At 50.6% G+C, this 141,558-nt stretch overlaps 2 protein-coding genes and 1 pseudogene across 3 annotated transcripts; 2 read left to right on the top strand and 1 right to left on the bottom strand.

The window, feature by feature from the left end:
- Nucleotides 1-29,380: 29,380 nt before the first annotated feature.
- On the bottom strand, nucleotides 29,381-77,935 carry LOC115857827 (developmental pluripotency-associated protein 2 pseudogene; annotated as a pseudogene).
- SLC25A33 (solute carrier family 25 member 33) lies at nucleotides 77,751-108,099 on the top strand. The gene is made up of 7 exons (XM_030879308.2): nucleotides 77,751-78,052; nucleotides 87,255-87,434; nucleotides 99,073-99,150; nucleotides 101,324-101,424; nucleotides 103,352-103,418; nucleotides 106,349-106,629; nucleotides 107,816-108,099. Exons 1-7 carry the CDS (start codon nucleotides 77,997-77,999, stop codon nucleotides 108,016-108,018), a joined length of 966 nt encoding a protein of 321 aa, XP_030735168.1. The 5' UTR covers nucleotides 77,751-77,996; the 3' UTR covers nucleotides 108,019-108,099.
- A 3,554-nt stretch (nucleotides 108,100-111,653) lies between these two features.
- On the top strand, nucleotides 111,654-136,064 carry TMEM201 (transmembrane protein 201). Of its 2 annotated transcripts, XM_030879281.2 has the most exons (11): nucleotides 111,654-111,820; nucleotides 118,673-118,793; nucleotides 119,452-119,646; nucleotides 120,873-121,049; nucleotides 122,202-122,554; nucleotides 123,039-123,242; nucleotides 128,562-128,794; nucleotides 130,878-130,949; nucleotides 131,627-131,926; nucleotides 132,738-132,875; nucleotides 134,028-136,064. In XM_030879281.2, the coding sequence occupies exons 1-11, from the start codon at nucleotides 111,708-111,710 to the stop codon at nucleotides 134,123-134,125; spliced, it is 2,004 nt and encodes a 667-aa protein (XP_030735141.1). In that variant the 5' UTR covers nucleotides 111,654-111,707; the 3' UTR covers nucleotides 134,126-136,064. The 2 variants fall into 2 exon arrangements, with proteins under 2 accessions (XP_030735141.1, XP_060139369.1); XM_060283386.1 differs by lacking the exons at nucleotides 130,878-130,949; nucleotides 131,627-131,926; nucleotides 132,738-132,875; nucleotides 134,028-136,064 and adding an exon at nucleotides 129,301-130,868.
- The last annotated feature ends 5,494 nt before the right edge of the window (nucleotides 136,065-141,558 follow it).

Here is a 141,558-nt window from a genome sequence, read left to right as displayed (position 1 = left end):
CCTTTTCTCCATCTTCCTTCCTCCCTCCTCCCGCCTCATCTCCCTCCTCTTCCTCCTGGGCACAGCCAGTCACAAAGGGGCAAGAGTGACACCAGTGGGGACAGAGGTGTGCTGGAGCTGGGCCTGCAGTAGTCAGCCCTGGAACAAGGCAGCACTTGTGTATATAGAAGCTTTTCAAGGCGGTTTCACAGATACAGGGACGTTGGAGTGAGAGGAACAGAGAAATTCCAGAGATTTTTCACGTGCAAGCGGATATTTCCTTTGAGAGTTTGTAGACTAAATACTACTCCTTGTGTCTGAGGGACGGTGTATACTGCTGACCTGGCAATGTTCTCTGCGCGAGGCAGGCACCAGGAGCCCCCGGCGGCCTGGAGGGAGATGGAGGCAGAGGAAGGTGAGGCCGCCTGAATAAATGTCTTTATGGAAGAACATCGGGGGTGTTCTCCCCCCGCTGGACAAGAAATCCATTTCAAATATGGAGGAAGAACGTGTTGGCAGATCTTGGGAATGAAATGAGCTGGACTTCTCAAGATAAATATACCCAGGCCTCTCTATTAACCATTTTCACATATGTACATATATTTTCATCGACTTTATTTTTTAGAGCAGTATTAGATTTACAGCCAAAGTGAGTGGAAAGTACAGAGAGTGCCCATCTACCCCCTGTCCCCACACGCACAGCCCCTCACTATCAACGTCCCCCACCAGAGCGGCACGTTCGTCATGCTCAACAAACCTACACTGACGTCACTGTCACCCAAAGTCCACACCTCACATTAGGGTTCACTCCGTGTTTTGCATATTCAAAAATGTTGACAAATGTATAATGACATGGTGTCACACGGCCTAAAAGTCCTCCGTGCTCCCCGTATTCATCCCTCCCCTGCCTCCAACCCCTGGCAAACACGGATCTCTTCACTGTCCCCATGGTTTTACCTTTTCCAGAATGTTCTATAGTCGGAATCATGCAGCCTTTTCAGATTGGCCTCTGTCGCTCAGTAATGCATGTAAGGTTCCTCCATGTCTTTCATGGCTTGATGGCTCCTTTCTTTTTCGTGCTGAATAATACGCCATTGTCTAGATGTAGCCATCTTCATATATATTTAAGCAGCCAGATTTTTTAATGGGGTGACATAAGTTACTAATAAAATCTATGATCAGATAAAGGCAACACTTGGCTTAAATGGAACAACCTCTATATCAACCCTATTAATATGAGGGCTATTATCAATCCTTCTGGTTGTAATAAGTAAACTGAGGCACAGAGACGACCTGACAGTTAAGTTAGTGTGGGGAGATCCATAAAAAGAACAGAAGAGTCTAGAATCCCAGCTGTTTGCTCTAGCTCAGATCAGAGCATAATAATACGTTAGTAGTGTGTTTTTTTTAATATAAATTTATTTATTTATTTTTGGCTGCGTTGGGTCTTCGTTGCTGCGCGTGGGCTTTTCTCTAGTTGCGGCGAGCGGGGGGCTACTCTTCGTTGCGGTGCGCGAGCTTCTCATTGCGGTGGCTTCTCGTCGCGGAGCACGGCCTCCAGGTGCGCAGGCTTCAGTGGTTGTGGCTCGCGGGCTCTAGAGCGCAGGCTCAGTAGTTGCGGTGCATGGGCTTAGCTGCTCCGCAGCATGTGGGATCTTCCCGGACCAGGGCTCGAACCCGTGTCCCCTGCACTGGCAGGTGGATTCTTAACCACTGTACCACCAGGGAAGCCCGTTAGTAGTGTTTTAAGTTGATAAATGTGGGGAGGGGGACGGACCCTTACTCCCAGCTCTTCAGGTTGCCGGGCAAAGGGAATTCCTTAGAGTAACACTCCTTGCCTCTCCGCCTCCCCACACCACTTCCTCCTTTCACCCCAGGGGAGGAGGAGCCACTTTCCCAGTTGGGTAGTTGGGGAAGAACTGGGCATGCTCAGAGTATCCCCCAGCTCCTCTCTGGGATAGCCTAGCTGTGGAGCACACACTGGTCAGCTGGTCAGCTCTCAGCCAGCCTGTGTAAATCAGCAGGTCCAATTCAGGAAGGTGACATCAGCAAGCCCACTGGCCCACACACCCAAGCCATGTCCTACAAACAGGTTCATAAGAATAATGACACTAGCATCCCAATCTCATTTTCTCTGACTCCTACCTCTGACTGGTTGTCCTGATTTAAGTGGGGAGGACACCCACTTCCAAACCTATAATGTCATCATGAGTGGCTCTGACAGGCTCTTAGCACCTTATCAGCCAGATTCTTACTGGTGCCAAATTGTCTCCACCATCACTGAATCTGGTAACTCTGAAGCTATTTTAGGCCCAAGGGACAAGATTTAGTGAACTGAGGTAGTAAATTAATTAAAAGCCCTGAGCTAGCCTGGAAGCGCAGCCAGCCTACTTTCAGGTAATCATTTGATCCCTTAGAGAAATCCAACTGAAAAACTAATTTTAGACCAGAAATTTAACTGCTTACAGCCTATACAACAAGTCTATCTGGAAATGTCTACATAGAACCAACTGCAAACTAAAATTTCCATGAAAGAAAACAGATATTAAGACTACATCCAAATTTTTATCAGGAGTTGCAGAAAACTTCCCTCTTCTGCCCTAATGGTTTTTTTTTTTCCTAAAGGATGTTTTATTTATTTATTTATTTATTTACTTATTTATTTATTTATTTATTTTGGCTTCGTTGGATCTTCGTTGCTGCGCATGGACTTTCTCCAGTTGCAGCGAGCGGGGGGCTACTCTTTGTTGCGGAGCATGGGCTCTAGGCGCGCGGGCTTCAGTAGTTGTGGCACGTGGGCTCAGCAGCTGTGGCTCACGGGCTCTAGAGCACAGACCCAGTAGTTGGGGCACACGGGCCTAATTGTTCCACGGCATGTGGGATCCTCCCAAACCAGGGCTCAAACCCACGTCTCCTGCATTGGCAGGTAGACTCCCAACCACTGCGCCACCAGGGAAGCCCCCATCCTAATGGTTTGATACACATTTTCATGCCTTGAGTCCATCCCAGTACATCCAGGTCATTTGGTAACATCTGAGTTTTCTTGAGCCAAGGTTGAAATACTACCATGGCTTATTAACATCCACAGCGACAGTAAAAAGTGTAATGTTTCTGTATCTGCCTACGTAGGGACTACACAAGAACCACGATGAGCCCCTTGAGAACAAAATCTAATTTACATATACGTCGTGTGTCTAGTCCACACAGCATCGCTCATGAGAGCCCATTAATATTTGACAATTAGGGGAAGGAGGATGGCGATGATGATGGAAAAGGTTTTCCCGAGCTCAGTTACCATCTTGGCTAAGGTGGGCTGCTCAGTGAGACAGACACTGACTCACTGTGGCTAACAAGTTACCATTCCCAGCCCCCTCCTCCCTTGTCTACCTCAACTCAGGCTGCAAGAGCCAAATGCACCTGGCCCAGTTCTACCAAAGGACACAGGCATGGATGTCTTCTGGAGGCCCTCTGCAAGAGGTTTTGCTTTTCTTCTATGAGGTGGATAGAACTGGTGATGCCCTTTCCCTTCTCCCTTCCTTGACAGTGGGCATGATTCCTGGAGCGGCAGCAGCCAATCATGACCATGAGGTGACCAACCAACTCTCTGAAGCCGCAGGTAGCCTAGTGCACAAAAGCTACTCTAGCTGCCAACCTTCTCTCCCCTGGGTGTAACTATGGCCATCACAGGCCATCAGAAATGCCTGGAACATCATTAATCCAAAGAAGACAAGCTGCACTATTAAAATTAACTGCTGGCCTACTACCCTCAGCTAATACGAATGGAACAAGATGTTAAAAAATGATCCTGTTTCAACTCTGGCGAAGGTCCTGAGGCACTACCAGTAGGTCCCAACTACTCTCATGTTGCAAGGAGGCACTAGACCACGTCTGCATGGCCTGCAGAGCTGTGACCACCCACGGGTTGGAGGTGGCAAGGCCTAGAGGGAGAGATTGGAAATTAGAGGATTTCTTTAAAGGTAGTTGTTGGATGCTGTGGCCCCAGCTGTGGACGAGAGGAGGGGGCCTAGTATAGAGGACTTTGAGGAGGCCATTCACAGGGCTGACATACGTGCCCAGTAGTTTGGGGGACCAGACAACTGGTGTCTGTCACGTGCCCGAGAAATCTTAACAGCAAGAAGCCCTAAAGTTGGGACTTCCTTGGTGGTCCAATGGTTAAGAATCTGCCTTCTAGCGCAGGGGACTTGGGTTCGATCCCTGGATGGGGAACTAAGATCCCACATGCCTCGGGGCAGTTAAGCCCGCACGCCGCAACAACTGAGCCCGTGTGCTCAGGAGGCCGAATGCCGCAACTAGAGAGAAGCCCACGCGCCACAACAAAGATCCCGCGTGCCACAACTAAGACCCGACACAGCCAAAGAAAGAAAGAAAGAAAGAGGCCCTAAAGTCATTACAGGAGAGGTGGCTGCACAATTAGGGACAGAGTCCCACCCCTGGTTTTCCCACAGAGCAGAGCTGGCCCCAGAGGGCTGCCGGCAGAAAGGGGCTGGCTGAGCAAGTCTCCATCCCCCTCGAGGGAGCCACATGTGAGCCAATCCCCCAGCACATGGGGAGTCTCCAAGAAACCCCAAAGCCCGTCACAGCTTTGAGTGGCCAAAGGAGGCAATGGCTGATTACATGGGGGCCCCAATTACTTCACCCTGGAGGGGCCCAGTGAGTGGGAGGGAAGAGAGTAGACAGAAAATGTGGAGAAACCAAGTGTGAGCGTTCATTTTATGTGTCAATTTGACTAGGCCACGGGGGGCCTAAATACTGGGCCAAACGTTATTTCTGGGTGTGTCTGTGAAGGTGTTTGTGGACGAGATTAGCATGTGAGTCCACAGACTGACTGAAGCCGATCGCCCTCCCCCCAACCCGTGAGTGGGCCTCATCCTATCCATTGAAGGCCTGAGTAAGAAAGAAAGTTCCCTCTCTGCCCGACTGTCTTCCAGCTGGGACATCATCTGCTCCTGCCTTTGGACTCACGCTCGCACTGGGACTCACGGCTTCAGCTCTCCTCAGTCTCCAGCTTGCTGTCCGCAGATCTTGAATGGCTCCACCTGCATGATCCGTGACGGTCAGTTCTTTAGGGTAAATATATATCTCTGTCTCCTATCCGTCCTCTGGAGACCCCAGCCTAAAGCACAGGGGGAACTTCGAGAAGGGCACCTCTGCCGTCTCCCACCGCAGGCTGCTGGCGGGGCGCGGAGTTCTGGAGCTGAGTGGGAAGAAATGTAACCTCTATACATCCATGTTGCACAGAGACCCTGTGGACTTGAAATTACCAGAAGACTTTCTGCCATCCACCGGCTGCTGGAAGGTCACAGAGCTGCAGAGATTGCCCTGGGGAGGGGGGTGGCGGTGGCTAGAGAGAAACCAGCCCCCCAGGAAGCGTGGGAGGGGCCCTGGAAACTAAAGAAGAGAGTTTCACTCTGCTGCACCCACAAACCCCATCAGCGCCGCACCTCGTTTTCACAAACATGGTGCGTGACGCCTGCAGATGATTTGTGTGTTTAGGCAGAACCCAAACATTTCCCAGGTCTCTTCTCCCAAACGCTAAACTCCTTTCTCCCTCCTTGGCAATCTGCGTAGGTTTTAGAGCACAATAACGTGTGGAATTGAGACCTTTGGTTTATTAAAAGTAAAAAGTAGCTTCGAGGAGCATAGAATTACACAGTTCCGTTTTAAATGTGCTTGAAAAGCAACTCCTTCCAAAGCCGTATCATTTCCCATCCCGTAAGAATCCCGCTGGAGTTGGGAGGGTGGCCTCAAATCGAGTTCCAAGCTGTGTCTCAGCCGGTGAGAGACGCGGCAGACAGTGTGTTGAAAACCACCAGACCAGGAGTAGCTGATGTTTATCTGTCTCTGTCGAATTCCCAGGGATACCACGGGGGTTTCCAAGCCCATGTGGGAAGCGTCGTCAGCCTGTGTCCAGAGGTGCAAAAAGCATGAGATTGGGCAATTTCTGCGTCTTCACCCCCGCTGCCCTCATCTCGCTTGGTGCTGGCTCTCTCCGAGTCCTCTGGGCCCCTGGGCCAAGGCAGGCTGGATCCAGCTGGATATTTATAGCGCTGCTACATGAGAGCAGCTAGTGGGAGCAGGTGGTTTCTGATAGGGGGAAAGGAAGCTGTTTATACCGGGAGTTGGATGAAAATTAGCCAGAGGGCGGGCTGCAGCCATAGTTGGTGTTCCTTGCCTTCTCAACGCTGGGGAAAGTCCTCGGGATCCTCAGGTGAAAATACCTCTCAGCCTTGCTGCCTAGACAGTTCAATTCAGCAGGTGCTGGTGGGGCACCAGGTGCCGGGTAGGCCCTGAGGTGAGTAAGACAGGCCCCTCTCCTCGTTACAGTCCAGGAGGGGAGACCTTGTGAAAGTAAACCGTGATGATGTGGTCCAGCTCTGCCCGCTGAGAGCGCCTCGGGAACACAGACACCAACGTGATGGAGGCTGCTGGGCCTTGGGGAATGGAGATGGGGTGGGGAGAGGGGAAGGAGTGGTCAGGGAGGACCACAAGGCCATGACTGCTAACCTGGCTTGGTGGGATGGACAGGAAAGGTCCAGGGAGGAAGGAATAGAATTCAGGGTGTGGAGGTTTTGCAGCCTGACCTGGTGCATTCTGGGAACATCCAGAAATCAGCCGTGACCTGAGGGGAGAGGGGCTTCCTGAGGGATTTCGGAGGCAAAGGCTGAACAGGTGAGCAGGGCTGGGCCGAAAAGGGTCACTGTCCATGCCCAGGAACGCGCACTAATGCCAACTGCGCCTTCAGGCAGGAGGAGCTGGCAAAGCTTTCTAAGCCGGGAAGCGGTCGTTATTCCAGGGAGCAGGGGAAACTGTGGATCTGTGGGCAAGTTCCTCCTGTGTCTCTGGTGGCACCATGCCTGGCACAGCTGGTACAGCATAAATGCCTGTTGAAAGAGCAGACTCACCAATCTACACCCCTGTCTGGAGGTCATGTGTGCAGACCGTCCATGAGATGAGTCCGGGCAGACGCTCTGGGCGCCGGACGGCGGCTGCAGGCACCGTCCCCTCCAGCCCCTTAGGCGGGTCCAAGCCTCCCCAAGGTTTCTTCCCATCTCACTTCTCTGCCCCACAGTCCAGCTCTGCCCTGCCTCCGCTCTGATTCTGCCTGTTGCTTTATCTCCACCTTGGCATCCACCCTGGCACGGGTGTGGCCTCAGGCCTTCTATTTGAAACCCAAGTAATAACCGTAACAACAGCAAAAGACACTCCTGTGTGCTCTGGCTGAAGGTTTGGGGAGCTGAAGCAAGTTTACAAACGCTAACAACTTACAACGGAGTATTAGCCTTCTGCTTGTTCTTACACAACCTTAAGCCATTTCTGCTTCCCCCCACTTCTTGCTTCTTCCTCTCCCTCCAGGCTTCTCCCCTTCTCTCCCTTCCCAAGTGCCTGTTCTTTGACTATGCGGGATAGTTTAAGGTGTTTGGGGTTTGGTTTGGTTTCTTGGTCTCCTTTCCTGCGAACTCTGACCGCTTCACCTTTCACCCTTTAGTGGTGTACTTTCGTAAACGAAGACCTTTTGTTCCCTAAGAAGAATGCTGGTCCCATAAGGTAAGAAAGTCATTTTTCCCATATCACAGCATGATGGAGCAGCTGTGTGATTTAGTTTATACCTGGCACCATAGGGGACAAGAAAAATAAGAACTGTCCTTAGGGCAAATGTTGGAAAACGACAAAGATTCTTTGCTTGACCAAATTTTTTCAGACTCCTGAACCTTCTAGGTCCATCTGTGCCCTTCCTTGTAAAATCCAGTTTTAGCAAGAACCCTGCTAAGTCAGTTCAGCAAGAGCCCCCAGCCCTTGATGTCTGATCAGTTTCTTATGCCCCACTAGCCCCCAGGGCTGTCTGCCCACCCTGGCCTGTTTCCAGCAAGAATCCTCTGAGGTTCGTTTAGCCAGAACTCCCCTAAACCCTGATGTTTCCTCTTAGGAATTTTCCACCCACCGACCCCACCCCTGCTCCTTGGCTATAAATCCCCACCTGCCTGTGCAGTGTTCAGAGCTGAGACCAATCTCTCTCCCACTGCAAGACCCCACTGCAGGGGTCCCTGCGCCCATCGCCATGGCCCCCCTTTGAATAAAGTCTGCTTTCCCGTCTTCAACAACTGTCATTGAATAATTTTTTCTTTAGCAGGAAAAAAGACTTAACCTAGAGCACTTTGACTTGGTATTTAATCACATGTTCCATGGGTGGCCACACTGTATAAAGTGTAGAAAGCAGAGGTGAAACGTGCCCGTGGTGCTGGGAGCAGACAGGATGGGAAAAGCGCTCTTCCCCATGACCTCGTATGGGAAGAATTAACACTCCAGGGCAGCTAATTGGTTTTCCGAGATGGAGCTGATGGAGGGAAGAGGAGGGGCTCGCTGGATCAGCTCTGGGGATGAGGGAGAGTGGGGAAGGGCGATGACGAAATGGGGAAGGTGGAAAGAGAAGCCGTTTGGAGGAAGGAGAAAATATAAGTTTGTTTTTTTTTTACATCTTTATTAGAGTATCATTGCTTTACAATGGTGTGTTCGTTTCTGCTTTATAACAAAGTGAATCAGTTATACATATACATATGTTCCCATATCTCTTCCCTCTTGTGTCTCCCTCCCTCCCACCCTCCCTATCCCACCACTACCAAACTAGTGGGAAGCAGCCGCATAGCGCAGGGAGATCAGCTCGGTGCTTTATAAGTTTTAAATGGATGAAGTAGAAGAAGCCGAGAGGCAGCTACCCGAGCTGTGAACAAGAAGTGCCCGGCAGCACCAAGGCCAGGGCTGGAGAATGCTCTGGACCAGCAGGTGTGGGCCGTGCTCAGCAGAGAACATCTCCAGGGGCAGCACCTGGTCCTCAGCCCCCAGGCGGTGTCAGATTCTCAGCGTGCCTTGTCTTAGAGGGATTGGGAACTTGCTGAAAGTTCTGGTATGTTCCCGACCCTTCGATGTTTGACTCAAACTCTTGGTTTCTTCTTGGAATGCTTCAAAGGTTTTCAATGCAAATCCAGACTTTTCCCCCCTCACTTATATATTTCTGTCCCATATCCATTTGGCTTGGTCAGGGCTTAGCAGAGGAAGCGAGGAAACACACAAGCTGGGTGCCACCGGTCCAGCCACTCTGAGCAGCGCCCCCACCCACCATGATTCGAGGTAATGAGGCCACTTTGGAGGAGCCTTAGAGACATGCACTAGGACAAGCACGCAGAGACGTGCAAAAGGCTACAATGCAAGTAAGTGTCTTTGTGACAAAGCAGTGCCAATCCCACCAGAGGCAGACACAGGACCCAAGGTAGAAGAGGACAGTGAGAGAGAGGGCCCAGGTCTGCAGGGCTTGCTGGGCCCTGAGGACAGGTCACAGATGAGCAGGGAAATGCAAAAACACCAGGGCAAAGGTGGCAAGTTTTTCATAAAGCAAACCTACATTTCCTTTAAAGGCCATAAAGCAAACCTACATTTCATTTAAAGGGCTTCCCTGGCGGTCCAGTGGTTAAGACGCCATGTTTCTGCTGCAGGGGGCATGGGTTCGATCCCTGGTCCAGGAACTAAGATCCCACATGTCATGTGGTGCAGCCAAAAAAAAAAAGGCCATCCATTGGTCATTCATTCTAAGAGTAAACGATTCCTTGGAAGAGCTTTCTGTTTCAGAAATGATCAGCTCAGCATCACTAATCATTAGAGAAATGCAAATCAAAACCACAATGAGGTATCACCTCACATTGGGCAGAATGACCATCATCAAAAAACCTAGAAACATTAAGTGCTGGAGAGGGTGTGGAGAAAAGGGAGCCCTCCTGCCCTGTTCGTGGTAATGTAAATTGATACAGCCACTATGGAGAACAGTATGGAGGTTCCTTAAAAAACTAAAAAATAGAACTACCATATGACCCAGCAATCCCACTACTGGGCATATACCCAGAGAAAACCATAATTCAAAAAGACACATGCACCCCAATGTCCATTGCAGCACTATTTACAATAGCCAGGACATGGAAGCAACCTAAATGTCCATCGACAAATGAATGGATAGAGAAGATGTGGCACATGTATACAATGGAATATTACTCAGCCATAAAAAGGAACGAAATTGAGTTATTTGTGGTGAGGTGGATGGACCTAGAGTCTGTCATACAGAGTGAAGTAAGTCAGAAAGGGAAAAACAAATACCGCATGCTAACGCATATATATGGAATTTAAAAAAATGGTACTGATGAACCTGGTGGCGGGGCAGGAATAAAGATGCAGACATAGAGAGCAGACTTGAGGACACAGTGGGTGGGGAGGGGAAGCTGAGACGAAGTGAGAGAGTGGCATGGACATATATACACTACCAAATGTAAAATGGATGACTTGTGGGAAGGAGCTGCATAGCACAGGGAGATCAGCTTGATGCTTTGTGACCACCTAGAGGGGTGGGATAGGGAGGCGGGGAGGGAAGCTCAAGAGGGAGGGGATATGGGGATATATGTATACGTGTAGCTGATTCACTTTGTTGTACAGCAGAAACTAACACACCATTGTAAAGCAATTATACTCCAATAAAGAGGAAAAAATATTTTTTTAAATGATCAGAATAGGGACTTCCCTGGCGGTCCAGCGGTTAGGACTCCTTGCTCTCACAGCCGAGGGCACGGGTTCAATCCCTGGTCGGGGAACTAACATCCCCGCCAGCGGCGCAATGCAGCCAAATTAAAAAAAAAAAAAAAAAAAAAAAAAAGGAATAGTATGTGTCTGTTGCCCTTAAAGTTCTTACTTGGCAAAGCAAGAAGTCAGAAACATTAAGTCCTTCCAATTAAAAAGGAAAACAATGGCTCTGGGAGGCCGTGAACTTCAGGGCACCTCTCCATCTCCCAGCTTGGCACTGGCAAGCGAGGCCCTCTGCAGGGAGAGCTCCAGAAGGAAGGCCTGCGGGGGAGAAACAAGTTTTTCTGACTTCTTTCTGGGAACGAGACCGAGCTTCCTTTTCTCTCCACACCCCCAGCCCCGCAACAATCACCACATGAAATCTCTGTTGTAAAAATGTCCCAGGGCAAAAGCTTGCTCAGACTAGGCTCAGGGACATGGCGTGTGTGCACAGAGGCCGGTCCCATCCAGGCCGGTGGTGGCCAGAACACAGATCCCAGGGGACCAAGGGCCAAGCTGACCTGTAGAGGCCCTGTTTGAAACCAGAGCTGCTTTTCCCATCCAGGGCCCCCAGCCATCCCAGGAGTGGCCTGGGGGCTCTGCAATTAAAGTATTAGATTGTGATGCCTCCTGGGCCGTCCTCCCCAACGGAGGACGGCCCAGGAGGCATCACAATCCCAACGGGCTCCCTGGAGCAGGTGGGTGGGGATCAGGTGGGAAAGCCATCTGTGTTATCAGCGACATGGAGCCCAGTGAGGCCAGAAACACCCATGGATGGAAGAGGCACAGTGAGACCAGCCACCTGGGGAAATAGAAACAACACAGACCCCCAGGCCAAGAACGTTGACTGCTCTAGGGCCTCGCTTCTGCTGCCCGAATGCAAACTGCACTGATGGGCAGAATGGGGCGGGGGGGGGGGGACCACCCCGGATTGCATCCTTGTGACTTTTACACACACAGGCACTCACACAGGTGCACACACACCGTTTTGTGGTACAACCCCCTCCCTGCGCTCACCTGGTGGGAGAGTTGAGATCCCTCTCCAAGGACTCCTGGGCTGGGCTCCCCCAAATAGTGTTCTGAGCAGCTTTCACGCATGGGGCCCATCACAGGGAGTACTGTGACAATGGAGAGTCTGTCCTTGGACACCCTCCCCTGGCACCCCTGGCCGAGGACCGTGGCCCACCCCCTGTGTGGCTGAGCGCTTCCGTCCTGGTCTCCTCGGAACGACCAACAGCACCAAGAAGGAAAATGTCTTGGTGTAGTTCCTCGGCGTGGCAGCTGCAGCCAAGATCGACAGGTCTGTAAACAGGCTCTTCTTAGAGAAAGCCTCCATTTTTTCAGACGTACTTTTTTCAGATCTCTTTACCACTGAAGATCCCAAATGGGGTTGATGCTGTCCTTGGAAAAGGGGGAAATTATTTTTGAGTCATTAAATGGAATGGAAACGAAGAAGAAAACCCCGTTTGCAGTCTGTTGTTCAGTACAAAAGTTGGTTATTTGATCGAAGAGCCCTTGTCAGGTCCGCTGAGTTTTCTCTCATAAAATCGTCAGGCTCCCCAAGAGGCAACCTTGATGCCGGTGAGTAGTTTGCAAAATGGTGATCGTGAGAATCTGGAAGGCACGCCCACCCGCTTTCCTGAGCCTCTGAAATCTGGAAGCGAGACCAGGGAAGCAGTAAAGGAGTGTGGCGCCCTCTGGCGAGAGCGGATCAAAACGTCCCTCCCGAGCGCCCAGAGTGGGCGCCCGTGGACTCGGGCCTCCTTCTCCTAAGGCCCAACATCTCCCCACCTTTGTGCAAAACCCAAGATGACTAGTTTTGCATGTGGCCCTTCGGAGTCTGCCTCCTCGGGCAGTGTGGAGCTGACGTGGTTCAATTCTTGGAAGACCTAATTGAGAATTTGGCCAAGTGGGGAGGGAAGTGTTTATCCCAGGGGAGATACACAGACCATGGAGGGGCTGAGATCACGGAAAGCCAGATGGCTGAGGGGTCCAGGCCTCGTGGTCCCAAACGCTGACCACAGGACTCAGGCAAGGAAGCCGTGACCGGCCAGCTGTCACTACTGGGGCCCCAGGGTGTTCCTGCAAGATAAGGAAGGACCGGGCAGACACCAGGAAGCCTCCAAGTTGAACCAAGCATCTCTGTCCATCTGGGATCAGAGCACACTTGTCAGATATGATTACAGAAATTCCCAGGGAAGATTCAAAACAAAAGCCACAAGCTTGTGAAAGGGCCTGTTCTCGGAACAACCCAACACCAGGACTCGTCTTCTGGGTCAAGTGGAAAAGTTTGCGAAAGGCCAAAGAAGATGGACTCTGTGCTTTCCAGGGCCCAGTTAAAGCCTAGAGGAAGTTATAGGGAGTGAGCTCTGGACGCAGCCCCGATGCTGCAAGAGTCTCTCCAGGCCAGATTTACACGCCTGACGTTTCCAGGTCCCAGACCGAGATTCCATTCAGGGGCGGATGATCTGATTCCCGTAAATAACATATGTGGCTGCGCAGCATTGATCAGGGGATCTGGGCGTGAACCGCGAGTCACCGGGGATCCAACAGGAATTTCTCTCTCCGCCATATGTGTTATTTGGAAGCTGAGCTCCTTCCAAGCATTCTGATATTCCTCGGAGGGATTGGCCACAGACTCAGAGCCAGGCAAGAGGGGTTTTAGTGGACCCTGACACGTGGAGGAGGCCGGCGCCCACCTCCTGCAGAGGGTTTGAAGGTCCTTGAGTCTGGGCTCTAGGAAGGCCCAGAAGGGACCCTGAGAAAGAAACTCAGAAGATTCCTTCACAACATTACGGGCCCCACTAGAGACAGTCTGAAGCTTGCATATACATGCCAGATTTCAGATGGTTTTTTTTCTGGAAGTACAAGAACACCAATGAGCAAACTTGAAAACATCCTTGTACTTTCAGGGGAGCAGGAAAGCAAAAGCTGTCTCAGATTCAGAGCCTTGGTGGTGGTGCTGGGGGGAGTCTGCCCTCCAAGGAGGGACTTGGGCTTGGGGGGAAGAGGCCTCCACACTCCGTTCCTCCCTCTGATGTGTCCATCCATTCTTTTTTTTTTTTTTTTTTTTGCTGTACGCGGGCCTGTCACCGTTGTGGCCTCTCCCGTTGCGGAGCACAGGCTCCGGACACGCAGGCTCAGCGGCCATGGCTCACGGGCCCAGCCGCTCCGCGGCATGTGGGATCTTCCCGGACTGGGGCACGAACCTGCGTCCCCTGCATCGGCAGGCGGACTCTCAACCACTGCACCAACAGGGAAGCCCCATCCATTCTTTTTTTGGGGCCGTGTGGCATGTGGGATATCTTAGCTCCCCAACCAGGGATGGAACCCGTGCCCCCTGCATTGGGAGCACAGAGTCTTAACCAGTGGACCACCAGGGAAGTCCCAATCCATTCTTCATCTTTGTGATGTCTATAGCTCTCACCCCTATTCACTTTTTTCTTATTCTTACTTTTGTGACATATACATTTTTTATTGAGATATAATTCACACACAATACAATTCACCCTTTTAAAGTTATACAATGCTATGGTTTTTAGTATATTCACAGAGTTGTGTAACCATCACTACAGTCCATTTCAAAACATTTGTATCACCCTAAAAAGAAACCCTGCACTCTTTAGTCATCATCCCCAATCTTCCCATCCCCTTAGCCCTAGAAAGCCACTAATCTACTCTCTGTCTCCATGAATTTGCCTGTTTTGGACACTTCATATCAACGGGATCGTACAATATTCTGCTTTCTGTATCTGGCTTCTTTAGTTAATATTTCAAGGTTCATCCATGTTGTAGCATACATCATTACTTCATTTCTTTTTAGGTATGAATAATTTTCCATTGCATGGAAATACCACATTTTATTTATCCATTCACCAATTGATGGTCGTTTGGGTTGTTTCTAATTTTTGGCTATGATGAGTAATGCTGCTATGAACATTTGTGAGCACAATTTTGTTTACACATAGGTTTTCATTTCTCTTGGGTAGACACCAAAGAGTGGAATTGCTGGATTATATGGAAATTCTATGTTTAATCTTTCCAGGAACTTCCAGGCTGTTTCCACCCCTAGTCACTTTACATCTAAGAGTTGGTCAGTCATGTCTGGCAAAACAATAACAGAATCACTGGACCTTTCCAGAAAGATTCTAAACAAGTACCAGGGTTAAATTTCAATTTTAGCTAAGAAAGTTGGCTAACTGGCTGCTTTGTAGATGAAATTAATGGTAATACGTTTTAAAAATCCCATTTTGTTTTAACTTCTGCTGAGAAATATGCTAATTCAATTTGGCACGTTATAATGTCATCCCTTAGAAAGAAGGGAGCAGGGAAGATCATCTGACTTTCCTTGTCAGCTAGGATGCTCCATCTTCAAGGATCACTCATCCGTTCACTAATATTTTTTTAAATGGAGTATAGTTGATTTACAATGTTGTGTTAGTTTCAGGTATACAGCAGAGTGATTCAGTTACACATATATATATGCATTCTTTTTCAGATTCTTTTCTGCTATAAGTTATTACAAGATATTGAATATAGTTCCCTGTGCTGTACAGTAGGTCCTTGTTGCTTATCTATTTTATATATAGTAGTGTGTAGCTGTTAATCCCCAACTCCTCATTTTTCCCTCCCTCCGCCCCTCACTAGCACTAATTAAGGGCCAGTTGCAGGTCAGGCCTGGGGGCTGGGTGTTCCATATCCACAGGCGAACAAAATAGACAGTGTCTTTCCCTTCCTGGGCTACGTTGTAGTGTGGCAGAGAGAGTCAGACAAAGCAGACAAAATTATTTCTTTGAAGGTAACAGAGGAATGAGAGAAAATTACAAAGGTGTTGGATGGCTGGGGGTAGGGGTGGGCTGCCTCAGACAGGATGGTCAGGGAATTCCCTCTGAGGAGGTAGATTAGTTTTGCTGCCATAACAAGTTACCGCAAATTCCACAGTTTAGAACAATACCCATTTATTCGCTCTCAGTTCTGTAGGTCAGAAGTCTGGTTGGACTCACCTGGGTTCTATGCTTAGGGTCTCACACGGCCAAAATCAAGGTGTTGCCTGGGCTGGGGTCTTCCCTGAAAGCTCTCAGAAAGAGTCCACTTCCAAGCGCATTCCAGTTGTTCACAGAATCCAGTTTCTTGCAGCCATAGGACTCTGTCTTATCCTGTTGGAGCTGCTGTAACAGAATACCATAGACTGGGCGGCTTACACAACAAACATCTACTTCTCACTGTTCTGGAAACTGAGAAGTCCAAGATCAAGGTGCCAGCAGATTCAGGGTCTTGTGAGAGGCCACTTCCTTGTTCGTAGACAGCTCTCTTCTGGCTGTGTCCTCACATGGCAGAAGTGGGTCAGGGAGCTCTCGGGGGTCTCTTTTATAAGGGCACTAATCCCATCCCTGAGGGCTCCACCCTCCCGACCTAATCACCTCTCTAAGACCCCACCTCCAAACACCACCACACTGGGGACTAGGTTTCAACATCTGAATTTGGGGGAACACAAACATTTAGTCTATAGCAAGGACTGAGATGGGAATTCCCTGGTGGTCAAATGGTTAGGACTCTGCACTTCCACTGCAGGCACCACGGGTTCGATCCCTGGTCTGGTTACTAAGATCCCACGAGCCCCGTGGTTCGGCCAAAACAAAACAAAAGCAAGGACTGAGGTACTATCTTCTGGCTGGTGTCAGCAAAGGGTTGGTTACTCTCAGCAGCTCTGCGGCACCCTTCTCACGTGACCCCTCTATCTTCAAAGCAACAGTAGTATCCAGTCTTCCTCGTACCTTGCAGCCCTCGACTTCTTCTGTCACCAGCTGGAGAAAGCACTCTGCTTTTAAGGTCTCGTGTCTTCCCACCTTAAGGTCAGCTGTGTCATAGAACATCGCACAACAGCAGGAGTGATGTGATGTCTCCTCATATTCACAGCTTCCAGGGTTTAGGACATAGAATGGGGAAGGGCATTTTTATAATTCTGCCAAGGACAGAGGTTTATTTGTTTGTTTGACCTAGAGATTATTATATATTTTAAATTAATTTTTATTGGAGTATAGTTGATTTACAATGTTGTGTTAGTTTCTTCTGTACAGCAAAGTGAATCATTTATACAACATATATCCACTCTTTTTTAGACTCTATTCCCATATAGGTCATTACAGAGTATTGAGTAGGGTTCCCTGTGCTATACAGTAGGTCCTTATTAGTTATCTATTTTATATATAGTAGTGTGTATATGTCAATCCCAATCTCCCAATTTATCCCCACCCAGTCCCCCCTGGTAACCATAAGTTTGTTTTTTACGTCTGTGGGTATCTTTGTGTTTTGTAAACAAGTTCATTTGTACCATTTTTTTAGATTCCACATATAAGCAATATCATATGATATTTGTCTTCGTCTGTCTGACTTACTTCCCTCAGCATGACAATCTCTAGGTCCGTCCATGTCGCTGCAGATGGTATTATTTCGTTCTTTTTTATGACTGAGTAATATTCCATTGTATGTATGTACCACATCTTCTTTATCCATTCCTCCATTGATGGACACTTAGGCTGCTGCCATGTCCTGGCTATTGTAAATAGTGCTGCAGTGAACTGGGGGTGCAAGTATCTTTTCAGATTATGGCTTTCTCCGGATATATGCCCAGGAGTGGGATTGCAAAAGCAGAGGCTGACGCTGAGACCTGGAGCAGGAGGAAGAGGCGAGCATGTGGGCTTTGGAGGCAGCATCCTCTCTGGGGGAGGAAGGTGCTTGGTCTGTGTGAGGGACGGAAAGGCCAGCGTGGGCTGCAGGAGAGCATGTGACGTGGAGCATGGCTTGAGAGGGGGTGAGCTGCAGGGTGAGACCCTCTCAACCATCAGGGTTGTGGTAGACAGCCGTGGACAGGGCAGAGCTGGAAGTAAACCAAGCCCAGGACACTTGGAGGAGACTGCCTTTGAAAATTAAACCCCTGAAATTGATTTTTTTTTAAAAAAATAGCTTGATTAAGATATAACTGACACACAATACACAGCACATAGTTAAAGTGTACAATTTGAAAACCTTTGACATACGTATACATTCATGGAAACACCTCCACAATCAAGCTAATGAACATATCCATCGTGCCAAAAAGTTTCCTCAGGCCCCTGGTTAGTTCTTCCTCCTACCGCTTCTGCTCCCCCATCCCCAGGCAGCCACTGATCTGTCACTATAGACTGGCTTGCATTTTCTAGACTTTTACATAAAAACAATCATACAGTATTTTGTGGAATGAATTGTACCCCCCTTCCCAAATTCATATGGTGAACTCCTGACCCCCATGACCTCAGGGGGCTTTCCCTGGCGGTCCAGTGGTTAAGATTCCATGCTTCCACTGCAGGGGATGCAGATTCATCCCTGGCTGGGGAACTAGGACCCTGCATGCCACACGGTGCGGCCGTTCAAAAAAATATATTAAAACATAAAAATTGAACAAATGTAAAATAGAAAACTGGGAAATAGTGTCTTTAAGAGGTAATTAAGTTAAAATGAGGTCATTAGAGGGCCCTAATCCAATATGACTGGTGTCCTTATAAGAAGAGGAAATCAGAATACAAACACACACACAGGGATGACCATGTGAGGACACCAGAAGGAGGTCCATCTATAAGCCAAGGAGAGAAGCCTGGGAAGAAACCAGACCTGCCAATGCTATGACCTCAGACTTCCAGCCTCCAGAAATGTGAGAAAATCAATTGCTGTTGTTTAAGCCACACAGTCTGTGGTACTTTGTTATGGCAGCCCTAACAAATTAATATAAGTATGTGTGGGTTGTTTTCTTTCTTCATGAGGCATCATTATTTTGAAATTCATCTATGCTTTTGCATGTATCACTAGTTCATTTTTTTATCGTTGAGCAATATCTCATTGCACGGATACACAATTAATTTATCCACTCGCCTGTTGATGGAGGCCCAGGTTGTTTCCAGTTTTTGATTATTATAAATGATGCTGCTGTGAATGTTTGTTTTTGTACGGACATATATTTCCTTTTCCTTTGGATAAATTCTTAGGAGTCGAATGGCTGGGTCATAAGGCTGGTGTATTTTTTTGTTTTGTTTTTTTTCTTTCTTGCGGTATGCGGGCCTCTCACCGCTGTGGTCTCTCCTGTTACGGAACACAGGCTCCAGACACGCAGGCTCAGCGGCCATGGCTTACGGGCCCAGCTGCTCCGTGGCATGTGGGATCCTCCCGGACCGGGGCACGAACCTGCGTCCCCTGCATCGGCAGGCGGACTCTCAACCACTGCGCCACCAGGGAAGCCCAAGGCTGGCATATGTTTAACTCTTTTTAAAACTGCCAAACTACCTTCCAACGTGGTTGTACTATTTTTCATTCCCACCAGAAATATATGAGAGTTCCAGTGGCTCCACATCTCCATCACTTGGCATGGTCAGTCTTTTTAATTTTAGCCATTCTAATAGGTGTGTAGCCGTTATCTCAGTGGTTTTAATTTGCAGTTCCCTAGTGAGTAATGATTTTAGCATTTTCTCATAGGCTTATTGACCATCCAAAAATACAAGCTTATTAAACAAAATAAGCATTATTTATTTGTTCAAATATTTCACCCCTTTTTTAATGGGTTCTTTTCTTAACTTCTGAAAGTTCTTTATATATTTTATCAGACATATGATTTGTAAATATTTTCGACCAGTCTGTGGCTTGTCTTCAGTCTCTAACAGTGTCTTTCAAAAAAAATAGAACTTTTAAATCTGGATAAGCTCAATTTTTTGTTATTTTATGGGTTGTGCTTTTGGTGACATATCTAAGAAATCTTTGCCTAACCCAAGATTACAGGGTTTTCTCCTGTGTTTTCTTCTAGAAGTTTATAGTTTTAAGTTTTACATTTAAGTCTGTTTGGGGTTAATATTTTTACATGATGCAAGGTATGGATCAAGGTTCTTCTTTTCTTTTTTTTTTTTTTTTTTTTTTGGCATATCCAGTTTTTCCAGAGCATTTGTTAAAACGACTCTCCTTTTTCCATTGAATTGCCTTTGAACCTTTGTTGAAAATCTGTTGTCCGTGTTTGTTTGGGTCTATTTCTGGGCTCTCTATTCTGCTTCACTGATCTATCTGTCTTTATGCTAATACCACACTGTCTTGATTACTGTAGCGTTACAAGGCTTAAAATCAGGTGGTGTGAGACCTCCTCCTTTGCCCTTCATTTGCAAAGTTGTTTTGGCTATTCTAAGTCCACTGCACTTCCATTTGAATTCTAGAATCAGTTTGTCAAGTTCTACCCCAAAAAAGCCTGCTGGAACTTTGACTGAGATTGACAATCTACAGACCAATCTGAGAATTAAAAACTTGACAGTATATTTTAAATTAAGATATAATTTACATACCATAAAGTTCACCATTTTAAAGTGTACTGTTCGGTGGTTTTTAGTATGCTCACGACATTGTGTAACCATCACCACTATCACGTTTTCATCACCCCAAAAGGAAACCCTGTACCCATTAGCAGTTAATTCCCATCGCTCCTTCCCCCCAGGCAACCACTAATCAACTTTCTGTCTCTATGAATTTGCTTCTTCTGGATATTTCCTATCAATGGAATCATACAACATGTGACCTTTTGTGTCAGGCTTCTTTCACTGAGCCGATTGTTCCCCAGGTTCATCTAGGTTATAACAGACATCTTAACAATATTGATCCACAGCATCTAAATCAACGGAGACGTAGACCAACTTGGAAAGTTTGCAGAAACCTCTTTAAAAAAAAAAAATCATTAGTTCATTATAAGAAACATGGAAATTATTTACACGATGAAAAGATTTCAGAACTTCAGTGGAATGGGCACCCTCACATGTTGCCACTTCAATAGTGAAGTATTTCAGTCCACATATTTTCCAAGAACGTCACCATCTCCAAATAAGAAGTAATCCTTGTCATCTAGAACGACTTTGGTGCCTCCACATTCTAGTAGAACTTTATCTCCAACTTTAACGCTAACTGGTGGAATTTCTCCACCCTTTCCTTTAGAGCCCAATCCAACAGCTACTACTGCTGCTTGCAATACTTTCCCTTGAGATTTTTCTGGAAGCATAATGCCTCCTTTGGAGAAAACGCTTTTTAGAATGAACCCCCTGGAATCAGCTTTGGTAACACATATATCTGCTTATATATCTCACTCAAAGTAAACCATGTGATTCGTTTCTGGTTAACTGAGGGGACGGCTGGCTGGTTAAATAAAATCATTGAACTTTAGAACTGACGGGAAACTTAGAAATTGTGTAGCGAAGAGGTTGCAAACTGGTTGCCCAGAGGCCAGCTTGGCAACCGGAGGTGTTTGTGCGGCCTATACAGGATGTCCTTAATTTGTGAGCCAACATTTCAGAATTTGGGAATTTTCACAAAAAATTCTTTAAAAAATCAGATGTCTGGCAGCCCAGGGCCCGCATTTTGCCTGGAGGTGATGGGCTGGCTGAGGGGAGGAGCCTCTTTTCCAGGTCTCCTTGGTCTCACCATCCCACAGGCCACCTGTGTCCCCAGACCTGCCCCCTTCCCTGTCAGGTTATCTACCCTGCCTGTAAAGAGCTGAGCTTGTTCCTCCCCTAATAGTCAGTCTCTCCTTTTTATAGATAAACCCCGGGGAGTTTACCCCATTTTACAAATAGTGAGTTAGGGGCAAACCATGAATGCTGACGTTGAAGCCTGCGCCTTTTCCTGCTGTGAACATCTCCTCCACCAAGGTGACCGGCTTATCCCAGTTTTAGAACATAAAGTCCTGTAGCCTGGAACCCTCTCAGTCCCAGATAAACCGGGATGGTTGGTCACCCTCCCTCTCACTTTCCATCCTTCTCTCCCAACAAAAAACATATCACGAGGGAATTCCCTGGCAGTCCAGTGGTTAGGACCCAGTGCTTTCACTGCCCGGGTTCGATCCCTGGTCGGGGAACTAAGATCCCAAAAGCCGTGCCGTACGGCCAAAAAAATAATAATGATGACATGACATAACACAAAAAAGTGGAGGTTTTTTGACCTAAGATTTCATCTTTCCTCCGGCCAGCTTGCTGGGCCAGACACGGTGCTGTCAGCACCGCCATCCCCGGCCGCTTCCTAGTCCAAGCGGTGTGCGGTGGTGCGTCCTGACAACAGTGCCTGGGGGGGACATTCTGGGCTTCCAGGGGCCGCGCGGCTGACACCAGGCCTGGGGGTGGAGTCCACCTGGCACTGAGGGGCCTGGCTCCCAGCTGCCAGCAGCACGCTCACCCTTGCTGCCAGATGGCAGAGCGCACCCTGTTTATGATCAGGTGGCTGACTTGCTGGGAACCCAGCAAGCCGATGATGAAAGCTGTAAAGAGAACATTGTTATTTGACTTTTCATACTTTCCCAAGTAAATATGACACTCACTGCTGCTTGAATTACTAATGCCTTGGATGTGAGCGCCGAAATCTGTTCCCAAACAGACTCCTCTTTTTTTTTCCTCTGTCACCTAGGCGCTCGGCATTGTTGTCGAAATGTTTTCCTGGGCTCACCCATCCTGGTAACTCAGTACATTCCCTCGGAGAGAACTTGGCGCCCGGGAAGCCCGGATGGCCCAGCAGCCTCACTGCCCAGCGCCTCTGCTCCAGCTTCATCCGCATCCAGCAGGCAGCTTGCCGCGGGCAGGTGTCCCCACTGTCCTGTGATCGACTGCAAAAGGCAGCAGTGGAGAGGCAGACACAGCCCCTTTCCAAGGAGACACTGCCTTGCACAGGCAACTTCAGGTAGAAAGGAAAGGACCCTGCCGGACACGCGACCTCCAGGGCCCACTCTGGGGCACTTAACTCCTTCCCTGGGCCACCTGGGGACAGCCAGAGAAGGTTCCTGGACCCAAGGGGCTCTCAGGTCTCTGCTGTCTTTATTACTGCTTAGAAAAGCTAGTAAACAGATGGTTTGGTTTAGAGAAAATATGCAGCCAGGGTTTAAAAGAAAAAAAAAGCAGAAAAATGAGGAGAGGAAAGGGAAAGGCAGGAAGGCTTGTACACAGCAGGACCGGTGACAGCTCGTAAATCCATGCCACTGGTTCTGCATGTGTCTCTGGCTGGGCTTACTGGGTCCTCACTGAGCCCATCTGTCCCAAAAGAAGCCCCAATAAAACCAATCGCAGTTAGAAAACGCACTCCTCCCTCCTCACCATCCCACACGTACCCATGACACTCTGGCCAGATGGGGCTGGGGGCTCTTAGAGCCACAGAGGTCACGTGGGCTGCCCTCTGGAGGGGCCGGTCACACCGTGGCTGGTCACAGGGAAGCTGTCCCTCCGCAACGGTGACGGACGATGAGCAACCTCGGAGACGCCCCTGAGCGAAAGGAGCCGAGACCACGGATCTCCTGCGGGAATACCGAGGACGAAGTGGGCGGAGGGCGTGGCTACGTCCCTGGTGGTGACCTCAGCCGGGATGAAGCTGCCAGCCCACTTGGATCCCGAGAGCCTTCCCTCAAGGAAAAGCCCAGGACGTTCGGGCTCAGGATTGAACCACAGGACGGAGACTCTTAAGCAAGGAAGGGGCAGAGATGCCCCGTACCCCCTCCAGCAACCCCCTTCCCATGCCCTCAGCATCTCCCGGAGGGTGACATCGGGCTGCCGGGATACAGTGGGTTGGGGGAGGGGGGAGCACAGGGAAATCGGGGTGCGGCACCGTCTTCATGTCAGCAGTGCAGTATTCCAACCCAGCCCCAGAGGAAACTTGTCCCACATCTAAGGCAGAGAAGCCACGAGGTGCCAAAAGAAGCAAGGTGCGATTCCTAAGGATCTGTAAGAAACTGAAAAGAGCAAGGCTTCTGCGCTCAGGGTCTCATACAAGGTGGATAGAGGCTTCTCTCTCTTTTACTTCCGCTAAAGCAACATACACGGGAATAGGAAGAGGATGGGACCTGCAAGGAGCTGGGAAGGGGGCCCCAGGCAGACGCAAACAGCAGGGACCACTCCAGGTCAGCCCAGGGCGGGGCAGAGGGCGGTCTAAGGCAAGGCTGCTCCAAGTGTGGCGCACAGACCTGCGTCGGTCAGCGAACAGCATGCCCACAACCCACAGAATAAGTATAGAACTCGAGCGTCAGCACTCAGAAATTTCTACATGCCTTTTGCCCCTCGCTAGGTTTGTCCTGTTAGATCTTGTGAGATGCGATTTTGTGGCCATTGAGTCTAATGATAAGAAAGGAAGTGGGAGCTTGTACTTTGGATGGCTTTTATTTCGCGCATTTCTTTTTCTCACCTGTGTCACGGCTATTGTATTTCACAAAGGCAGCAGTCTGTGATGGCCTGGAAAGGTTGAAAACTGGTCCTTCTCTGCAGATACTCACTGGCCCGAGGGATGTGAAGCACGAAGAAAATAAACCCCTCCTCGGGACTTCGCTGGCGGTCCAGTGGTTAGGCTTCCGCACTTCCACTGCAGGGGGTCCGGGTTCAATCCCTGGCTGGGGAACTAAAATCCCGCAAGCTGACACCCCCGAATAAGAAAGAGAGAGAGAGACAGAAAAAAAGAACCCCCTCCCCGATCCCGGGACAGAGAGTGAAATCCGCATGGCAGCAGGGGCTACACAGGGGTACTGAGCCCAGGACTGCCAACCCCACCAAGACACACAGGTTAGGGTTATCCCTGCCCTGCCCCGACCAGGCATAAGAACGAAGGCGATCAGAGCCAGCCCTGCAGTGGAGAGGTTCACTGGACAGTAAAGAGGAGGTGGGTGCCCCCAGCGTCCTGCCACGAGACACGAGGACTTCTGGGAATGGGGCTCTGGAGACCCACTGGGCAGGCTTTGTTGTGACCCCGCGGCCCCCTCCTTTCTCCCATCATGCACGTCAGGTGGAGATTCGAGATGCACAGCACAAGGGGAAAGGATGCTGCGGCTTCTTTCTAATATCAGACCACCCCCGCCCCGTTCTCTACATGCTCTCCGTCCCTCTCCTGACACCCACATGGCCTGTGGGACAGGGAAGGTGTCTTCTCCTCTGCGTTCTCTCTTCCCCGGAATGGTGGTGAGAAGGGCCACGGGAACCTCCTAGAACCTAAACATGCTGTTGGCTTCAACCCAAGATGCAACATAGCGTACACTTCCCTCTATGTGAAGTACAAAAACAGGCAAAACTGTGAGCCGCTAGGATCATGGTCACCCTGGGGGTATAGTGACGAGGGGACAGGGGACCTTTGGGGGGGCTGCTCTTGTTGGGGTGCTGGTGAAAAGGAGAGTTCACTTTGCAGAAAAAAAATTGTACCTTTATAACTTGTCCACTTTCCTCACGCACATTATGCTTCAATAAACGTTGGAAGAGCCTCTCGTTTCCAACCATAATGGCGAAAACAAAATAAAATATCGGGGTAGAGCCTTGCTCTATTCTCTTCCTGTTGTGTGAAAAGCGCCGAGTCGTAGGCCCCCCGAAAAGAACAGTTACCCTGTAAGAGAAGCTGGGATCTGTTTTTTGGGTCACTGTTTTCCCAGGTGGTCGGGGGGGTGGGGGGACGGTGGACTCATTTTCCTTTCTCCCCTCCTGCCCTTGTCCCCTCCATGTGGGGCTGGCCGGGGGCCAAGGGCTGGGAGATTTCGGCTGTTGCCTTGGTAATGCTTAAATATTGGCTTCAGGTTATGATGGTAAAATAAACAAGCAGAAGCCTTGGGGAGCTCTAAGTGGCCCTGCCCAGTGTTCCAGATGCCTGTCAAAGCCCTGGCGAGGACTTGGACTTGGCTCACCAGCAGAGAAGCATGGAGCTCTCTCCTGGGGAACGGAGCACAGGTTAGGGGCCGCGTGTGTCCCGGATGCTCAGGGACCCTTCACCATACTAGATGCCCGGTCTCGACAGACTGTCCTAAAATCCTTGCTCACGGTCGTGTGGTGATACAGAGGCCAAGAACCCCAATCCAGAGCCTCGGGAAAACTTTCTCTCTGAAGGTGGGGTGGGCGCGGAGGAAATTCATGGAGCTAAGATCACTGCTGAAGGTAAGATATACTCACTTTCAGAAGGTGAGGGCCAAGAAAATAAGAGCTGTTTCTAGAGCCCAGAAGCCACCATGCCCTGACTCAGGGGCGGGGTGGGCGTGGGGGCACCTCCAGGACCCAGGAGCGGATGAGCTGAGATTAGCAGCAGTGGCCGAGAAGATGACAACCCTGGTCCAGGAAGTAGAACAGAACTTTGCCCAAGATAAGTTCTCCATTCCAGTCCCGGCTCTGTTGCCAAGAAGCTCTTTGACTTGGAGGTGTATAACAGGTCCTTAGCAGCTCTGGGCCTCAGTTTCCCCATCTGTAGGCCATTATTTTTATAGACGGAGGTGAGAGAGAGAGTGGGACTCCAGCCCCAGGAACAGTCCCTGCGAAGCTCATCCCATCACACGCTCCCCGGGCAGCTGTGGCAGATGTGCAGTGCGTATTCCAGGATTTACGATGCGGCTGCCCTCGGGGAAGTGGAAACTGTTCGCCTCGCCCATTCCGAAGCATCCAAATAATAAACCTCCACTGAAGTCCTGGCTCAGGCAGTCTGCTTGTCCTGCTGTGTGTGCAAGGGAGGGAAGAGCACACAAGCTTGGGCAGGGGTGGGGTGGGGACAGCTCCCTCTGGGCAACGTTGAAGCATGAGGGCGGTGCTGGGAGGGGCCCTGAGTGTTTGACACCAGCATTAGGTCACCACTGTCTTGCCCCTGGGGTGTGATATGTCAGCAGGCAGCCACTGGCCCGCATGCCATGATTCGAGGGGCGGGGGCATTCCTCGCCCTGGGCCAGGGCTGCCCTTCTCGGCCCTCTCCTTGGTGCTGTCCCCTCCCGGCTCCCTGCCCGGGCTCCAGACTCTGGAAGCCAGGAGGGAGTGGAGTGAGTCAGTGCACCGGCAGGGCCGGCCCGGACACACTGGGCATGCTCCTTTTGACTGGTTGTCCTCTCCAGAGCCACGGGCTGCTCCCTGAAAATTTATTGAGCTCTCTGCTGTTCCGTCTACACAGTGATTGAGCCCCTTCTGTATGCTGTGTGTCAGATGTTCTAGGTGATGACTGTCCTTTGAGACAGTGTTTTTGTTTCCTAGGGTGCCCACTACAAATGACCATAAACAGGGTGGTTTAAAAGAACAGAAATTCTTTCTCTCGCAGTTCAAGAGGCCGGAGGCTGGAAATCCAAGTGTTGGCAGCCCATGCTCCCTCTGAAGGCTGCTGGGGAGAATCCTCTCTGGCTTCCTCCAGCTCTGGGGGCTCCAGGCCTTCCTGGGTTATGGCCACATCACTCCCCTCTCTGCCTTGTCTTCACATGGCCTTTTCCACTCTGTGTATATCTCTGTGTGTCCTACTCTCCTTTTCTTTCTTTCTTTTTTTAAATTAATTAATTAATTAATTTTATTTTTGGGCTGTGTTGGGTCTTCGTTGCTGCGCACGGGCTTTCTCTAGTTGCGGCCAGCGGGGGCTACTCTTCATTGCGGTGCGCGGCCTTCTCACGGCGGTGGCTTCTCTTGTTGCAGAGCATGCGCTATAGGGTGCACGGGCTTCAGTAGTTGCGGCACACAGGCTCAGTAGTTGTGGCACATGGGCTTAGTTGCTCCATGGCATGTGGGATCTTCCCAGACCAGGGCTCAAACCTGTGTCCCCTGCATTGGCAGGCGGATTCTTAACCACTGCACCACCAAGGAAGTCCCCTCCTCTCCTTTTCTTACAAGGACACCAGTCATCAGACTTAGGGTCCACCCTAAATCCAGGCTGATGTCATCTGGGGGTCCTTAACAAATGACATAGGCAAGGACCCTGGTTCCAAATAAGGTCATATTCAGAGGGCCTGGGTGGACATGAATTTCGAGAGCCCCCTTTTTAGTTTTTTTATTTTTTTACTTTCTGCCTACACCGTGTGGTTTATGGAATATTAGTTCCCCCACCAGGGATCGAACCCGGGCCCTCAGCAATGAGAACACGGAGTCCTAACCACTGGACCACCAGGGAATTCCTGAGGGACCCCTTTTTAGAGATGAGGAAACTGGGGACCAGTGAAGCAAGGTGGTTGGTCCGGAGTCCCCCAGCTGGAAAGTGACAGAGCGGAGTCAGGATTCAAACTCAGGCCTCATGGCCCCAGGACCCACTGTAATATTTCTGCCGGAGCCCAGCATCTGCAAGAATTCCTACCCTGCACATCCAGGTAGGAGGTAAAGCAAGTAGGAAATCCTCAGCTTTTGGGAGCAAAACATAGTCCCATCCTCCAGTCACTCTCTAACTTCAGCTGGTGAACAAATCCCCGAACGGAGTTTGTAAAATCCCTCTCAGAGGTTCTGACCCAGTCAGCTGGATCTGCATTGTAAACAGGACGCTAAACCCCAGATGACCAGGTACAGGTGATCCAGGCGGGTCCAAAACCATGACCTGAGAATCCCCGAAGCATCACTGAGATCAGACCCTGGGGTTGAGATCAGCCCGTCACAGCTCAAGGCAGGAGCAGGGAGCACAGCTCAGCCAGAGCGACCGCTCCCCGTGTCTGTGCCAGATGAGCCCGGAGGGCCAGGCCTGCCAGGGACCAGAGGGCCTCATCCCGCCACAGCCAGCTGGTGCCGAGCAACCCAAGGAGGAGTGTTTGGATTCAAACTCCCATTCCTGAAGGAGCTAATAATGCAAGCTCATTCTGGGAGAGCCCCAAGGCAGCTCTGGGCTCTGCCCAAACCCCAGCATGGAGGATTTGGAAAGGCCCAGAGAATGAGCCAAAACCCTCTTTCCCCTTTACAATTCCAGCGCCAATAGCTTTTCCCCAAACCAGCCCTTTCATAGTGGCGTCATCCGCGCATCCTCAGTGCCAGGCGATGATGGAAATCGGCATCCAAGTCTTCCCGGCCAATTGGAGCTGCAGCCTCGTACCCTACGGAGTACAGCTCCTGTCCACCACCCAAAGCGGGGAGGAAAACAGGTACAGCTGGTGAACAAGACGTCCTTGGCATCTCACTAGAGGCCTCTGTACCAGGTCTCATGAAAAGACATGAGCTCAGCTTTTGGACCAACCACCCAGGTCTCCAGGGCCACTGCAGTGGGCAGTGGCTCTGCCGGTGGCCGCACCCAGAATCACCTCTGGCTTAAAATTCACTGCACGTCCCAAACCCTCTGAGGTTTAAGAAGGGAAAGAACAGGGAATAAAGGAAAGAAAGGAGTCGCACAATCCAGGCGGCCCTGTGAAATAAGGAAGCATCCCAAGATGCCTGGAGAGTAGACATCCACTGTGTTTGGGGTTCGTTTGTTTGTTTGTTTCTAACAAACATTTTTTTAATTGAGGTAAAATTAGTATATAACATTATGTTACAGATGTACAACAGGGTAATTCGAAATTTGTGTACACTACAAAATAACAGACCACAATAAGTCTAGTTACCATACAATCCCGCCCCTTTGCCGATTTCACCCACCCCTCCCCCTTCCCCTCTGGTAACCTTTTATTTTGTATTAAGACATGGACCATCTATGTTCCTTTTTTTCTTTTTTTTCTTTTTTTTTTTTTTTGCGGTACGAGGGCCTCTCACTGTTGTGGCCACTCCCGTTGCGGAGCACAGGCTCCGGACGCTCAGGCTCAGTGGCCATGGCTCACGGGCCCAGCTGCTCCGCGGCATGTGGGATCTTCCCGGACCGGGGCACGAACCCGTGTCCCCTACATCGGCAGGCGGACTCTCAACCACTGTGCCACCAGGGAAGCCCCCCTTTTTTTCTTTAACTTCCTTTTTTTTTTTTTTTTTTGGCTGTGCAGTGAAAGCACCGAGTCATAACCACTGACTGGACCACCGGGGAATTCCCGACATGGACCATCTAAAAGCAATGATGCTGGTGTGTCCAAACCAAGTTTCTTCCTCTTCCCCATTGCAATTTATCTTTTCATAATTTTCTTATTCCTCTTAGCACATTCAGGGTATAACATATTATCTTCTAGGTCTGGGGATGGGAAAGTGCAGGCAGGGAACATAAAGAGAGAGATCATCCCCCAGGGAGTGTCAGGCACCCAGGCCTGACCTGCACGGAACTGCAGGCGAGCCCAACCTTCTGTGTCTGCCAAGAGCGGTCTGCCAGGGACCACACACCACTGGACAGCTGAGGCTTGCGGCAGAAGGGACTCAACGGAGGTGGGAAGGGGCTGTGAATTCACAGCCTTGGGCTGAACGTTCTTGCAGCAATTCTTGACCATGCTGCCAACATGGCTTCCTGAGCTGAAGTTATCACTCCACCCACAGTAGTCCTTTCCTGCTCTCCCTCATCCTACTTTTCCGAACACTTGTTCTGTTGGTCACCATCTCGCGTTTCCTTGAACGTGACTGCAATCTGGACTCCTGTGATGATTGAGGAATATACTGATCCTTTTTGGGATAAGCATGTTTCTGGAGTCTCAGATAAACCCCTATTTTCTGGCCATCGGTACAGTTCCATAAGGCGTCCCAACTCACTTTATTAATTGGAGGCATCATGGTCGGCAAGAGGTAAACTGGTTTACTACAACTAGATTTGGGGCAAGCCTTGAACCCTTCGCTTGTTTCAGGAGAATGAGCTTGATCATCTGTATTCAGTGGCTCCACACTGACTTCTTTTTTTATATTTTTGTTTATTTATTTATTTTGGCTGTGCCGGGTCTTAGTTGTGGCACACGGGATCTTTGTTGTGGCCCGCGGGATCATTTAGTTGCGGCATGCAGACTTCTTAGTTGCGGCCCGCGGACTTCTTCTTAGTTGCGGCGTGCGTGCGGGATCTAGTTCCCTGACCAGGGATCGAACCCGGGCCCCCTGCATTGGGAGCGTGGAGTCTTACCCACTGGGCCACCAGGGAGGTCCCTCCACGTTGACTTGTGAAGTTGAAGAAACACCTGGTCCCCTTTGGCGGTCTTCAACAATTCCCTCATTAACTGGAACCAATGTAAGAGTCACATTTTCTTCATCTAATGCCTCTCGAAAGAAATTCTTCTCGTAATTTGGGTATGCCATTTTTCTGGGGTTTTTAAACAATTTTTTATTGAGGTGGGATTCACATAACATAAAATGAACCACTATAAAGTGAACGACTCAGTGGCAGTTAGTACATTCACAGTGCTGTGTAAACACCACCTCTATTTGGTTCCAAAACATTTTTATCACATCAAAAGGAAACCCCCTGCCCATTAAACCGCCATCACTCCCGTTACCCCTCCTCCCAGCCCCTGGCAACCACCAATCTGCCTTCTGTCTCTGGATTTACCTGTTCTGGACGTTTCATATAAATGGAGTCATACAACATGAAACTAGACATCTGTTGTTCGTAGCTGCCCAGCGCTCCATTTCCCCCTCTTCTGATCGCAGCGACCATATTTCACTTTGGAGAAGCCACCCCACAGCTCCCCTAAGTCCACTTGGCTGCCCACCCGCTGCGTGCAGGGGCGGGCGCATGACTCAAACCTGGCAAATCAGTCAACGTGATTGGTTCAGGGATGGGCTTGTGACTCGATCTCCCCCAATGAGAGCAGCCACAGGACTTCTGGAGCAAGCGGCTTCTCTGCCTGGCTCACTGAAGCAGCAGAACGGGAGACTGAGGCTGCTGGCAGCCCCCTTTGTCACCATGGAAGGAGTGCCCACCTGGGAAAGAAACGCACCTGAAGGAAAGCAGAGACAGAGCACTGAATCCGCACAAAGGGCTCGTGTGTCCGAAGCAAAGAAAGCCAAACTGAGGGTGGGCGTTTGCAACAAAGCAAGGATTTTGTTGCAGGGTGCCAAGCAAGGGAATGGGAGACAAGTCTCAGATCCACTCCAACTTGGTCTCTGAGTTAGGGATTTCTAAAGGCAAAGAACAAAGGAGCTGGGGTTAATCATCTTAATCATCGTGGTCTATGTGTCTTTGAACCTGTGGTCTGTGAACCGGGGGCATCTGTGTCAACATAATCCGTACAGGTCATCTTGACCCGGAAGATATCCCAGAACATCACATAAACGGCGATGCTTATTGGAAAGCTGCGGCTCAAGGCCCACGACCTTCGCTACCCCTTATTAATTAGGCAAACGTGATCGAACAGGTATGGCCTAGGACAGAGAGGAATGAGAAGACCAAGAACAGAAACCTGGGTGTTATTTTAATTATAAATTAGTCATTATAATGACTAATAAATTTTAATTATAATTATAGATTTTTAAATTTTAATTATAAATTATTTTAATTATACATTAGTCGGTTTCAGCGGGAGGCTGGTTCTTGGCCACATTGTCTGAGCACCTGGATCCAACTCTGCCTGAAGGTAGCACTATCCTCAAAACATTTCACTTTTGAAAGTCGATCGCATCCTGTTGTGATCAAGCTGATTGGAACTGGGTTTCTGTAATACGCAACTAAAAGGGACCCAAACAGTGCATGTGGCATTTCACTCACCTGCCTTTGCATACTCCCATCCTTTATGAAATAAAATGCAACTCCTTAGCGAGGAACATACAGTCTTCCTGATGCAGCCCTGTCTCCTTCTTCCTTCATCCCTTGTAACACCCCCTCCTCATTTAATATGCCAGCCACACAGTTCATACACACACACACACACACACACACGCACACGCACACACACACACACACACAATGCTTTTCCTGCCTTAGGGTCTCTGCTCTTTCTGTCTCCTCTGTCCAGAATACTCTCATCACCCCCACCCGACTCCCAAACACTTACTCATCCCTTATCACTTGATTCAGGCATTACCTCCTCCAAAAAGCCTTCCCTGACTCAGTGTCCCACCTCTCCTCCAGCAGAAAGGCGTGTCCCCCGGGCTCCACACAGCCCTGAGTGTGGTTCAGTCACAGATCTTGCCCACACATTGTTGTTCATTATCTGCCCAAGTCTGGTCTCCACCCCGTCCCCCCCCCGCCTCCCCCCCACCCCGCCCCGCACAAACAGGGGTCCTCCAGGGCCAAGTGTGTGCCTGGCTCTGCTGACAGTACAGTGCTTGGGCCACCGTGAGGCTGAACTGCTTTATTTTTTTTTTCCTTTATTTTTTTGGCTGCCTCGGATCTTAGTTGCGGCATGTGGGGTCTTCGCTGAGGCCTGCAGGATCTTTCGATGCGGTGGTGCGGGCTCTTCGTTGCCCTGAGGCATGTGGGATCTTAGTTTCCCGACCAGGGATCCAACCCGCATCCCCTGCATTGGAAGGCGGATTCTTTACTACTGGGCCACCAGGGAGGTCCCTGAACTGCTTTCAAAGAAAGCTTATTTCCCAAGTTTTTCCCAAAGATTTAAATTCATGCTTTCATCCAGGCAAGCTTTCATCCAGGCAAGCGTCAGCTCTGTTCTGTCCTGTACTTAAGGATGCAACGTCTAATAGAGACACAGACAGAGAACACAAATGTATGGATACCAAGGGGGAAGGGAGGGTGAGGTGGGAGGAGCTGGGAGATTGGGATTGACACTATACACTATTACTACTACGTATAAAATAGAGAACTGCTGGGAACATACAGTATAACACAGGGCACTCTACTTAATGCACTGTGATGTCCTAAATGGGAGGGAAACCCAAAAGGGAGGGGATATCTGTATGTGTGGCTGATTCATTTTGCTGTGCGGTAGACGCTAACACAACAGTGGAAAGCAACTATACTGCAATAAAAATTAATTAATAAGAAAATAAAAATTCAGATTCTGAAAATCAAAAAAAAAAAAAGGATGCGATGTCTGATATTTCAGTGGTTGGTCTTTGTTTGGGCTGAGACTGGACTCTGGAGCCGTCCTCTCCCTGGAGCCGCACCACCCCCGCCCCTGGTTGGGGGAAGGCGAGAATGCGGAGAGATGGGACCCGCTCACAGGGAGGCCTGACTCCTACTGTTGAGGCCGGGGGAGCACGGAGATCTCTCCCCCAGCCTGGGATGATCCAGATCAGGCCCTTCGATGCCACCCAAAGCCTGTCTAAGGCTTTTCGTAGCAGCCACAATCATGTCTTTAAATGTGAGAGCCCGGAGGCTGTCAGAGGGGGTCACCTGTCGTCCCCCCTTCCTCACCGATGACTGATCTGCAGACCGGCCGAGGCAATCATGTCAGGCCTCTGCCTGCCTTGGGCTAGCTGGCTCCATGCCCTTAAATGTAATGTCTGAGACTCCGTGAGCAGAGAGGGGCGTCGGGAGGTGACAGTGGCAGGGTGGGGCTAGGAGCCTGCCAGGCACGCCTTTCCTTGTTTCTGGGTGTCCCAGAAAGGATCCCTCCTCTGGATGCCGCTTAAGGTGTGAACAGGTGGGGTGGGGCTGAGCTGGGTACCGGGGACATTGGGAACTGGCTATCCTGAGTCAAAGAATGAAGATGCACAGATGCCTTTGCCTCAATAATAGGCAACTTTAGCTGGTTCGCAGTGGTTTCCTTCCCCCACCAGTCCCTCCAGTTACTTGTCAGGGAGTAAAAGTTGCCTCTCTGGGGCTTCCCTGGTGGCGCAGTGGTTGAGAATCTGCCTGCCAATGCAGGGGACACGGGTTCGAGCCCTGGTCTGGGAGGATCCCACATGCCGCAGAGCAACTAGGCCCGTGAGCCACAACTACTGAGCCTGCGCGTCTGGAGCCTGTGCTCCTTAACAAGAGAGGCCGCGTTAGTGAGAGGCACGCGCACCGCGATGACGAGTGGCCCCTGCTTGCCACAACTAGAGAAAGCCCTCGCACAGAAACGAAGACCCAACGCAGCCAAAAATAAATAAATAAATAAATAAATTTAAAATGCACAGTATTCCAAATAGTATAAAAATAAAATTATTAAAAAAAATAAAAGGAAGTCCATATATTTGTAGAAATGACATTTAAAAAAAAAAATGTTGCCTCTCTGGACACTTCGTGCCTCCTACAACTGCTGGTCTAACTTCCCTGGACCAGCTGCACACCTGGGCCCTAGAATTCTAATGACCCGGCCCATCGTAGGACTCACTCAGGGAGAATGGGTCCCACTGTTCTGGCAGGTATTGGGGAACCCACCCTTGGCTTCTCTCCTGCGGTCAGCAGGTCAGGACCGGGCACACTGGAAGCCTCATCCTCTGAGAAGCCAAGCCACTCACCAGATAGCTGCCTGCATTTGGAGCACCTGCATGGCCCTTGTACTCCCCTCCAGGGTCACTCAGTGACCCTACAAGCTCCCAGCCAGACCCAGCTGCCCCGGCGGATGAGCACAGGACCCAGCTGCCCCGGGAGTCAAAGGTTGCTTCTTAAGGATTCATTTTTCCAGGAAGAGTCTATTCATGTGGGAGAAGAGGGATGTTTCATTCACTTATTCATTTATTAAACCTTCATCCAGAGCCACTATGAACCAGATGCTGTGCTAGGTAGTGTGTGGGGTGCAGTGCCCACCCCGGACCCAATAACAGTAATATGAGTTAAAAATAGCTGAGTGCCCAGGAAACCCCTGGCAGTCCAGTGGTTAGGACTCTACAATTTCACTGCCAAGGGCCCGGGTTCAATCTCTGGTAGGGGAACTAAGATCCTGCAAGACGTGCAGCATGCCAAAAACAAAACACATTTGCTAAGTGCCGGAAGAGCACAATGACAGAGTACTCTGGGACCTGCGAGAGAACGAGAGAGCCGGGGTCCCTCCGAGGCTCTCGCCCCCCCGATTTAGTTTATGTGACAAGAACTTACAGAGCCTTCGGTGCCAGGCGTTGTTCTAAGGACAAACACTAAGCCATTTCATTCTCCTAAGAGCTTTGTGGGGTCGGTATTATTATAGCCATATTTTATGGAAGCTGGAGGGCACAGGGCACAGAGAGGTTGAGTTGCCCAAAGTCACACAGCTGCTAAGTGGCAGAGTGCTCTTTGTACCCCAGCAGTCTGGCTGTCGCCCTGCTCTTACCAGCCCACCAGGATCTAAATGACTCTGAGGTCAGAGGTCAGCCGAGCTGAGGGCTCCACGCAGGGCTGTAGGGCTCTCAGGCAGGAGAGCTCTGTCTCTGTCCACCAGCCATCAGGGGTGGACTCCAGGAGCCACATGGGTCCGTGCAGTGCAGAGCAGGAGGTGGCCTCCCACCCCTCAGAACAAGGTTTTACACCCCCGTTCAACTTGAATGAACTGTTTGTTTTTGAAGGAAAAGCAACACAATGAAACCTGACACTGGGTAAAGGGCCTCTCCTTCTACCAGGGAGAGGGGATGGGCTCCGAGAGGGAGCTCCAGGACCCGTGTGGTCCCTTCTGCCTGGACCGCTGACCACCACGTGAATGCCAGCCAGAGAGAACATTCCGAGGCCCCGGCGGCCTCATCACCTCTCCCAGGGGTTTGGGAGGGAGCCTGAGAGGGCGGCCCGGCTAGGAGCTTGCAGCCTCCCTCGTGAGAGCTGACTCTCTCCTGGGAAAATGGACACGTGAAATTCTAGAAGCAGGAGTGGATCATGTTCCAAATGGTCTCTGCTCTCAGAAAGGAGCACCTTCTGGATTGGGACAGCCTCACCCGGATGGAAACTCCACCAGGGCCCGACTTCTGTCTTCTTCACCACGTCTGTCATCCCAAAGCCCCACAATCGTCCTGTAAAGGACGATACAACCAGCTGTTTAAGTCCACAGGTCCCACCACCCACATGAGACCATCACTCTGCCACAGCTGCTTTGCCTTGTTCAGTACGTAAGGATGGGCTTGGCTTGTCCCAGTAAAACTTTATTTATGAACACTGACATTTGAACTTCATGTTATTTTCACGTGTCATGAAATAGCATTCTTCTTTTGCTTTTTTTCCCTCCTAAGCGTTTAAAAAGGTGAAAACCACCGTTAGTCTTCAGGTTGTACAAAAACAGGTTGTAGCTGGATTTGGCCAACGACCCCTGACGTGGTGGCTGCACAACCTTTGGGATCAAACGCAAGCATGAAGCTTCTCACACTCCGCCAGTTAGGGCCCCCTGGGACCCCATGGACCCCACATAACATCTGCGGTTCTCAGTTCACACCTCTCTTGTGGGCTCTTCTGGATCATTCTTCCTCCCTTTCCTACGCTTGATTGTTTTTTTGGTTTTTTTTTGTGGTACGCGGGCCTCTCACTGTTGTGGCCTGTCCCATTGTGGAGCACAGGCTCCGGACGCGCAGGCCCAGCGGCCATGGCTCACGGGCCCAGCCGCTCCGCGGCATGTGGGATCTTCCCGAACCGGGGCACGAACCCGTGTCCCTGCATCGGCAGGCGGACTCTCAACCACTGCGCCACCAGGGAAGCCCCGCTTGATTGTTTTTAAGGCCCAGTTCAAGCATCCCACTTCTGGGAAGCCTCTCGCAATACACAGTCGGGTTTAGATGCCCTTCTCTTTATCGCTTGAGCCCCAAAACTGGACCCCGGTGCGGTTGATGCCAAGTCTGAGGACAGCGGTTTGCTCCTTGGCCTCAAGCGTCAGCCTGGAAGCTCCTAAGTGCAGAGCCTGGGCTTTCCATCCCCATCCCAGGGCCTCCACGGGGCTTGGAACATGGTAGGTGCTCAATAAAGGCTTGTAGGAAAAATTCAGCCTTCCTCTTCCCCTTCCCCTTGTCCTTCCCCCTCCCCCTCCCCCTCCTCTCCTAGTCCCTAAGGTTGTTGGTCCCCAGGGCCCAGGCCTGGGCTCTTCTTTTCTCCATCCACCCTCACACCTTCTGTGAGCTCACCCCACGTCGGGGCTTTAAGGCCATCAGCTTCCCACTCATATCTCCAGGTGGATATGGGGCAGGCATCTCGAGGCTTCCATGCCCCACACCTGCTCCTCTCACGGGCTTCCTCATCTCAGGTGCCATGCCCCCAAACCCTGGGGTCGCTCCTGAGCCCTCTCTTCCTCTCACAGCCCCTGTCTAATCCATCAGAAAATCCTATTGGCCAGACTCTCAAAATACATTCACCACCTTCACTGCTCCTGCTGGCCCCAGCCACTGGCCTCTCACCTGGATGGAGGCGAAGCCTCTTAACTGGTCTCCTCTCTCCCTGGTCTCTGCTTGACCCCCCTTCACACAGCAGCCAGAGGGACCCCGTGACAGCATAAGCTCTCGGGCAAGTCACGCCTCTGCTCAGAGCCCTCCCGTGGCGCCCATCTCCATGGACGAGTACATGATCTTAAGAGGGGTCTGTCTGCCAGGCACCACTGAAGGACCTCACTCATTGCCCCTCAGGAGAGCCCTGAGGTAGGGCCTGAGAAACAAAGGCCCAGGGAGGTTAAGTAGCTTGCCCAAGGCCACACAGCTAGCCATGATAGAACTCAAATTCCTGACACTGGCCTTCCTGATCACACTCTCTGAGGTCAGCTGCTCCACCAGAAAGGGAGCACCTTTTTCCCAGGTACCCTAGTCCCCTCCTTTTTTCTTTCTTGTAAATATTATTTTTCAATAAGTACTACATGTATATGGCCTCGAATTTAAAATGTATACAAGGGGGGACTTCCCTGGCGGTCCAGTGGTTAGGACTCAGCCCCTTCACTGCTGGGGCCCGGGTTCGATCCCTGGTCGGGGAACTAAGATCCCGCAAGCCATGTGGAGTGGCCAAAAAATAATAAATACATTTAAAAAATTTTTTAATGTACGCAAGGGGAATACAGTAAATCTCTCTCCAACCCCTGTCCACCCACAGCCACCCACTTCTCCCAGAGGCAACCTTCTGGAGTTCAGCGAAGCGTCACCCTCGTAGGTGTCACGGGCATGGAGTCATGCGCCGTGGACTCCGCGTTATACGTGCAAGGCCTGGGAGCCCTGGTTGCCTCTGATCAAGTCACTTGTTCTTTGCGGACCTCAATTTCCTCATCAGCGAATCGGGGGACCAGAGAAGATGATGCGAATACTTCTGCCGCTCTGAAGGTCAGCCTGAAGTAGTAACAATGATAAAGGAGGTAATAGGCATGCAAGTGCCTTGTCAGCCGGAAACGTGGAGGCATCATAACCCCGTGGGCAGAGGAGCCATAGAAATCAGAGACTGGCCTGGGAGCGACCAGCCCAGCGTGTGCTCGGCTCAGACCTGAGGCCAGAAGGGCATTGCTTGCTTACCCCGGGGTTCCAACAGCATCCCCTTCATCTGGTCCTCCATCCATCCTTCGCTCCCCGTGTGGATAGAGATGCTCTCCAGCCGGCTCACGCATCTGCTTCTCTTTGCTAAGCTCTCTTCTAAGCCTGTGTTCACAGGCCAGAGCCCTGTCCACCGCCCTGAAGACCTGGGCTGCAAACCCACACGGCCTTTCCAAACTTGTGAAAGAGACAAGGGGCCTGGAGATGAAACATCTGAGTTGGGGAGGAGGTGGCCACTTCCAACAGAGCAGCTTCTAAGACTTTAATCTTGTCAAATGTTAGCTGTATCAAGCCCTGGAGCATGTCTACGGCCCTTGGGATCCTATTATTCTCCTAAACAGGCTCTTTGCCCAGAAATCGTCTTGATCCACAGCCTATCACTTTCTTTTCATAATATCACACCCTTACTCCTACTTACATCCTCCCAGACTTTCCCAACCTCTCCTTCCATCTGGGACCCTCCACATCTGCCAGATGAGGCCGTGTCTCCCCAAAATCTGTGCTACGGCCAAGCTGTCGTTTCATCTTTGCTCATAATCAGGCCCTCCAGCCTCTTCATCACTTTTATTGCCTTTTCTCCTCAAAATTCCCTCCAGGGTCGCCGGTGCACTCTCCATGTGAAGACCCAAAAGAAAATTCTCCCAATAAGAAACGTCCCCTTATCTCCAAGGTGCTATTTTTGTGCAAGGACTTCTCATCAGCCTGGCTGCAGACACGATTTTGGCTGCATCGAGCATATTTGCGATGCTCGTGGTATCACATGCTCTATCTGAGCGTGGGTTTTCTCCCCACTCCCAGCCTGCTTTCCTGCTCTCCCTGGATCCTCTTCATCAAGCTGTAAGAGGAAACCGCTTTGTGTTATGATCTGTTTCTGCCTAAAGCACTTTCAACCTGAGGAACAAAGCCGTGGGGCTCAGCAGGTAATCCTGGAGCCCTGCGCCCGCGCCAGCCGCCTCTGCTGGTCGTTCCTGCATCCCAGGGCCCCTGCAAATGTCCGTGGAGCATCTTCCATGTGGCAGGTAACGCCGGAGGGCTTGGCCACATTATCTTATTTCCTCTGAAGCAAAAATCCTAGAGGGTTTCCAATATAGGGAGTGGACACTAGGGTTGGACGGGTTAAGTAACAAACTTGGCCATACAGTCGGGAAGCAGCCGGACTGGAATTTGAACCCAAGGCCTCACCTTTCCTGTGGAACCCGTAATGCCTCAATGGCTGTGGCCGATCAGCCGGGACACCATGGAGCTGGTACTTCTGGTAAAGAGGGACTTGTTCGGGCTTCCCTGGTGGCGCAATGGTTGAGAGTCCGCCTGCCGATGCAGGGGACGCGGGTTCGTGCCCCGGTCTGGGAAGATCCCACATGCCGCGGAGCGGCTGGGCCCGTGAGCCATGGCCGCTGAGCCTGCGCGTCCGGAGCCTTTGCTCCGCAACGGGAGAGGCCACAGCAGTGAGAGGCCCGCGTACCGCAAAAAAAAAAAAAAAAAAAAGAGGGACTTGTTCTCCAGACACTGCTCTACCTCCAACAGTGAACAGCCAATGCGCTTCTGATCTCTGATCCAAGCTGAGCAACAGATACTCCAATGGCTGCACGCGTGCATCTACTTCCCCAAGAACTGCATCGCACCGTCGGTCCTTGATGAGATGAGAATGCAGGAAACTCCAGATTCGGGGCCCAGAACTGTCCTGTGCTTGAGCACTTGGTGTTTGGTTCTTCTAGGTAGGCCTTCACATTTACCCCTTTAATATTAAATACATGAAACAAGCTTGGACACGAATGTTCACAGCAGCACTATTCACACAAGGTGGAAACCACCCACGTGTCCGTAGACAGACGACTGGATGAACGCAGGGTGGCGCAGCCAGGCAATGGAATGTCACTCGGCCACAAAAAGGAATGAAACGCTGGCACACGCCGCAGCCCAGGTGAACCTTGTAAACGTGCTCAGTGAAAGAAATCAGACCCAAAGGGCCACATATTCTATGACTCCATTTTATTTATGTCCAGAGGGAATTCCCTGGTGAGCCAGTGGTTAGGACTCTGGGCTTCCATGGCAGGGGCCACAGGTTCAATCCCTGGTCGGGGAACTAAGATCCCGCAAGCCACGCGGCGTGGCCAAAAAAAAATTTTTTTAAGTTCTTTTTTTCATTAAAAAAAAAAAAAGAAAAGAAATGTCCAGAATAGGTAAATCTATAAAGACAGAAGGCAGACAAGTGATTTCCAGGGGCTGGAGGGAAGAAGGAACCGGAAGTGGCTGCCTAATGGGTGGGGGGCTCCTTCTGGGGAGGTGATAAAGGTCAGGAACTAAATAACGGTCATGGTTGCACAACACGGTGAACGTATTTAATGCCACTGAAGTATACACTTTAAAATGATTAAAATGGTACACTTCATGTCATGTGTATTTTACCACAATAAACGAAAATTAAATGGGGCTCCAGGCTGGCATTGCAGACCCCTCTTGGCGGACACAACAGCTCTACCATCCTTCACTGGGTAAAGTGGCTGGAAGGGAACCTGGTATGATCTCGTACTGCCCATTTGCCCATTCTGCCCTCCAAGATACGATGGAGGCCCACGCGTTTTCCTTACAGCAACGAAGCGGAGTTAGCCTCGGGGGGGTCTTGTCATTTGTAGACAGTATGATGGCCGAGATCTGCTTCAAAATAATACAGGATGGGGATATGCGGAGGAGTGAGTGGAGATGTAGGCAGAACAGGACTGGCCATGAGCTGACCATTGCAGATGCTGGCTGACAGCTGTGTAGAGATGTATTATGATGTTCTGTCCACTTCTGCATATGCTCACCATTTTCCATAATAAAAAAATGAAAGTGGTACTTTTTAAGCTTTGGCAGAAATTTTTGAAAACATAGGAAAGTTTACGGACTGCAGCAGTCATCTAGAATACCACCACCTGGAGACCATCCCTGGTGGTGTCTTCGTTCCATCCTCTCCAGGTCTTTTCCACACGCACGTGCAAATCATGCTCTAAGTTCTATGCTTTATCACTTTGGAAGCTTATCATCAGTGGTACCTGGCTTTGGCTACTAAGTCACTGGCATGCTGTGCTCAAAGTGATACCTGTAAGTGCTATGAAAAGCAGAGCAAGGAAAGGATTTTGGAAGTGCTCGGGGTGGAAGGAGGGGGTGGGCTGCCTTTTTAAACAGAGTGGTCAGGGTGGACCTCCTGGAGAAGGTGGCTTTTCTCAGGACTCGAGGTGAGACAGCTGGCCATGGGTTCATTTGGGGGTGTTCCCAGCAGAGAGGTCAGCCAGAGCAAACACCCCAAGGCCAGCAAGTGCCTGGCCAATTGGAGGCACCATGAGAAGGGGGGGAGCAGGGACTAGGCCATGAGGTCAAAGAGATGAGGAGGGTGTATTTGTTTTCTGATGCTGCTGTAGCAAATCATCACAAACTTAGTGGCTTAACACATCAGTAATTTATTTTCCTGTGGTGCCCTGAGGTCAGAAGTCCAAAACAAGTCCTATGGGGTAAAATCAAAGTGTGGGGAGGGTTGGTTCCCGCAGGAGGCTCCCGGGCAGTCTGTTCCTGCATCTTCCAGCTTCCAGAGGCCGCCCGCATTCCCTGGCTCATGGCCCCTCCACTTCTGCCTCTGTGGTCACAGAGGCTTCTCCTCTTCTGGGGTCAAATCTCCCTCTGCTTCCGTCTTATAAGGACACTTGAAACCATACTTAGGGCCCACCCAGATAATCCAGGATGATCTCCTCCTCTCAAGATCCTTCACTTGATCACATCATCAATAGACCCTTTTCCCAGGTAAGGTGACATATTCACCGGTCCCAGGGGATAGGACATGGCCATCTTTTGGGGCGCTGTTATTTGGCCCACACAAGGGGTCTGATCAAAGAGGGTCCTGTGAACCTTGTACAAACTTCAGCTTTTTCTCTGAGTGAAATGGGGGCCGCAGGAGGTTTTGAGAAGAAACATGATCCGATTTATGGTTAAAAGGATCAATGTGGCTGCTGTGTTCAGAAGATTCTAGAAGGGCAAAAGGGAGACTCCATAGGGGGTTATTACAGCAATCGGGCGAGGGGAGATAGTGAGAACAGTCACATCCGGAACATCTTCTCATGTCACGTAGAACTGAAAGGATTTCCAGACAGGTTGGATGTTGAGTGTGAGAGAAAGAGCCGGGATGACCCCGATGTCTTTGGACTGGGCAACTGGCAGGATGGAGTGCAAGTCACAGGGGTCAGGAGCCGGTTGGGGTGGGGAGGGAAGAAGTGGATTTGCAGAAGTTAGGTTTGAGCTTCCTGTTGGGCAACTCGGCAAGATGGAGAGGCGGGTGGATGGGGCAGTCTGGAGTCAGGGGACAGTTCGGGCTGGACTGATGGCTGGGAGGCACCTGGGGGTGACCAGAAGAGCAGGGGTCCAAGGGCTGGGTGTAGGGCACACCAGCATTGCCAGCTGGCAGAGGAGGAGGGACCAGCAGGGGGAACTGAGAAGCAGCCACCAGAGAAGCAGGAGAAAACCAGGGGAGCATCACCCGTGACCCAAAAGCCATTTCAGGGGAACGGTGAGGGCAACAGCAGCCCGGAGCCTGAGACTGGGAACGTTCCAGATCTCGCTGTGCACCCCAGTTCTAGAAGGAAACCTCAGACCTTCTGCCCACCTGGGTGAAAGACGGCCCCCCAGGTCCAGTCTTTTTTTTCTCTCACCATTTTAACCATTCTAAAGTGTGTAATTCACTGGTTTTGAGCCTATTCACAATGTTGCACAACCGTCACCACTATCTGACATTTTCATCACCCCAAAAAGAAACCCCACCCCCATGGGCAGTCACTTCTACTCCCCCTCCCCCAACCCAGGCAACCACTAATCTACTTTCTGTCTCTGTGAGTTTGCTTATTCAGGTCATTTCCTATCAGTGGAATCATACAACACGTGGCCTTTTGTGTCTGGCTTCTTTCACTGAGCATCGTGTTTTCAGGGTTCACTCATGGATCAGCACTTCACTGCTTTTTATGGCTGAATAGTATTCAGGACGGCTATACTACCTTGTATGTTGTTGATAGACATTTGGGTTGCCTCCACTTTTTGGCTATTGTGCATAATGCTTCTATGAACATCTGTGTACGGTTCTTTGTACAGACCTATGTTTTCAATTCTCTTGGGTGTAAACCTAGTCTTGGAATTGCTGGGTCTTGTGGTGACTTTAAGTTTTTGAGGAACTACCGGCTCATTTCCCACAGGGGCTGCACCGTTGTACGATCCCCCAACCATGTATGAGGGCAGTCAGAGTCTTTTTGAACTGTAACTGCTCATCACCCTGCTCTAATTCGTTGTGTGTGCACACATGTGTGTATGGGGTGGGTGTGATCCAGTGGACCCCAACCTCTTTAGACTCTAATTTTAGAGAAGCCAGTTTTATCGACCAGTCTAGAGAGTATCATGGCAACCTGCAGCTTCCGTGTTCTGGACCAAGCTCGCTGAGGGAGGGGCAGGAGGCCCCTGGGGTGTCCCGTGATGCTCTCATTTCCAGGGTGGGAGAGAAAAAAGCCTCCTCGTTCATCAAAACCACAAGGGGATGTCCAGCGTAGAGAAATCTACAGACGGAAAGTAGATTGATGGTGACTTAGGGCTGGGGACAGGGGATGGGAAGATAGTCGGGGGATAACTAAACCATATATGGTTTCCTTTTAAAGTGATTTAAAAAAGAACTAACACTGTAGGAGGTGATAGTTTCACATATCTTTGAATATACTAAAAAAGACTGCATTGTACACTTTAAGTGGGCGATCCGTATGATATGTAAATTATATCCCCCAAAACAATTGTGTAAAAAAAACCCACAAGGGAGACTGGAGAAACTCTGGGACAGAAGCCAACAAAATAAAGTTCTCTGAAGAAAGCAGCAGGAAAGCCCAGTTTTCATCTACAAGTTTTCAGCAACATTCCTGCACTCTCGGTCCTCGCCTTGCCTTCATGCACATCTCTTAGGTTTGTGCCCAAACTTTCCCCCACGGAGGAGTCAAATCTCAGCACATCTCACAGGAGGTGGAGAAAAGAGCCAGGAGGACCTGTCCAGCCCCTCTGCTCTGGGTCAATTCATGTGGTCTCAGCCGCCCCCTGGTGGACACTGGGGACTGAGCCTTAGAGAGGGGCATACGGAGGGAGCTGGCGGCTGGACCAGTCTGAATAGCCTGGCCCACAGGGGTACCTCTTGGTGTCTGAGTCCCTTTGCACCCAAAGAAGGTCAGTTCTAGCCCCTGTGTGACCCTTTAAAAAAAATTTAAATCCTTTTTATTATGGGCGTTTATTATAGAGAATTGCAAACATTTTTAAAATAAAGAAATAGTCTAACGAACCCGTACGTAGCCACAACTCTGCTTCAACAATTACCAACGTGTGGCCAGTCTCATCCTCATTTTGTCTTGACCTCCGTCCACTCCCTCCAACTGTATTATTTTAAACCAAATCCCAGAGAGCCTAATATTCCATCTGTAAATATTTCTGAATGCATGAAAGATAGACTCTTTTTAATCTCATCACAATACTATCACACCTAAAAAAAAATCTTCAACATAATTAAATTACTAGTGTCCTATTATCAATAGTCTCCTCGATGCCAAAAATATTCGTTTTTTTTTTTTTAAACAGACTGAATCAGGATCCACTAAGTTTGGTTGGTCTGACATTTAAATTTCTTTTAGATAAAAATGTTATAGGCTCCCTGTTCATCTTGCCTCTTATTTGTTGAAGAAAACTGCTCTTCTATTTTTTCCAGCTTTATTGAGGCATAATTGACAAAAAATTATATACGTTAAATGTACAACAAAAAGATTTGATATACGTATAGGTTGTGAAATGATTACCATAATCAAGCTAATTAACACACCCATCACTTCACATAGTTATGTGGGGGGGGGGTGAGTGGTGGTGGTGAGACCACTTAAGACCTACTCTCTCATTGTTTTTCTATTTTTGTTTGTTTGTTTGTTTGTTTGTTTGTTTTGCGGTATGCGGGCCTCTCACTGTTGCGGCCTCTCCCGTTGCGGAGCACAGGCTCCGGACGCGCAGGCTCAGCGGCCATGGCTCACGGGCCCAGCCGCTCCGCGGCATGTGGGATCTCCCCGGACCGGGGCACGAACCCGTGTCCCCTGCATCGGCAGTCGGACTCTCAACCACTGCGCCACCAGGGAAGCCCAGTGTTTTTCTATTTTAACACATAATTTAGATTTGCAAGTGGCCTGGGATTGCAGCCGTGATCACAAACAGAGGGAATGGCCGCATGCCGACCATGGTTGTGGTTGGAGCTACAGTTTTATTTGCTTTTCTGTCCCAGTTTTCCCAGCTCTCTGTAGCTCTATTACTTTTATCATAGAAAAACGATTTTTAAGACAGAAAATACACCTGATACTCTGTCAGAGAAAACTGACAGATACCACACAATTGATGTCTTTCAAATGACCAGAACCTGAAATTTGTCCAAGTCCTTCTGAGATTTCCAAGCCTGTGAAGGAGGCGGTGAGAAATACAAGGATCTCTGAGATCCTGAGTCCAGGTCTGGGCAGGTGAGGCCGCTCGGTTCCCAGGCTGGCCCCAGTCTACACAGGGAGTCCTGGACCTCTCTCTCTTAGCTGCCCCTCTTCCCTGAGCTCGGAGGCCCTCCTCTGTTCTCCTTCCAGAACAGTCTGCCATCCTCCAGCCCTGGTGGCCCCGTCACACAGCCTGTTTGCTGGCAGCACTCTGATATCCAAGGCAACATCAGTGATTTTAAATATTGTGACCGATTCAGATGTCACTTTGGGCCAACTTGGCCCTTTGCAATTTAGATAAACATGGCTCAGATGTCCTGATTTCACAACCGGCTCAGGTCCAGACCAAAACCCCAAATGGACACACGACACACAGTGTTCTCCCCTCCTCCCCCGTGGTTCCCACTGTGCTCTCCCAGCAGTGGCGGCGGTTGGGGGACCTCCATTCAGCTTCTGGTCAGCAGACCTGTGCCCCTTGCCAGTTTCCTCCAGAATCCAATCACACTTAGGATGTCCTGGGATGGGTACCTTTACTGAGATACTAATGGCCAGGTGGGTGGGGCTCCAGGGCTCCCTCATCAGAGGGGTTGAGGGTGGCTCTTTAGCTGGGCTAGAGCTGAGGGCACATTGACATGAAAGTTGCCATCAGTCAACTGAGGACAGCACCAGAAAATAATCCAGAAAGATGTTATTAATAAATACTTTTCCGGGACTTCCCTGGTGGCACAGTGGTTAAGAATCCGCCTGCTGATGCAGGGGACACATGTTCGAGCCCTGGTCCGGGAAGATCCCACATGCCGCGGAGCAACTAAGCCCATGCGCCACAACTACTGAGCCTGTGCTCTAGAGCTCACAAGCCACAACTACTGAAGCCTACGCACCTAGAGCCCGTGCTCCGCAACAAGAGAAGCCACCACAATGAGAAGCCCGCGCACCGCAACGAAGAGCAGCCCCTGCTCACCACAACTAGAGAAAGCCCGCGCGCAGCAACAAAGACCCAACACAGTCAAAAATAAATAAATTTAATTTAAAAAATAATAACATTTAAAATTTATTTATTTATTTTTTATCTATTTTTTTACATCTTTATTGGAGTATAATTGCTTTACAATGGTGTGTTAGTTTCTGCTTTATAACAAAGTGAATCAGATATACATATGTTCCCATATCTCTTTCTTCTTGCATCTCCCTCCCTCCCACCCTCCTTATCCCACCCCTCTAGGTGGTCACAAAGCACCGAACTGATCTTCCTGTGCTATGCGGCTGCTTCCCACTAGCTATCTATTTTACGCTTGGTAGTGTATATATGTCCATGCCACTCCCTCACTTTGTCACAGCTTACCCTTCCCCCTCCCCATATCCTCAAGTCCATTCTCTAGTAGGTCTGTGTCTTTATTCCCGTTTTACCCCAAGGTTCTTCATGACATTTAAAAAAAAATTTTTTTTTAAATAAATGTTTAAATAAATAAATAAATACTTTTCCTTGGGCTTCCCTGGTGGCACAGTGGTTGAGAGTCTGCCTGACGATGCAGGGGACACGGGTTCGTGCCCCAGTCCGGGAAGATCCCACATGCCATGGAGCGGCTAGGCCCGTGAGCCATGGCTGCTGAGCCTGTGCGTCCGGAGCCTGTGCTCCGCAATGGGAGAGGCCACAACAGTGAGAGGCCCGTGTACCGCAAAAAAAAAAAAAAAAACTTTTCCTTACAAACACGTTACTAATAGGGTTTTTTAAAGTGGAATCTAGAATTTTCCCCTAATGACCAATCAATTACTTCACCAGTACATTACCATTTTCTCGTAATTTCTTCCTTCCATGAGTTAACCAGTAGTCCCATCAATCTGGGAATTTGAAACACGTACTTTGCCAATTTTTTTATCCTTATTTGTGGTTGCTGGAGAAGATGGGAGTGGGTAAATCCCCTCCAAGTGCTGGCACTCAGCGTCCCTCAAAAACCAGGTGGCAGGGCCCTTCTCTGGACTTCCTGCCCCTTGAGGGAGGGTCCCAAAGGAGGACCTGTCTGTATACCCAGCCCTAGCAGTCCGCCTTAGTGGGGTGGGCTGTCCAGGGCTGGTGTGGGCTTTCCAGAGGGGAAGGGGTTGTCTCCTTCCACCTCTGCGGATGTGTCCTGGGAGAGCCCAAGGGGCATGGTGTAGGCGGAGATAGAGGACCAGGGTTAGGGTCTCCATCCGGGTTATGGTTATGGGTGTGTGAAAGGGTTTAGAGCAGAATCCTGCAAGCATCCCCCAGTCCTGTCCTGGGGATGGCGACCCCAGGACCCGAGAAGAGGAAGCTGGGAGAAAACTCAGCATGGCCACCTTTGGGGACCTCGATTAGTACGTCATAAACCGCTGGCAAAGCAAGCTGCAGGCAGCTGCAGGGGCGAGTGTGGCCAAGAGACGGCCAGAGCGGCCGCTCCAGATGCGGCCACCAGGCGGCGCAGCGGAGCCAGCAGGAACTCGGTGAACTGACAATTCCCTCCCGCCAACAATGCCCTCCCGCCACTGCTGTCCAACTGTCAACCCCGGGCCATCCACCCGTGTCACCTCGGTAATCTTCACCGACGCCCACGGGGGGTGCCATCGCCATGTTACAGACAGCCACAGACTTGGCAAGTTTCCCCGCTGAAAAGTGGTGAAGCAGGACTGGAGCCCAGACGCAGTCTGCCCACAGGTGGGAAACCACCCAGCCCTTGTGTTTTATTTTTGCTGCTGCTGCTGCTGTTGTCGGCTGCGCGGCATGTGGGATCTTAGTTCCCCGACCAGGGATCGAACCCACGCCCCCTGCAGTAGACGCGTGGAGTGTTAACCACTGGACCGCCAAAGAAGTCTCCACCCAGCCCCTATTTTATGGTCACCGCTGGCACCTCAAGTGTCCCCTCCAAGGCTGATGAGGATGACCCGGGCAGGCATGGATGTGGGACAACGGCTGTCCTTCGCCTCTCTAGACAGCCTCTCCTGGGGACCCTTCTCCTGTGAGCCCCAGCTTTCCTTCCACTCGCAGCTCAGGGGCTGATGACCAGGGTGAGGGGTTTTTTGGCTCAGTGAATTTTTTGTTTTGTTTTGTTTTGTTTTTTGCGGTACGCGGGCCTCTCACTGTTGTGGCCTCTCCCGTTGCGGAGCACAGGCTCTGGACGCGCAGGCTCAGCGGCCATGGCTCACGGGCCCAGCCGCTCCGCGGCATGTGGGATCTTCCCGGACCAGGGCACGAACCCGTGTCCCCTGCATCGGCAGGCGGACTCTCAACCACTGCGCCACCAGGGAAGCCCAGTGAATAATTTTTTAATGGACTTTATATTTTAGAACAGGTTTAGGGTCACAGCAAAATTGAGGGGAAAGTTCAGAGATTTCCCATTTACCCCCTGCCCCCTCATACTCACAGCCTCCTCCACTACCACCATCCACCACCAAGTGGTACTGTGGCTACAGTCAATGAACCTACGTTGACACGTCATCACCCAAAGTTCATACCTGACTGTGCGGTTCATTCTTGGTGGTGTACATTCTATGGGTTTTGAGGAATGTGTAAGGACAGGTATCCATCATTGGAGTGGCATACAGAGCAGTTTGATGGCCTAAAAATCCTCTGGGCTCCTCCTATTAATCCCTCTCTCTCCCCATCCCCTGGCAACCACTGACCCTTTACCATCTCCACAGTTTTGCCTTTACCCAGAATGTCATATATGTAGTTGGAATCATAAAGTATGTAACCTTTTCAGATTGGCTTCTGTCACTTACTAACATACATTTAAGTTTCCCATAGTCTTGGGACTTCCCTGGTGGCACAGGGCTTAAGAATCCGCCTGCCAATGCAGGGGACACAGGTTCAATCCCTGGTCGGGGAAGATCCCCCACGCCGCGGAGCAACTAAGCCCGTGCACCACAACTGCTGAGCCTGCGCTCTAGAGCCCGCGAGTCACAACTACTGAAGCCCACGTGCCTAAAGCCCATGCTCCGCAACAGGAGAAGCCACCGCAGTGAGAAGCCCCGCACACCGTAACGAAGAGGAGCCCCTGCTCTCCACAACTAGAGAAAGCCCGCGTGCAGCAACAAAGACCCAACACAGCCAAAAATAAATTTTTAAAAATACATTTTAAAAAAGTATGATGTTAGCTGTAGTTTTTTTGTAGATTTTTTTATGAAGTTGAAGAAGTTCCCCTCTTCCTAGTTTGCGGAGAGTTTTAGTCATGAATGAGTGTTGGATTTTGTCAAATGCTTTTTCTGCATCTATTGATATGATCATGTGATTTTTCTTCTTTACGCTGTTGATGTGATAGATTACATTCACTGATATTTGAATGTAGAATCAGCCTTACATACCTGGCATAAATCCCACTTGGTCATGGTGTTGAGCGAATAATGTTATGCACTAGCCCTGTGACAGGTTATGCATCTCAAGTGCTACCACACCCGCCCACCCCAACAAAGCTGACGCGTGAGATTGCAATGCTCGTCCTGACTCATGCCTCTGATTTGGAGAACTCCCTCCTTCCCTCAGTTTCCAACTTTTTAGAGCAAGTAGATATGGCCAGGAGCCCACAATCCTGACACTTTCCTCCTCTCTCCTCTGCTATCTCAGGGTTCTGCCCACTTGAACTGGAAGCCACCCCAAACCTTAGGCGACAGATCAGGGGCCTAGCAGGTCTGGATCGTCCTTCTGTTGACTCTACGTGGTGAAACACAGGCTCCGTGGCCGAGCCCCTAGGCCCACACAATGTCCCCAGCTGGGCTTTTCAGCCTTACTTCCTCTTACCTCCCCACTCCAGTTCCCGGCCCCTTAAACTCTGGCTACAACAGACAATAAATCAACGGGTAGGGCATTCATCCTGTACATAATTACCAAGAGCCCTTTCATGCCAGGCCCAAAGCTTGGTTCTGCAATACAAGGCGAACTAGACCCGGTCCCTGCTCCCAGGAGCCTTCAGTGCTGTGGGCAAGAGATGTGAGTAAACCAACCGCTGTAACACAGTGGGGGAGTCAGTGCCAGAACAAGGGTGACACAGGGGTCTTTAGAAGCTCTGCAGTCTCCAGCCTCTCTGTTCCTTCTCTTCTACTCACCTTTTTAAATGTTCTTCCTGGGGAATTCCCTGGTGGTCCAGTGGTTAAGGACTCGGCGCTTTCACTGCTGTGGCTGGGTTCAGTCCCTGTTGGGGAACTAAAATCCCACGAGCCACAGCCAAAAAAAGAAAGTTCTTCCTGGATTCTTGGTGCAGCAAACTCCTATTCATCCTGCAAAACTCAGCTCAAATGTTTTCTATTTCGTGAATCGTTTCTTGGTTGTCCTTTCTGCTCAGGCAGACTTAATTGCCCCTTGGTCTTTGCTTTTATAGCATTTGATGCATCTCCAAGGCCCACCTTTGGTTCACGCTACACTGGATATTCCTGACCCCAAGTACACTCCCTAGGAGAGTGTAATGCTGGTCCCTATGTGGCCACCATGTCCCACCAGGCAGCCTGGGCTTCTGCTTCCAGCTCCAACAGCATCCCCCCAATTCTCCCTCTGGTGCCAGCAGTCCCCCTCCTTTCTGCTGCAAGCGCTTTAATCTCCAGCCTTCTCCCAAGACTAGAGAAGCATCATTTAAAGCATCCTTGAAAGCGCTCAGTGGCACTGGGCATTGGGAGCCCGGACAGGGCCACCCTGTACGGTCGGGCGGGATGTGCACATCGCACATCAAAGGGGGTACCATTCACATCACGGGCACGCTGGACATCATAGATTTGTATGTTTAGTGCACCAGTTTCTTGACAATCAAGGGTCTTGAGGAAGGGATGCCTTTTACGAATTTTCCCAGGGCAATGGCCCTGGGCCTGAGGTAGCCGAGGCTGGAGGAAGCCAGCTGCCTCGGGTGCTGAACAACACTGAGGACGCTGGGCCCAGGGAAGTCGAGGGAAGGAGGGGGAGGGGAGAGTATGGCTCCAGACGCAGCCTCAGCCCTGGGCTTCCCCCTGTTCCGGACTTTCTGCTCCTGGTGGCTCCCACTGGGCCAGGTACGAGTGGCTACTGATTAATGAAGGCCTCCAGGCAGCTGTGTGTGGTTTTTACCATGAGCTGTGGGCGTGTAAACTTTTCAAAGTCAAGTGTGGGTGAAGAGGCATCTAGAATGGAGATCGAGAACAAGGCTGTGGGTGTGGTGAGCAACGGGTTCAGCCCCAGCTGTGCGTGACCTTGGACCAGTCATCTCATTTCTCAGCCTCCACATCTGTGGGTTTGGGGCAGCGAGGCTACCCACCCACCCCACGGGCCTTTTGCGGAGTAGAAATAGGACTTTGCATGTAAATCGCTTAGCACATAAACCCGGATACGGGTGACCATCAAAGAATGAAACAGCAGTGGGATGGAGGCCCAGCAAGAGGCACCGGGCTCTGGGACCTTTAGGAGACCACACACCTGTTTTAATTACTTTACAAAATCGGAAGAAAAAAAGTGAATATATTAGTAATGAATGTATAGCGGCAAGTCCAGCCTGAGTTATGTTTGTCTTTATACCAATGCACTTATAAAATATATCTTAAAACAATTTTAATGAAGGAAGGGACCCAGGAAAGCAGAAGTTCTCAGGGCCCGTGGAAGTCAGAGCACAGCCCTGAGCCCTACAGTGTGCGAACGTTCTGGACGCCCGTTCTTCGGGGATGTCAGTCCACTCTGCAAATAACAACAAAGCTCTGAAAAGGACACAGTGAAGGACAAATTCCAGGCAGATGCTCTTGGGGCCCCCCCACCATGCCCACAGCCCCACTGTTGTCCTGGGGGAGAGTGGAAGATAAACCACACATCTGGACCTTCGAGGCCTTGACAGTGGATGACAGAAAGTATTGATCCAGTGATTGATTCTGGGTTTCCCTGGCGATGGTCAGGTTCAGATTCTCGTTGGAGAAAGAGAAACAGGAAAACACTTGGCACCAGAGACTCAAACAAACCGCTCTGATCCAGGAGGGCTGGCGGCAGCCGGAGCTTATAAATAACTGTGGCGTGGCCCCAGCCCTGGAGCCAGCGCGTACAGGCCGTCCTGCCTGGGCCTCGGCTGGCACCCGTGGCATCAGCGAGCTGTTATTTGCTGCTAGAGAAGGAGGGAGTGGCAGAAGGTGGCTCAGGTGACTTTCATGGGTGCACTTGCTCTGGTCCCACAAGTAGACAGGCTCCCAGCCAGCCAGCGTGGGAAAGGTCACGGGGCTAATGTTACTTGCCTTTTGAACGAGTGTCCCTCAGAGCCCCGCAGCCTGGGACCCAAACGTGTTTATTATGAAAGGTGTTTTTTTTTTTTTAACATCTTTATTGGGGTATAATTGCTTTACAATGGTGTGTTAGTTTCTGCTTTATAACAAAGTGAATCAGTTATACATATACATATGTTCCTGTATCTCTTCCCTCTTGCGTCTCCCTCTCTCCCACCCTCCCTATCCCACCCCTCCAGGCAGTCACAAAGCACCGAGCCGATATCCCTGTGCCATGCGGCTGCTTCCCACTAGCTATCTACCTTACGTTTGGTAGTGTATATATGTCCATGCCTCTCTCTCGCCCTGTCACAGCTCACCCTTCCCCCTCCCCATATCCTCAAGTCTGATCTCCAGTAGGTCTGTGTCTTTATTCCTGTCTTACCCCTAGGTTCTTCATGACATTTTTTTTTCGTAAATTCCATATGTATGTGTTACCATACGGTATTTGTCTTTTTCCTTCTGACTTACTTCACTCTGTGTGACAGACTCTAGGTCTATCCGTCTCATTAGAAATAACTCAATTTCGTTTCTCTTTATTCTGAGTAATATTCCATTGTATATATGTGCCACATCTTCTTTATCCATTCATCCGATGATGGGCACTTAGGTTGCTTCCACCTCCGGGCTATTGTAAATAGAGCTGCAATGAGCATTTTGGTACATGACTCTTTTTGAATGTGTTTTAACAACCCGTGTTGCTTTCTTCCAGGGCGAAAGGATGTGAGAGGAGGGGTGCACGTGGGCAGACTCCTAAGAGCCGTCGGGCTTAGAAGCTGTGGCTGTGTGCAGGGACGAGGGGTCGCCACCCTCGGGGGGTCTCAGTGAGCCCATTGTCCCATGGGCACTGTCCCTTCTCACGGGGCCTGGCTGTGCCCTGCCAAGCTGTCAACATCTTGCCATCACTCCCGCTTACACACACCAAAAGGAAGCAACAGGCCAACCTGCCTGTCACCATCCAGCTTAGACTCAGTGTCTCGCTGCACAAAGAGAGGATGCTCTCTGGGGCCACTTCCGGGTCTGACCTCTGGCTCCCAGCCTGACTAAGCATCCCTCTCCTGACTAGGGTACTTTAGGGGTGGGGAGAGCTGCCGAGGAGAGGACCTTCTGGGCAGGGCAGTAGGTGACCCCCAGGACCACTTCCAAGGCCTGGCCGCTGAGGTTTGGGTTTAACCCTTTAATCCCCCCCAGCCCCCCACCCCATGCCCCTCAGGTTCCTGCAGTGCTAGCTGGTGCCGGGATGGAAGATCTCAGGGAGAGGCCAGGCCAGAGGCTCTCTGAATTAGATTCCCAGCGCTCTTTTGAGTATTAGGGAGCCAAGGGCAAGAGCCCTGGGGGAGCTGACCGCAGAGCAGGTCCCTGCCTGGCCACGGCCCGATCACCGCCTCCCACGGCATCTCCCTCCCGCGTGGGCGAAGCGGAATACTAGTGTCCGCCGCGCAGGTTATTCCAGGGATTAGATGGTGTAAGTAGGTTAAGGCTTAGCCTACATAGTCCCTGACACACGGCGAAGGCTGCTCTATTTTAATATACCCTACAGATGAAGAACAGAGACTCAGGACTGTATTAATTTCCTGGGGCGGCCATAACAAATTTCTACCAACTGGGTGGTGGAAAACAACAGAAATGTACTCTCTCACAGTTCCAGAGGCAGAGTCTGAAATCAAGGTGTCGGCAGGACCTGGCTCCCTCCAAGGGCTCTAGGGGACGAAACTTCCTGGCCTCTAACAGCTTCCAGTAGCTCCAGGCCTTCCTTGCCTTGTGGCTGCCCCACCCCAGTCTCTGCCTCTGTTCCTCACGACCTTCTCCTCCTACTGTCTTCTGTGAGAATACCAGTTATTAGATTTAGGGCCAATGACAGATAATCCAGGATGATCTCAAGTAGAGATTTTTAATTACATCTGCAAAGATCCTTTTTTTCCAGATAAGGTCACGTCCACAGGTTCTGGGTGGACCTATGTTTTGGGGAAGGGAGGGCACCATTCAACCCACCACGGGGCCTAACACCCCATGTGAGTTCATGGTGAAAGGGAAGATAAACCAGCTCCTTCAATGCCCGCCGGTGGTGGACGGGGAGAACCGGGCACCAGGAAACACGGAGCGTCCAGATTCCCCACCGACGTGCTGAGAGGTTACAAGCAAGGCCAACAGGTCTGCAGGTAGAGCTGGAAATGGAGGGGGAGCGAATTCTTCGTAATTGCTCTGAAAAGCCACCTGGCCTCCCCCTGCTTCCCCCGTGACAAGTCACTCTCATTGAGAACAGATGGCGTGTGACTCTGTACACATGACACTCACTCTCAGATTAGCTTCTGGAACTGATTTCTTTGGCTGCTTTGCTATTTCCTAACCCTGCTGCTGTAATCACATTTGATCTGGCATCAGAAAGTGGTCCCTGCCCCGAGACAGGGCCACAGTCCTGAAGACGGGGCTAAAATTCTGTCACTTGCAAAACTGTCCCCCATTCCAATCCCAATTCGCGTCTTAGAGCAGAGGGAGGCGAGGGTCCAAAGGTGAAACGACCGTGACTGTTTTCTTTGTGCACGACCTTCTCCACCTCTGGGACCCACAGCCTAAGAGGCTTCACAGGTGTGCATGGCCAGCTCCTGTGTAAGGACAGATCTGGGAACCTTTGAATAAGCCTCCTTGGCAGGTCCTGAGTCAGCCTGAAGCCGCAGTTGGCGCTGTCATGAAAGTAACCCTGAGTCAGCCTGAGAATTCACCGTGAGTGTGACTAATCTCAGTGGACTATCACCTTAAAGCAATCGATAAGGGTACGGTTTTGTTTGTTTTGTTTTGTAACAGCTTCATTAAACTGTAGTTCACATAGCATACAATTCACCCATCTAGAGTGTACAATTCAATGGTTTTTAGTATAGTCACAGACTTGTGCAATCATCTCCACAATCCATTTTAGAACGTGTTCATCACCCCTAACCCCTTAGCCATCACCCCCTAATTCTCCCTCCCCTCAGCCAGTGACAACCACTAGTCTTTTCTTTCTGGCTATAGATTTGCCTGTTCTGGACATTTCATATAATACGTGGCCTTTTGTGCCGGTTTCTTTCGCATAGCTTAATGTTTTCAAGATTCATTCATGCCGTAGTCTGTCTCAGCACTTCATTCCTTTTTACGCTGAGTAACGTTCCATTGCGTGGATGGACCACATTTCGTTTATCCATTCATCAGTTGATGGACGTTTAGATCTTTATGCCGTTTGGCTATTATGAATATGCTGCTATGAATATTCATGTATGCAAGTTTTTTAAATGTTGCTTTCCTTTTGAAATCACCAGCCAGAAGATGTACAAATGCCCTTAAGAGAGCCACACGCACTGTCTAGCCTGCAGCACTAAGAAAGCGTGAGTTATAAATCCTTCAATGGCTTGACACAGAGGTGGATGTGACTTAAGCATCAAGGACCCTGGCAATGGTCCTCTTGTGGTCAAATATTTGCAAAAGTGAGATATTTAACTGCTATTAGTTAAACATTGCTTCTTTCCATTCAGACTTTCCCTCCAACTCTCCTCCCCTCCTGTCAGGGGACATTACAGTGGCTGCAAACCATGTTTGGGGATCTGGTCAGGGGAAGATGAGTTGGGTTTGGTGGAGAATATTTATACAGCTTATGGTCAAGTCGGTATATGTGAAGTTATTGTGGAAAAGTCTGCCGGAAATGCCTCCACTGCTCCCACGTCTCCCACAGAGACGGTGGTGCGAGGTCAGAGAGCCTGCAGCCAAATGTGGGGAAAAGAGCACTAGGAAACTGCCTGCTGGGCAGCTGGTTAATTTTTTTTTTAATATTTATTCTTTTTTTTTTTTTTTTGGCTGCGTCGGGTCTTAGATGCAGCACGCGGTCTCTTCATTGCAGCGCGAGGGTTTGTCTCTAGTTGTGGCACGCGGGCTTAGTTGCTCCGCGGCATGTGGCATCTTAGTTCCCCGACCAGGGATCAAACCCGCATCCCCTGCATTGGAAGGCGGATTCTTCACCACCAGCAGGGAAGTCCTGCTGGTTAATTTTTTAATGCTGGGAATTCCCTGGCGGACCAGTGGTTAGGATGTAAAAATGTAAAAACCAGGGTTTTCCCTGATGGTCCAGTGGTTCGGACTCCATGTTCCCAGTGCAGGGGGCACGGGTTCAATCCCTGGTCGGAGAACTAAGATCCCGCATGCCGCATAGCCAAATACATAAATAAATAATTTTTAAATAAAATAAAAAATATTTTTTTTTCTGGATTGATTTTTTTTTTTTGTCTGTTCCCCACTTTGTGATGATTTCTTCTTGTCTCATGGAGGGTAGCAGAAACAGAGGTTGGTTTGGGTCCTGCTGTGCTGGAGGCACCTGTGAGAACATCTGAGCGGGAGGTCCAGTGGAGATCCGGAGGAGCTGATGTTCAAACAAGTTCAGGCGGGAGGGGTCCACGTGGAAGCTTATTAGCACCCAGAGAGGGAATGAGTCACCAAGGAGAGACACCGCAGAGTGAGAAGGGTGGGCCCAGGCTTCCAGCCCCAGGAGGTGACCACAGAGGAGATGCAGGGCCCTCTGGGTTTAGCAAAAAGGAAGCCACTGGGGACCTTGGCAGGAGCAGTTTCAGTGGCGAAGAGAGAAGTCAGGCTGAGGGCAAATACAGAGTTTGGCTGTGAAAGGGAGATGACAGGTGATGCTGTAGTGGGAGATACCCAAGGTGATCGGAGAGAAGGGTTTTCAAAGATGCTAAATGCTGGTGGGCAGGAGCCCATGGAGAGAATCGATTCAGTCAAAATGCAGAAGGTGGAAAAAAGAACAAAATAATGCCATTTGCAGCAACATGGATGGACCTAGAGATTGTCATACTGAGTGAAGTAAGTCAGACAGAGACATATATCATATGATATCACTTATATGTAGACTCTAAAAAAGGGGTACAAATGAACTTATCTACAAAACAGAAGTAGAGTTACAGATGTAGAAAACAAAGTTATGGTTACCAGGGGGTAAGGGAGGGAGGGATAAATTGGGAGATTGGGATGGACATATACACATTACTGTATATAAAATAAATAACTAATAAGGACCTACTGTATATAGCACAGGGAACTCTACTCAATACTCTGTAATGACCTATATGGGAAAAGAATCTAAAAGTGAGTGGAGATATATATATATATCTGATTCACTTTGCTGTATACCTGAAACTAACACAACATTGTAAATCAACTATACTCCAATAAAAAAATTTTTTAAAAAGAAAATGAGCTATAAAGCTATGAAAAGACAATAACATAAAATAAATAAATAAAATGCAGAAGATGGAGATGGAAAACTGATCAGTGCTTGCCAAGGGTAGGAAGGAGGGCTGAATAGGTGAAGCACAGGGGATTTGTGGGGGGGTGTGAAACCGTTTTGTATGATACGTGTGACATTGCCCATTGTCAAGCCCCCAGCACAGAGTACCTTAATGGAGGCAAATTTTTAAAAACTCAGTTAGGAGGTTGAGGGATGACAGCATGGAATGCAGACTGTGAGAAGAGAATCTAACTGCGTTAGAAAAGTGACATAACCTCCCTGAAGGAGGTGGGTGAGAAGAGGTGCTGATCTAAAGTTACCTAAGCAACTTTGGGAATGAGTGGCAACCATAAGACTTTAGACAGGGTCTTCAGACAAAAGGGGCTGCACGTAGCACTGTGCTCTTGCTGATAGAGTCGTTTCTCATGGCAAACAGGCTAACAACACTGAACCTCACGGATAAATAAACAAGTAAAGGGATGACGGGTGGTGGGAGCCTGGTCTCTCCCAGTCAGAGAGGGAAGTTACAGATAAGCCAAGGCGAGGCTAGAATGAACCACGTGGTACTGGTTTAGGGCTGGAGACGTCAGTAGGGACTCGTGTTTAGCTTATATAAATATAGATGCGTAAACACAGAAATCCTAAGTACGTGTCTATACACAGGTTTCTTATATTTACACATACATTTCCAGTTTTGTCCCTTGAGAGGGCTGGAAGCAACGACACCCACATAGCAGGGAGCACACACAGCACCCAGACCTGGATTCCTAAGCCCGTTCCTCAGTAACAGACACCAGGGCTCCTTGGAGAAGTGGCTGATTCTAGCCTGGGGGAGGAGCCTGGAGCACCTTGTAAAGCCAGGAAGGAAGTGCTCCCAAAACAAAGCCAACAAAAGAGCCCCCAGTGGCAAACGTTGGAACAATTTGAACAAAAAATAATGTATTTGATAACAACTCGAAGAATAAAGTAAATATCTATGAGTCTACACTGATACAAATAAATGATTGAATAAGCAAATAAATGGGGGAGAGAAATCTCCCGTACAGAAAATTCTAAATAATTGAAGTAAATATTGACCCTTCAGGGGATGGGATGAACTGGGAGACTGGGACTGACATATATACACAACTATGAATAAAACAGATAACTAATGAGGACCTCCTTATAGCACAAGGAACTCCACTCAGTGCTCTGTGGTGACCTAAATGGGAAGGAACTCCAAAATAGAGGGGAGATAGGTACACGTATAGCTGATTCACTTTGCTGTACAGCAGAAACTAACACAACATTGTAAAGCAACTATACTCCAATTAAAAAATATATATATCGACCCCCTCAAGGATGTGAAGCGTGACTCCCCACCCACTAAGTAGGGGCTGCACCTAGTGCCTTCTTCCAAGGAGCACAGTATGGAAGGAGGACAAGAAAGAACTTCACAGACATCACCTCAGTCAGCTGATATGTTGGCAGCAGACACCCTCGATATGACGTGACGAGAATTGCATTTTGCCTGTGTGGTCTTCCTCCCAAGAGCCCATAAACACCAGTCTAGTCATGAGGAAAAAACAAAAACCACCACACAAACCCAGAACGAGGGATAGTCTACAGAAACACCTGACCCGCACTTCCCCAAACTGTCAAGATTATCAAAGACAAGGAAAGTCTGAGAAACTGTCACAGCCAAGAGCAGCCTAAGGTGACATGACAATGAAATGTCATGTGATGTTCTGGGTGGGATCCTGGAACAGAAGAAGGACATTAGGAAAAACCTAAGGAAATCTGAATAGAGTATGGATTTTAGTTAATCATAATGTATAACTGGGTGGGAGGGCTGTGTATGGGAACACTCTGTATACTTTCCTGTAAATCATAAACGATTCTAAACATAAAAGGTCTATTTGAAAACAAAGCCACAACGTATAAGAGGGGACCGGGATGGAGCTGGAGGGGCTGTGGGAGCTTTGGGCCCCACCCGCTTCCACCTCCCAGGAAGGAGGGGAGAAGGGATGGTGCCGTGTGCATGGGTCCCTGGCAGGAAGCCACGGGAGTTCAAGGCAGCAGCCCGTCATCTGTTTTCCCTTTGCAGACAAGCTGGCGTCTTTTAGGGGCCGGGAAGGGGGGGTGGGTGGAGTCCGAGCAAAGAGGAGGTTTGCAGAGGCCATTGCTGGGAGAGCACCCAGCGGAGGGCAGAGAGCTTGAATGTGCTGACGTCATCTACTAAACTATGGGATACGAGCATTTTGCCTCCCTACTCTTGGAAAAGAAAAAAACGCAACTATCTGTGACTCTCTCCCTTTTGCCACCTTAGGACATACCGACTGGGCTCTGGGGCTGGACGCTCAGAATTCTCTGCTCTGGGACAAAGTTCAGAGGTATTTTAGTCTCCAAAAAGAGTTGAATTGTCTGCAGCCGGGAGCTGAGGGAGTGGCAGGCAGGGAAAGGGCAGACTGAGGGCCGGCCTGTGTCCTTGGGGGCCCAAGTGGAACAACCACCTGGAGGATGTGGGGACCAGGTGGGACTGGGCCTCCCAGCTTCATCCAGAAGTGGGCAGCTAGGACGGAGGGCAGAGCAGCAGCGACCAATGAGGCCAGAAGTTCCGAGAGTCCTGCCCCAACGTCTCAATGGCCTGAGAGGACCCTCAGCATCTCCGAAGGTGGGAAAGCAGGACGGCGGAGCTGCAGTAAAGCCTGATAATGAATTTCCCTTCCGTACTGCATGACCCAGCCCCAGAGCAGATACACTTTGATTTAAAGAAAATTAAGTGTCCGGGGACTTCCCCGCTGGTCCAGTGGTTAAGAATCTGCCTTCCAATGCAGGGGGCGTGGGTTCGATCCCTGGTCAGGGAACTAAGACCCCACATGCCGTTGGGCAACGAAGCCCACGCATCTCAACTATTGAGCCCAAGCGCTCTAGAGCCCACGCGCGAGAGAAGCCCGCGCCACAAATAGAGAAGCCCACACGTCTGCAACAAAAAGCCTGTGCGCCACAGCAAAAGGTCCTGCATGCCAAAACTAAGACCCGACGCAGCCAAATAAAATAAATTAATTTTTTAAAAAAAGAATAAGTATGGCATGCTACCATTTAAAAAAAAGAAGAGGGCTTCCCTGGTGGCGCAGTGGTTGGGAGTCCGCCTGCCGATGCAGGGGACACGGGTTTGTGCCGCGGTCCGGGAAGATCCCACATGCCGCGGAGCGGCTGGGCCCGTGAGCCATGGCCACTAAGCCTGCGCATCCGGAGCTTGTGCTCTGCAATGGGAGAGGCCACAACAGTGAGAGGCCCGCGTACGGCAAAACAAACAAAAAAAAAAAGAAGAAAATAAAGTGTCATGGAGTCAACTGTGTCCCCCCAAATTCATATGTTGAAGTTATTGTCGAACCCAAATCCATGCGCCTGACTAACAGTGGGACCAAACAAGCCAAAATGTCAGAGAGTTTGAAGCAAAGAAAGGTTTATTTTCAGGGCACCAAGGAGAAGGGGCAGTTCATGATTAAAAGACTCAAACTCTAATGGCTTATAGGCAAGGGTTTTTAAAGACAGAGTTAGGGGGTAGGTTGCCTGATCAGCTCATGCACCTTCTTCTCACTGGTTGGTGGTGAGGTAATAGGGAGATGTTTCCAGAACCTCAATCATCAACCTCTGGGTCCAGCCAGTCTGGGGTCTAGTGCTTGCGATTAGCAGGCCGTCATCATCCTCCACTAGGTGGGAGTCTTCGTCTCTGCAGAACAACTCAAAGGTGTGCATCAGATTGTTATCTCTGTCTCTTCAGGAGGAGCTAGGAGTCCTGTTGTAACTGTATTGTTATGATCATTAACTGCTGGATCTGCTCTTTGAAACTCCGGGCGGGGAAGCCTAGGAGACTAAAGTCTTTTTTCTACAAAAAAGAAACGGGACACGGATGGGCTGTTGTACCCAATAGGACCCCGGAGGGTCCTGCTTACTTTCAGTCCCCATTTTCTTAGATACTCCTCAATCCTGAGGGTAACAGGGGACAGGATGAGAAAGAGAATAAAGTTTTGGAAAAAGAGGTTAATCATAAACTTGGCAGGAGAACTCGGTTTGAGATGGACTCAGTTTCAGAAGTCCTAACTCCTAGGACCTCCGAATGTGACTGTATTTGCAGTCAGGGCCTTTAAAGATGTGATTAAGATTGAGTGAGGTCATACGGATGGGCTCTCATCCAATGGGACTGGTGTCTTCCTAAGAAGAGAGGGAGACACCAGGGAGGGAAAACCAGGTGAGGGAGGACACAGGGAGATGGCGGCTGTCTGCAAGCCAAAGAGAGAGGCCTCAGGAGAAACCAAACCTCCGGCACCTTGATCTTGGACTTCCAGCCTTCAGAGCTATGAGAAAATTAATTTCTCATAGCCACCCAGTCTGGTATTTTGTTCAGGCAGCCCAAGCAGACTAAGACATTAGGTAACCTGACATTTGAGAAGAGGGAGTGGCATTGACACCCACTTGGATGGGAGGGGTGAATTCCTGAGTAGAGTGGGTGGGTTCCTGGGTGGCTGGCCAGGGGGCAGTCTCCTGATGCCCTGAGTCTCATCATGCTGGCATTAACGTTCATTCTCCAGAAGTGTGTGGGTTTCCAGGGGGCCATGAACACCACGTCCTCTTTCAGGCCTTGACATTGGTGCAACCTGGATCTGGGGATGGTCTCCACATGAGACCGTGTGATCTTTTTGCTCACTCACTCCATCCATTCCTTCGCCTGTCCTTCGATATGCGAGGAATGCTCAGTAGCGGGGCGTTTTACTGGGTGCGGCAGCATCATGAACTCCTTTATCGCCAATATCCCAACCCAAGGCTCAGTGAACCTTCTGCAAAGTGCCAAAGAGTAACCTCAGCTTTGCAGCCATCCCATCTATGTCTCTATTACATGGCTCTGCTTCGTAGGGAACGCAGCCACAAGCAATATGTAAATGAATGGGCATGGCTGTGCCCCACCAAAACTTTAAGAACACAGAAATTTAAATTTCTATAGTTTTCACCTGTCACGAAATATGATTCTTCTGGTGCTTCTTTCCCAATCCTTAAAAAATGTAAAAACCAGGGCTTTCCCTGATGATCCAGTGGTTTGGACGCCACGTTCCCAGTGCAGGGGGCACGGGTTCAATCCCTGGTCAGGGAACTAAGATCCCGCATGGCATGACCAAAAAATTTATTTATTTCTTAAAAAATTTTAAAAAATAGTAAAAATGTAAAAACCATTCTTAGCTTCCGAGACATACAAAAACAGACCTACAGGCTATAGTTTGAGGACCCTTATTCTAATTTAAAAAAAAATTCATCAAGCCAGATGTATAATAAGATGACCCCGAGTCTAACTGATTCATCAGGGTTCCTCTGTTTCAGTCCTTGTTGACGGATATGATTCTTGATGTCACATCTGAGCTACAAAAATCAAAGCTAAGATGGGGCTGTTTCTATGATTCACAATCGCCAAGACATGGAAACAACCTAAATGTCCATCGACAGATGAATGGATAAAGAACGTGTGACCTATAGATACAATGGAAAACTACTCAGCAGTAAAAAGAACGAAATAATGTCACTTGCAGCAACATGGATGCAACTAGAGATTATCACACAAAGTGAAGTAAGTCAGAAAGAGAAAAACAAATACTATATGATATCACTTATATGTGGAATCTAAAATATGACACAAATGAACTTGTCTACAAAACAGAAACAGACTCACAGACATAGAGAACAGACTGTGGTTGCCAAGCAGGGAGGACGAGGGAGGGATGGATTGGTAGTTTGGGATTAGCAGATGCAAACTATTATACAGAGAATGGATAAACAACAAGGTCCTACTGTATAGCACAGGGAACTATATTCAATAGCCTTTGCTAAACCATAATGGAAAAGAATACTAAAAGCAGAATGTGTGTGTGTATATATATATACATATAAAAGAATCACTTTGCTGTACAGCAGAAACTAACACAACATCGTAAATCAACCATACGTCAGTTAAAAAAGAAAAAGATGGCGGGACTTCCCTAGCGGTCCAGTGGTTAGGTCTCCGCGCTTCCACTGCAGGGAGCACCGGTCGGGGAAGTAGGATCCCACATGCTGCACGGCATGGCCAAAAAAAAAGAAAGTAAGAAAAAAAAAAAAGATAGGAGTGTTTCTGCAGGATAGGTACCCCCACCTCCGGCTCCTCCTGGGAAGCTGATTCTGGAATGAAAACATTCACTTAAATTCACTTTCCCAGTTTACTCCTCACTCAAGACCTGTGACTTGTGACCAGTCTGCTTCTAAAATTCTGCGGATGGAAATGTGATCCATGACTGTGGGGTCCCCTGTGAGGGCACAGATGGGGCCAAGTCCCTGCACGGTGTCCCTAACAACCAGGGTTGAAGTGCTGGCTCTGCTCCTCTGTTGGAAGACTGGCCTGGCCCTGTGGTTGCCTAAGAAATGCTAGCAACCCCAGGCTTATCCTAGAGCATCAGCTGAGCCCCCCTATCCTCCCCCAGGGGAAGGCCTTTGGAGAGAGAGGGCAGAGCCGGAGGAAGGAAACATCTCCAACCTCACAGTACAGCAAGTTCCCGGGACCACTGCCAGGACCAGCTGGTCTCCCAGGGATGGACAAACAGAGAAGGAAAGGAAGCAGCAGCGAGTTGGCCAGTGCGTGCCCCAAACCAAGAGACACATTTAAAACCTCACTCTATGCATAAACAACGAGGCCCTACTGGATAGCACAGAGAATGATATTCAATATCCAGTGATAAACCATAATGGAAAAGAATGTATATATATATGTACATACGTATAACTGAATCATTTTGCCGTACAGCAGAAATTAACACAACATTGTAAATCAACTATACTTCAATAAGATAAATTCAAAAAACCTCACTCTACACTGAACGGGAGGTGAATCTCACCTCAATTTAAAACAAAGACAAAAACATAGATATCCACACTTTCAAGGGAGACCTGGTCTCAAATTCAGACTGTTTTAAAGAATTAAGTGTTATTATATTCACAGACACAGGGTTACTGAAACTAAGTTGACCAACTTTTCCATAGCAAGACTCACCCTTGACAAGGGGATGAGAGGGAGGTCTGGGCGGGGCAGTACCTTTCACCACTCTGTTATCTACTCACTTCACGTGTACTTCCTGGGCTGGCCACCGGCTGGGCAGTCAACGCTAAGGCAGGAAAGACAAATGTAAACAAATGGGACATCTGGCTGAGGTGTCCTAGGGGTGCAGAGGGGAAGGATGCTTGGGTCGGGGAGAAGGTAAACCTACAGCAGGGAAAGGAGAAAGAGTCCCAGGCTGAGGGCACAGCATATACAAAGGCACGGGGGCATGAAAGAGTGTCACGCGGCAGAAGAATGTGGGAACACTCCCGGGGTAGACTGTGCTTTTTTCTTTGGCCTAGATGCAGGGCACGCAGGATCTTAGTTCCCCCAGCAGGGATCGAACCCGCGCCCCCTGCGGTGGAAGCACAGAGTCTTAACCACTGGACGGCCAGGGAAGTCCTGATTGTGCTTTGAAATGGTGGTTTTGAGTTCACACTCAGCTTGCACCTTAGGATGGAAATCCTGCAGAGCCATGGTTGAGGGCGTAGGCCTTCTGCTAGACGCCCCCAACCCTGCTCCCTGGACTATTTAACTTAATGGATTAAGTGTTTTCAGGCATCCGCCTGCATCCCCTCAGCCAGCCCCAGAGTCATGGCGGACACTTCCCAGGCAAGCCCCAGTGGCTTCCCGAATCCTCCATGAGGACATGCCCGGGCCGGGGACACACACGGTCGGAGGGAACCAGGAGCTGGTCGCCCAGGAGCAAATCTGAGGGAGAGACGCCCAGCCCCCAGCCCCCTCGGGGACGTCCTGAGCTGCGTCCACTCCGCCTCCCTGGGGCCCCATGGGGTCTGGCTCCACATCCCCGAGGTGGTAACAGCTCGTTGGCACCTGCTTACCCTCCCTCCCTCCACTCACCACCCTGCCCAGCCTGGGACCATGTGCCCCACCAGCTGCCCACAGCCGGGCTTTCTCACGGGCCCTGGGGTCTTTCTGGGTCACCAAGGCGGTATAACTTCAAAACCCAGACTCACATGAAGGCGGGCCTGTGGGCACAAATTGTCTTTTTAAAAAAATAAGTTTATTTACTTATTTATTTTTAGCTACATTGGGTCTTCGTTGCTGCACGCAGGCTTTTCTCTAGTTGCGGTGAGCAGGTGCTACTCTTCGTTGCGGTGCGTGGGCTTCTCATTGCGGTGGCTTCTCTCATTGTGGAGCACGGGCTCTAGGTGCGCGGGCTTCAGTAGGTGTGGCACGTGGGCTCAGGAGTTGTGGCTCGCAGGCTCTAGAGTGCAGGCTCAGTAATTGTGGCTCGAGGGCTCAGTAGTGTGGCTCACGGGCTCTAGAGCACAGGCTCAGTAGTTGTGGCTCGCGGACTCAGTAGTTGTGGGGCACGGGCTTAGTTGCTCCTCAGCATCTTAGTTCCCTGACCAGGGCTCGAACCCTTGTCCCCTGCATTGTCAGGTGGATTCTTAACGACTGCACCACCAGGGAAGTCCACAAATTTTCAGAGGAGCTTCTTTTTGCTTTCCTCCTGAGTCCAGATGGACAGACACGTTTCTTCACCTGTCTTTCCTGGCAGTTATGTTAAAATCCACCTTCACAGAAGCTCTGGGCCCTGGAGGGGCCCCTGCACCCTTATTCCTTCAGTCTCCTCATGCCAAACATCCTGGCTACAAAGTTCAGCCAACAACTGAAGGGTAGTCGTGATTCCCTCTCCATAGACCCCCTGGAGTAATTTCTCGAAGTTTTATGGGAGACAATATGGCAGTTCCTCAAATAATTAAAAATAGAACAACCACATGATCCAGCAATTCCACTTCTGTGGAATACCCAAAAGAACTGAAAGCTGTCTGCAATCCTAAACAGACATTTATTTATACACCCACATTCAGAACAGTCTTATTCACAAAAGCCAAAAGGTGGAAGCAACCCAGGTGACGCATAATGGGTAAATAAAGTATGGTACCATATTGTTCAGCCTTAAAAAGGAAGGACTGGGACTGCCCTGGGGGTCCAGTGGTAAAGAATCCACCTTCCAATGCAGGGGACACCGGTTCGATCCCTGGTCAGGGAACTAAGATCTCACATGCCATGGGGCAACTAAGTCCGCACACCACAACTACAGAGCTCGCACCACAACTAGAGCCCGCGTGCCTCAAACTACAGAGCCCACGCGCTCTGGAGCCCACGTTACAACTAGAGAGAGAAAACCCAAACGCCAGAACTAGAGAGAAGGCCGCGTGCCACAATGAAAGATCCTGCGTGCCACAACTAAGACCCAACGCAGCCTAAAATAAATAAATAAATCTTTAAAAAAGGAAGGACCGAGAAAAACAACATGGACAAACCCTGAGGACATGATGCTGAGTGAAATAAGCCAGTCAGAAGAAGACAAATAGTGTAGGATTCCACGTATAGGAAGTACTTCGAGCAGTCAAATCCATAGACAGAAAGTAGAAGGGTGGTTGCCAGCGGCTCTGGGAGGAATGGAAAGATAATGTTTAGAGGGGACATAATTTCTGTTTGGGAGGATGAAATAGTTCTAGAGATGGATGGGGGCGATGGTTGTACAACAAGGTGAATGTATTTAACGCCACTGAACTGTATTCTTGAAAAAGGTTAAAATGGTAAATCGTGTGATGTCTATATTACTACAATTAAAAATAAACACAGAGAATAACTTGGTTTTGTGTTCTAAACATTATCCTTTGTGTCTCGTCTTGGATTTGGAGGAGTTTTGTAGCAAAGGGTGTTTTGGGGACCTCAAATCAGCCGTATTTCCAGAAACAGAGGCTCTGGGACCAAGGAGTGAAGGGCCTTGAGGGTCCCGCGGCGTCCCTGTCACCATCCCCTTTACAAACTTGTAAACACGGTTGGTTTGCTTTGCGAGCCTGTTCCTCCCTGGCTGTGTGATTCAGCCATGTCTGCACTGCTACAGACTCACGGGGCTTGAATCGGTGAAGTTTCGGCATGTGAACTAGGATGTATTCAGAATGTAAGTTGCTGCAAACCAATCCCCAGACTCGGGGGGAGGGGTGGGGGTGGGGTAAAAACAGGTCCTGAAGGTTGGAGTCCGTGTCTGTGCACACAGCCTGCCTGGCCTGGTGAGGACCTATCTCTCCATCCCCTGGCATCTCCCCTCCCCTGCTCACCAGCCCCCAGCCACATAGGCCTCCTTCTTCCAGCTTCTCACAAAATCCAAGCTCACTCCCACCTCAGGGCCTTTGCATCTGCTATATCGCTGGTGGGGACACTCACCCCAGGTCCTTACATGTCTAGCTCCTTTGCATCTTCCACATCTAGCCTAATGCCACTTCTGCAGACAGGCCTTCCCTGACCACCCTCTCCAAAGGAAATGTTAGATACTTAAAGCATTTACCATCACAGTGTTCCACTTACTTCCTTCGTGGCATTGGACACGAGGTTATAGTTTATTGTACCATTTGTTCCTTTGTTTATTGATGGTCTTGCCTAATGGAATTTGAGCTCCTTGATGGGTGGGGACCACTTCTTGTTCTTACCTGAGTCCCTAGCGCTCAGATCAGAAGGAATTCAGCTAGAAGCTGTGAAAAAAAAAAAAATCAGACTTTTCATGATTCAGTGACTCCATTAAGTCCTGAACTGATTCCAGGCCTAGAAAGCAACACGTGGGTGGCGATGTCCTTCTGATGGAGACCATCCAGTGGGGCAGGTGAGGTGGGCTGGGGAGGATGGGCTGAGGAATCAGTAGACGGGCTTTGTCAATGTTCGTCCCCACCTGCCTATTCAATCCCCATCTGGAAGTGTCAAGTAGGTGGATATTCCAGAACAAATCTAGGGAAAGGGTGGAGCTGCAGATAGAAATTGGGAGTCAACACGAATGTCATATGGATGGTTTTTTAAGTCTTGGAACTTGATGACGTCACCTAGAGAGGGTTTGGCCCTCAATCACAACATTGGGTGGCTTGGCTGTCTTTGAGCGGTAGGGACCACATTTAAAACACTTTGTCAACCACCCAGCACGTAGCCCTCAGTGACGGGCATCGGGATCCCATGGAATCGGGAATGATAAGACTCAGGTCTCCTGTTATTTCTGTCCCTTACAATCTGTAGAGCTATCGAGATGCAACGTCTCTAAGCCTCAGTTTCCCCATCTGTAAAATTACTGTGGGGCACATGACTTACTTTATTTATCAATAATCCAACTACACTCCCCCAGTGCCCTCGCATGCTGGTGTTGGGAACGACCTGTCCCTGTCCTGCACCCAACAGTTTAGTGGGAGAGCTACAAGGAAGGAGTGGGCTGAGTCCCAAGGAAGCAGGAGGGACCACTTCTAACTCTGAGAGAGGGTGTGTGTTGGGGAGATTCTGAACACCCCGATGAAGTAAGCATTTTAAGCATCTTTTTATAAAAGAGGAAAGTCAGGTTCACTGCAGGTCACACAGCCCGTAAGTGGCAGAGCACACAGTGACATGCTCGGCTATCGTTAGCTTTGATGCTCATGGCCATGGCCGTGGCAGCCAAAGCCCTCTGGTAATGAGAACCCAGCTTGTCTTCTTTCCCTACCCCTGCCTTCCTCTCCCTTCACTAGTAATAGATTTACAAGTCAGCACAAAGAGGGGTGATCGATGGCAAGGTGGCTTACAGATCAGGGAGAAAGAATAACTATGCATTCCCCTGAGAGCCCCTAATCCAGTCCTGGGAGGTTGGAACATAGAGTCTGGAGCCCAACCACACTGGTTCAAAGCCTCTGTGCCTCAGTGTCCTCATCTGTAAAATAGGGACAAGAATAACATTCTCCCCTCACGGGGTTGTTGGGACAGTTGAGTGAGTTAATACAGGCACAGGTGCTCTATAAAGGCTACTAGGATTCTGGCTCCCTTTTGTACACCTGCCCCCTCCCTTGACCTGGGCCCAGGGTAACAGCAGCCCAGCTCTGCCCCACTTAGACTGGGGGGCTGCCAGGCCTGCGACCAGAGCCAGCTCCCCCTGGGAGGACAGCAAACATGGGATAATTGCCAAGAGCTAGTGAAGCCTTCAAACCCTGGTGCCGTGGTTCCCCCTCCCTGGGCCAGGCAGCCCAGGAAAGAAGCCCATTGAGAAGTCAGCCATCAGAGCCTGAAGGACAGACCCAGGACACACAGGCACCTGTGCCCTCCTGCACGTCTGCAGGGACTCACCGGGACTCCACCCCTTCTCTCATGTCCCCTGTCTACCAACTCCCCTGTGGTCCTACAGAAAGCCAGAGAGAGCTGTGATTTCCCCCAGTTCTGTCAGGTACAACTGAGTTGAAGCTGCCCCAAGAAAAAGAGCCCTTCTCCACCCAGCTTCCCCGAGGCAGATCCTCAGTGCCTTTCTCCTGTTTTGCTTACACGGGTGGGTGGTTTTCGGAGCAGGATGAAGGGGAACACTGGGGTCGTCACTGGGCTCTGACATCCGCCATCATCAGCGTTGGAGTTGGCACGAGCACCCTGGCTCTAGGCCATCTACGTTGGGCCCACAATTTTTTTTTTTTGGCCCTGCCGCGCGGCTTGCGGGATCTTAGTTCCCCGACCAGGGATCGAACCCCGGGGACACAGCAATGAAAGTGCTGAGTCCTAACCACTGGATCGCCAGGGAAGTCCCTGGGCCCCCACTTTAAAATCATAACTGGTTCAGGCTAGGCCAGGAGAGCCCAGCGTGACAGTCATCACGTTGGAGGAAGGAGGTAGAGGAAGCCATTCTCCCGCCAGCCGAAGGCTGTAACAGGAGTGCCCCCCACTCCATTATACGTGGGCTCAGAAAATCAGCTGTCTGCCACAGGGACCATGGTCTGTATCCCCACCTCACAGCCATCCCTCACATGGTCTGTCACCTAAATAAATGCACAGCCCTTTCCTCTGCCCGCTATGTCCTGACCCTGCTCTAGGCTACTACTCTTTTCTTGTCTGAACGATCCAAACATCTCTCTGATTCTAATCTTCCACCAACCAATTCTTTGACCACACAGCAGCCAGAAGCATCTTCTTCAGACGCCTTCTCAGGTCGTACCACTGCCCTTTTGAAACCACCACCCTTCAGTGGCTTCCCATTCCCCCCAGGATAAAGTGCAAAATCCTGGGCTTTATTGGTCTGACCTGGCTGCCCTCTCTCCCTGCCATTCTCCGGCCCCATGGGACTTGTTTTCTCTCCAGACCTCAGGCCCTTTGCCCCTGCTGCTCTTCCTCCATGGGCCATTCTCCCCCCTCCTTTTAGCCTGGTTCATTCCAGGTCAGTCTTCAGGTCTCCAAGAGACTGAAGCCCCAGGCATGCAGGACCCTATAAAATTCATCCACTGAGGATGCCGTGTGCCAGGCTCAGGTTTGCAACAGAGAAGCGGGCAAATCAGTATTTGTTGCATGAATGCATGAACGAATGAATGAGAAGTGTCTGCCCTGTTTCTCTCTCCCGCTCAGCCGCAACCGCCTCAGTGGTTGGAAGCTGCTTTGGGTCTAGACACCGTTGCCTCTCCCTGTGGGATGGCTTCATCCACGCTGATGCTCCTGGCCCAGCATCCCTCAGAGGTCAGCACAGTCAGCACTGGGTACCGGGTTGAGGAGAGCAAGGGGCCTCTCCCCAGTTCAAGGCCCCACCTTGTGGACAAAAACCCAGACCCCGCTTCTCAAAGTCTCTCACCCAACAGCCTTGCCAACTGCCAGCAGCAGCCCCCTCCCTAGTCAGTGTAGCTTAAACCCATATCAAGGGGCTGGGGAGCCAAAAAGCATGATAATAATGAGACTTATGTTTACCGGCAGTTTCTCTGGCCAAGGCACAATTAGCTTATGTAATCCTCTCCACATCCCCGAGAGGCAAGCACCGTTAATATCTATCTCCTCTTTAGAGTAGGGGAACAGATGCTCAGAGAGGTTAAGTGACTTGCCCAAAGTTCTGGAACTTGAACACACATGGCCTGACTCTAGGTGGGTATGGTTAACCTTGGCCACCACTTGGTGGTAAAGCACTCCCATTCTGCAGGCAGGGTAGCTTGCTTAACCTCCCCTAAGCTCAGTTTGCTCAGCTGCAAAATGGGTATAATAAGAGGCTGTGGCTTGTTGGGAGGATTAAATGAGATAGCACTGGACCTGGCTAGCAGGAATGCTCTTGCCATTGTCTCAGGGCTCTGTGACCTCTGGCAAAGTCCTCAGCCTGGCTGCCCTCGTGGGATAACACCCACCTCCCAGCCTTGATGGGAGGATGAAGTGAACCACTCCTCCACAATCCCTCATCCACCATCCTAAAATGCAGAAAGCCCCGCAAATTGGAAGCTAACTCCCTCGGCAGCAGAACCTGACCTGGAGCCACCTCGTGGCGGAAACTCTGACCTTGCTGGATCCTGAAGCTGTTTACACGGTGCTTTTTAATCCCACACGGTGTGACTATCCAGAACTGTTCTGTGCTTGCGGATGGAGTGCTGCCCTGGGCCTGGGGTGTCATCTAGCATGCAGTATATGCACCGTCCAGTGTTTCTAAAATCATCAGAATAGCTCTGACTTGTGACACACACCCCAGCGTTTTGGATAAGGGGTTGTGTTTATAGCATCCTCTGCACAAGGCTGGCATATAGCAGGTGATCAGTAAATAACCGTTCTCTCTTCTTTTAGGGTTACACACGTCCTTAACCCTTCTCTCCAGCCTGCTCTGCTCTTTTAAATTGGAAATGACAGTTCTTGTGCATTTCAATGGATGCAAATAGATACCTGGTGAGAATCCTGGTCATAACTACTGTGTATTCAGTATTGATCATGGGTAGGGCTCTAAGCTCTTCATGTGTCCTACCTCAGACCACGTAGCTGGGTGCTTAAGCACATTCCCTTTGTTCAAATCCCAGCTCTGTCACTTATTAGCAAGGCCTGCTGTGTGATGACCTCCCCCCACCCCATAACATAATACATGGGGATACAGTCATAGTTCCAACTGAAAGTGTCCTAGAAGGACTTAGGACAGCATGTAGTCCATACTCAGTGTCAGCAGAATTATTATTATTAATCTTCACTTTGTAGTGCATACCATAACTAGCCTGGTTGAACGAGTGGGGTGACTGAGGCATGGGAAGACTGAGTAACTTGGCAGTTGGGTGACACAGTGCTATACTCTACTGCCTCTCAGAAGTCAGGACAAAGGGAGGAGTGGGAGGGAGGGAGGAGGGAAGAAAAAGGGCATTATCCACCCCGGCAGCGCCTGCCCAGCCGGACAGACTGTCCAGTCAAGTCCCAGGCTTTATTCAAAATATATCAGAAGCACAAGTCTGGGCCTCCGAGAATATACATTTTACCGAAGGTGCTTTCCTTCTAAGAAACGGTCAGGAAAACGTGGGGTCGGGAATAACGAGCTCACAAAACATTTGGAAAAACAGGTTCCAGCCTGTGGACAAGGAGAGGGAGACCCACTGGCAGAGGCTTATCCTTGCAGGAGCCAGAACAACACAGCCTTTCATTAATGAGAAGGCTTGGCCTGCAGAGCCTCATTAGGACTGTAACCAGAAACCCGGCTCAGGCTGAGTCTGGTAAAGAGAAAGGAAAGGAGGGAGAGAGGCTGCTGGCCTGTGTCCTTTGCCCCCAGTCACACCACCTGCCCCTGCTTCCCTCCAGCCCCCAGGCAGGCACGGGCCTTTCAGCATCTCCTGAGATGTGGGACCCCTCAGGAGAGACTTGTCCCTGACCCAGCCTTAGACTCTGTGAACCTGAAATGCTCCTTACGAATCTCTGCAAAGAAATGAAATCTCAGGCCCTGGGGGTGGGATGGGTAGTGGGATGTTTTCCCAATAGTGTCCCTTTTGCAGAAAAACAAGGATTAAAGAAGCAATTAAAGGTCTGACAGCCAGCTGTCAGAAGAAGAAAGCAAAAAGAGACTGGTAACAGGTCAGCAGGAAGGCTCAGGACCTTCAAAACCAAAACCTCAGGTTTGGTTACCAAAAACCCAAGTAAGTCTCTCATCCAGACCCCACCAAGTCTGGGAGCAGTCCACGTCTGAAACTAAGCAATGCCTAAGTGGATCTCCGGGTGTAACTATTTGTCTGTGCCCTTCCACCTTTCTGAACTTGATATGATGTACACATATGCAGTTATGTAGTCTGCCTTACTTTTTTCTTTTTAATGAATATTATTGAGATATAATTTACATACAATAAAATGCACCCATTTTAAGAGTAAGTTTTAATGAGTTTTGACAAGTGTGTACACCCTGACCAGAATACAGAACACTTTCATCACCCCAAGAAGTTCCTCTGGCCTCTTTGTAGTTAATCCCCTTCCCAGCCCCAGGCTCAGCCCGAGCCCCAGGCACCTACTGATATGTTCTCTGTCACTGTAGATTAGTTTTGCCTTTTCTTGAATTTCATATATAGAATCGTGTACTCCTTTATGTCCGGCTTCTTTGTTGTTATTGTTGGGGTTTTCTGATACTATTGTAAATAAAATATTTTTAAACTTCATATTCACACTGTTTGCAGCTAGCAAAAGAAGTATTTCTTTTTTTGTATATTGACCTTGTCTCCTTTGAGCTTGCTAAATTTACTAATTAGTTCTAGCAATTGTTATATAGATACCTTAGGATTTCCTAGTAAACTATTATATCACCTATGACTAAAGACAGTTATGATTCTTCCTTTCCAATCTTTATGCTTTTTATTTCTTTTTCTTGCCTCATTGCACCGACTACGACCTCTAGTACCATGTTGAATAAATGGCAAGAGCAGACATCTTTCCTTGTTGCCAATCTTAGGGGGGCAGGCATGCAGTCTTATGCCATTAATTATGATGTCAGCTGTAGGTTTATTGTGACACCCTTCAGCAGGTAGAGGAATTCCTTGCTCCAGTTTGCTAAGAACTCTTTTCAGGAATGGGTATCCTGTTTTGTCAAATGCTTTCTCTGCACAGAGTCGATACTCAATAAAAATGTCTTGAATGAATGAATGAATCAGATAGCTTCCTTGACATGGGGATCAAACAATATATGCTTTTCAACATTTTGTCAGAAATGTCCAGACTTCCCTCTGAAAATGTCCCAGTCTTCTCTCCCACCAACACATACATCAGGGAATGAATGCTGGTCCAGCTCATTGCCACACGGCACAGCAACATGGCCTGGTAACCACAGCCACAGTCCCTCGGCTGAGCCGTGAGGGATAGGAGAAAAAAGCACTCCATTTCCCCAGGCAAGCAGGGGGCAGCTTCACAGAGAAGGTGACTTCTGAGCTGGTCTCAGAAAAGGTCCAGAGGAGTCTGGCCAATGGAGGAAGGGGACATCCTAAGCAACAGCATGTTCCAAGGCAGGGAGGCATGAAAGATTGTTGCATCAGCCCCTAACTAGATGTGTGACCTTGGGCAAATCTATCCTGCTTATCCATAAAAAGGGAAGGAAAACAACAGGGCTGCCAAAGAGTGTGAGTATCCAATGAGATAAATACATGAAAGACCTTGCAAAAACTCTTAACATGAAGGCAGCATTACTATTAACAAGGGGATGGGGAAGCCTGTTTATGTGTCCAGCACAGCCTAGACTGACAGTCCTTAGGGAAAGAAGGAGGGGGCAGGGTGCTGCTGTGGTGTGAGAAGCCTGGGTCCCAGTCTCAGACACCTCTACGGGAGCACAGCCAAGATGGAGGGCTGTGCTCCAAGGATGGAATCTCCTTGGGTTTAGAATCCCACCCGGATGGGAACAGCTCCCTCCTGGTTAATAGGGTTGCATTACTCTCTCCTGTTTCTACTCATGCCTCATAAATCGTCTTCAGCTAAAACCAGCACTGACTTTCTGAGCAACTGAATCAAGGGATTTGGGAGATCCAGGAAGCATGAAGAAAAACCTTTCTTTTTTCCCTGCCTCGCTCATTTCCTTCCTTCCTTCTTTTTCCCCAAATATGGAGCACTAGTATGGCTTTCCCCCTTCCCAGGGGCAGTAATGGCTTTAATATACAGCATTCACTGTGTTTGTATTTTGGATGACTGCTCCTAAGAGCTGTTTTTAAAGAGTCCTCCCAGCAATCAAATACCTAGCTCCTGTGTTTGCACACAATTTCCCTTCTGCTCAAGCTCTTGTTGTGTTTACACACAGGACATCTAGCAGCTTGGTCTGGTCAAGGTACTGCTTTTAGCAGCTCTGGGAGACTGAAGACAAAGTGTTGGTATATTCTGTACCTGGTGCCTCTGGAGAGGGGTGAGAGTGGAGGCCGACAGACTCAAGGGTTGGCCTGTGAGAGCAGGTAGAAGAGTTTTGTTACAAGAGACATGAGGACTTGAAACCAGCAGCAGCAGTGGAAGGAGCACAGATAGGGGGATACTTTGGGAGAATTCCAGGAAACAGAAGTGCCAGGTGGACTGGGGGTGGGTGGGTAGGGGAGAGATAGAGGAGTCCAAAGTAACAGGAAAGTTTCTGGCGTTGGTGACTGTGCAGATGGTGGTGTCACCATCTTCCAGGACAGGAAATACAAGAAGCAGACAGGTTTGGGGGAGGGGAAGAATTAAGTCACGAGTTCTGTTCAGGACATTTATTCATTCGTTTCTTGGGCATTGCTAGTGGGAGATACCTTGTCAGGAAAAACCGTGAACAAAAGAAACAAAGTCCCTGCAATCCTGAAGCTTACACTCCAGGGGCGGAAGGACAGTTTACACAAATAAAACAACAAAGTAACTGCAGAAGCCTATGTGAGGAAATTAAGCAGAGTCGTGTGGTTGAGTGTGCTGCAAGGGGGGCCAAGGAAGGCCTGTGTGTCCAGACTTGGAGTTAAGAAGTTGCCAGGTTGAGTTTGACGGTGACCCAAGGACATACAAGCAGAGAAGCAGCTCGGATAGAGAAGCTCAGAAATCTGGGCTGGAGATGATCAGAAAAGAGGCCAAAAACCGTATCGCAGCATATAATGCTATTTCTAGAAAAATCAAAGATACACAAAATGATACCACGGGTACACTGGGGGTTAAGGCTATTTGGATCTTGTTTTTCCCCTAAACTGGGCGATGAATACAGAGCTGTGAGATGTCATATGTAATTTATATACTTTTTTACACAGCGTATCATAAAGTAAACTTGACTAAAAAAAGGAAAAAAGGCCAGGCGCAGGGTCTCACAACGCTCAACGAAGACCCCGTTTCTGTAACTCCCTCACCAGGGACCAGGCAGCCTTGGCCGGTTCTCGCTTCACGCGCATTGGCTCAGGCAGTCTCCCCGCCCATGTCCGCCCGCAAGCCAATGGGCGTGCGGGATCCGGGTCCACACCCCCGCCGCGCACCGCCCCGGGCCCGCGCCGCCGAGTGACGTCACGGCCCGGCCCCCGCACGTGACAGTGGCGCGCCGGGCTCCCGCTGGCCGTTGGGCTCCCGCTGACTGCCGGGCTCGCGCCGCAGAGGCAGGTGAGGCGCCTGTGGCCACGCGGCAGAGGGCGCGGGCCGAGGGAACCAGTCGTGGGGGCGCGCGCGCATGGAGGCGGTGCTGGCGGCTGCCTGAGGACAACCGGGAGAGCGGAGAGGCCACCTCGTGCATCCGTCAAGCCGCCTCGAGCCCGCGGCACCCGGCGGCTGCGGGCCGCGGAGCCGGCGCGGCCATGGCGACGGGCAGTCAGCAGAAGGAGAACACGTTGCTACACCTCTTTGCCGGCGGGTGAGTGTCCCGGCCCGACTCCGCGCCCCCGCGCCGCGCCCTCGGTGCGCCGGGGCCGGTTACCGGCCCTCCCGGGGCTGAAGCTCCGCCTGCCGAAAGAGGAAGTCCCGGCGTGGGGGTGGTGGGGAGCCACGGGGGGAGCAGGGCCTGTCCCACCTCCTGGTCGCATCCCCAGAGGGTGATTTTACGCCGCGTGCGCCGCGCCCACGCCCACCCCCATCCCCATCCCCACGGCACCTCCAGCTTTTTCTCCTTTTAAACAGTTAGTGGCTGGTCTGACGAGTGTCACTCGGGGGCGGTCCTGCCAGGCCACGCTGCACTTAACGACCCTCTGCCTAGATTCTCCTCCTGGGCCTTTTCCCGAAGGCTCTGGGCGGTCTTGGGGATGCTTAGTTTGGCCCGGGAGTCCCTCAGGGTAGTGCAGGGGCGAGTTCAGATGGTCGAGAGCGCTGCCGGCATTGGGCATCAGCAGGGGCCTGGAAAGTGCTAGTGAACCGTGATGCAGCGGTCAACAACCTGTGGGAGAGCTGATGGGGGACCTCGGGACTAAGTGGAGTCGGGAAGGTGTGCTGAAATGCTTCTCACCTGCTGGTTGAAGCGTCCAACGTCAGAAACAACATTAAATCTAAGATGTGCCCTGTTTTGAAAGTATCATTAGCTTAATCGTCATGGCACCTTGAATTTTTTCAGTGGAGGCAACGTATTTTTAGGGAGGTGGGGTGGTAGGGGGTTAGGAAGGGAGCTGTTGTTTTTGTTTCTTTCAGAAAATAAAAGTAAAAATGTTTTGTATTAGTAATTTGTTTTCTTTTAATACAACCTTTGGGTCCTTTTGGAGTCTTCTAGATGTTTGGAGTCTTATTTGAGGACCTCACAGGCCTGGCACAGCCATTTTTAAGTGTAGGACATTCTGCATAAAGTAGAATTTATCCTGGATTATTATCTTGATTTGTGTATTTTAGTTGCAGCTTAGTGTTTTAGTTACTACCCAGATATGTTCCTTATTACAAACAAGTAATGATTGAGAATTTATTTGCAAAAATGACCATGATGAAAGTGTTCCTGAGCGCTCTGTGCTTTTTATCGTAGTGGATTACCCAGTTACGTTGTTTCTCCGGTCAGAAAATTGGTGGTTCTTCATACACAGGAACGATTTCTCCTTCAGCTCTTCCCTATCAATCCCCCTCCTTTTGCTTCATCTCCCCCTTGATATTTACTTTGAGAGTAACACAAGGTTTGGGGAGGGATTCCTAAATTAAGACAGTACATTAATTTGTCATTGTGGGGAATTTTAAACAAGTTGACCATGTTATTTAAGTCATTTCTCAAGCTAAGAAGGATAGCTAATCATTTTCTTTTTAATGATTTTATACTCAGTGATTTTGATTTGCAGTTTTTAAGTGAGGTGGTCTTTAAAAAAATTCTTGTGTTCCGAACTGGGAGAGTTACTTGCTCTGGAGCAGCCTCTGTGAGGCTTGCTTGGTAATTGATTCCCCTGTCGACATGAATCTCCCTACGCGCCCTTCACAGTGCCCTCTGGGTGCTGATTCCCCTCCCGGAGCACCAGCCTCTTACCTTGTGATGGAGGAAAACTGCAGGAGCCAGCACAGCTCTGGACTGATTAAAACTTGGAGTTTATTAGAGGGGTGCCTGGGGCTATTGTATTTAATAGGTTTCCTTTCCTTCATTAGCAGTTTGGGATTCCTTGCAGATGTTCAAGAAAGAAAATAAATCTTCGAAAAGGATGCTTTCAGAGTAACTAATTGGATTTCGACTCATTCCCACTAGCCTAAAATATACTACTTCCATTTCTTTTAGGGAAGATCATTAAAGGAGCTAAGTATCAAATGGGTGTGTCATGCAGTGAAAATCAGTGGTGCAATGGTCCCCCCCTGTGTGGTAGAGGGCTGTGTTGCTTTGCTCCAAGTAACTAGTTTCCACTGTTAAGCTGGCCTCTTTCCAAAGAACTGAGTACTTTCTTTGAAAAGGAGTCAGAGCCCCTGCTTTTTAAGGGGGGCTCTGTGACATTTCTCCTGATTATTGAATAGCCATTGGAAACTAACATCAAACAAGTTTAATGCTATAACTAATGATACTGAGTAAATTTTTTTATCAGGTATAACAGGCTTATGAATAGTTGAAAATTAATTTTAGATCCTGGAAAGTAAAAACTACACCCAAAATAACTCACTGTCTTTTAAATTTCTTAAAAAATTTTTAAGCAGTTTTGTGTGTTCTTTGCAAGGCAAAAATACTCCTAAGTTAACCTGTAATAGTTATCTTTTTAATATAGTGTTGCCTTTTAAGAAAGAAGAGAACTGGAGGAGAAACACCCACAAACCAACACCTAGAAATAAGCACTTAAGAATCAGGTCTGTGTGTGTGTATGTGCACCAAATGTAATTTCATAGTTAATTTTAAAATAGGCTCCCGGGCTTCCCTGGTGGCGCAGTGTTTGAGAGTCCGCCTGCCGATGCAGGGGACGCGGGTTCGTGCCCCGGTCCGGGAAGATCCTACATGCTGCGGAGCGGCTGGGCCCGTGAGCCATGGCCACTGAGCCTGCGCGTCCAGAGCCTGTGCTCCGCGACGGGAGAGGCCACAGCAGTGAGAGGCCCGCATACCGCAAAAAAAATAAAATAAAATAGGCTCCCATTCTTTATACATTGCTTCCTCCTTAGAAATATGTTGGGTTTTGATGGCAGCATGGTAGTGAATTCTCTGAGTGTACTCCTAATCAATCGTTACTGTTCTGTGGTTGCAGTGAAGAAGGTAAACAGTTTCCAAGCCCAGTGACAGGAATTCAGGGAGGCTCTTATAGTGATTTATGACAGGGCTACCTAATTTATTCTGATTACATAATTTCTTTCTGATCTTTCATTGCTAATTTTTTGCCTTTATAAACTGGACATCCTTATGTGTACCTGTGTAGTTGTCTGATTACTTCCTTAGGATAAACCATTAGAAGTACAATTGCTGAGTCAAAACACATTTTTAAGGCTTTTGCTAGCTACCAGCATCTTCATAAGCCATCTCTTAGGGTGGTTTGCTTCTGTGTGAGGGAACCTCATTCATTTGATGTCGATTTTTAGTATTTTTAGGAATTCTGCTGTTTTCTGCTTTCTCTCCTCCTATCCCAAAATCTGGGTAGTATTGTTGTCAAAACAAAAAACCTAAACAGGGCTTCCCTGGTGGCGCAGTGGTCAAGAGTCCGCCTGCCGATGCAGGGGACACGGGTTCGTGCCCCGGTCCGGGAAGATCCCACATGCCGCAGAGCGGCTGGGCCCATGAGCCATGGCCGCTGAGCCTGCGCATCCAGAGCCTGTGCTCTGCAACAGGAGAGGCCACAACAGTGAGAGGCCCGCGTACCGCGCAAAAAAAAAAAAAAAAAAAAAAACCTAAACAAATTTTTTTGTAAACCTATCATTCCTTTTCTACTGTTTAAACCAGACCATTAAGAGAAACACTGAAATCCTCCGAAGTGGCCCTTCTGTGTCTAAGCCCTTATGTCTGTTGAGAAAAATCTCTTCTTAAACTTTCCCTATCAAATGACTTGGGAATTCTGGTTGTGCGTGTAGTGTTAGTGACGTCCTTCGCCTGCTGAACAAGCAACCCAACGTGGCAAGTGGCGATTCAGGAGAGTACTCAGCACCTGAAATAGCTGTGCTAAGCTGCCCTTAGATTAGAGGTTGATGGCCTCGATAATATTGCATTAAGTCTTATTTTTATGGCATGGTTTTGTCATTAAATGTACTTACATAGCCTTTAAAATGTATTTTAATGGGGATACGGTATGTCTTTAAGGTTTTTAAAATATGTAACCTAAGATAATGTTCATAATTCAGTATTTCCCCCATTACGGACAGCTGTCACCTGGTGTACTCCTATACTGTCCTTGTCCCTGCCGATTTAATCTGTATCAGCTAATGGTTAGTTTTGAAGTGTTAGACACATGTTAATATATCTGCTAAGGAACGATGTAGAGAAGATGCAAGATTTATTTGCAGTGATGAAAGAAGTTTTGATATAGTGTGCCCATTTATCTTATATAAGGCTTATATAAATGTATTAAGGCTATAAATTAACTTTGATTTCATATATGTGACATTTTAAAAAAATTTATTGTGTTTGGATGAAAGATTCCTGCTAGAATTTAAGCTTCATGAGGGTAGCACCCATGTCTGTTTTCTTCACTGGTCCATCCTAAGTACACTGCCCACCCCACATGTTAGAGATACTTGTTTAATGAGTAACTAATTGATGTGGCCTGTTAAATTGTCCCAAATAAAGAAAAGCAGTACTTTATTTGTGAATTATGAACATGGTTCTGTAGTAAGATTTGCTGAAACTGAATTGGCATAAGGTAATATTATTTTGGATTTGTGTGTTTGTGAAAGATAATGATTCTCTTCAGATTCAGCAGGTACTGTAGAGGTTTTTTTAAATAAATTTTTTTATTTTATTTAGTTAGTTTTGACTGTGTTGGCTCTTCGTTGCTGCACAAGGGCTTTCTCTAGTTGCGGAGAGTGGGGGCTACGCTTCGTTGCAGTGTGCGGGCTTCTCATCGCGGTGACTTCTCTTGTTGCGGAGCACGGGCTCTAGGCGCGCAGGCTCGGTGGTTATGGCATGCAAGCTCAGTAGTTGTGGCACGGGCTCAGTAGTTGTGGCTTGTGGGCTCAGTAGTTGTGGCTTGCAGGCTCTAGAGCACAGGCTCAGTAGTTGTGGCCCATGGGCTTAGTTGCTCCATGGCATGTGAGATCTTCCCGGACCAGGGCTCGAACCCATGTCCCGTGCATTGGCAGGCGGATTCTAAACCACTGCGCCACCAGGGAAGCCTACAGAGTCTTTTTATTCGGGTGCTGTTTCAGATTTTTTTTTCTAAATGAGGTAGAATATAGAAAATGGCATCTAAAGGGTAGTTACCTGCATCAAAAAATACGCGTTTTGCTTTTACTGAGTGAATACAGAATTTGCATAATCAAAATCTTCTGAGCCCTATGCTAGGTATTCAAATAAAACATTCCAGACAATTGTGTATAAAGAGGCACTCTTTTTTTTCAAGTAGTGACAATAGAGGTAGCAGATGAAACGGAGGAAATTACCAAAAGCTCCAAAGATTGGGATCACAGGGTGTCTGGCCGTATTATTAGTTAGTAGAATCCATATTGTAGTTAATGTATAAACTGTGAGTCTGGAAACCAGTTTACTATTAGTTGGGTAGCAATTATAATAAAGAGCATCTTGGTCTTGGCTTTAGTGTCTAAAATGAGTGAGTGTATAGAAAACAGCTTCTTGTTGAAAACATCTAGGTTTTAAAATCCTCCTTGGTGCTTGAAACTCAGAGTTAAAAGGTAAAAATTTGTGTACATAATTTAAAAATTTTGTCTCTGATCACATAAAGATTGTAGATTAATGTAGTGTACATACTGTAGTAGTAATAGTCCAGTTCTGCCCTGCTGTAAAGTGGAGGGGAGGAGTCTAATCCACAGGTGGAAGAAACAAGCAAGCTCTATGTGGGTAAAGTAGACAGTTAAATACACCTTTATGTAATAAACACAAGACTTCAGTTCTGGGCAGGAAGAATGAGAGAAGGTAGAGAATGAGGGGAAGGGGAAGGAACAAGTCGTTAAAGATGAAAAAGGTGCAGAAAAGTACAGGTAATGGGTTTTTTTTTTTAGAAAATTAGGCAAATAGGTTTCAGAGAACAACTACCTCTTGTGGCTGCTTTGAGACATGTGTAATTTAACTGCTGAACAAGCAGCAACGTGGCAGGATGGTGATTCAGGAGAGTACTTAGCATATTTTAGTGGTCCAGGATATGGGTATCCAATCAGATTTAGTCAGTTTCCTGACTGTGTGATGCCAGGACCGCGTCACCATGAAACTCAATGTCGAATGTGACTTTTCCTGCCTTCTGAGCATTGGCTACCAGGACCCTCAGCTGAACCTACTCTACGACTTAGCAGGAGGTGGCAGAATTTGCCTGACTGCCATTGACCGCTGCACCCCAGGCTGTATATGCAGAGCAGAAAGCTTATGGTTGTCAGCATCGTGGCATTTGGAGTGTTGAGAGAGGCTTTTCCCGTCACTGTCCCCTTCCCTGTCACCAGCCCCTACTGGGCTATAGATTGAGGGAGGTTGTGAGGCTGAGAGGTGGGCACCTTGCTCTGTGTCCAGAGGCTTCCTGAAGGTGGGAGGCTGCTGCATTATCGGCCCATGCCAGCAGCGTGAGAAGGGGCAGTGTGGTGTGCTTGGGAAGGACGTAGGGCTGACTTCCTACCCAGTGCCAGTCTTGTTGCTTCATGGTGGGTGTGGAAGGACACTAGTGGTTTCCATTGGCTTGGTGTCAAGAAGCATGGGGACCAGAGGAAGGAAGGACACCTAGTGCTGCCTGCAAGGTTCCCAGGCCAAGTTAGGCCAAAAGGAGGTTGGGGGCTGGACTGCTGGTGGGCCGAATACAGGGGTTCTCAGTGTCGGGGCTCTTGGGGGGATTGAGCGCCACCCCAGGGAGGCCTGCACACCATTTACACTACTCATAACGTTCTCTGAGGCCACCAATGTACGTAACACATGGCCAGGTGGACCCACAGCTAGACCTGGACCATTTACGTAAGACTGCTTCTCTCCCAGTCCTCGTGCCCAGAGAGCCCTAAAAGGAAGGGAAGAAAAAAAAAGACGGAAGAGCAGACCAAGTCCCCTCAGTGTGTTCACGAGACTGAATTTGAACAGCTGCAAGGGTAGAAGAGGCAGGATTCGGTGGAGCACAGCTGAAAAGCAGTGCCAGGGAGGACTGGCCAACAGAGCGGAGGTCTACACCGTCTCTGAATGGAGATTCCTGAAAAGCTCCGTTAATGCCTTCTGCAGAGTCAGGGTGGATGGGGCTTCATCCCAGCTAGTTGACCGGGTGAGGGGCCGGGCTAATATTGAAGGTCTTTGCATTGAAGAATTGAGAATTGACAGGACGTTTTTTTCCTACAAAGAATATAATTTGTTGTACTCTGAAGTGCTTTGGACTCAACTTGACTAAATATCTCTAGAAAATTTGGAAAGTCAATCTAGAGAAGGCAGTGTTTTGATTCATATGATGTTATCTCCTCAGACTGATGAATGTCCAGTACATGTGGTTCGTGAAGAAAGAAAAAGCAGTTGAACTGAAAGATTAACGTTTAAAATTCTGCTGTGAAATGTCTTAAATTTCAGGAAGAATCTTCTTTGGACAATTTAGTTTAATGTCAGAACTTGTCTTCTAATTCAGAGTATTTTCGTGAATTTGTATCCAACACAGCTTAATGATTTAAAATATCCTTTGGGGGGACTTCCCTGGCAGTCAGGTGGTTTAGACTCCGCACTCCCACTGCAGGGGGCATGGGTTCGATCCCTGGTCAGGGAACTAAGATCCCGCATGCCAACCTGCATGCCCAGCTGTGCAGCCAAGAAAAAAAACAAAAGTCCTTTGGGTATTTTTCATCTAAGATTTTTTTTCCTGGTAGATGAGGAAGGGCTTAGCTACTGAGTTTACCGCTGGCAGTGCTTTCCCAGTTCTTAGTTGTTCCCGCGATGCTGCGAGGCTGCCTCATCCCTCTTGTGGGAGAGGCACCTGGAGAGCCTCAGCTTGCCCTGAAGGAGGCCAGGACCTTTTCACCACCCCACCCCTGCCCTGGGCACGGTGTGTAATGTGTAGAACCGTGGCTGTGGAGTGAGTGTGGCCCACCATCCCCAGGAGGTGCCCGGCTCGCTATCACTGGGCGTTCGCTTTGTTAGCAGGCACCGTCCGGCAGGCCATCCTCTGATCGGTGGCGTTGGTGTGGATGACAGTTGGCCGAGGTAAGGAGCACTGCTGACCTGGGGACAAACCAAAGGTGGTTGACCCGTGTTGTATTGGAACTTTTTGACTTTCTGATGAAAGAATTTACCCAAAGCTCTGTTTATTTTTTTATTTTTTTTCAGCGACATGAAGTCAGGTTATTGACTTCAGATATTTCTTTATCTTACTCTGGAGCTTGTAAGTTTTCCATTGTTTAAAATGTTATACTGTTTTTCAAGCACATGGCTCTTTTTTTAAAATATTTATTTATTTATTTGGTTGCACTTGGATGTTAGTTGTGGCAGGTGGGCTCTTTAGTTGCGGCACGCGGGCTTCTTAGTTGTGGCACGCAAACTCTTAGTTGTGGCATGCATGTGGGATCTAGTTCCCTGGCCAGGGATCGAACCCAGGCCCCCTGCATCGGGAGTGCGGAATCTTAACCACCAGAGGAGTCCCAAACCTGTGCATTTTAATGCCAGGGATACAAAGATGAATACAACACAGGTCCTGATCTTCAGTGTTTTCCAAAGAGTAGAACCTGTGTCGCTGGTGGTATGGGTGTGGCTTTAGATGGTACAGGACATTGTTACCTAGAACCAGCCCATCAGACGTGCAGTTTCGTGGATATTATTGTTTAAGAAAAGATGAAAGTAGGTATTCTAGGATAAATAGGTGAAAAATATTTAAATTTTAAGTTCAGGTAATATTTCAATATGAACAAATTGTAAAGGGTAGTTTGGGGAACGCTGACCCACAGAGACAGTGCATCTAATGAAATCTCAGAGGATGAATTGATTAGTTCTGACTGAGGGAAACACAAGGACTTAATGATTAAAAAGTAAGCTTTAGTTTGATTTTCAACGGAGTCCAGATTAATCAGATTTTAATGAAAATCTGGGTTGTAATAAACACTGATTTTCAAAATAGTAGCATTACCTGAATAACTATTTTGTTTCACTGTGAAAAGATGCATTCTCTAGAATATTCATTGCAACATGAGAGTGAAATTGGAAATGACATGAACGTCTAACAGTAGGAAATAGGTTAAAATATTTTACACTGATAGAGAGGAATAGTATGCAACCATTACAAATGGTGGCGTAGGTGTCTATTGATGTGGAAAGACATTCACGATATCTAGATAAGAAGAAAAAAATGTGAGATTGAAAAACCACTAATGAAAAGCCCTAAAGGATGTACTAACGTGTTAACTAACAGTGGTTATCTTTTTAAGCTGCTGGGATTTCGACTAATTTTTTTTTAAACTCTTGGTATGCTCTAATTATGAGATGAACATAGGTACCTTTTTTTTTTTTTTTAACAGAGAAAAGTTCAGTTTCCCATTTCATCTGTGTACAGAACAGTATAGCTTTCCTGATCCTGTTGTGATTTCTTCTCTTACAGGTGTGGAGGCACGGTTGGTGCTATTTTCACTTGTCCACTAGAAGTCATTAAGACGAGGTTGCAGTCTTCAAGATTAGCTCTTCGGACAGTCTATTATCCTCAGGTTCATCTGGGGACCATCAGCGGAGCTGGGATGGTGAGACCGACGTCAGTGACGCCTGGACTCTTACAGGTTCTGAAGTAAGTTCAGTGGCGGTTCCAACTCCTACCCCCAGCCCCCCGCCCCCACTGTCAATGCAGAATGTTTATCAGGCCCATCGGATGGAATGTTCTGTTTGTACAGGCTTTGTCCAAATTTAAGAATTAGGTTTCTGTACCAATACCTTTGAACTTTGACCTTGCTCTCTTGGCCTGAGGGCTCCCTGTGTGCACGTGATCAACGTCCAAGGACAGTTAAAGTAAACCTAACAAAGCAAACCCAACATCCATGTTTAAACTGTTGCATCAAAGTGTTGCTCTTGCCCCAAATCTTCTGAGGGCTAGCGAGAGGCTCTGAGGTGGTGGTGAAATTAAAATTTTTTAAATAACACAAGAGGAGGGTTGTGAATATTTTAAGAGGAAGTAATATGGAAATAAAATGTTGCAATTTTTTACTTTTTATTTGGAAATAATTTTACATTTATAGAAAAGTTGAAGTATATATTTAATAAAATGGTCTTTAAAATTTTTGTTTCATACCTAGGCTATCTGCCTAATTTATTATTTTTACTGCATTAAAATATCTCATTTGTTTACAAAGTAGCTAAATATTCTTAGGTCAAATTTGGCTCATCAGTCTCTATGTGTAAGGCAAAATCAGTAATTCAGAAGAGCGCTTGGCAATGTCTGCGTTTTAGCTTGGGGCCTTGTGCTTTAAAAGAATGTTCAGTAAATGATAATTGAATTTGACTACACTGATATTCAGAACTCTAGCACTGATCATTGGGAGAGCATGGGTTCAAGAGAGACACAGCTGTGTATGAGTGTGCATGTTTAATTGGGAAGTGTTAGAAAAAGATGCAGTACAATGGAAGTGCTCTGTCGTAATAACCACAACGCTTCGCACTTTGGGCAGAGTTCTGTCACATTTTAGATAAGGCAGAATGGATTGGAAAGCACTTAATTTATTTTTAGGACGTTTTGTTTGTAAAGCCGACTTCTGAGTCACTCGGGCACCCATGCCAAACACACGTACGAGGGTGCGTCCAAGCTCGGGCAAGACTGGGCAGCAGGGCCAGCTGCCGAGGGCAAGGTCCCAAGTGGGAGAGTCAGAAACCCAACTCGGGAAGGAGGCGGCTGCTACCCAAGACTCGAGGAGAATCTTTTTTTTTTTTTTTTTTAATTGAACGCTGAGAAATGTTGGGGAGGCACAAAAGGCAGAAAGTTAGGGGCAGGCGCAGGGAAGGCGGAAGCACAGAGACGGGAGGCACGCTTTTGCTCTCAGTAAGGAGAGAGACAAGCCCGTTTCCTCCAAAAACATGGCTCTGAAGACACCCCATCTCAGTTCACCTTTTTATAAGTGTAGTCACTAGCAGTGTCTCAAATGACGCCTTTCTTCTGAGGAACTTAAGATGCTTTGGACCTAGTGAAACAAGTAATTTGCCAATTCTGCTAACATCCAAGGTGAACTTCCTCTTACATGCTTGCCAACAACGCATGACTAGTGGATTCATCTACTTACTGTAACTGGGAAACTCTTGCCCGGAAGTTGAGGGTGTCACCGGGGCCAAGCCCGTAAGGTAAATGGGACTGCTTCTCTAGTTCAAGTGTTTTAGGATGCGTGTTCTGCGCCCCCAGTACCTCTGTCTCTCTATCTCCAATAAATCTCTCTCCATGTATGTTTTTCCCCAATTAGGACAATTGTTTACTAAAATGTAAACCAAAGGGGAAGAAGAACCTCTCCATCTTTTAAAACACATGAACAGTGCCCACACCGCACGCAAGACAACCCATTTTCCTAAGTGATCTGGTGAGAGACCTTGCCCCCTGCTCCATCCTCAGGAGCAGCGGAGAAACTTCTGCCCAGATGCCTCCAAGGCCCATGCCCCACCCGCCAGTAAAAGCCAAAGCTGCCTCCGGGGCCTGCCGGCCTCAGCACCCCTGTCACCCGCCCCTCCCATTACTTCCCTGACTTCACCTCCTCGTATTTCCCCTCCCGAACCCTTTCGGCTACATCAGCCTCCTCCTGTCCCTTTAAAAGACTGGGAACTCTGGAACATTCCACATCAGGGCCTTTCTACTGGACATTATCTGCATGGCTGGCCCTCAGTTGTCACCTTTGCGGGAAGGCCTTGCAGTGACCATGCTGTTGAAAACTGAGCCCTTCCATCACGCCCTGTGCCTCCTTCCTGCTTTATTTCTATCCACAGCACCGACCTCTATCCAACACACAGTGTAGTTTACTTATTTATATTGTTTCTTTTCTCTCCCTGCCCCCACCAGAATGGAAGTACCTCAGAGGCAGGGACTTCGGTTTGTTTTGACCCCCGAGGTACCCCCGAGCACTGAGAATGCCGCCTGTCACACAGCAAGAATTCAGGACAAACAGAACATGGCACATCAGTAAGATACTGAATATAAAGAGCTTAACACACAGTCCTCCCCCCACTGTGTAAATAATAAATATTAGCTGCTATCATAATACATACTTTCTGTACTTTTGAAACATAAGAATTATAACTGAGTTTCTTGGTAGCCAAGGCAAAAAGGGGACTCTCATACTACATAATTCTCATCTGGAGAAAGCACACTTGCTCTTCGGGGCAGATGTATGTCATTTCCTGTTAATCAGTTCTGAAAGCAGTCTGTTACCCAGTACTTACATCAGACAGTGTACCAGCATAAGAAGCGTATCTTTTAGGATGCTTTAATGGAAGGTGACTGCTTTTCACTTTACCACCACCCTCCTGGCTCATCTGGCTCGTTGGACTGCTTTCTGATTCTTCCACTTGTCACCCCTAGGCTAGGGCAGAGCCAGCTCCTTATCCAGGAAATAGTAAACCAGGACAGAGATCCAGGCCTTTTCTCTATGCCACAAAGCCCATCAAGGTTGTCTGTTAACAGTTTTAGAAGCCATTGGGTTTATCAGATGATTATTCATTTAAAACTAAGCTGCTTATTATTAGTCTTACTCTTCCAAGAAGTACTGCATTTATCTTTTTTTTTTTTTTTTTACTTCTTTTTATTTATTTATTTAATTTATTTTTATTTTTGGCTGCGTTGGGCCTTGGTTGCTGCATGCAGGCTTTCTCCCGTTGCGGCGAGCGGGGGCTACTCTTCGTTGTGGTGTGCGGGCTTCCCTTGTTGCGGAGCACGGGCTCTAGGCACATGGGCTTCAGTAGTTGTGGCACGCGGGCTCAGTAGTTGTAGCTCACGGGCTCTAGAGTGCAGGTTCAGTAGTTGTGGCGCACGAGCTTAATTGCTCTGCGGCATGTGGGATCTTCCCGGACCAGGGCTCAAATCCGTGTCCCCTGCATTGGCAGGCGGATTCTTAACCACTATGCCACCAGGGAAGCCCAAGAAGTACTGCATTTAAGACTTAGCAGACAACAGAATTTGTGTACAGGAAGTTTATTTTTCAAAGTACAAATCAGTGTTTGCTTGTGTCTCATGTTAGGTTAACCTATCAGAGAAAAAATATTCTCCAGTGGAGCATCAATTACCTTTATGTTTTGAATATAGTTACTTAAAAAGAAAAAAGACAAGATGTTAAAACAATTAGGCTCTCAATATTAAATTTACCAAGGGGTAATTAATAATCCTTTTATTCAGGCATCTGCCTTAAAATGTCTTAGGACTTAGTCTTTTTTTTTCCTAATCAGAACTCCTGTTCTTTAAACTACTTCAGGTTACTTTATTTTTGTTTTTTGAAGTACCTCTTTGAAAAGTAATATGTTAGTGAGGTCGTTTCTCTTTTAAACACTGATGGGTTCAGATGAGAGCTTTGTCCTGGATTGGTCTGTGGTATGCATAGTATGATCTAAAATAGTGAAGAGAATGAAACGCTCCAAACGGGACTCTAATTTCTTTCTGCATTTCTTTCCTAAATGAAAGTTTCTGTGACTGTGGGAAAATTAGTCTGAGTCCTAACAAGCTGAGGAGTACCATTTATAGTAGGCACTTGATTGTTCCAGAAAAGTTTTGTAAACATCCAGCTAGGTTAGCAGTTTGAATTATGTAACAGATTTGACTTTTTGCCCACTGTTAATATGCGTAACTATGGAGACAGCCTTTCTGCGGTTCTTAAAAGGCCTGAGTCACTTGAGGACAGGCGTTCCCTACTGCATTATAGATGAGCGGCTCCCAGCTCCCTGGAGCCAGAGATTCCCTTAATTGTGTGTAGGTGACCCCTGGGCCGGCTGCACGGTGAACATTCGTGGGGACCAAAGATGGAGTCTGAACTTTAAAAAATGTTGAATGTATTGACCATTTGAAATCTTTTACATGCTATACTATAAGGTGTAGGTCACTTCAGGGTGTTATTTGAGAGAAGTTTTGGTTGAGAGAGCCTGGCTTTTTAAAAGCCCAATCCTGTTTTGAGAAAGAGTAACAGTAAAGTATTTAAAGTTGAAAACACTAAACTCTGATGCCTGTATTAAGGACCAAATGGCTTGGTTTTGGCCAGTGTGAAAATGCACTGAAACTCCGTGTCCTTCATTTGGAGTGTTAGGTTTACAGAAACCCACGAATTGTCTTTACCCCAACCCTTGTTTCGTGGCTTTGTGGGCTACAAACATGAGTTCAGTATTTTTATAACCTATGACCTATAGCTTTTTTTTAAGAACTTTTTTTTTTTTTAATTATTTCTAACTTACAGAAAAGTTACAGGAACAGTACAAATAACTTGCTTATATACTCTACCTCAGGTCACTTGTCTTTAACATTTTGCCACATTTGCTTATTTGTTTTTGGTCTATATACATACAGGTTTTTTTTCCTGAACCATTTGAAAATAGGTTACATTGCATTATGTCCCTTTACCCTTAATTCTTTAGCATTTATTTCCTACAAAAAGGATATTCTCTTAAAACCACAGTACAGTTTTCAAATTCAGGAAATTTAATATTGATGTACTGCTTTTTAACTACAGTCTATATTCCAGTTTTATCATCTATCTATTGTTAAGCGATTGATTTAGCACAAGGGTTAAATTTTGTTTTAAAACTCTGTTCCTACAAATATGTCTTCTGTTTTCAAGAACTTTTTCAGTGAGGCTTTCTGGGTTTTTTTTGTTTGTTTAACTGCTTTATTAAGATGTAATCTACATGCCATACAATGTGCCCACTTAGAGCACACAGTTCTCCTGTTGTAGTATGTTCAGAGTTTTGTGCACCCATCACAACAATTCTAGAACGTTTTCATCCCCACTATAAGAATCCCCTAACCTGTTTGCAGTCACTCCCCATCCCTAGGACTCCAGCCCTAGACAACCAACTGCTAATCTTCCTTCTGTCTATATAGATTTGTCTCATGGATATTTCATCTAAATGAAATCATACAGCATATGGCCTTTTGTGTCCAGCTCCTTTCACTTAACCTACTTTTTTTTTTAAGATTTATTTATTTATTTTTTGGCTGTGTCGGGTCTTAATTGTGGCATGCCGGATGTTTGTTGTAGTGTGCGGGCTTCTCTCTAGTTGTGGCTTGAGGGTTTTCTCTTGTCTAGTTGTGGCGCGCAGGTTCCAGAGCATGTGGGCTCTGTAGTTTGTGTCATGCAGGCTCTCTAGTTGAGGCGCGCCAGCTCAGTAGTTGTGGCGCATGAGCTTAGTTGCCCCAGGACCTGAACAGATACTTGGACACTCACGTTCATAGTAGCCAAAAGGCAGAAGCAGCCCAAGGGTGAACAACATGTGGGGCATCCATATAATGGACTTATAATTTAGCCTTAAAAAGAAGGAAATTCTGACACATGCTATAATATAGATGAACCTTAATGACACTGTGCTGAGTGAAAGAAGCCAGTCAGAAAAGGACAGATACTGTAGGATTCTACTTGTATGAGATCCCTAGAGCAGTCAGATTCATAGAGACAGAAAATAGAAGGGTGGTTGCCAGGGCTGGGGTGGGGGAATGGAGAGTTAGTGTTTACTGGGTATGGAGTCTGTTTGAATTTTATTTTATTTATTTTTTTAATACAGCAGGTTCTTATTAGTTATCCATTTTATACATATTAGTGTGTACATCTCAATCCCAATCTCCCAATTCATCACACCCCCGCCACTTTCCTCCCTTGGTGTCTATACGTTTGTTCTCTACATCTGTGTCTCAATTTCTGCCCTGCAAACCAGTTCATCTGTACCATTTTTCTAAGTTCCACATATATGCGTTAATATACGATATTGGTTTTTCTCTTTCTGACTTACTTCACTCTGTATGACAGTCTCTAGATCCATCCATGTCTCTACAGATGACCCAATTTCATTCCTTTTTATGGCTGAGTAATAGTCCATTGTATGTATGTGCCACATCTTTATCCATTCATCTGTCGATGGACACTTAGGTTGCTTCCATGTCCTGGCTATTGTAAATAGTGCTGCAGTGAACATTGGGGTGCATGTGTCTTTTTCAATTATGGTTTTCTCTGGGTATATGCCCAGTAATGGGATTGCTGGGTCATATGATAATTTTATTTTTAGTTTTTTAAGGAACCTCCATACTGTTCTCCATAGTGGCTGTATCAATTTACATTCCCACCAACAGTGAAAGAGGGTTCCCTTTTCTCCACACCCTCTCCAGCATTTGTTTGTAGATTTTCTGATGATGCCCATTCTAACTGGTATGAGGTGGTACCTCATTGTAGTTTTGATTTGCATTTCTCTAATAATTAGTGATGTTGAGCAGCTTTTCATATGCTTCTTGGCCATCTGTACGTCTTCTTTGGAGAAATGTCTATTTAGGTCTTCTGCCCATTTTTTGATTGGGTTGTTTGTTTTTTTAATATTGAGCTGCATGAGCTGTTTATATATTTTGGAGATTAATCCTTTGTCTGTAATTTGCAAATATTTTCTCCCATTCTGAGGATTGTCCTTTCATCTTGTTTGTAGTTTCCTTTGCTATGCAAAAACTTATATTTCATTAGGACCCATTTGTTTATTTTTGTTTTTATTTCCATTACTCTGGGAGGTGGATCAAAAAAGATCTTGCTGTGATTTATGTCAAAGAGTGTTCTTCCTGTTTTCTTCTAAGAGTTTTATAGTGTCCAGTCTTACGTTTAGGTCTCTAATCCATTTTGAGTTTATTTTTGTGTATGGTGTTAGGGAGTGTTCTAGTTTCATTCTTTTACATGTGGCTGTCCAGTTTTCCCAGCACCACTTATTGAAGAGACTGTCTTTTCTCCATTGTATATCCTTGCCTTCTTTGATAGATTAGTTGACCACAGGTGCATGGGTTTATCTCTGGGCTTTCTATCCTGTTCCATTGATCTATATTTCTGTTTTTGTGCCAGTACCATATTGTCTTGATTACTGTAGCTTTGTAGTATAGTCTGAGGTCAGGGAGTCTGATTCCTCCAGGTCCGTTTTTTTCCCTCAAGACCGCTTTGGCTATTCGGGGTCTTTCGTGTCTCCATACAAATTTTAAGATTTTTTGTTCTAGTTCTGTAAAAAATGCCATTGGTAATTTGACAGGGATTGCATTGAATCTGTAGACTGCTTTGGGTAGTAGAGTCATTTTCACAATATTGATTCTTCCAATCCAAGAACATGGTATATCTCTCCATCTGTTGGTATCATCTTTAATTTCTTTCATCAGTGTCTTATAGTTTTCTGCATACAGGTCTTTTGTCTCCCTAGGTAGGTTTATTCCTAGGTATTTTATTCTTTTTGTTGCAGTGGTAAATGGGAGTGTTTCCTTAATTTCTCTTTCAGATTTTTCATCGTTAGTGTATAGGAATGCAAGAGATTTCTGTGCATTAATTTTGTATCCTGCAACTTTACCAAGTTCATTGATTAGCTCTAGTAGTTTTCGGATGGCATCTTTAGGATTCTCTATGTATAGTGTCATGTCATCTGCAAACAGTGACAGTTTTACTTCTTCTTTTCTAATTTGTATTCCTTTTTCTTCTCTGATTGCCGTGGCTAGGACTTCCAAAACTATGTTGGATAATAGTGGTGAGAGTGGACATCCTTGTCTTGTTCCTGATCTTAGAGGAAATGCTTTCAGCTTTTCACCATTGAGAATGATGTTTGCTGTGGGCTTGTCAAATATGGCCTTTATTATGTTGAGGTAGGTTCCCTCTATGTCCACTTTCTGGAGAGTTTTTATCATAAACGGGTGTTGAATTTTGTCAGAAGCTTTTTCTGCATCTATTGAGATGATCATATGGTTTTTCTTCTTCTTTTGTTAATATGGTGTCTCACATTGATTGATTTGCATATATTGAAGAATCCTTGCATCCCTGGGATAAATCCCACTTGATCATGGTGTATGATCCTTTTAATGTGTTGTTGGATTCTGTTTGCTCGTATTTTGTTGAGGATTTTTGCATCTATATTCATCAGTGATTTTGGTCTGTAATTTTATTTTTTTGTAGTATCTTTGTCTGGTTTTGGTATCAGGGTGATGGTGGCCTCATAGAATGAGTTTGGGAGTGTTCCTTCCTCTGCAATTTTTTGGAAGAGTTTGAGAAGGATGGGTGTTAACTCTTCTCTAAATGTTTGATAGAATTTACCTGTGAAGCCATCTGGTCCTGGACTTTTGTTTGTTGGAAGATTTTTAATCACAGTTTCAATTTCATTACTTGTGATTGGTCTGTTCATACTTTCTATTTCTTCCTGGTTCAGTCTTGAACGGTTATACCTTTCTAAGAATTTGTCCATTTCTTCCAGGTTGTCCATTTTATTGGCATAGAGTTGCTTGTAGTAGTCTCTTAGGATGCTTTGTATTTCTGTGGTGTATGTTGTAACTTCTCCTTTTTCATTTCTAATTTTATTGATTTGAGTCCTCTCCCTCTTTTTCTTGATGAGTCTGGCTAATGGTTTATCAATTTTGTTTATCTTCTCAGAACCAGCTTTTAGTTTTATTGATCTTTGCTATTGTTTTCTTTGTTTTTATTTCATTTATTTCTACTCTGATCTTTATGATTTCTTTCCATTTATTAACTTTGGGTTTTGTTTGTTCTTTCTCTAGTTCCTTTAGGTGTAAGGTTAGATTGTTTATTTGAGATGTTTGTTGTTTCTTGAGGTAGGATTGCATTGCTATAAACTTCCCTCTTAGAACTGCTTTTGCTGCATCCCATAGGTTTTGGATTGTCGTGTTTTCATTGTCATTTGTCTCTAGGTATTTTTTGATTTCCTCTTTGATTTCTTCAGTGATCTCTTGGTTATTTAGTAACATATTGTTTAGCCTCCATGTGTTTGTGTTTTTTACATTTTTTCCCTGTAATTGATTTCTAATCTCATAGCACTGTAGTCAGAAAAGATGCTTGATATGATTTCAATTTTCTTAAATTTACTGAGGCTTGATTTGTGACCCAAGATGTGATCGATCCTGGAGAATGTTCTGTGCGCACTTGAGAAGAAAGTGTAATCTGCTGTTTTGGGATGGAATGTCCTATAAATATCAATTAAATCTATCTGGTCTGTTGTGTCATTGAAAGCTTGTGTTTCCTTATTTATTTTCTGTTTGGGTGATCTGACCGTTGATGTAAGTGAGGTGTTAAAGTCCCCCACTATTATTGTGTTACTGTTGATTTCCTCTTTTATAGCTGTTAACAGTTGCCTTATGTATTGAGGTGCTCCTATGTTGGGTGCATATATATTTATAATTGTTATATCTTCTTCTTGGATTGACCCCTTGATCATTATGTAGGGATCCTTGTCTCTCGTAACATTCTTTATTTTAAAGACTATTTTATCTGATATGAGTATTGCTACTCCAGCTTTCTTTTGATTTCCATTTGCTTGGAATATCTTTTTCCATCCCCTCACCTTCAGTCTGTATGTGTCCCTAGGTCTGAAGTGGGTCTCTTGTAGACAGTATATATATGGGTCTTGTTTTTGTATCCGTTCAGCAAGCCTGTGTCTTTTGGTTGGAGCATTTAATCCATTCACGTTTAAGGTAATTATCGATATGTATGTTCCTATTACCATTTTCTTAACTGTTTTGGGTTTGTTTTTGTAGGTCCTTTTCTTCTCTTGTATTTCCCACTTAGAGAAGTTCCTTTAGTATTTGTTGTAGAGCTGGTTTGGTGGTGCTGAATTCTTTTAGCTTTTACTTGTCTGTAAAGCTTTTGATTTCTCCATCAAATCTGAATGAGATCCTTGCCGGGTAGAGTAATCTTGGTTGTAGGTAGGTTCTTCCCTTTCATCACTGTAAATATGTCATGCCACTCCCATCTGGCTTGTAGAGTTTCTGCTGAGAAATCAGCTGTTAACCTTACGAGAGTTCCCTTGTATGTTATTTGGCGTTTTTCCCTTGCTGCTTTCAATAATTTTTCTTTAATTTTTGCCAGTTTGATTACTATGTGTCTCAGCGTGTTTCTCCTTGGGTTTCTCCTGTATAGGACTCTCTGCGCTTCCTGGACTTGGGTGGCTATTTCCTTGCCCATGTTAGGGAAGTTTTCCTCTATAACCTCTTCAAATATTTTCTCCGGTCCTTTCTCTCTCTCTTCTCCTTCTGGGACCCCTATAATGTGAATGTTGGTGTGTTTAATGTTGTCCCAGAGGTCTCTTAGGCTGTCTTTATTTCTTTTCATTCTTTTTTCTTTATTCTGTTCTGCAGCAGTTAGTTCCACCATTCTGTCTTCCAGGTCACTTATCCGTTCTTCTGCCTCAGTTATTCTGCTATTGATTCCTTCTGGTGTAGTTTTCATTTCAGTTATTGTATTGTTCATCTCTGTTTGTTTGTTCTTTAATTCTTTTAGGTCTCTGTTAAACATTTCTTGCATCTTCTCGATCTTTGCCTCCATTCTTTTTCCGAGGTCCTGGGTCATCTTCACTATCATTATTCTGAATTCTTTTTCTGGAAGGTTGCCTATCTCCACTTCGTTTAGTTGTTTATCTGGGGTTTTATCTTGTTCCTTCATCTGGTACCTAGCCCTCTGCCTTTTCATCTTGTCTGTCTTTCTCTGAATGTGGTTTTTGTTCCACAGGCTGCAGAATTGTAGTTCTTGCTTCTGCTGTCTGCCCTCTGGTGGATGAGGCCATCTCTGGAATCTGTTTGAGAAGATGAAAAAGTTCTGGAGATGGATGCTGGTGATGGTTGTGCAACAGTGTGAATGTACTTATTGCCACTGAACTATACACTTAAAAATGGAAAATGGTAAAAAATTTATGTACCACAGTAAAAAAGTTTTTAAAGAAAAAGCAGGCACAGTATTCTCTTTGAACCTGAGATACTAAGCGTTAGCTTTAAAGAGCAGTCATCGTCCCATGAAAGTTACTGGATTCTTCTGTTCCTCATTTCCCTGTTTAGGGCTCTCCTGTAATGGGTAAAGATCTAGAAGATAGGTTAGAAATAAGGAATAAATCCAAAAGAAATACCATCCGAAGAAATTTCTCAACCTGTTTCTCAGTGAATCTTGTCATAACAAGGACATCATTTCCTGTATCAGACCCTTTGCTGCTCTCTGCCTTCCTGGGATGTCGGTGGGTAGTGCAAACCCTGAACACCTTGCTCCTGCCTGAACAAGGGAGATTTTGAAGCATGTTTTTTCACTGTAGTAATGAAAGCAGTATTCATCAGTCTTCTGATTTTGTATTGTAATATAATCAGATAAGACCCTGGGGTTTTGTAAACATTCTGTTCTTTATTCAGGGAGCTAACGTGAAGGCTGAACCCTTATCATTTTGCACAGGCCTTGCCTAAGGTTTTTAAAGATACATCTTTTCTCGTTATTCAGGTCGATCTTGGAGAAGGAAGGACCAAAGTCACTTTTTAGAGGCTTGGGTCCAAATTTGGTTGGAGTTGCACCATCAAGGTAAGCATTAATCTTTCAGCTAGCTCACTGCATACAGTATCTAATACCCTGAGTCCTTTCTTACTGGAGGGGCAATACCGCTAGATGTCTAGTTTCTTTTTCTGTGGGGGATTTGCCAAAGTGCATCTGACATATAGAAGTAGTGATAACTGTTGGCATGTCTTTCAGTGTGTGCGTGAGAAAGAGATTCTTGGTTACTTTATTCTTAAGTGGAGAATTATTCTGCTCCCGTCACGTGGTGTCTTCTCTGAGTGTTTGCTACTCTAAGGATGGCGTGTGGTCAGCAGCATTGGCATCACCTAGGAGCTTGTTAAAACTACTCGATCTCAGACCACACCCCAGACCTGCATCAGAATTTGCATTCTGCCAAAACCCACAGGTGATTCATATGCACTTGGAAGCACTGATCTAAAGCAATTTTAACGGCTTCCAAGCTTACTTTATTTAAAACATTCTTATTTGTGTTACAAGGTTTAATTCTCTTTAAAGCTTACTTGAATATATCAAGCTGCATTGTCCCAATGCAGTAGCCCCTGGTCATGTGGGGCTACTTAAATCAATTAAAATTAAAAATTCAGTTCCTTGGTCTCACCAGCCACATTTCAAGTTACTTAGCATTCATATGTAGCTAGTGGCTCCTGCATTGGAGAACATAGGTATAGAACATTTCCATCTCTGCAGAAAGTTCTTTTCGACAGTGCTGATACAGAGGATAGGCGTGTGTGGATATGAAAGTGAATGTCTCTGCGTGTGTGTGTGCGCGCGTGTGTGTGTGTGTGTGTGTGTGTGTGTGCATAGCAGCTTATCTGTGAAAAGTAGGTAAGAAACTGCTTCTAGAAATTACCTCCTGGGAGGGGGAGCACAGTGACAAGGGTCACTTATGTGAATCCACATAGTACTTGAATAGACTTTAAGCAAAATTCATCTTTATAACAAAAATGAGAATTTTGTTTTATACAAAGTTAAGACTAAAAGCTTCTAGAATACTTGTATATCAGTGCTCCAGTTTATACGCAGATCTCCTGAGGATGTTGTAAAAATGCAGAGGTCCAAGAGGGAGGGGATATAGGTATACATATAGCTGATTTACTTCATTGTACAGCAGAAACTAACACAACATTGTAAAGCAATTATACGCCAATAAAAAATGCAGATTCTTATTAAATCCTTTTGTTCCTTTGGAATTCTGTAGCTTATGTGTATAATCTATTGAAAATATAGAAAATACTAGTTTGTGAGGTTATATGAGGTATGCATTGTTAAGAGAAGGCAAACATACTGCATATATGTAGTAAAGTTTTTAAATGGAGTCAGATCTACTTGTGGACAGTGCTAATTTGGTAACACCTGTCAATCTGATATAGAGTCCTGGCCACCACACCCATTTAGAACAGTTGGGACCTAGAAAAAAACGAAAGACTGTTTTATAACACATTCATGATATGTAGTCAGGATCCTAAGTTGAAAAATACATTCTGTAATTGATCCATGGGCCAGCTGAAAAAAAGCATTTTCCCTGACATTGCTGGTGAAGAAGCAGGGAAAATCACAGCCAGGCTCTGCCTTCCAGCCCCAACAGGAGAGGAGACAGAAGCGGGGAAGCAGACAGAGGCAGAGAAGACCGGAGAGCCAAGGTGGGGCACCCGCCACCCCCAGCAGTCCCTTTTTGGGGCTGGGAGCACGTCAGTGGAGGGTGCACTTGATGAAAACACGTGTGCCACCGTACATGTTCCTATGTGATCCTGAGTCATCAGGAATAAAGTTCACAGTACATCTGACATACTCATTTTGGTGTAAGGCAGGACAAGTGTGGTATGTTTTAGAAATGTATTATAAATTTTAACAGTTGTGGTATATGTTGGTGCTTAAAAGGATTGGCATTCATCCAGGATGAAGACTGTAAACGGACTTTGTATGTATATTACCAAAACCTCATTTTCCTCAGTTGTTTTGGGCACTCCCGTCATCATTGAGTACTTTCTGGAGGGCCAATCAGGAGCTTCCTGAAGATGCCTGCAACAGGTTTTGGTTTTTAGCACAGATAAGGTCAAGCTTTCGGTTACATGTTAACTTCTTTCCCATATTGCTAAATTTTTCAGGGGTTGTGGAAGGACATACATATTATATAGCGTCGAACCAATGTCTTGATAGCATTCTCTCTTTGTTCTAACAGGGCTGTGTACTTTGCATGCTACTCCAAAGCCAAAGAGCAGTTCAATGGCATTTTCGTGCCTAATAGCAATACTGTGCACATTTTCTCAGCTGGCTCTGCAGGTATGTTACCGTAGTGAGTGGAGATGAGTTGCTCACTTTCCTAAAGCATGTGTCGTACCAAACAGCTTTCTCCAGGAATTAGAAATTAGGTCTCTGCTTCTTTTGCATCTAAAATCATTTTCCTAAAGCTTTATGTTAGAAGTGATAAAACATGACTGTTTGAGAGCGGTTTGTAACTTGCTTCCGTTTCCTTTTACCCTGAAGCTTTTTATTCTCCCTCAAAATTGACATGTTCTCATGCATACTACTGGTTAGTGTGATGTATCTTTTAAAGGAATATTAATGTGTTTTCATGCCTTTTTATTACATTATTTTCTAAAGTTCGAGCTGCTTTTTCTGTGGCTCCCGACGGCGTCTAGCCTACCCTGAGTACAGTTGGCACTTCTGTCCTTAAGAGTTGGATGAGGGCTCAGGGCTTGTAGCGGGATTCTTGCAGTAGGATCAGTGATAGATTAGGTAGCTTCTGTTCTTTTTTGAGGGAATCATCCCACCTACCATGGAAAATTCACAGAAGGATTTTTTCCCCAGGAAATACTTGGCAAAACCATGGACATGCCGATCGCTGAGAGAAGGCTGTGTCTTTTTCGATGGAAATTTTATGTCTATTTAAATAGAAGGGTGTTTTAGAGAATTAAATTGGCATTTTATGAAAACTTTCTACCCTCCAAGTTGTACGTATCAGTCTTGTCCCTGTTACTCCAAATAAAAGTACTAGTAATCCATCTGAGTAGTTACGGATAATAATTTCTGGACCCCAAATGGGAAATGACATTAGCAGAGCTGCTTCACAACAAGAAAGGTGTTTTACAGAATACGGAGCCTGAGAGGAGTGCGTGGGGTTCAGAGGAGGCCAGGCTTCACTGCCAAGGCCGATAGGGAGTTAGCCATACGCGAAAGGCTGTGCCCCAGTTTTGTAACTTTTGCAAAATTAACATAGAGGAACCTTGGTAAATAAAACAGACCTGGAGGGAGATTTTTTTTTTTAATGAAGTCTTTAATTTGCTGTTTTAAGGAGCTAATGTTGCTGTTGTTTTTTGTTTTGTTTCTTTTCCTCCTTCCTGGTAACATTCAGTTTTTTGGGTTTTTTTATAATTCTAGTATAGTTGATTTACAAAGTTTTGTTAGTTTCAGGTGTACAGCAGAGTGATTAGTTTCTTATGTATATACACACACACATATATATTCTTTTTCAGTTTCTTTTCCATTATGGTTTATTATAAGATATTGAAGATAGTTCCCTGTGCTGTACAGTAGGTCCTTGTTGTTCATCTGTGGAGGGAGATTTTTAAACCACTATCTAGGGTCCTATTATCTAATCAATCTACTTAGGCTGTGGAGGTGTCGGGTCAATACTGCTTTTTTGGTTGGTCTGGAATGATTAACAATATTAAGATGGAGAAGGCTTACTTTAAAAATGGTTACTATAGGCAGATCAGTCTTAAAACTTTGATTTCCTAAAATGGTCAGGTATTAAAATGTTGAAGTTTGGATTCAGGTAAATGGAGATTTAGTTTCTTCTATTTTAAGTTATATATCAGGTACCCTTTTGGATAAGATCAGCAACTTTTTAAAACAAATTATTTCTGAACCTGAACCTTTCAATTGAGTTTTAGAATAGTTTCGTATATATTTACCAATGGAACCACATTAACAGGAATATCAACAGCACCACCTAGCGGCTGAATGGACTAGACAGGGCTCTAGAAAATAGAGAGATATTATGTTAGGTCCTACATACCAGTAGATGTTACATTTTAGGGGACTATAGCTTCCATCTGTAGTATGGAAATATAACTGCTTCCTACCATCCGTTTTTATTATTAAGCCATTGAAAGCCTGATTTCAAAGTTTATCACATGGAATAGACAGCTTTAATAAGCATTGACTCTGTTCACTGATAACATTTTCTATTCTTTTTTTCTTCCAGCTTTTGTCACAAATTCCTTAATGAATCCTATATGGATGGTTAAAACCCGGATGCAGCTAGAACGGAAGTAAGTTGTTAATTGTTCCTTCCTTAATATAAGAATTCTTAGGGCTTTTTTTCTTCCACCAGTTCCAGCTGTGGAGTGAGATCGTCCTTAGCCATCCCCATCCTTGTTTTGTCTGAATATAAGCATATGTAGAAACTCCTTTTGTCTTGAGGTTGATACTGCCAAGCCTTGTGGGGAGACAAAGGCCAACAGAAATAACACACAAGGGGGTGTCGAAGTTCGCTCAGTTGTGGCCCCTGATCTACAGGGTAGTCGGTGGGTCTCTGCTCCTGGATGACCCCACCGCCCCCAAGTTGGAGTGCTGCGGGCTCTCCTCCAGGTGGCCTCTCTTTCAAGTGGGAAGATGCCAGGAAGGGCAGAACAGCAAACGCCCCTGGTCTCAGAAGGGGCATTCTAATCTCCAAGGCCCTCAGATATCCGAGATTCCTGCGCTGAAACTAGCCAGGGATTCTTGGGATTTTTCATGCTGTGGGTTCTCTTGGCAGTCTCTGGTGAAGGCTGCAGGTGCTTTTTAGAACAATATTTTTAAAAGAGTGAAAACCAATTATTGAAATACAATTATCAGTGGGTTTTTTTTTAATTGCAATATAGTAATATAATTCTTTAACACATTAAATAACAAGATCAAAGAGCAGCCCCATAACTACTGTAATTTCAAGTTAGTGAAGATGGTAAATGATGCTTTGTGATAGGATTCTAAGAGCCCTTCTGTTACTAGTTTGCCTAGAAACGTTGTGTGGGGCGCTGGAAACTTCCAGCTAGTCCAGTCTAACCTTAAGCTACCCAGTAAAGAAAGCAGGGGAGAGAGCGAGCAAGTGCGCCCCCTGGAAGTGGAGCTGGGGTCTGCCTTAGCTTGTTTTTTCTCTTCAATGACCCCCATAGCCTCTGAATTGGTCTTTGATTCTGTGTTTCCCCTAATCCATTCTGTCTGAAAGAACCTTCTAAAATGCATCAGGTCTAATCATTTTGAATAGATTGCTTGCTCAGAATCCTTCGATGAATGTCAGTTACTCTTAGGGTCAAATCCTCACTCCTCAGCTTAACATTCAAGGTCCTTTGCGATTTTCTAAAAGTGTCATGTGCTCTCATGCTTCCATCTCCCTGAATCTGCCGTCCCCTCACCAGGAATCCCGTTTCCCCTTCTTGTCCCTCAAGAACACCTTGTCCTGCAAGCTGCAGACCAGTGTCCTCTCCTGGAAACCTTCGGCAATCGCTCCCAGTTCCAGGTGTGCATACAGTGTCCTAATGTCACTTCTGTTTAGCAGCGGATAAATGCATGAGTCAGCTGAGAGCCTTCCTTTATACGCATTCTTTTAAATCTGGCTGGAAATGACCCGTGCTTAGGACATTTGAAAGCCGTGTTTGTGTGGGCTCTGTTAACATAGCCCTCAACAATGAGTATTTGTTGCATGCTTCCTGTGCAACTAGTCACAGCAGAAACAGCAGGGAATAAGACATGGGCCTTGCCTTCCAGAAGCTCACAGCTTCACAGAAAATAAAAGAGAATTCTAGGCTGGTGCGATAAGAGACCTGAGGTGCTCCAGGACCCTGGAGGGTCCTTAATGCAGTCTGGGCAGGACGTGCAGCCAGGGAGGGGCTCTTGTGGCATCCACCCTCCCATCTACAGGATAACCGGTGGGCAGCGGCGGGTGTGAAGGTGTCTCAGGCAGGGAATCTGCTGTGCAGAAAATCTGAAGGCAAGAAAGCATTGTTCATTCCGAGCAGCAGAAAGAAGGGGTGTGTCCTGCATGCAGATATGCTGGAGAAGGAGGGAGGTGCAGGGAGATAAGACGGGAGAAGCCAAAAGAGAGGGCCACATCCTTAAAAGCCCTGGGGAGGAATGGGCGTTTGGACTCGGCTTTATTTTGAGGCAGTAGTGGTTCAGGGGGCCTTTCTGTCCTCCGTTAGAGGATATTTGGCAATGTCTGGAGATGTCTTTCTCTCTCGCGACTTAGGTGGCATCTAGTGGGTGGTGGCCGGGGCTGCTGCTAGATATTCTACGAGGCATAGGCCCGCCCCCAGCGGAGAATTACCTGGCCCCAAATACCTATAGTGCCAAGGTCGAGGAGCCCTGCCCAACAGGGTGTTAAGCAGGGGAGCGAGGTGCTTGGCGTTTGTGTCACAAAGGTCACACCAGGTAGGGGGTGGGGCTGGGGGGCCCAGGACACTGGTCTGCTGCCCCACAGGGGGCCTCCCACGTGCGCCCAGTGTGAACACTGTCCAGTCCTGGGATTCTGTTTGTATCCCGGCGGTTTATGAAAACTTCCTGTCATGGGGTAGGAGCATCCAGGCCGGAGGCTTTTTAGTTATTGTAGAGTCTATTCTGTTTATAATTTTACAAATGTAGAAATAATGGAATCAAAATACACCCTTTGGAGACTAGAACGATAAGAAAGAATACTCACACTCACCACCCTGTCGGAATGTTGGGGAGTTTTTCCTTCAGTATTTTCTTAAAGCATATGTGTACAGTAATCGCAATTATACTTTACGTGTAATTTTGTCCAGCACTTCCCCACATCTGACTGCCTTCACAACTGTTTTAATCTAGTATATGTACCACGGTTTACGTATCTATCCCCATGTGTAGACGTTGGGATTGTTTTGATTCTGTTGCAGTCGTATTTTCCTCTGTGATGAACACCTTCCATATAGCTCTTTCCAAAAGTAGATCGAAGACCCTGAGCACGAGTCTGTGACCCAGTACAGGTGCATGTCCCATCCTGTGGGCCTGTCGGGTGTCCCGGCTGATGGGCCTGGCCTCACAGCAGGCTGGGCTCAGCCAACCACAGACCAGGGAAGACTGTGGCACCCACCATGCAATTTCTCTTTAGCTAATCTTTGTGACTCGGTGCAGCAGGCGGGCTCCTGAGCAGGCGGGCTCCTGAGCGTGGTGTCGTAACGGCATCTCGTTGGTCTCCTTTGTGCAGAGTGAGAGGCTCCAAGCAGATGAACACGCTCCAGTGTGCTCGCTATGTTTACCAGACGGAAGGCATTCGTGGTTTCTACAGGGGACTAACTGCCTCGTACGCTGGAATTTCAGAAACCATCATCTGTTTTGCTATTTATGAAAATTTGAAGAAGTATCTGAAAGAAGCTCCCTTAGCCTCTTCTACAAATGGGACTGAGAAAAACTCCACAAACTTTTTTGGACTTATGGCAGCTGCTGCTCTCTCCAAGGGCTGTGCTTCCTGTGTCGCTTACCCCCATGGTAGGTTTTGCTTTTCCTTCCGGAGCAGGAAAATAGCCATCAGTTTGTGTCAGTGTATCCAGACCTCCGTAGCTCAGGTGGACGTGCAAGCACCTGCAGGTGACAGGGTAGCTGAGCCCAGCTCGGCTGGCTTCAGCTCACGTATGCAGCTCACGCGGGCAGTGGGAGCTCCGCTTTACTTGGCTGCGGCAGATTGTGGCCAAAACTTGGCTGTGTGGAATGTGGGCCCTGGGTTGTGGAACTTCTGATGTTTCCAAAGAAGCCAAAAATCTGGATTTTATTTAAAATTCCTCAATTTAAAAAAATGATGTAGGAGCCAAGCTTTAAAAAAAATTTCAGCCTCCATTTTGAATGGAGTGCTGAGGAAAACTACTTTGGGTACATTTACTTTTTAAGGGATTAATAATAGACCTAATGTTCTACTGAACTACTTTTAAAAGAAAGAAAACAGCTTATTTTATTGTGCCATGAAAAACAGGTTTTGTTTTCAAACACCCGCTGCACTGTCAGCTGTGACAAATGCACATGGTCAACTTCTCACAGGTCATTGAGTCCCCGTCGTGTGCTGGGGCACCGAGCAGCCCCACGGGCTTGCAGAGAGGGGGTTGGTGCTTCCCGGGTCACGTGCCCTGAAGTCCGCTTGACAGGCAGTCACAGGTGTCATGCTGTGGGTGCCAGGGTGAGGCAGGGCCAGGTGGGCAAGGGTATGAAAAAGGAGGAGGCTGGACGGAGTGGAGAAGGATCCTGGCAGGAGGAGAAAGTTGGGGAGTACATGGAAAGAAAGTTTTGTTGGAGATGTCACCATACGTGATACAAACACACCTCCAGGGAAATGACAGTGTTTACTTCACTGAGAGTAGAAAACTGTAAACTATCTTAAAATTGAGTCCCATTCAAACTAAGCTTATTTTTTAAACCCCTAGAAGTTATTTGGTGCTTTTGTATGTATACATCAGTCTTGGGACAATTGACCAATTCCCTAATTGACCAATTCCCAGAGTTAGAAAATGTTCTGAGAAGAACTTTTCATTGTCTCTCTGTGACTACCCCAACCAAATAGAGCTGAGGTGGCGAAGAGCCATAGCTGTACGTGAACGTTTGTAAAGCTGTGTGCTTCGCGTTCTCTGCACATGTTGCTTGGAAGTACAGTTCATCTGTAGCCTGAAATGTGTGTTTCTCTCTGCAGAAGTCATAAGGACACGGCTCCGGGAGGAGGGCACCAAGTACAAGTCTTTTGTCCAGACTGCTCGGCTGGTCTTCCGGGAAGAAGGCTACCTGGCCTTTTATAGAGGACTCTTTGCCCAGCTCATCCGGCAGATACCAAATACTGCCATTGTGTTGTCTACCTATGAGTTAATTGTGTACCTGTTAGAAGACCATGCTCAGTAACAGACCATAAAATTGTGGTCTAGAAGAATAAAACTGAGAAACTCTAGAGAATTTTTTTTTTTCCATTGATGTGTAGAATGTTTGAGACCGAAACAGGAAAGGCCGTAGAATATCTGGCTTGTGTCACCTGTTGGACATTTCCTTTTGGATTCATGCTTTCTGGAAGGTTTATTTTCATTAACGTTAACAGTTAATTATAACTTTTGGTTGTTTTTGTTTTGTTTTGTTTTAACTTAAGAGAATTCAGGATAAAGCACCAGTAAATTAAATCATGGTATTTAAGTATAAATTTGTTTTGTGTCCTCTTTTATGTCCGCCCATAGGGTAAACTGTAGCTAAGGACTTCAGTGAAGCATAAGCCTAGAAACGCAGAGAAAAACTATCAACTCAAGGTACAGTTGTTTTCTAGTCTGACTAAGATCCTGCACTGCGGGACCGGTAGGAAGCGCCACGTCTTGATGGCACAGGGCAGACCAGGACAGACTCCCCAGCTAGTCTCCAGAAACCTCCCACAGATTGATCATTTAAGCTCTCCGGCTGCTGAGTTTAAAAAAATAAGTACAGCTTCCTGACACTAAATATTTTAAACTATAAACGTTTTCCAGAAGTTATCCTCTATCCCCAGTTTGAACCAAAGGCAAGAGTTTTGTTTGTTTGTTTTGCGTTACGCGGGCCTCTCACTGTTGTGGCCTCTCCCGTTGCGGAGCACAGGCTCAGCAGCCATGGCTCACAGGCCCAGCCGCTCCACGGCATGTGGGATCCTCCCGGACCGGGACATGAACCCGTGTCCCCTGCATCAGCAGGCGGACTCTGAACCACTGCGCCACCAGGGAAGCCCAAAGGCAAGAGTTTCAAAGAATGGTTTACCAATTACCTTGGCCCTGGATGTACTTGCCCCAGTTCAGCCTAGTCAAGCCCAGGTCCCTTGTGAGAGTGTCAGAGGGCAGCCTCCCGAGTCAGCTGTAAGTGTGGAACGTGGCGCGTCTGCAGCCCTGTTCTCGGGGCTCCACCACTGGAGAAGAGGGGCAAGGAGCACGGTTGACTGCCCACCCCTAGGGGAGTGCTCTTTTATTCTGACAGGAGGCATTGGTGTTGTTTAAATACCCTAGAATTTAAGGTTAAAAAGTTAAAATCCTAGAAATGAGAAATCACCAGAGTTTTAAACCCCCCCTCATTTTTAAAGGAAATTTAATAAAGGACAGAAAGATAATAAGACAGAAGGCAGGTAAGATAGATGGTCTTCCCATGAACTCTTTCACTGGAATTTGCATATACTGTACATTAAGGTTATTTTTCAATCTGAATATCTAGAAAGATACTTGATTCTAATCACTGATGCACTGTCACATCAGATTCAGTGGCAGATACTCTGGTAGGAATGAGAAGAGGTTATTTTCAAATTGAAATACAATTGAGTTTAATTCTCTTCACCTTTGGTCATAAAGGAGGTTGGTTGGTGTTTTTGAGCCCTCTAGCATAATTTGCTACAACTGTCAACACTAAATGGAAGTCAAAATAAATGACTTTAGTCAAACTTCAGTGATTCTACGATGCGTGACAGCAAAGATATTTCTATTCCAGAAGCTCATCTTAACTGGTTAATAGTGGCACTTAGCAACACCTTCCTATTTTAATGTTCATACGAAAGCCTGAATTTTTCCTCAAGATTTTATCTAATATGAAGGTCAAAAGTTAGGTTGCTTAATATTCACTAGTTGGGTATGAGAATTATTTGGAAATAATTTTCACTTATACATTCTTGAGGTAATAAGTTTGATATTAAGCTGGTATAATTTAGTTCTCTGCTTCTGCAACAGGGCATTGAAATGAAAGAAACGTTGAGTACCAGAAGTAGGAAGAGAACAAGCAGGAAGAAAGTGATGCTTCCTCTATAAAGGGGCTTACTGGATTTTAAAGTGGTATATATCACTGAACTGTTAATGGAAAAATCCCATGATTGATTTCTCTCTTTTCCACAAGCTTAGTCACTGACATTTCACCATTTTTCAGTAGTCATACGTATAAGACTTTTTAAACCCTCGTTGCTTATCCGTGTGTGCCATGCACTGTGCAAGGTGTTACTTACTTTCTCATTTAAATTAATTCTGACAAACTTGTGAGGCACGTATTACCATCATGCACATTTTACAAATGAGAGAGGCTCTGAGGCTTGCCTGGCTCGCCAGAGATAAGTAGTAAACTGGACCAATCATGGGTTTGTGCTGCTTGCTGAGTAGATGAATGTAAGGTGGAAGGGGCATCCGAGCCTACGCAATGATCTGACTCTGAAGCTAAGGTACAGCAAACCATTCCATTCCATTCACTTAAGGCTTACGATTCCACCCCAGTCAAGGTGAGCTTCTAGCCATGCCCAGGACAGAACTGTTGGGTGCATTCTTTGTCCACATAGATCACAGAGCCCTTCCTTTGAGTGGGACGTTCTGCAGACAATCTTCCTTGGAAAGAGAACGGTGCTTAAATACAACGCCTCACATTTTGAAGGGAAGCTTCACTGCTATTCATTCATTTGTGGTGAAAGCAGAAATGAAGCAAAGGAAAGCCTCTACTCTGACACTTAACTTACAAGAAAGTGGAGCGTCCAGGCAGACTCTCATCACTGCCCAGGCTTCGTGCCCTGCTCCCTTGTCTGCAGTTCCTGGTGAAGGCACAGGACTAGGATGTGGGACAGATTAACCAGCAACAGGAAACAGGAAACGTTTGCTGCTAAATCACCCATCACTGTCCAGGACGGTAAGGATTCTAATGTTGACCTCAAAAAACACGAATAGTTGTGAAACACTGAAATAGATATTGTGGAATTAAATACAAATATTCCCAACTTGAGCTTCTTTTTTTTTTAAGTTATATAAGTAATTTAGCACAAACCAATAATACTAAAACACTTTCATGAAGTGAATCTTCACCCCCCCGAGGTAGCTGTTTGCAGTTCAATGTTAACCATCGTCTGTTCCAATAAACATACACATATTATAGGAGTTTATTCAAACTTAGGTATTATCAAAATTAATGTGCATGTTGCTTTTTTTTTTTAAGTGTTTCATCCCTCTAGGCCAATACCTATAGCTCTGACATTCTAATAGTTGAATTACGTTCCGTAGCATGGCTGTCCTATGATCTAGTTACCTTCCTCCCTATGGCAGGAGTGGGCGGGGTTCATGTTTCTGCAAACTAATTTTTTGACCATTGGAGTGGCTTCAGTGGAAGCGGCTTAAGAAGCTCCGACTTGCCGTAAAACAGCGTCGCGCGCATAGGCCCGGTTTGGCTAGGCGTTGGGAAGACAGGACTAGCCGGGGAAAGACTTATTAGCCCGGGATGCTGAAGTTGGGGCGCCTGGCGAGCGAAGCGGGAGCGGAGAAGGGCCGGGCCGGGCCCCGCGCCACCTCCCCCCTCCGGCCGCGTGAGGGCGCGCTCTGGCCGGTACGGCGACTTCCGCCGGCGCCCCGCCCACCAGGCTCGCCCCACGCTCCGATTGGCTGCGAGGCGGGAGCGCGCCGAGTCAGGGGGCGGGCCCGCGCCGGCTACAAAGCGGCGAAGGTCACGGCGGGAGGAGGCGCGCGCCGCCGCTCCGCGTCCCGCCCGCGGCCCTCGGCCCAGCCGCCAGCGCCACCGCCGCCGCCTACCGCCTGCCGCCTGCCGCTGCCCACAGCCCATCGCCCGCGCCAGGAGCCATGGAGGGAATGAGCGCGCTGCTGGCCCGCTACCCAACGGCCGGCCTGGCCGGCGGCCTGGGGGTCACGGCGTGCGCCGCCGCCGGCGTGCTGCTCTACCGCATCGCACGGAGGTGAGTGCGCGCGGCCCACGCGGCCGGCTAGTATCACACCCGCGCCCCTGCCCCCGCACCCGCCCTCCGCCCGCTGTCCTCCCAAGCCCGCCGGCTCCGGGGCCGCCCGCGCCTCGCTGTCCGTGAGCGCGGCGAGGCCGCGGCGCGGCGGTGGGGCCCGGCCCGTGTGTCCCCGCGCCGAGACCCACTGTGCACGCCCCGCCCCCGGAAGGAAAACCGGACTGGGGATCCCCAGTCGGGAAGCGGCTGAGGAGTGGGTTGGGGGACCCCAGGAATGTGGGGCGGGCGGGGACAGCCAGCGCTTGACGTACGAACTTCCTCCCCCGCGGAGATCTGCGCTGGCCCAGCTGCAGGGTCTGCAGGGCCCCCAAACCCTGCGGGAGCGTCGAGCGGGGGTCGGGCCTTGCTCCTTTCCGTCTTGAGCCCCGATCCCTGGTCCTCAGGGGCACGTTGGGTCGCGTGAACACCGACCGGTAGTTTCTGAGCCGCATACGCTGTCTCGGGCGTTGTTCTAATCTCACATAAGCCCATTTCAGAGTCACAACCCCTGCTCTGTCTAGAGAAGCTGAGGGACAAAAGAGCTACATAAATTGTTATTAATTAGACGAGTCAGGGTGTGAGCTGAAGTATCCTGACCCTGGAGCCTGCATCCCTGACCCCCGGGCTCCACAGCCTCCAAGAGCAGGCAAGCCTGACATACTTCAGAGGTGTTTAAACCGGGCTGGGCTGCCCAGCGGGTTCAGTGGCGGCTCCCCACCCCCGACCCTGGCTCCGAGATCATGCTGACCCCACTGTGCACAGCTGGTCTCCATGGTCAGGGATAAAAGCTTAATGGCCTCTTGCTTCAGGAGGACCTCAGGGGCAGCCCCACTGTCAACCCACTTGATCCACCTTCCCAGGGGATAGGGGAGAAAGGTGGGGTTGTGAGAACATTCTGGAGACAGAATGGGTGGGCTTGTAGCTTCAGCAGGGGATGTGGAAGCGCAGCTCTTAGGTGGGAGAAGCGAAGGAACTTGCCCACGGTCACTCGGCAGCAAGTGGGGGAGCTGGGACTTGAACCTGGAAGGCATGTCTGTTCTTCCTTAGCCACCACCGTGTACTGCTTCTCACCCAAAGGGAAAAGAAGTGAGGGCGACTGAGTCACAGGCTTCCTGGGGGAGGAAGGGGTAGGAGGGACATCAGCTGTGTCTGCAGGATGAGCCAGACTGGCAGGCTGAGGAGGGGGTGGCCTCAGGGGTCCCTGACAACGCACAGCTCTGCGTGTCCCAGCTTCTGCCCAAAATTTGGAAGCTGGAGGGGCTTGCCGGACCAGCTGGTTCAAACCAGTTATCTTATGCACGAGGGAACGGAGGTGCAGAGGTGCATGCCGCCTGCTGTTGCTCAGATTCCCAGAGCGTGTCGACGGCAGAGGTGTGTCCAGAGCCCGGTTTGCCTCCCAGTTAACCGGGGGCAGGGAATGTCAGCCCAAGGACCAGAGCCTGGGCCAGGTCTTGTGTCCAGGCTTTGCAGCTCTCACTTGTGTTGGTGTGGCTAGATTCGCACTGGGTTTGCTCACTGTGCCTCAAGCTCCCGTCTTGTGCTGCCGCTGTTCCTGGGGGTCCCGTCTCCCCACCTGGGCTGCCAGCCACAGCTTTCCCGCTCCCGGAGACAGGAGTCTGAGGCCTTGGTGCAGTGTTGGGTGAGCTGCTTCGAGGGGAGCCAGGAGGGTACCAGTGTGGCGTGACACCAGAGTCGTCGTGTGGCATTGGGACCTTTTGATTGAGAAGGACCAGCCCTTTCCCAGGAGGCTCTGAGATTCTACCAGAGCGCTGGCTTTTGTCTGGGGGTCATAAATTAGCCACTGTCACGATTCAGAAGCAAGACCAGGCTGAGCCCTTCTCCTCTGTGGGGGAAACAGTGACAGTGAGGAATGGCTTTGGCCACAGCGTGGGTTTAGAATGACCCTGGGGAGGGCATGTGAGGAGAGTTGTTTCTGGAAATGGACTTGGCCGGCTGGGTGTTTGGGGGCTCAGCACAGCGATGGAGGGACCTGGACGGAGGATCGGCCGGGGAGCAGGGGGAAGAGCCTGCTTCTCTGAAGGGCTGCGGTCCCCAGAGCCTCCGGCAGGGCCAACCCTGGCTTCCCACCCGCGGAGTCCTCTTGACCGGACTGTGTGTTATGACCTGGCGTGAGGCAGGAGCTGCTGTTGGCCCCATTCTACAGATGAGGAAACAGAGGCCCAGGGAGATTGGGCTTCCTGCCCTATGACACCAAGTTGCTAAACGGCAGAGCCCTGCCTCACTCTGGCCCTTCAGCTCCTAACCAAGCCTCGTGCTCTGGGTCCTCACTGAGCAACTTGGCTGTCACTCTGCACCCATAGGAGGCCAGGTGGAAGCCCCAATTACACTTCCCCAGGCTGGCGCGCCCTGTACCCAGGAAGTCTTGGTGGCTTCCTGTGCCTCCCCCACCCAAACTCCCACCCCCAGGCTCTGCCGCTTGCCATCGTATCCATCTCCTGCCATCACATCCCTACTCAAGACCTCTGGAGGCCCCCGTAGGTGGTTATCGGATTGTCCACTTTCTGGTGTTTGGGAACAGAGAGGATGCAGCCTCCCAGGTAAAAGAGTTAAGCCTCGGCCTGGCGTCCAGGGTCCCTGGTTCCCGCTCACCTCTTGCCAGGCTCTCCTGGTGCTGCGCACTCTGGCTGGGGGGACCCTGCTCTCCGCACGCATGCCGGGTGGTGCCCCCCTTGTCCGCAGTCCATCTGTTTGAGGGCCACCTGCTCATTTGCCTTGCTGGCCGGTAAACCCGTTCTTGAGGGTGACGGCAAATGCACCACTTGTTGGCTCTCTCCTATTGCACCTGTCACCAGCTGCCCTGTGAGGTCGTTGTTCTCGTCCTTGTGTCCGGGTCAGGAGTGGAGAGCCTCGCTCATCTCTGCCTCCCTGCGATCCAGCGTGTGCCCAGCCGGCGCTGTGCTGAGGGACCGGTGTGGTCCACCGAGGGCGGATCCGGGCTTTCTGTCTTGGTGTTGGCTGGACTGCTGTGGGCCTAAGTGTGATTCGCCTTGAGGCTGGCGCGGGCGGCTGGAGGCCCGCTGGGTCCTGGTGGCACTGAGCTGCACATTGGTGCCGCTGTCCCGCTGCCCAGGAGCCTGCTCCTTGGATTCTCTCTGGTGGATCGGACAACACTCAGGGCACAGAGGAGCAAGTGAGGAGCCGTGTGGGGTCCGACAAGGACCCCTCGCCTATGAGCCTATCCTGGGATCCCCTCGGGGCCCTGCTGGAGGCTGACCTCTCGGCCCCCAAGGGAACCAACCTGACTCTCAGAGACCATCTTCCAGACCCCGCCAGGCCAGCACGTGGTGCCCAGGGTCACAGGCTGTGTGCCAGACCCTCTCGGGGAACTTCTCAGGGCCTGGCAGAGACTGGTGGACGCATGGGCCTCCCCCAGATTCTGAGCACCCCCCCCCCAGCCCCCCAACAGGGACTGATCCCCATCAGTGTCTCTTCCATGTGGCACAGTGCTGGGCTCACAGCAGGTGCCCACCCCCTGGCAGGGTCCTGGACCGAGGGCCTGGAGCTGCAGCCCTCAGAGAGGTGGGCCAGTGGTGGGCTAGAACTGACACCCCCCGCTCCCACCAGACCTGTAGGGCACGGCGGGATGCCAGGGCATGAGCTCTGTTGTAACTAGCTGTCCGTGTGTGGGGCCGAGGGGGTGATACCATTGTTGGGGGCCTGTGTTCATCTTTTCTTCCCCATTGTGGGTTTGGGGCTTGTGGAGGGACGGTTCGAGAGCATGCAGCTGCCCCTGGCTCCCCCCCAGGGGCCCATCCTGCCCTTGGCTGCCTCAGGCCTCCTCCAACCCCCGCAGAGCCTGAGAGAGCTCAGCACACAGGTAGCAGGAGCTGGGTGAGTACCTTCCAGACCCTCCCGGCCGCTCACCCTCTGGGGCCCAGCCTTCCACCTGAGGTGGCCTGGCCTGGACCCACCTAACTTGCTCCTGCCTGTGTCACAGGGACATTCTGTCTTGTCCCCTCAGATCTTGTCCACCACGAAGAGTGGTTTGACCCAGAGCCTCACTGGGGATGGAGGTTGTTGGCTTGCGGGAGAAGCGGGTGAGGGGTAGGAGGGGAGCAGGCTGGAGGGCCTTTTCCCTGAGCAGCAGCAGAGCCCCGGCTAAGCGGGCGCAGAATAGGCTGACCCAAGGGCTCCTGCGTCAGGCCTGGTAGAGGTGGGTGCAGGCCCATAGGCCAGGCCCGCGCCGTGGCTGTGGGGACAGTACGTACGAGCTGTGAGGTCAGCCGTCAAGCGCAGCCCGCGAATGTGAGTCACTTCATCCACGTGTCTGACGCGTGGCGCTTCCGGCAGGCGGCAGCGGCGCTGGTGCTTGGGGAGCCGACATTCACACCCAGCTCCCCGTAGCTTTGCTGGTCCGTCTGCCGCTCACAGGCCTGCACGCGCTTTCAGGGCTCACCCCTTGGGAGCTGTGGGAGGTGACTTCCTGGCGCGGGGACCCCATCTGGCCAAGGTGGCAGGCAGCTGCCCTGTCCGCGAGAGAGGACCCTCACCCCGCCAACCCTGGGCAGGGATTACCAAGCCAGAGCCGCTGGCCCAGGGACCAGGACGTATCCCCAGCCTCCCCTTCCTGCCACCTCCTTCCAGGCCAGGCTCACTTCCCTAGCAACAGAGCTGGAGGTTCAGGGTAGAAATGATGACTTCCTGGGCGGGAGGGGCTTCGTGCCTGGCCCCCTGGCCCCCTGGCCCAAAGCTTCAGTTCCTGCTCGCCTGCCACCGGTCGTCTTTATTCCCTTCCCATCTCTCTTTATTCGTGGGCTGCCAGCTCTCCTGCTGGCTTCTTTCCAGAGGCGGGGTGTGGTGCGGTGAGCTTCTGGGGTGAAGGGGGCAGAGGGACCCATCACGAGGACAGCAGGACCTGGGGGCAGAGGGGAGAGGTTTTCCGGCCTGCCTCATCACCCCTTTGGACGCAGCACTGTGCACTCTAACAGAGAAGCCTGTAAAGCAGGTACAGATTAACAAAGAGAAAGCCAAGTGCCGGCTTCTCAGCAGAGCAGGTTCCCATACCGCTAGCCGCCTCCTTCCACTGCTCTTTGCCTGAAGCCCGGTGAAGCTGTCAAAATGCCTCCGCTGATCACCTGCCCAGCTCAGCACTTTCCTGAATTCCCTCATTTGGGGAATGGACGTGGCAACTACCAAGCAAACACCTCCAGTCCCAAGGATCTAAAACAATGTGGGCGACAGGTGGCAGCTGCTCTCCTGGGGTGGGGACTTCTGTGAAGCCCAGGAGGTGCCTTCCGTCCGAGCCCCTCGGCAGCCTTTTGTGGGCAGAGATTATCATTATCCCCCTTGGCCAGATAAAGAAAGGACTTTCCCCAAAGGCCACACCATGACCACGAGCCGCGCTGCCCAGTGCTGCTGTTTCTGGGCCTTGCCCTGTGGTTCAGTGATGCTGAAGACGTGCGGTCCCTTGTCGTCCATTCTGAGGCCCTTGGCCTGAACTGGAGCTGCAGGTGCCCTCTGTGGACCCTGGGACCCTTCCCTGCGAGGTCTGGTTTCATGTCCTTGTCTCTGTCCGGGCTTCCTCCTCCCCTCCCCTGCCCTCCCCATGTAAGCTGTCATTTATGGGTATTTAGCTGGGCACTGTAAGCGCTTCCCACACTTGACATGTCTTGTCCCCAGTCGACAGGTGAGAAGACTGAGGCTTGGAGAACTCTAGTAACCTGCCCACGGACAGTGGAAGGGCAAGGCCGGGAAGCATCAGCAGTGTCAGAAGCAGCAGCTCTGCTTCCCGGGGGGCCAGCCTTTCTTCCAGGCCCCTGACAGTCCCGGGGACAGGGTAGTGACAGCCAGCGCCCTGCGTCGCGAAGCACCTTTACGTGTCTTGTGTCATTGGGTCCTTGTAACACGCAGATGCCCTGGTTCTGTGATCGCTCCCACTTTGCAGATGCGGGCCGAGGCTGGGAGAGGAGAAGGTGGCAGAGCCAGGGGCTCTGGCTCGCAGAAGGTTGGGGCCGTGCTGTCCTGTGGACAGTAGGGGTGTCCGTGTGTGGTATGGCTGCCCATCCCAGCGAAGGCCCAGGCGGCACCCCCAGAGCTGGAGGTGGACTCTGGGGGTGAGTAGGGAGACAGGAGTGGCAAGGCCAGGACCCGAGGGTCCTGCTTGCAGCTGCCACCTGTCGCCCACATTGTTTTAGATTCTTGGGACTAGAGGGGTTTGCTTGGTAGTTGCCATGTCCATTCCCCAACCCCCTCGACACACACACCCCCAACAGCCAGGGAGATGGATGGACGGCCCTAGAGCACAGATCTGTCGGTGTCTGGGCTGGGATTATCCTTCACACCCCACCTGTCAGCACACATGTGGCTGGCAAGGGCCACTGTGGCCAGCCTGTCCTGTCCCCCTGCTGGGGAGGGGTGGCCCCAGGCTGAGCAGCCTTCTGCAGTCCCTACCCCTTGGCCTCCTTGGCCCTCGCTCTCCTGGGGACTTCTGTGAAGCCCAGGAGGTGCCTTCCCTCTGGAAACTCCCCAGGGAGCACCATTTCCGCATCCTGGGAACAGGCCCAGGTCTGCGGGCCTTGCGGGGGGTGGAGGGTGGTCCTAGAGCCTGGTCCCTGTCGGCCCCGTGGCCTGGCTGGCCCTGGGTTCTTGGTGCCTCTCCAGCTCGGGGGAGGCTTGGCCTCAGAGGCCAAGGAGAAGCCCAGGTCCTGCCGTTGGACACACAGCGTCCTGTCCTCCTCCGCCTGCCTGCATCTCCAGCTTGGGGTCCCCATCCCGCTTCCCACATGCTCTCCCTGGTCTCCTGTCACATGGGTACGGAGGTCTTCCCGCTGATTCCACTCTGCTCGTCCACAGGATGAAGCCGACACACACTGTCGTCAACTGCTGGTTCTGCAACCAGGACACGGTGGTGCCCTATGGGAACCGCAACTGCTGGGACTGCCCCCACTGCGAACAGTACAACGGCTTCCAGGAGGTGCGGCCCTCCCATCCAGGACCTGCGGGCCCTGGGCCCTGACCCTGGGCCCCTCCTTTGAGGAGGAGCAGACAGGCTCGGGCAGCTAGGGTGACTTGGGCAAAGTCCCAGCTCTGAAACTGGCAGGTTTGGGTTCAGACCCGGATCATTCTGGCTCTGAAGCCCAGTCTCTGCCTTGCCCCAGGCCGGGGTCAGCAGGCTCTCTGCGGGCCGGGCAGTGAGGGGTTCAGGCTTTGCAGGCCGCACGGTCTCTTGTGACCACTCGGCACTGCAGAGCCTCCACAGACGTGTGAGCGCATGTGGCTGTGAATAAGCCCAGGAAAGCTTTACTCACGGACGTGGGCAGCCAGCCCACCGCCAGAGTTGGCCGACCCCTGTGCCAGCCCCTGCTGGGTCCTGAGGAGGGACACCAGGCGGGAGTGTGGGCAGGGGCGGGGTCCAGGCTGCACCCTCAGCGTATCTCCTGTGTTGGGGGTTCCCGTGAAGTGTTTTTGGAAGAAGAGCTTCTGCGTTGCACGTAGAGCAAGGGAGTGTTAGCGGTCCACTTCCGTGGAGTGCGGGCACGCGGGCCCTCCGTCCGGCGCCTGGCCCGAACCCGTGGGGAGGCTCTTGCCCGTAGGGAGGGGCTCCCCTGACTCAAGTCCTCCTCCCCCCCCAGAACGGCGACTACAACAAGCCGATCCCCGCCCAGTACCTGGAGCACCTGAACCACGTGGTGAGCGGGGCGCCCGGCCCCCGAGCCCCCATGCAGCCCCCGCAGTGGGTGAGCAGCCAGGTGCTGCTGTGCCGGCGGTGCAGTCACCACCAGACCACCAAGATCAAGCAACTGGCCGCCTTCTCGCCGCGCGACGAGGTGAGCGGGTGTGGGAGGGGCTGTGGGTTCGAGCAGTGGAGGGGAGGCCCCTCCTCACCCCAGCCCCGTGCTGGCCCTGTGTTCCGCGTGTGTGATCTAGTCCATCTCAGCTGCCACTCGCTTCTCGCTCTTTCTGTCTCGTGTCACTGCTCTGGGGGCCCCAAGCCTGGGAGCATCGTGGAAAGCCCAGCTCCTGCCAGCCCAGAGGGCTTTGTCCCGGGGTAGGGGGAGGTAGGGTCCTTGGGCTCCAGCTTGGGGCCCTGTTGGACCATCCTGTCCGTGTCCCTCTGAGTCAGTCTTAGCCACTGGCTGGCGGGCAGTTTGCTCTGGAGTTGGTAGACGATGTCCCGGCTTGTGGGAGAGGAGGGGACACAGGTGCTGCCGAGAGGCTTGGTGTTAGGGCTTTGCCTCCCCCGGGTCCACCGTGGAGCCCAGCAGCCTTGTCATCTAGCTGGTGTCACCTCAACCAGTCTGGGGGTTCTGTGACCTCAGGAGAAAATCCCAGCTGAAGCCCAGAGACACTGACTTTCCCAAGGCCCAGCCTGGGAGTGGGGGAGGGAGGGAAATGGAGGTGAGCTGGGGCTGGGAGGGGAGAGGCAGGGAGGCTGCAGAGAGAAGGGCAGGCATGTGCGATGAGGCAGCCAGGGCACCTCTTCTGGCACATTCAGTCCCAGCAAGAGATGAAACTGATAACCCTCCCGCCCTCCCCTGGAAGCAGGGAGGGAGGGGCCTGTTGCTGCGTCTCTTGGGGGAGGAGGTGTGGGAGGGGACTCGAGTCTCCTGGGCTGTTCCTGAAACGTAAAGGCCCTTTGGTTTCTGCTAGGGCCCTGGCCCGGCCAGGGGCTCTCCGGTGTCTTCTAGACCACTGGGCTTAAGGGCGGAGGCAGCCCCACCTCTGGGTTGTCCATCTGCCCGCGTCCAGGTGGTGTCAGCCCAGAGCTACCTTCCCCCGTGGGTCACCTGCCTTCCTGGAGCTCTGGAGTCCGGGAGCAGGGCCTGAAGCAGGGGCCACGTCCCAGACTCTGGCCTCAACGTGCGTCCTTCGGAGCGACAGAATTGGCTGGAGTGTCTGCTGTCAGCTGAGGGCCCTGCTGTGTCCCGGCCTCTGGGGGCCCCTTATTCCCAGCCGTTTGTCCTGTTGGGCAGCGGGGGAAGCAGGTGCAGATTGGGGACGACTTGCACACGGTCGCCCCCTGGAGACCCTGAGCCTCTGTCTCCCTCCGCAGGGCAGATATGACGAGGAGATCGAGGTGTACCGGCACCACCTGGAGCAGATGTACAAGCTGTGCCGGCCGTGCCAGGCGGCCGTCGAGCACTACATCAAGCACCAGAACCGCCAGCTGCGCGCCCTGCTGCTCAGCCACCAGTTCAAGCGCCGGGAGGCCGACCAGACGCACACGCAGGTCCGAGGGGCGTCCATGGGGCACTCCAGGCATCCCAGCCCTGGGGTCTGTGCAGGAAACCCCTTCCCAGAGGGCTGGGCCAGTGACTGGGGGGCAGCTCTGCAGAGCTGAGGCCCTTTTCCCTGGGGCAGCAACTGTCCCGTGGGGCCACATCCCAACCTGTCCCCAGACACGGAGCGGAGCAGGGGTCCTAAGGAGAATGTTAGTTATTTGCGTGCGTGACAGGGGTTTCTGAGCTGCCCTGCTGAGCCTGGGCACCTGCCAACACCTGTGTGGGTTCCTCCCAGCGCCTTCGTGGTGGGTGCTCTCCAAGGCGCCACGGAAACCAGACTTGGGGAGGTTAAGTCACTCGCAGAGGGCCACGTACCTGGTGTGTGGTGTCACCAGGATTTGAGCCCAGGACTGGCTGGCTAAAACCATTGTTAATTTTTATCACTGTACTCAGATGCTGGAATATCCTGGCTTAAAAAAATGTGATATAAGTAGCAAGTGGGTTTAGAAGTAAAATCCATCCTCCCCAAAGAAACTCCCACCCACCCCCTGGGTCCCCGGAGGTGCCTTCTGGTTGTGGCCATCTCGCTGACTGGTTGGTGTGTGGTTTCCAGTCTGCAGCCAGGCCCCCGACCACACAGCCACGCGCCAGCCACACGCCCACTTGCACAGTGGGATGCTCTGACCCTTGCTTTCCTCCTCTCCACCGTGTTCCCAGACTGAACAACTTACTGCTGTTTTTTTAAGCTTAATTTTGGCCAGAGTTATCTGTATACTTATTACAATTCCAGTTAGAGCCACAGTAGGAATTTTTTATGAGAATTTGAAAACGATTGAAAAAAACGTACTTGAAAGAAGAGGTCATCATCACTTCAAAAGGATTTCTGTAGAGAATGTGGCAGCACAGCTCTTCCCCACACAGGAGCTCGCAGTGGGGTGACGGCCCAGAAGTGAGACAGAGTAATGGGACCCAGTGGTGAACCAGAAACAAAGCCAAGAGGGTGTGAGAATTTAGGGCGTCTCTGATCATCAGGAACTGGTGGGTTCTTCGGCAGGTGGGCCCCGGCCAGACCCCTGTGCACAGAGTGGGCACCAGGATGGGTGTCGGTGGCTCTGTCCCTCTTGCCGACCAGTCTCTCCCTCCCTCCCTCCCTCCCCCAGAGCTTCTGCTCGTCCGTGGTGAAGGCCCCACTCCAGGTCATCGTGCTCCGAGCCCTCGCCTTCCTGGCCTGCGCCTTCCTGCTGACCACCGCGCTGTACGGCACCAGCAACCCTTTTGCCCCGGGGGCGCCCCTGCCCCCGGCCCTGCCACCTGGTAGCAATGGCTCGGCCCCGCCTGACAACAGCACAGCCCCTGGGGCCGAGGGCTGGCGGCAGCTGCTGGGCCTGCTGCCCAAGCATGCGGCGGAGAAGCTGCACGAGGCCTGGGCCTTTGGGCAGAGCCACCAGATGGGCGTCGTGGGGCTGGGCCTGCTCACCTGCCTGCTGGCCATGCTGCTGGCCGGCCGCCTCAGGTGCGTGGGGGGCAGGCGGGTGGGGCATGGTGGGAGCAAAGCTCCAGGCTGGAGGGGCGGGGCTCTGAGGGGCCACTGGGGCCACACCGCCTCGCTGCTCCACCTCAGACTCCTCATCTGCACAGTCGGCTGACGATAACCTGGCTCACGGGCTGTTGGAGGGTCGAGTGGGCGCCCTTGGGCCTTTGCTCTGCTTCCCCGTGCGGTTGCAGACCCTGTACCGAACGGTGTCCACATCATCTCCCAGTGACTCTGAGGGAGGTTTCTTAGCCCCATCGTACAGACTAGAACACTGAGGCTCAGAGAAGCACTGACTCGGAGTCATGCGGCCTGTAACTGTTGGAAGCGGCATTCAGAGGCCCACGCTCTCCTCATGGCCCTGGGTTCTGTCCTCTGAGCAGGGCTGGGGGTGGATGAAGGTGGCAGAGTGGGAGGGGTCGCCGTATCCCGCCTCGCTGGGCCCTCACTCCCGCTCTCCCCGCAGGCTCCGGAGGATCGACGCCTTCTCCACTGGCCTGTGGGCCCTGCTGCTGGCGCTGCACCTGGCCGAGCAGTACCTGCAGGCTGCCTCGCCCAGCTGGCTGGACACGCTCAAGTTCAGCACCACGTCCCTGTGCTGCCTGGTGGGCTTCACAGCAGCCGTGGCCACGAGGAAGGCGACGGGCCCACGGAGATTCCGGCCCCGAAGGTCAGAGAAGCAGCAGTGACTGCGGGGGGAGGACAGACGGACGGACAGGCCCAGGGCTTTGCCCGCAGCGCAGACAGTGCCCCTCTGTCTTGCATCTTTCTTACCTGCCTCACTTCCGGCCCTGCCCAGCCTAGGGCCCCCGGTCCTGGCCCAGCCCCTCCACTTCCCCGAGGAGTCAGGCCTGCCCCCCTTTCCTTTCTGGCTCCACCAAGCCATTCCCCAGCCCAGGCCCCCAGCCCACCGAGTGCTCTCTAGCTGCTCACTGCCTCCACCTCTCTGGCCAAAGACCCCCTCACCGTCCTGAGCCTGGAACACGGGCAGCGCCCATGCTGCCTGCCTCTGACCCGTGGCTTCCTGCTGGCAGCTCCAGGCACCCCACACTGGCCACAGCCCTTTTCCTGGCTCTGACACCACGGGAAGAGGGTTGCAGGCCTGCTGCCTGCTTCTCCTCTCACCTTGCCCCGCCTCTGGGCCCCCTGACATGGGTTGGTGGTAGTGGCTGCAGGGTGGGCCCTGGCCGCATGGCCTGACCACGTGGGCTGCTTGGCATGGGCAGGTGGTGCTGAGCCGGGGCCAGAGCAGAGTCCCCTACCTCGTCCCACCGTCGCTTCTCTGGTCTGTCCCTTTGGTCCTGCCCGTTGCCCTGTAAGCCCCGTGGAGCTGGTGAAACCAGGAAGAGACAGGGCTGCCCCCTGGGTTCCCTGCTCTGAGACCCTGTTATCCCTCAGCCTCCTTCCCCAGGAATGGAGAGTGCAGTTCTTAGGCTCAGACAGGCCTTGACCATGAGTGTGTGGGGGGAGGCCTTTCTCAAGGTGGACAGGAGGAAATCCTGCCTCTCCTGTAGTCAGCAGGTATCTTAACAGCCAGGCCGTGGTGAGAATTGGCCCAGGCTGGGGGGAGGTCTAAGGTCTAAATACTCTCTCCTTTACTCCTCTATCTTTTGGGCACCACTGTGAGCCAGATAGGCAGAACCTGGGCACACACACTCTGCCCACTCTCCTGGGAAGCCCCTGGGTTCTGCCCTCGAAAGGCAGGACCCCAACCGTTATGGCCAAGCCCTCCACTCATTCCCTGCAGGGACTGGGGTTCAGGCTTCCTGGGCCAAGGCGGCCCTGATTGGCAGGCAGTGCGGGACCTGAACTGCTCTCGTTGGCCCTGTTCCCTTCCCCCCATACCAGGGGTGTCCCCAGTTTCCTCCTCTCACCCCCTTCCTCCAGCATGATGCCTGGGAAATGTCCCAACTGCCCAAGGTTAGCCTGGAGTAAGGAGCCCAAGGGACACGCAGGCCCATGACACCAGGTCATTGTCACCTTGTCCCTCTCTGGCCTGTCACTGCCCTCCTCCTGGCCCCTAGAGCCCCTCAGGGAGGGCACCACAGCTCCTGCTTCCCACTTCCCTGTAGGGCAGCCGCAGACCCCACAGGCCTTCAGCCTCGCTCTCCCTGGGCCAGGCCCTGCTGTGCCAGCCTATTTACTGCCTGTGGGTGGAGAGCTGGACCCCTCTCCAGGGCCCCTGAGTGCTGACCTTGGTGTGGATGTGCTCTGGAGGCTGACGTGCCGTCCACGTTTGGAGGCAGTTCCCAGCCTGGGGGCTGCCCTCCCAGGGCCGTGGCAGGAGGCTGGACCAAGGCCGTGCGCCCCTCCAGGGCCCTGGGTCCTGCAACTCCTCACTGCAGGCACGAGCCCCCTCCAGGTGTGGCCCCAAGTGTGCCAGCCCCTCCGCTGTACACATGGGAGCCCAGGGAAGGCAAGAGCGGATCACACGCATGTGCGGGTCACACTCAGGAAAGGGCGGCCAGCTGGCTGAGCCTGAGGGGCAGGTGGAGCGTGCCCGGCTCAGGCCCCTCGCAGAGCCCCCGGGGAACAGGAGTCGTGCCCAGGCCCCTCCGTCCTCGGGTTCTCGGGCTCCGAGGCGGCCACCCCTCGCCACTCACCCCTCGCCGGCCGGGTGGGGAGCGCCCGGGTGGAGCGTGAGATGGAAGGGCGCTGGCGAGGCAGAGGGGGAGTGGGCTGGCCGGCCGCCGGCCTCGGGGAAAAGGCGCGGCGGGCGCCAGGCAGGGAGCCAGTGTCTGTTGGCTGTGCGTGCCCTGCCCTCTGGAATCTCCCGTTCTCAAGGAAGCTGGCAGCGCGATGCTAATTACTGTTTTTCTTGGTGTTGAGTAGAAGCAGGACATCTGTGTGTACGTGTGTATTTAAGTTAAATTATTTATAACAACCCTAACCAGCTCTCTTGCTGGCCAGGAGCCTGCTGAGCAGATGTCGCTCCTGCCCTCTAGTGGGGACGGAAAGACACCTTCATGTCACTGAGATGGAGCTCATCGAGGAAGGCTTCCTGGCCTCTTTAGTGTTTGGTGTGATGTTTTAAAATCACCCACCTGTCCCTTAAAGTTTCATTACATAGAGCATATTCCAGCACCTTCCGACATTACTGGCGACAGCTGAGGAAGTGCGGGCACCACTGGGATCGTGGCTTATTACCTGGGAACGTGTCGGCCCTGCTTGGGGCCTCTCTCCCCTCCGCTGGGGACGACAGTCACCATCTGGGATCAAGGGGCCGTCTTCTCCCTCCAGCTCTGGGGTCCCCGCCCCAGGCCGAGCAGGCTCACTCGTAACGCGTGCCCAGGAGCCTGCCGGGAGGGGCCCGTGTCCCTTCTGCCTGCAGCTGTCACCGAGTGTCCCGTCCTCTCTTGTGCAGACGTGGATGATTGTCTAGTGATCCTCCAATTACTGTAACCGCAACTCCCGGCCATAGATGTAGTGTTTTTGATGCTGTATTTTCAATAAATGCCTCCGGGGCCCTGCTTTGACCGGTGGGCGTCAGGCACCACGTCTTTTCTGGTTTTTTTCTTTCACGTTCCTTCAGAGGCTTCTGTGCTGGGGGCGGGGGCTTCGGGGGACGGGGGTGCCCACCAGAGCCAGGTTTGGGAGCTGGCAGCGTGGGCACCAAGTGGCTCAGGGCCCACCATCCTCGGGCGCCCTGCTGGCTCGTGCTTCTCGTCTCCATAAACTGCTGCTTAAAATGCAGTCCTCTCTCCTGTTCCCGGCTTGGCCTGGGGTTGGCTTGGAAAATCAAAGGTCCCCCTCAGTGTCAGATGGGAGGCAGTGCAGCCAGCCGCCTGCCCCCTCGCTGGAGCCCCTGTGTCCCGGCAGACACACAGACTTGGATCCGGGCCGGGGCCTCTCTGAGATGGGATTTGAAGGCACAGGCGGTCTGGGCGGGCCTCGCCAGAGGAAGTGTCGGTCCCCGTGCAGCGCTCGGGAGCCTGGCGGAGATGGGGCTCCTTTGACAGGGGCCTCCTGGGGCCTGTCTTCTGCGGAACCAGGACAAGGGCTCACGCTTGGCGCTTCACAAGGATCTGCTAGTTGAGTGATGCCACTGCATGTCCCGGTGAGAGGGTCAGACCACAGAACCGTCTCCCCCTCGGCGCCACCATTTTTAGTAGCATCAGAGATTGGGACACCTGTACCGGGCGGATGAGAGACTCAGGTTATAAGCTCTGGGGCAGCGCCAGGTGTGAGCAGGATCTGGGAAGCGTAGGAAAGGGCTGAGAAGACCCAGCTTCTCCTGGGCCCAGCTGGCCACCTCTGAAACCTGCAGCCTGACTTGGACCCTCTCCTCTTACTTGCCGATTACTGCAGGTGGCCCTCGGCCGACTCGCGGCCTGGCCTGGCCTGTGGGCTGCCCGGTGGGGCGGCACAGGAAGCCCAGCGCAGGCAGAGTCGCGCTGCCGCCCGCTGGAAGGGCCCGGGCGTGCCCGCCCCCATGGCCCACGTGCCCCGCCCTCATCAGGCTGCTCCTGCACAGGGCAGACGGGGTCCTCTGGGAGGTGCAGGCCCCAGCAGGGGGCGGGGCTTTGTGCGTGATTGGAGCGAGTTGGCCAAAGGTCCCAGCGCACCTTCACCGCCCTTCACTGTCGTGCTGAGTGTCCCCCCACCTTGCAGGCCACTCCTCAAGGTCGTCTGTCCTGCCAAACGGTATGTCATTCTAAAATGACAGCACAAAATCGTATCTTGTGTTTAGAGGCAGAACCTTCCGCAGGCGTTTTGGGGGAAAGGAGGTGTAGGGGTCAGACAGGCTTAGGCAGGATGGGTCAGCGGGTGGAATGCAGGCGCGTCCAGCCTGGGGCCAGCCAGGTTGCCCAGGCTCTGCCGTAGATTTGCTTGATTTCCCCGTGTCCCCCAGACACTGGGCCCCGGCTTTGGTTCTGAAGTCCAGGTGGTTTCCTGGTGCTTTGGAAGGCTTTAAGGAGGCCACGCGATTCTCCAGGAGGGCGTCAGCTGACCCCACGCTTTCCTCATAAAACTTGTTTAAAGAGATGAGAAATAGGGAAATCAGTGGCGTGGAGACATTGGCCAGCGGTGCCCGAGCTCAAGGTCGCGGTGGGCACGGGGTGGGTACCTTAGGCAGCCCCCCGGCTCTGCTGCAGGGACTGAGCCAGCCTGCCCGTCCGTCGGCACATTATCCATGGGCTCAGTTGTCCCTTGGGGACCGAGGTAAGGCTGGACCTCCCGCAGCTCCGTCCAGACGGCGGACTAATCATGTATTAACTGTCTCTGTCCCTCCCCCTCTGTAATCGGTTGCCTTAATCAGAAGCATGGTTGACATTCTGGCTTGGGGCCACCGGGTCCTGTCGTGTGATCTGTACCGTTCTCGAGTTAAAGAGACACTGTCACCTTCCGTCTTTCGGGCAGCCTTGCGATCGTTACGGGTCTTTCTAAGTTCAAGTTGGTGTCCGGCCAGAGCCTCTTCCCTGAGATTCCCAAGCTTGGCTGCCTTCCGCCCCGCTCTTCCAGGGGCTTTCGAGGAGTGTCTGAGACCAGAGGGCAGCGGCAGGACTCCCAGGGTCGGGCCCTGGGGAGCAGGGGCTCCCCGAGCTCGGCCGCTGCCGGGAGGCTCTGGGCACCAAGCGGGTAGCGGCGCGGAGGAGCCCAAGGCCGTCGGCCCAATTGAGCGGCCAGCGCAGGGCTGGGCGTTTTTTGCTTCGAGGTGAAGGGTTGGCGTGAGGCTGGTGAGGGCGACAGTGTCACTTTAATACCGAGACTCGTAGTGGACCTAGTTTGCTGTGAGGCTGAGGGGATCGGAGGGGGCATGCCGGGAGGGGTGGGTCACGCTGGCGCCTCCCAGCCACCCGCTCCTAATGGCGTGAATGTGGTCGGACTGCTTTTCTGCTGCAACTAACACACGCCTCCTCTGGGACCCCGACTCGTGCCCCACCTCGCACCGTGGGAGGGGAGGGGGCCCGCCGTGCGGAGGCCGCTCCGGGGGCCCCCGGGGCTGACCCAGTCCCCTCTCCCATGCCCGCTGGGCTCTCTCTCGCAGGTACTTCCCGGGAGACTCTGCCGGCCTCTTCCCCGCCGGCCCCAGCCTGGCCGTCCCCTGCCGAGGCGTTGCAGGCCCCTCGCCGGCTCTGTTCATCCCCGCCCCGCCCGGCTTCCTGCCACTTGCCAACCAGCAGCTGTTCCGGTCTCCCCGCCGGGCCTCGCCCTCCTCGCTGCCCGGCCGCCTCAGCCGGGCCCTCTCACTGGGAACCATCCCCTCTCTGACGCGAGCAGGTAGGTGGCGCTCGGGCCGTGGTGGGCAGCGCGGGGCTGGGGACAGCCGGGCTCGGGGACTCTGGCTGAGCCCGAGGTGGGTGGTGGTGCTTCTGCTTAGAGACGGGCGGAACTGGGTTCAGACCCTGCTGTGTCCACTCACGGGCTGCCTTAGCCAAGGGGCTTAACCATGCTGAGCCTCAGTTGCCCTCAAAATTGAGGCCAGTGGTGGAACCCACTCCATGGGTGGTCGTGAGGGTTAAACCGGGTGGTGGATTTAAAGTGCTTAGGCAGCCGGTGGGTCCGTGTCCCCTCCCGTGGGGTTCTGTCTTTTATCACCGTTCTCACCGTTATTATTAACTGCCGTTGTTCTGAGACTCTGGGGACTGGGAATTTTGCCCCTGGCCTTCCTGTGTGGTCCACAGGGCAGGGATTCGGTTCAGGTCTGCTACATTTATGGAGCCCCGGAGTGACCAGCACCTGGTCCCTGTCACCGGAGGCTTTGTCTCATCCCTCCCCTTCCCCAGCAGGGTCTTCCGTGACGACCCTCCTCACCTTGGGAAGCCACCCGGTGCCCACGGGGTTTGCTTCACCCTCGGGGTGCGGCCTGGGGTGCGGGGCTGTGCGGCAGGATCCAGCCTCTAGGAAGGTGGGCGGCATCTTGGTTAAGCCGGGCTTGCTGACGTGCAGTGTCTCTCTTAAGCCCCTGAGCAGCTCCCCCAAGCAGGGGGCTCCCCCTCCAGTCCGACACCCCTCTGGACCTGTTTCCCTCCGGGACTCGCCCAGCGTCTGCTGTGTGCAGTCCAGCATCCTCGTAGGTAGAGGGTGGGCCACAGTGCAGGAGACACGGCTCGCTGGACACAGCTCGTGAGCTGAGCGGTGGGTAGTGTTTGAGGCCTTCAGGCTGGGATCGAAGGGGTGAGAGCCCCGAGCCGTACGGAGACCTGGACTCCAGGGACTTCTGTGTCACCGAATGTGAGCCGTGTTGCTGGCAGAGGGTGGCTGCCGCCTGCCCTCCTCTGGAAATGGCTGTTCAGCAGAGTTCCTGAGCCCGTGGCCGGCGAGTCCCAGCTCAGGCCTTGGGGCTGACGGACAGGGCCTCTGCGGGCCCTCCGTGAACAGCAGCTGGAGCCAGGGGGAGGGGAGCAGAGTGGACATGGAATGCCCTGGACCCAGGGACCTGGAGGGCCCGGAAGCTGGGCCCTTCCCCAGAAGAGTGTTCTCTGTGTCAACAGGCAGCCTCCGGGTTGCCCTGGGAGGCCCGAGGCAAGGGCTCAGGAGGCCCCCTGCCCCGAGGGTGGCAGAGCAGTTCTGTGGAACGCAGGCTGGTCTCAGGTGGGATCCCGGAGTCTCCGTTGCTGGGGCGGGTCCTTGGCTCAGGTGTCAGGAGGCCCTGGTGGTCCGGGGCGCGGGCGCAGTACCAGGTCCGTCTTCCCGTCTCTCTCTCTGCTCTACTGGCCTCTGCACCTCTCGCTGCAGGCCTCACCCCTGCGTCCCTGCAGCTCAGCCCCAGCAGGAAGGCCCCTCCCCAGTTCTCGAAAGGACTCGGGCTGTGCTTGGGCCACGTGGCCATCCTCACACAGTCACTTGGGGGTTGACCTGGGTCTGTGTCCCCGGACCGGTGGGTGGAAGGGGCAGGCGGGGCTCTGTGGCCGACGGACCCCTCAGAGCCCTTGGGGCAGTGGGGCAGCAGCCCCCACGCGGGCGCGTGGAGGCCGCCGGCTCTCTCCACGCTCGGCTGTCAGCAGGGCACTTGGGGGACCAAGGGGCTCGTGAGATGGAGCCCCTGCCCTTGGGGTGCACTTGGCTGAGGGAGGGGCAGCGGGCTCTGCGCACCAAGGCCCAGCGCGGGGGGTCAGGCGACGGGTTAGTGGAGCAGGGCAGGGTTCCAAACGGCTGAAGCAAAGGAGGCGCAGGTCAGGTACCGGGACGCGACCTCCCGTGCAGCCTGCTGTGGGCTTCGGCCTCCTCATCCGCGAGGCGGGAACGTGCCCTCGTGAAAACTCCACACGGTGACGGTCTTGGCAGAGCGAGGGGGGGAGGGGGCTGGAGCCGGGGCCCTGTCTCCGCAGGGACCTGTGTTGCCTTTCTCTTTCCTCTCCAGACTCAGGGTATCTGTTCAGTGGGAGCCGCCCACCGTCTCAGGTGTCCCGATCCAGAGAGGTTCCGGTTTCAGGTGAGGAGGACAGAACGCCAAGAGGAGTGACCGGGAAGCCGCCTGAGGCAGGGCAGCGCATGGGCCGGCGTTTCCAGAGCGTGTGCAGGGCGGGACAGCAGCCGCATTGAGCGTGAGCTTTGGGGTCAGACGGGCCCCCAGAGGGGGTCACGTTCAAACCCCAACCCTGTGCCTCCCAGCTGTGCAGCCCTGGGCAAGTGCTTCACGCCCTGTGCCTCAGTCTCCTCTTCCGGGCAGTGGGCGTGAGAGTTTCTAGGATCAGCTGCGATGCTGCTGTCCTTACAGTGGTGACGGAGGGAGGCGGCACTGGGGGTGCCGGCGTCAGCGGGGCTCAGGGTCGCTGACCTCAGGTCTCCAGGGTTGGTTTCTCCCCAGGCCTTGCTCTCAGCTGAGGGAGGAACCAGGGGCTTTGGATAGAAGTCAGGGGGAAGGGGGCAGAGGGGGCATGGCTGAGGCTCCGGGATCCTCTCCCCTCTCTCGGGTGCCTGGTGGGGTGCAGGCCCCTCCTACCTCAGTCCTCAGCAGGGCTCCCTTCTGCCCCCCAGTCTAGGCCCAGCCTCGCCTTTCTCCCTGGGTCAATACAGGAAAGAGCCCCAGGACCACAGCCGGTCCTATAACCAGAGCAGACGTTGACACGATATTGTCATCTTTGTTTCTGTCACCCTCCCACCCTCCAGATTACTTCTCTCTGCTGTCGGGGAGCTGCCCCTCCTCCCCCGTCCCTTCCCCAGCGCCCTCCGTGGCTGGCTCCGTGGCTTCCAGCTCTGGCTCCCTGCGCCACCGCAGGCCGCTCATCAGCCCTGCCCGGCTCAACCTGAAGGGGCAGAAGCTGCTGCTGTTCCCATCGCCCCCCGGGGAGGCCCCTAACACCCCCAGCAGCTCCGATGAACACTCGCCCCGCAACGGCAGCCTCTTCACCATCGAGCCGCCCGCCGTCCCGCAGAGGCAGCCGGCGCGGGACACGAGGCACAGCGTGGGTACGGCCCTCTGACCGCCCTCTCAGAGGCAGGAGAGCCCAGCGGGCCGTGGGAGGCCTCTGGTCAGTGTGCAGCGGTGGGGACACCGTCAAGAGGTCACACGGGGCCTGTCCTGGCTCTTATCTGACTGTGTGGCCACTCTCCCAAGTCCCTGGCCTGGCTGACCTGGCTTCTGGTGACCTTGAACCCTCCAGGACGTTGCCCTTTTTTGGCTGATTTTATTTTCTTCTTTTGCAATTGACCTGGAGGCTCCTCTGTCCCTTGGGATGGTCAGAAATGCATCAGGCCGCATCTGGTTGCAGATGTTTTTGTTTTGCTCAAATGAAGTTTTTCCGCAAAGCATTTTAGAATTTTTAAAATTAGGCCTCAACCTTTAAAATCTAGAACTTTCACATGAATGTGTGGATTTCCTGTGTCTCGTATTATATCAGAAGATCTGGCCACGCTGGGCCAGACAGGTAGAAGGGCAGGCTGAGGTCCCACGCCCCAGCCTCTGCCACTCCCTGCCCCACCGACCTGCCCCCTCCACAGCCTCGCTTGTGGCCGTCGTCTTCTACCGCCTGGCGGTGTTTGAGTTTGTTGCTCCTGATCTAAAGCCAGCTCCCTTCATGGCAGCTACACAGACAGGACCTGAATGAGGACCTGGCCTCCCACTGCCCACTGCCTGGGGCGGGCCGAGCAAGTTGGGACCGGCAGGGCTGGCTGGCCGGCCACATCTGAGGACCATCCTGGGATTGGAGGTGGAGCTGCCCCGCGTCTGTCCCTGGGGGTGAGCCATGAGCTCCCACTGAAACGCCCCTTCTCCCTGCAGACATGAAGTCAGCGCCGGAGGGGGGCAGCACGTGCAGCAGCCGCTCTATCAAGAAAGAGGACGACTCGTCCCGGTCGTCCTCCTGTGTGGTGGACACCACCACCAGAGGGTGCGCGGAGGAGGCCCCCACCTGGCGAGGTCTGCACCCCGTGTGACGTGCGGGAGGGGGGCAGGGTAGCGCGGGGTCTCCAGGTCTGCAGCCGCCTCCTGAGAGCTGTCCGAGAACAGCCCCTCGAGGGCTCTTGGGTGACAGAAGAGGGTGAGACGGCCCACCCGAGGCCTCCTGGCCCCCGTCTGTGGCAGCATCCCCACTCAGATGAGGGTCTGCATCTGCGCTCTTACAGGAGCCTCTGGCCACAGGCGGCTGTTTACACCTAACAGTTAAAATGTAACAACAATAAAAATCTACTTGCTTAGCTGCACCAGCCGCATTGCAGGCGCTCCACTGCCGCGTGTGGCCTGTGGCTGCTTGACTGGACAGAACAGATGCAGAACACTTTCACATTTGGAGAAAGTTCCCCAGGAGGGTGTCAGCGTGGGCGCCCTGGGGCCAGTGCAGAGGCTGCAGGCTGTGCAGGGCACTGAGTTGCCTGGGTTCAAATCCTGGCTCCTCTGCTTGTGGGATGGGGGCGGGCTGTGACGTCAGATCCCAGTTCAGTGTAAAGCCCAGCGGTCGGCTCCTGGTGCCCCCTCCAGGTGGGTGGGAGACGTGTATGTTGACAGGATTTTCCTGGAAATGGGCGCTGCTCCCAAATCAGGTGGGGTCTGGGATGTGACCCAGCAGCATCAGCTTGGGGTGGGGGACCCCAGTCAGCAGCTTACCGCCTTTGAGGCCTGGGCAGGGTACTCGTCCTGTCCTGTCTGTAAAGCTGGTGTACCCCATGGCAAGGTGCAGGTGTGTACCACCCTAGCCCGGGACCTGCCTGGTGGCACAGGGTCAGGAAGAGAGGCATCTTCAAGGAGTCAGGACTTGGGAATTCCCTGGTGGTCCAGTGGTCAGCACTCCGCTTCCACTGCTGAGGGCCCGGGTTCAATACCTGGTCAGAGAAGTAACATCCCACAAGCTGCGGGGCACAGCCGAAAAAAAAAGGAGTCAGAATCCAACTAAGTGACCCCACGTTCCTGGGTCTTTTCAGATGGAGAGGCGTCTGGGTGCCCCGAAAGAACTGGGGTGGGGCCTCAGTCTAGGAGCACCCCCCCTGGGGGCGGGGCCTCAGCCCAGGAGAGCCTCCCTGGGGGCGGGGCCTCAGCCCCACATTGCTCACAGGTCTCTCGTTTTCTCTCTGGAAGGTCGTTTAGCCCCCTCGCTGATCCGGGGCCTCCTGGCCGTGAGCTTGACTGTCAACGCCCTCTTCACCTCGGCCTACCTGTACCAGAGCCTGCGCTGACCCGCGGTCCGCAGCCTCCCGGCACCCAGAGAATCTCGGAGGGTGCGCCCAGGTGCATGCCGCTTCCACCACTGCCGGCCTCAGCCCTCCTCGAGGGGCTGCCGCCTCCGCCCTTTTCTCCAGGGCCCTGGACCTCGCCAGAGGGAGCCCTGTTCCCGGAAGCCTTCTCCCCACCTAACAGACTGCGGGGCTGGGCATGGTCTTGGGGGTCCCAGCCCTCCCCGCCCACCTCTTTGGCTGACATCAGTTGTGTGTTTGGTGCTGACGCTCTGATCCTGAAGCCAGGGGTCCCCGAGGGGCTGCATGACCCTGGGGTCCCTCCCCACCATCCAGCCCTGCCTGGCGGGAACGCCACGACTGCTGTGACGGGATCAGGAGCTGTGGCCCTGAGCCCGCAGCCGCGGGCTGTGATTACATCTTCGTACTGTACCCCTCTGTCCCGTGGGCCGCCTCAGGCTCCCTGGGGGAGGAGGGAGGGGAGGTCTCCAGCCGGGTGGAGGATAAACCTCCCCTGGCAGGCCCCGTTGAGGGCTGGCATCTTTTGCCGTTGTCCTGCCCCTTCCTGTGGGCTGTGGGTGACGCCTTCCCTCTGGCTCTCCTGGGCGGGCAGGTGAGTTTCCTGCCCAGGGCCCCTCAGAGTTCCTGGGTCTCAGGGGCCCAATTGGACTCATGTAAGCACCACCCCCCAGACTCACTTCTCCCTGCTTGTGTCCCCATTTTATTACCTCTGGTGACCTTCCCTGGCAGCAGCCCTGCAGCCGTGAGAGCACTACCCAGGGCCCGCCCCGCCCCGTTTCCAGGCCCCTCCCTCATGCACTGTCCACAGGGGCCTTGTTTGACCCCCTCAGCCTGCAGGTCTCTGATGAGACTGGACCCTCACGCCCACCCTCAGCATTCTGCTGTCGCGGTGGGCTCAGCGCGATCTCTGTCTCCAGGCCACTGTGGCCAGCCTGCTTCCTACCCCACGCCCCTTGGTCCTGCCACTGCCCTTCCGACCGATACGGCAGGTCTGCCCCCTACACCTGCCCTTGTACTGGGGTCCCATCCTGCCCCCGAGAAGAGGAAGGGTGGGTCTCAGTCTGGCACAGGGACCCTCAAGATGCCGTGAGGAATGAGAGACTGCCTGTGGGTGTCAGCATCCCCGTCCCGCTGCCCTGGGCCCTGGACGCAGGTGTGGGGCTGTGTGTGTGTGTGCGCGTGTGTGCGTGTGTGCGTGCACACTCGTGCGTGTGTCAGTGCACGCGTTCGTGCCACTTCAGGAGGAAGCAGCAGCCTCTGTGAATTCTGAGACTCGTGTGGGGAGGCTCGCGACGGCAGGGGAAGGGCCTTCACTCTGTCATTCAGGGATAAAGTTTAATTTTATTTTTTTACACATTTTTGCCAGGCAAGGCGTTCTGCTGGGAAGCAGGATGCCCCCAGTCCTCCCTGCCGGGGAGGTTTAGTTTTATTAAGCTTTGGGTGCTTTTTTAGTAATTTTTTTTTACCATGTGGGGAAGGAGGTTGCTCTGACATCCCCCCACTCCTGAGAGCTACTGTTTCCTGCCCTACCCCTCACCCCAGAACGAGGGGGATTGGGGGCCAGGGGCCACGCCACGTCCCAGACTCCAGCTGCCAGAGATGGTTCCAACTCGGAGGTGGTGCCTCTTGGCCTCCATTCGTACTGTGGGCGTGGCCGTCGAGTTTTTTAATTTTACTGTTTGCCTAACCAAGCCAAATTCCATTCCCGAATACCCTTCCTCTCTGGCTCTGAGGAAGCCCTGACTGAGTGCCCAGCCCCCTCCTCTCGCGCCTGGGCCCGCCTGGCCCCTCCTGCCCAGGGCCGGTGGTCCTAGCACCCCTCAGGGGCAGGGGAGAGGCTGGGCGGGGAGAGGGCGGACTTACGTTTTCTTTCAAACAAAAAACACAACCTTATTTTTCTTTACAAAAGCAAAAAAAAAAAAGGAAACCAAAAAAGATACCAACCTTTGAACTATACCTCAGTCTGTCTCGTCTTTATTCTCTTTGGGCAGCCCAGGCCTCGGATTGGGGGCCGGGGCGGCGGCAGGGGAGCCCGGGCTGCCGTGGAAGTGACTTCATTCGCTTGTTTCTTGGATACAGAGCCCGGGGTGGTGGGTTCTGAGTGGCAGTGTCCCCAGAAGGACTGAAGGGTTTGAACAGGACGTTATCGGCCTGGACGGGCCTGGACGGGCCTGGGCGGCGGGAGGGTGAACCAGAGTCTGCTGAGCAGAGACGGGAGGCTCTGGCCAAACGGCGTGAGCAGGGGCTTAGCCGTCTCTGCGAGATCCCGTCCCAACCAGCGGGCCAGCGTCCTAAGCGTCCCAGCACAGGTTCTGGGCCCAGGCTGCCTGGTGACTGCGGAGTCTGCATTTTTATGGGCTTCATTTTGATGCTGTGAAGTAACAAGCCCACCATCCAGGGCTGAGCTGGGGATAATTAAAGCACCACACGATGCAGAGGGCCTCGTTCGGGCCCAGCACCCATGGGGAGGGTGGGTGGTGGGTGCTTGGCTCCCTGAGGCCAGCGGGGCAGATGGGAAGGGACGGGGCTGGACTGCTCACTCCGACTGCACTCAGGTCACAGCCGACCTTCTGGGGCAGCAGGACCAAGCTGCCTGCAGGTGGAGCCACAAACACCCTGAGTTCACTGACCTCAGGGGTGTGATGTCCCATGAGGCTGTGACCTCAGGGGGCCAAAGGGCCCACTTCTTAGGAGCCCTGTCCTCCGTTGAGCCTGCGAGGTGCCTGCCCAGGAAGAACCAGAGGCTCCCTTAAAAATCACGCGGGTCCCCTTGCTCAGGGCTCACACCCAGCCCTGTGCTGGGAAGAGGAAACCCAGCTGAGGGGGCCGCGGGGAGGCTCAAACACAGTTGTTTCTGTGAGGGATTTCTTCCTTTAGGTGTGTCTGTTATTATCTTACTAATGTCATCTGTTTTTTTTTTCTTTTTTTTTTTAATATTTATTTATTTGGCTGCATTGGGTCTTAGTTGCGGCACACGGGATCTTCCGTTGCAGCGTGCGGGCTCTTCATTGTGCCATGCGGGCTTCTCTCTAGTTGTGGCGTGCGGGCTCAGTAGTTGCGGCGTGCGGGCTTAGTTGCCCCGTGGCATGTGGGATCTTAGTTCTCCGACCAGAGATCAAAACCCGTGTTCCCCTGCATTGGAAGGCGGATTCTTAACCACTGGACCACCAAGGAAGTCCTGTTGTTTTCTTATAAAAGGGAAATACGTTTATTGTAGAAAATCTAGAAACACAAGTGAGCAAAAAAAAAAAGACTCATAATCCCACAATTAAAGTATTGGCATCTACCCTTTTCTTCTACATACATATCTTCTTTTTTTTTTCTTTTCTTTTACGAAAGTGGGATCTTTCTGTCCACAACATTTTGTCACTTTACTTCTCACTTTACACCATCATGGGCCTATTTCCATATCAAGTGTGACTTCTCGTCCCTCTTAAAGGCTGCCTTCCCCGTCAGCACAAGCAGGTAATTTTACCTTCCCTTACAGCTGAGCATCTAGAAGGCTTATCATTTCTCCCTGCTTTTATAATTGGGACAGCAGTAAGCATCTGGTAGGAACCTACGTCTTCTGTACTGAAGACTTTTCTTAGGATAATTCAAAGGTTTTCAGGATTCTGAAGCTTTTTATATGCGTTGCCTGGTTGCATTCTAGAAAGCTACAGAAAATGATGAGTTGTTTTTTGTTTGTTTTTTCAAAACTCTGGAGCTGACTTTTGCTTTGGAAATCTGCACCTGGTTACCAGACAACTTATGTGGTGGGGTGGAAAGATCAGATCGAAGTTCTGGTCACATCTGTAAAGAGATGGTTCCCGCCGCACCTCAGGCACCAGGGAGGGACTTGGTGGAGGATGAAGGGCAGCAAGCAGGGTGCCCAGCACCATGTCTGGCAGAGAAGCTCAGTTTTCAAGTGCTGGGCTCCACTTGGGTTGTATGTCAGAAAAAAGTTCTGCAGATTAAAAAGTAAAAGTTTTGAAAATCGCTGCTAGCATACTAGCTACCTTACCAACCGTGCGATGCCTGGACCCCTCTGTGCAACAAGAGCTGAAGGACCTAGATGATGACCTCCTTAGAAGGGTCTAAGGGGCGATCAGAGTCAGAAGCCCCCCATTAGAGGATGTTTGAGGGGTCCGGAGTGGCTCCACTGCTGCAAAATGCTTTCTGTGGTAGCAGCTCTGGGGACGTTTTGCCGCAGGGGGTAGAAGTGGGGAAAGCTGCCCTCCGTCCCCGAAGGGTCTGGCAGGTGAGAGCGAGCTGGATCACAGTGAGGGAGGCGAGAGATCCAGGATTTCTGCAGCATCTTCATCCACTGCCAGCCAGATTTCCACGATAATTATTGTGGTGCCCCTAGCATGTGCCAGGCTGTGCTAGGCACTGGGGCTACAAGGTGGGCAGAACAGAGATGCCCCTGCCCCCCAGAGCCTACCTGGAGCAGGAGGGTGGGCTTAGGTAAGTACCCAGTACATAATTACACACCTGAAAGAGCTGTGAGGTCATGGGTCACGGCCCCTTGAGGTTGGAGATGTAACTTTAAGGCAAGATGAGACGTATCACTGTAAGTGGGAGTAAGTGCTTATGCAAAGGCCCTGGGGTGGCTTTCAAGGAATCGAAAGGTTAGTGCGGCAGGAACCCAGGGAGAGAGTGTGCAAGTAGCTCCAGGTGAGCCCAGGAGGAGAGCAGAAGCCACCCGCAAGGGTGCCATGAGGGGCACATGAGGGATTTCAGATTTCATCCTAAAACCAACGGGAAAGCCAGTGTCGAGTATAAGCAAAGGAGGGACAGGAGCAAATGTGCTTTTTTTAAATTTTTTGGCCGTGCCACGCGGTATGCAGGATCCTAGTTCCCCGGCCAGGGATCGAACCCGTGCCCCCTGCAGTGGGAGCACGGAGTCTTAACCACTGGACCGCCAGGGAAGTCCCAGCAAACGTGCATTTCTAAAAGATGATTTATCAGAACAATGAGTATGGGTAGGAAGAGCACAGGAACGAAACCAGGGCACCATTGGGAGTGGGGAGGGGTGCTGCTACATGGTTCAGGAGAGAGAAAATGGCAGCTGGGATGGGATGGAGGCAGAGCGACACTGTCAGGTTCCAGGGGCAACCCACAGGACTTGGTGATTGGAGATAGGGGCAGAGGAGTGTCCAGGTTGACCCCTGGGTTTTTAGTGAGCACAATTGGCTGGCTGAAGGGGTCCCTCCCGACCTAGGGAAACTAGCGTGGTAGCAGGGGCAGAGCATAGGCTGGGCATTTGCATGGGGTCCTTTGGAGGCAGCTGTGCCCCTGCCTGGAGCTCTCCTCCTCTGACTGCACAGCTTCAGGTCCCACTAAAAGGCCTCCTTGAGAGGCCCGCTCTGAATGGTTTCCCCTCTTCTCTCAATATCGTACGGTTTCTTCCATGAGTGACAAGTGGTGGTTGCCCACTGAGATTACTTCCTCGGCTGCCTCTCCCTGCAGAACATAATTTCCACGAGAGCAGAGAACTTGGCTTGGAGTTGAGGCTCATTAGCTGTTGATGCCTGAATGAATAATGAATGAAATGTCCATTAGGCTGCCAGCATGCAGGTATGTCCGGGTCTCGACTCCAAGGAGAGGTGTCGGGAAGGACACACACTTAGGGCTCCCTGAAGCCAGGGGGAGAGTGTCAGATGCTAGGCTTCAGAGCCCCTTTGGAGGGTCTTTCACGGACCTGGAGGGCAGGTAGGACAACAGAGGCCAGGAGACATCCAAAGCCCCTTCCCACCTAAGAAGCCATGACCCTGGAGTAGGTGGGGAGGGCTGCTCACGATGGGGGGAGGTGAAGGCAGAAGGTGGCAGAAGCCACTGTCGAGAAGGGGTCCTGCAGGTGTGGTGACGCTTCAGGCTTGAGAGACACAAGCTCTGACCCTCCTCTCTGAGCTGAACCAGGATGCTAGAGGGTCCCCGTGAGAGCCAGGCTGCGGGAGGTGCGGGAGAGAAGCCCACCTCTAACCTCGTACTGGGAGTCACTGGGGAATGGGTCTGATTTAGGAGTTTTGTCTTCTTGGATCGTCTGGAGGAAAGTGTCTGCCACCCACACTCAGAGGTGAGGTCTCCTGTGTGGTTTAAGGCTGGGCTGGGGGTCGGGGTAGGCAGAATCTTTTTTTTTTTTCCATTTTTTAAAAATAAATTTATGTATTTATTTAATTTTGGCTGCTTTGGGTCTTCGTTGCTGCGCGCGGGCTTTCTCTAGTTGCGGCGAGCGGGGGCTACTCTTCGTTGCGGTGCAGGGGCTGCTCATTGCGGTGGCTTCTCTTGCTGTGGAGCACGGGCTCTAGGCGCACGGGCTTAAGTAGTTGTGGTGCGAGGGCTCAGTAGTTGTGGCTCGCACGCTCTAGAGCGCAGGCTCAGTAGTTGTGGCGCACGGGCTTAGTTGCTCCCTGGCATGTGGGATCTTCCCGGACCCAGGCTCGAACCTGTGTCCCCTGCATTGGCAGGCGGATTCTTAACCACTGTGACACCAGGGAAGTCCAGGCAGAGTCTTCATGGGGAGGATGCAGATGGGCATTTGCGAATATCTGGGCTGGTGTGACCCCGCCAACCTGCCCTCACCCCAACAAAGGCAAAGGGGCCAGGCTGGATCTGGGGGCCGTGGGGAGGGACCTCACAGGGACAACAGGTCCACCACCCAGCCCGGAGGCTGCACCTCAGAGGTGGGGACACGAGCTCTGGCTGTTCCATCCACTACCCCAGGGATGGAACCTCCTACCTCAGGGGCACGAGCAGACCGTGGGCAGCGGCGATGGGCAGAGCTGCTGGCTTTGGACCTGGACAGGACCAGGGATGAAGCTGCAGCTGCCTCTGGGGAGATTTGTCCTTTCCCTTCTAAACCAAGTAAGGACAAGTAACCATGCTTAGAGTGGACAGTCTCCCACTGGGCCCAAGCCCTGGGATTTGAAGGGGAAAAATCAAACCGACTGGGATGCTGGGTTTCGGCTCTGCCCTTGCTGCCCAGAAAATCATATGCAATGTCAAAGAAACAGTCCCCTGGGGCAGAAATGGTGACACTTCTACTATATGTTTTTGGGGTTAAACAAAGCAATTTTGTTTTGGTTTGGTTTTTGTTTGGGGGTCTTGTTTGTTTGTTTTTGGCCACATGGTGGGGCATGTGGGATCTTAGTTCCCTGACCAGGTATTGAACCCGTGCCCCCTGCAGTGGAAGTGCAGGAGTCTTAACCACTGGACTGCCAGTGAATTCCCACAGAAAGCAATTTTGGGTGTGAGTCCCAGGGGGTTTACCTACCCCACTCAGTGCATTAAGTAGCCTAACTACCCAGGGCTAAACGTGCAGGTAAAATTTTGCGGGGGTCCTTTCACTGTTCCCCTCAATTCTGAAGGTGGAAAGAGTTTTCTGGTGGTGATTTTTTTTTTTTTTTAACTAAAAGTTGTTCAATTTTTGGAGA

This window comes from Globicephala melas, chromosome 1 (assembly GCF_963455315.2).
Source record: "Globicephala melas chromosome 1, mGloMel1.2, whole genome shotgun sequence".
NCBI lineage: Eukaryota > Metazoa > Chordata > Mammalia > Artiodactyla > Delphinidae > Globicephala > Globicephala melas.
This window is presented reverse-complemented; position numbering and strand designations above follow the sequence as displayed.

What these genes read in the sequence shown, in the direction of transcription:
- TMEM201 (XM_030879281.2), top strand. Translation starts at nt 111,708, where the DNA reads ATGGAGGGAATGAGCGCGCTGCTGGCCCGCTACCCAACGGCCGGCCTG. An exon ending in CAGAGAGGTTCCGGTTTCAG is followed by an intron (nt 130,950 to 131,626) that starts GTGAGGAGGACA and finishes CCCACCCTCCAG; the next exon opens with ATTACTTCTCTCTGCTGTCG. An exon ending in GGACACGAGGCACAGCGTGG is followed by an intron (nt 131,927 to 132,737) that starts GTACGGCCCTCT and finishes TTCTCCCTGCAG; the next exon opens with ACATGAAGTCAGCGCCGGAG.
- SLC25A33 (XM_030879308.2), top strand. Translation starts at nt 77,997, where the DNA reads ATGGCGACGGGCAGTCAGCAGAAGGAGAACACGTTGCTACACCTCTTT. An exon ending in TTTCTCAGCTGGCTCTGCAG is followed by an intron (nt 101,425 to 103,351) that starts GTATGTTACCGT and finishes TTTTTCTTCCAG; the next exon opens with CTTTTGTCACAAATTCCTTA. An exon ending in CGGATGCAGCTAGAACGGAA is followed by an intron (nt 103,419 to 106,348) that starts GTAAGTTGTTAA and finishes TCCTTTGTGCAG; the next exon opens with AGTGAGAGGCTCCAAGCAGA.